This window comes from Schistocerca serialis, chromosome 9, assembly GCF_023864345.2.
Source record: "Schistocerca serialis cubense isolate TAMUIC-IGC-003099 chromosome 9, iqSchSeri2.2, whole genome shotgun sequence".
NCBI classification, from domain to species: Eukaryota; Metazoa; Arthropoda; class Insecta; order Orthoptera; family Acrididae; genus Schistocerca; species Schistocerca serialis.
Window position 1 is genome coordinate 334,767,138 of NC_064646.1, and position 137,968 is coordinate 334,905,105.

Sequence of the window (137,968 nt, forward strand, 5' to 3'; positions counted from 1 at the left end):
CCGAAGCATTGAAATCGAGATTGCGATGCGCTTTTGTAAGCCAGTCATAGCTCATGTCACATGATCTCGCCAGCTGATGGCAGCATAGGACACGTCATGTAGTCAGCCAATAGCAAGATCACTCGTAAGTAGCACAAACACACAAATAAGAAAAGTTAATGGTTTAAATTAATGTACATAGCATTCACATATAATATTGGTCTCGAAGATTAATAGACTGGAAGAGAAGCTAAGCTTCCACATATAATGTTGATCTTTTTTGCGCGTGTTACACTTCAAGATAAATCACACAAATGTGCCAGTAAAATTTTTAATAGTGGCGTAAATGTCTGATCTTATGGCTCGAAATTCATCTAAATGGTTGTTCTGAAAGAGTTGATTTTTAAATGAGAGTCAAACGCTTTGTGATTTAAGAAATTCATCGTACATTCTCGCACATAGTTCATCTTGCGTAAAACGAAATTTGGTTTGAATGTAAGTGTTCAAACCACCATTTGCAATATTTTCCTGCGACCTGTTTGAAATAGGTTCGTTTCAGCAGCTGAAAGAGAGCGCCAGATAAGAGGCGTCACCATGCTTACGCAGCTACGATGACGCAGGAAGCCCATATGTTTGTATGTGTAAAACATTAAAAGATCTTACATTATGTCATAAAAGAAAGAAGAGAGCAGAGGATACTTCAAGAGCATCGGAATTTCGTGAACCATACTAAGATGCATAATTCGGCTTAAAATGCACATTCATATGTCCAGATTCGTATGTAAATTTTCTTGGACTACCAGCACTGTGTTATCTATGTTTGGTTCTTTATTATGGCATAATAACATACGTGCACTTGAAATGCAGCGATCAGTTGAAACTAGCCAATAGTGTGAAATTAAACACTTTGTTTCAAATAAAGCAGAAAAGATTAATGGAAGCCAAATCTCTTTAGCAAACCGACAAAAATAACTGGATTGTTCCACAAGGCGATTAATGCTTGACTGTCAGGAAGGTGGAAATAAAATGTAAAACTAATAACATATTTTAGCCTTCCGTAACTATGCGAACGTATTTTAATTCATTTGATTACTCCCGGCCTGTCGGCAGCTGAGGGTTTCAGTTAGTCATCATTTATTCCAGGGAAAAGCTGCACGGTCATCAACAGTGTTCTGTTCTTTTGAGAACAGTTACTGTCTTCATATATATAGTTAAGGGCTACCCAGCCATTGACCTTCGTCTGTGTGAATCCGCACAGGTTGCCCAAACTCTTACGGGAATCGCCAAAGCGTGCGCGAGTAATGAGTGGATGGGCAAATGTCTATAAGGTACATTACATATGTAGAATTGTGGACAGCTGGGAATGAGTCTCACGGGGAACGTGCAAGGGATAAGTCCCTGCAGTCGCGCTATTCATCTGTGTCCTCGGTGGCTCAGATGGATAGAGCTTCTGCCATGTAAGCAGGAGATCCCGGGTTCGAATCCTGGTTGGGGCACACATTTTCAGCTGTCCACATCGAGGTATATCATCAACACCTGTCGGCAGCTGAGGGTTTCAGATAGTCATCAATAATATAAGTGTAGACCAGATGTGGCTTAAACTCAAAGAAATAGTATCGGCAGCAATTGAGAGGTTTATACCGAATAAACCAACAAACGACGGAGGTGATCCTCCTTGGTACACAGAACGGGTTAGAACACTGTTGCAGAAACAAACACGCCAAATTTAAACAGATGCAAAATCTCCAAGATTGACGATCCTTTACAGAAGCTGGAAACTTAGTGCGGAGTTCCATGCGAGATGCCTATAACAGTTTCCACAACGAACCTTTGTCTCGAAACCTGGCAGAAAATCCACAGAGATTCTGATCGTATGTGAAGTATGTTAGCGGCAAGAAACAATCAATGCCTTCTCTGTGCGATAACAATGTAGATACTATCGAAGACAGTGCTGCCAAAGCAGATTTACTGAACGCAGCCTTCCGAAATGCCTTCACAAAAGAAGACGAAGTAAATATTCCAGAATTCGAATCGAGAACAGCTGCCAACATGAGTAACATAGAAGTAAATATCCTCGGAGTAGTGAAGCAACTTAAATCACTTAATAAAAGCAGTTCTTCTGGTCTAGACTGTATACCAATTAGGTTCCTTTCGGAGTATGCTGATCAATTAGCTCCATACTTAACAATCATATACAACCGTTCGCTCGATGAAAGATCCGTACCCAAAGACTGGAAAGTTGCACAGGTCACACCAATATTCAAGAAAGGTAGTAGGAGTAATGCACTAAATTACAGGCCCATATCATTAACGTCGGTATGCAGCAGGATTTTAGAACATATATTGTGTTCGAACATTATGAATTGAAATGGTCTATTGACACAGTCAAAATGGGTTTAAAAAACATCGTTCCTGTGAAACACAACTAGCTCTTTATTCACATGAAGTGCTGAGTGCTATTGACAAGGGATTTCAGATCGATTCCATATTCCTGGATTTCCAAAAGGCTTTTGACAATGTACCACACAAGCAGCTTGTAGTAAAATTGCGTGATTATGGAATATATGTGACTGGATTTGTGATTTCCTGTCAGAGAGGTCACAGTTCGTAGTAATTGACAGAAAGTCATTGAGTAAAACAGAAGTGATTTCAGGTGTTCTCCAAGGTAGTGTTATAGGCCCTTTGCTGTTCCTTATCTATATAAACGATTTGGGAGACAATCTGAGCAGCCATCTTCAGTTGTTTGCAGATGACACTGTGGTTTATCGACTAATAAAGTCATCAAAATAAACTGCAAAACGATTTAGAAAAAATATCTGAATAGTACAAAAAGTGTGAGGTGATCCACATGAGTGCTAAAAGGAACTCAAACTTCGGTTACACGATAAATCAGTCTAATCTAAAAGCCGTAAATTCAACTAAATACCTAGGTATTACAATAACAAACAACTTAAATTGGAAAGAACACACAGCGAAAAAGTTCAAAGAAAGGCAGCACATTTTGTATTATCGTGAAATATGGGAGAGAGTGTCACAGAAATGGATTTGGGCTGGAAATCATTAAAAGAAAGGCGTTTTTCGTTGTGACGGAATCTTCTCACTAAATTCCAGTCACCAACTTTCTCCTCCGAATGTGAAAATATTTTGTTGACACTAACCTACATAGGATGGAATGATCACCATGATAAAATAAGGGAAATCAAAGGCCGTACCAAAAGATATAGGTGTTCATTCTTTCCGCACCCTATATGAGATTGGAATAATACAGAATTGCGAAGGTGGTTCGATGAACCCTGTGCCAGGCACTTAAATGTGGTTTGCAGAGTATCCACGTATATGTAGATGTAGACACAGACATGAAATACGATGGCACAAAGGTGTTACAGCAATCGAACACCTTCTGGGATTCCATCCTCAAACAGGCAGTGGAGATTCGGCTGCATGACGAACAAAGAAAGACAGCGGTTCCCAATTAAGCAAAGCCTGGGATCCAGCTTTGAGTATGATTGAAACACTAGGACAGTCTACATGGAAATCTGCTCCTGTCAGGACGTTTGAAGAAGAAGGAGAAGAAGCGTTGTCATCATGATGGCAGAGTTCCGCAAGCGACGTAGCCGCAGAAGGACTGTGGCCCATGATTTGTCGTGGGATGCCGCGCTTCTCCCACCACCCAGCGCCTTCCGCCACCACTGGCCGCGGACCACTCGGAAGTGCCCAGACGGAGGCTGCGGGAGAGGGGTCGAGATTATATAAAGTCGACATCCATCAGTGATCAATCAGACTCCAAGAACGCCTGAAGATGGCAAGAAGTCGGCTTGCCTAAATATCGCGGCTTTTGGACGACGCTACCCGGCTGAATACCTGTTAAATTTTCAAGCAGACTGGGAAACTTTCACCCCTGCTGTCACCATTGAATCTCCCCCACTTGACAACATCGATGTGATGGTTGAGAAGGTGACTACAATCATTTCTGTGGCAGAAAACACGATCCCTTGTTCTTTAGTGTGCCCCCGGCGAAAGTCAGTCCCGTGGTGGTCCCGAGAAGTCGCTGAAGCAATTAAGGAGCATCGGCAAGCTCTACAGCGGCATAAGCGGAACCCTTCCCTGGAGCACCTCATAGCCTTTAAACGGCTCTGTGTTGGGAGGGATATGTCTCAATCATTGGGTGCCATACATCACCTTCCCAAGTCTGGGCAAAGATGAAATGTGTTTTTGGGTACCAGACCCAAACAGGTGCTCCCAGTGTTAACGTAAATGGCGTGTTATTTACTGACGCAAATGCAATTGCCGACCACTTTGCTGAGCATTATGCTCATGCCTCAGCGTCGGAGAATCAGCCTTTCGCACTCTCAAACAGCAGCTGGAAGGGAAAGTCCTCTCACTGACTACACGCCACAGTGAATCCACTAATGCCCCATTTACAGAGTGGGAGCTCCTCAGTGCCCTTGCACATGCCCCAACACAGCTCCTGGGCCAGACTGGATCCACAGTCAGATGATTAAACATTTCTCACATGACTACAAGCAACATCTCCTCATCTTCAACCAGATTTCGTGCTATGGCGTCTTTTCATCGCAATGATGGGAGAGCACCATCACTCTGGGGCTCAAACCCAGTAAAAAACCCCTTGATGTGGATAGCTATCGGCCCATCAGCCTCGCCAATGTTCTTTGTAAGCTGCTGCAGCGTATGGTGTGTCGGTGGCTGGGTTGGGTCCTGGGATCATGTGACCTTCTGGCTTTCTGGCTCCATGTCAGGGCAGCTTCCGCCAGGGTCGCTCTACCTCTGATAATCTTGTGTCCCTCGAGTCTGCAATCTGAACAGCCTTTTCCAGATGCCAATATCTGGTGGCCGTCTTTTTTGATTTACTAAAAGCATATGACACCACCTGGTGACATCATATCCTTGCCACATTGTATGAGTGGAGTCTCTGAGGCCCGCTCCAGATTTCTATCCAAAATTTCCTGTCACTTCATACTTTCCGTCTCCAAGTTGGTGGCTCCCATAGTTGCCCCCATATCCAGGAGAATGGGGTCCCGCAAGGCTCTTTATGGAGTGTCTCTATCTTTTTAGTGGCCATTAATGCCCTAGCAGCAGCAGCAGGGCCGTCTGTCTCACTTCTCTGTATGCAGACGACATCTGCAATTCGTACTGCTCAACCAACTGGTGTTGCTGAGCAGCGCCTACAGGGAGCCGTCCACAAGGCGCAGTCATGGGCTCTAGCCCACGGTTCCCAGTTTTCGGCCACAAAGTCATGTGTTATGCACTGCTGTAGGTGTCGTACCATTCATCCAGAATGTTACGTTAATGATGATCCACTCACTCTAGTGGAGACATATCGATTCTTAGGACTGGTTTTCAATACCCGATTGACTTGGCTTCCTCACCTTCGTCAGCTTAAGCGGAAGTGCTGGCAGCACTTCAATGCCCTCCACTGCCTGAGCAACACCAACTGGGGTGCAGATTGCTCTACGATGCTTCAGTTCTAAAGAGTCCTTGTTCAATCCCACCTTGACTATGGGAGTCTGGTTTATGGTTCGGCAGCGCCCTCAGCATTGCGTTTACGCAACCCTCTGCACCACTTTGGCGTTTGCCTAGCAACAGGAGCTTTTAGGACAAGCTCGGTGATCAGTCTCTTGGTGGAGGACAGAGTCCCTCCATTGCAGGTTAGGCGTGCACAACTGCTGGCCAGTTACATTGCACATGTTCGTAGTTCTCCTGCGCGTCTGAATCACCATCTCCTTTTCCCACCCACGGCAGTTCATCTGCCTCAAAAATCGGCGGCCCAGGTCAGGGCTTCCAATTGCAGTTCGTGTTCGATACCTTCTTTCCGAACTGGAGTCCTTACCTTTACCACCTATACCTGAGATCCATTTCACATATATCTCCATGGTGTACACCTAATCCGTGGCTTCACCTGAACCTTTCACATGACCCTAAGAACTCAGTTAACCCCGCGGCTCTCTGCTGCCGCTTCCTCTCGATTCTTGACAGGTACCAAGGCCACGAAGTGGTTTACACCGATGGCTGATGGTCACGTCGGCTTTGCGTATGTCCGTGGAGGACATAATGAACAGCATTCCTTGCCCGATGGCTGCAGTGTTTTCACTGCCGAGCTGGTGGCTATATCTTGTGCTCTTGAGCATATCCGTTCATGCCCTGGGGAGTCATTTCTTCTGCGTACTGATTCCTTGAGCAGCCTACAAGCTATCGACCAGTGCTTCCCTCGTCATCCTTTGGTAGCGACTATCCTGGAGTCCGTCTATGCCCTGGAACGGTCCGGTCGTTCAGTGGTGTTTGTCTGGACCCCAGGTCACATCGGAATCCCAGGCAATGAACTTGCTGACAGGCTACGCGGATACTGCTTATGGAGATTGGGTTCTCTGCAACTGACCTGCTTGCAGTACTACGCTACAAGGTTTTGCGGCTTTGGGAGATAAAATGGCATAACCTCAGCATGCACAACAAACTGTGAGCCATTAAGGAGACTACGAATGTGTGGCAGTCCTCCATGCGGGCCTTTCACAGGGACTCTGTGGTTCTCTGCCGGCTCCACATTGGCCTCACTTGGGTGACACATGGCTACCTCCTGCGCCGTGATGATCCAACTCATTGTTGGTGCAGCACCCGACTGACAGTGGCTCATATCTTGGTGACCTGTCCTCCTTTGGCTGCCCTGCAACGGACTCTTCAGTTACCGGACTCATTGCCATTATAATTTTAGCTGACAACTCTTCATCGACTAACGTTTTATACATGATGGTGGGTTTTAACATTCTTTATATGTCCTTCGTCCCTTTGTGTTCTTCACTGTAATGCTTTTAGAGTGGATGTTTTAATGTGTCACAGAGTGGCTGGCTTTTCCTTTTTATTCTCATGGTCAGCCAGCCACAGTCATCTACTCTCATTTTTACCCCTACCTGTTTCTTGCTTCTCTCTGTGGTTTTCATTTCCTGTTTTGTCCATAGTAGTATTGGTTTTCCTTCTGTCATTCTTCTTGTTCTTCCTTTCTCCTGTTATTGTGTTGTAGGTCTCCTTCCTTTTCTTCTTTCCTTTGTGTAATTATTTTACCAGAAACAGGGGACCAATGACCTCACAGTTTGGCCCCTTGGTCTTGCAGTGGATGTCGATGGTTTGCCTGGATTCACCCACAATTTTCAACACTTATGGTTCTCAAAATATACTCATTTCTCATCACTTGTCACTATTTGATGGAGAAATGTCTTTCTTTTGCATCTGGCGAGCAGCATTTCACAAGTGGTCTTCCGATTTGCTTGCTTTCTTTCATTTGGTTAATGCAGAACTCACTTTCTGCATCACATTCAACTGTTCCACATGTTCTGGTTGAGCTTGAGTATCAGCATCCTATAAGGCCTGCAATTCGTTGTCTTCAAATTTTTTTTGGTGGTTTCCTGCGCTCATCATTTCTCACATCAAAATCACCACTTTTAATTTTTTGAACCACTTGAAACACTTTTGTCACAAGAGCATGTTTGCCGAAAGCTTCAAAAAGCATTCTGTGTGATTCTGCAGCAGTTTTCTTCAAATGATAACAGAAAACCAATGCTGTCTGCAAATCATAGTATGTATGCACAAAACTCGACATGTTTACGGGTTTGAAATAGATTCCAATGTATGGAACTTGGGTTACTGTGTGTAGACATTCGCAATCAAACATTACAGGAAGCAGATGGCACACAGGCCCTACACTGACAGCTAGCACCATCTATAGGGAAATTCTGGTTTCATACTTCTGCACCTGGTATATTGCAATGATGAAGAAATCATTGCTTTTTTTATATGTTCTACATATATTAAGTGTCTGCTCCATTTGTATGTATCTAATTTCAATAAAATACAAAACAGTTTACAGGCATATTAATGCATGCCGTGTGCATCACCTAGTGAGAAAATATTTTGATGTATCAAACCTAAGCCCCCACAGCATTGGCCCTTATTGAAAACACTAAAAATGGTAAAGATCTAACAGAGGCAGAAGACATTAAGGAAAGATGGGCAGAATACGTGTAACTGCATACTGGTGGTGATCGAGTTAATGTGATCTTAGAACCAAAACCAAATATTTTAGAAAAGTCATATGGATGCTCAAAAAATGTTGCTAAAAATGAGGCTACGGTAGTGGACATGGTGGAATAACAGCAAAATTGTTCAAAGTCATTGGAGAGAATGTGATGGAAGTGCTGTATTCAATATATCAGCAAATATCGAGAGCCCAATAGTGGCTGAAAGGCTGGAAAAGGTCAGTATTCATCGTGATTCCAAAGAAGACAATTTCCAACTAGTGTTCAAATCATGAAACACGCTTATTTCACATGCTTTCAAAGCAATGCGTAAAATCTTACAAAAAAAACTTCACCAGTATACGGGCAAAGAGATACCTGAAGACCAAACAAGTTGGATTTCATGAAGTAAGAGGAACCACTGGCCAAACTACTGACATCCAATGGATTATGGAGAAAGCAAGAGAATTCCAGAAAGGTGTGTATCTCTGCTTTATTGATTATGCTAAAGCCTGCATCTGGGTTGACCACAATAAAGTACAGAAAGTACATGGGAGTACCAGACTCTCTCATTTATCTCATACAGAATTTATACTCTGACCTTTCATGGAGCAACTAAAGGAGGGCAAGATTCAGTATGGAGTACAGCATGACTGTATTGCCAACTTATTTATTCTATCTGTATGCACTTTGAGGAATGCTGGGTTGCGTGAAGAAGAAACCGGAATTAAAATAGGTGGAATAAATATGTGTAGGTATGCGGAAGATACCATCCTGATGACAGAAAATGAAGAAAAGTATACCTATCACTTCACGACATGTAGGAGGAGAAACAGTGGATGTAGTTCCTATGTTAAACTGTCTTGGCTCACAGATTTCTGCTGATGGTGACTGCAGCCAAGAACTCAAGAGATGTTTGTTACTAGGAAGACAGGCGATGTCCAGCCTTGACATTGTTTTAAGGAGTTGAGTCATAACTAATAACAGTTATCCATATAGTAAAAGACTATGGCCTTTCTAGTTGTGATGGGATGCCCATGTGACCTGGACCATAAGAAAGACAATGTCATAGAATACACTCCCTTTGAACTGTGGTGTTTGAGGAAGTCCTTTAGTGTTCCATGGCCTACAAAGAGAGTGACAAGATCGGTATTACTTCAAATAACCAGATTGCTCTTTGGAAGGTTTGAAGCTGAAGAAAACACTAACCTATTCTGGGCACATCATGAGATGGTATGATTTGCTGGCATAAGGAGCAGAAGGCAGCAAAGGATAAGATTGGTGGCATCATAAAAGCAGTGAACTCCAATCTGGAAAGTGTTTGGAACTTAGTGCAGGACAGAAGAAACCGGCATACTTTAGTCCAAGGGATTGTGGAGGGTCAGAATCGACTAACAGGTAGGCACTACTAAAAGACTGTCAAACAAGTAAGCTTTCGGCAGCCAAAGAGGAGTCTTGACTGCGAAATTGTGTGTGTGTGTGTGTGTAATTCCAATTAAGGCCTGGAAAAATGTCACAGAAAAGATAGTTGTTAATATAATATGGATAGATGAAAAAATTCAACTCACCAAGTGCTGGAACGAGGAAATACGCAAAAGATATAGAAATGTGAGCTTTCAGAGCCAGTAGCTCCTTCTTCAAAGAGACAGGCTGAAGGTAAAGGAAGAGGAGTGAAGTAAAAGGACTGGTAAGGTTTAAGAAATGGGAAGAGTTACAGAAAAGTCACCCAGAACCCCAGGCCAAGGGAGACTTACTGGAGAGGATGAGACACTTGTTGGTGCCTGCACCAGACTAGATTTGAAAATCCAAGATATAGAGCTGAAAGATAGGGTAGTAAGCAAGACAGAGATTACTGAAGGGGGAAAAAAAACAACAATAAGATGGGAAGTGAAAAGAAATGCTGATACCATAGAACACAGAAATGAACACAATTTTAGCAAGAACTAAAGCGCATTGAAAACCAGTTACCAATTACCATCTGTGGAGTTCTGAGAAACTAGTGTCAGAAAGGAGAATCCAGACTACTCGAGTGGCGAAATGGACACAGACTGTGACTGTTGTGTTACAGAGCGTGCTCAGAAAGATGATATTTTGTGGTGCCAGTATACATCCTCTACGCCCATTCATAGTAACTCATAACTGGATTTTTGCTCTTATCTAGCCATGAATTTGTCAAACAGGCCATACATGTACCAACAAAGTTTGTACTGTAGGTTGAAAGTGTTGACCAAGGCAGAGATACATTCAGTTGGTGCTTTGAAGCCAGCAACTGTGGTATGACCAGGGTGACCAGAACTATGGGATGGCTAGAATGACAGGATTTGTACATTTTATGAAGAAGGTGAGAGTGCATGGTTTGGGTGGGGTAAGTTTTATGGATCGAGGTATTAGTGCTTCTGGGGGGCCTGAGATTTTATGCAGGGATTGTGGGTCAGTTTGTACCACAGACATAGGATCTCGATGGCAGATGCTATATGCAGAAGTGCCAGAAAGACACTCATTTACATGCTCCTGTTGGTCAACTACCACTTTGGTAGATCCTTGTGTTCTGGGAGGATAATGTTGGAGCCATCAGTTTTTAGAGAATAAAGTGCTTGGAATTCTGCTGAAGATGGGTTAGGGTCATGTTGCATGGACCTGAAGAAGGGTGATGAAACAACGTTGCATGTTAATATTTCTTGGAAAGCTTGTAAGTATTGATTTTGAGGTAGTGGTGGTGGAAACTTCAAGCCAGGGTTCAGCTTCAGTTTTTCTGCTGCAAAAATTTTAAGATTGGATTGCAAGATGATGATTCCAATTGACATTACATGTGAAGGAAAATAGGTCCTTAACCAAAGCAGCATTATTAATTGCAGGCCTGCGGCTGAATGTGAGACCCTTGGATAATACCGATAAAAGGAGGGAAGAGGCCCTTAGATAAGATGTTGAGAACACTGTACTGTTGCAAGTGGTTCTTATGATCCCTGAGTTGCCTCTTTTTGGGAGGAAACAGTGAAGGCTCAAGGATGTGAATGAGGATGGCCAAGCTCAGTTTGTAGGAGAGGAGTGGTAGTTGATAGTGTGGCTATTGGACAGTGATATAGGTGATGATCGTTTTACTGAAGAAGAAATTGTTTCTCAGCTGAAATCAGCTTACGAAAGCGGGGAATCATTCCTGATAGGGACTGACAGCGGTAAGAAAATTGTTTTATTATTCACCTTTGAATGTTAGTAGCACCGTAACTGTCTTATTGTGATATAAATCAGAATGCCACCACTTCACTCGTTCTGTGCTTTATTCATCTCTGCCAAAGATTTCTAGACTGTCCACTTTCTTGTAGGGTTTCCCGTAAATGCAGAACAAACAACAGCCGAGAAAAGTCATAATGCTGAAGTTACATTTACTGAAGAAGAATTAATGTCGTATATGGGGTTCTCGGTTACTGTTCCTGCAACATCTAATAACGCAGGTAAATTTTCTTGGGATTATTGTTAACAGTATTACAGATGCCATCATTCTCATAAATACACGAATTTGAGCATCTTTGTCTGATTAAATTAATTTATACATATTTTTCCATCCAAAAACTTCAGTGGCTGTATCCAACAATGCTCAAAATGAAACCACAGTCACAGTTTCCACTAGAGACGACCGTACCTCACACTCATTGCTATGCTATGGTGCTCATTGTTTGCCAAAGACTCTGGATAAATTATTGGAAGATCATGGGAGCAGTAATGATGCTGACAGTGAAGGCCAAGAATTTTATGGTGACACAAGCAGTGACAGGAAAAGGAAGTCTAAACCATATCCTGAAGATTGGAAGAAAAATGCCAATAAAATTCTGAGTATGCGTGGACAGGCATATGTTGGATACAAAAGAAGTCGAATTGGTAAAATCACTCATGATACTCCAAGAGAGGCACGAAAATTAGGTCCAACATGTACTTCGAAGATGTGCCAGAAATCTGTTCAAAGGAAGTGTCATCAGTTGTCTGCTGATAATAGGCAGGCAGTATTTAACACATTTTGGGACACGATGTCATAGAATCAGAGGAAGGTTTACGTTATCAACCTTGTGGATGTAATTCCAACCAAACGTCCAGGGAAGAACACTGGCGAATCCATGAGAAAAGGGACGCTCATTTATCATTTGAAAAATGAGTCCTGATACAGAATCGACATGACCTCGAATCAAACAGATGAAGAAGAAAGATGAGAGAACCTTCATGAAATAATTCCTGGACTCTCTTCTGAAGCTTCCATCGCATTACTGCAATAAATCGTCCTCGAAGTTGTACCTTGAGCCTATTCTACAATCCAAACAACAGCTGTATGGACTCTATGTGGAAGAATGTCATGCGGAGAAGGTTTCACCATTAAGTGATTTTAGAAGATGGTAATATTAGCTTTTTTCCCCCAAGAAAGACCAGTGTGACTTGCGTTGTAGTTACAGGCTTGGTAACATGAGTGAAGACATGTGGAAGCAACGCACAGAACAGAAAGAGCAGGCAAGGATGCAAATAGATGCTGACAAGAAAGAAGCCCAGCAGAAGCTCTGCTCAGTGTACACCATGGACTTGCAGGCCGTGAAAGTAGCTCCATATTTAAGTGTAAGTGTACTTTAAAAAAAGTTGGCTGTTCATAACATTACACTGTATAATTTAGAAAGTCGTGATGCAGTATGTTACAGGTGATTTGGCTGCATCATGTTTTGCCCCATGCATTGTGGACACCCTATCCAGAACAATTAAGCAAATCCTGTTCAAGTCATTCTGTATTCTGACGGCTACACATATCAGAACAGAAATGTGATATTATCAAATGCTCTTTTAAGATTAGCAATTGATATTGGAGTACTGATTACACAAAAGTTTTTGGAGAAAGGCCATACTCAGATGGAATGTGACTCAGTTCACAGTTACATTGAGTGCAAACTAAAAGGATGTGAAGTTACACTTCCTAGCCAATACACTCTGATACCTAAAGAAGCGAGGAAAAAGCCACAGACATACGAAGTCCATTACCTAGATTATTACTTTTTCATCAACTACGCAGAGAAAAGTTTGTGTCTGTAAGACTCAATTAGGCCTGGAAGAGCTGTAAAAAATGAGCCTACAGTTACCTATCTGAGGGCACTACAGTACCACCCAAACGATATTATTTACTACAAGAGCTCTTTCAGCAAGGGTGTGGCAAGAATTACCAAGGCAAGAGAAAATTTTTTGGAGATGTTTGCTGCCCGGAAATATACAAGGAAAGACTGAAAATCAAGAAACATTCCTTATGGATGAAAATTTTCGCAGGGGTAGCTCTGTGACGAGTATCAGTGCAGTGTAATTCTCTTTGCTGCTTTGAGTGAAGTTTAGGATTTTTCTTGAAGAAATGTGCATACATTATCGGAACTATGTAAACAGTATATTTATTTAAAATGTTTCTATGAAATCTTTCAGTAAAAAATGATTAATGCTCCAAAACATGGTCTTACTAGCTTTCTCAGCACCAAATACCAACGTAAATGTGTCAAGTCGTGCTGGGAGACTGAAACAAATACCGTGTAAGTAACAGATCATGGCATAAATACCGAGACAATTCAGCATATGTACCTTAATTAAGCTTTCTAAAGCTTATTTTTTTTTATAGTTCCACTTTTTATTTGATCCAATATTTTCTTGTAGTGCTACAATGAAAATTTAGCGCCGCTGTGAAATGTATTAGGCATTTTAGACAGTTTTTTCTCTCTCGTGTAAAATTCTTGTTTTGCTACTTACGCAGTATTGTTTCTTCACCAATGATATACAACAGATTAGCCAGATAAATGCAAGAGATTGCTGCATTTAAAACTGTAAAAGGACTGGTGAAGAGTGGGATTACATCCAGAATAGGGATTTTCAAAGTTGGGCCTCTGTGAGGGGGGAGGGACTCCCAAGAATATGCCGATTTCAAGAAACAAAATGCAGGATCTCAGTTTAGATAGGGCAAAAGCACGTTTTCATGTGAGGAGAAGAGGGTTTGGAGTATTAGAGATGATGGGAGTGGTGAAAAAGAAGAAAGAAGGAGGTGGGGGGGGGGGGGGGGGGGGGGGAGAAAGAAAAAAGGAAGACAACAAAAAGGTCAGAAAAACTGAAAATAATAGATATTCAAATGAAAATTGTGAGAAATGAGCTAAGAAGTAATGAGGGGACAAAAAGTAGCAAGTTTCTCATGATAAAGCTGGAAAATTTGATAGAAAAAAATTCCAACAGTAAATCGTGAATGGGAAGTTTCATGAAGAAAAAGATGTGAAAACAAACAAAAACTTAATGACAGGGCAAAAGCCATAGGAGAAAAGACATTCTACTATATTTGGGAAATAAAATATCACAAGATATGGCAATAATAGTTAATGTGGTAAAACCATTGAAGTGTCATTTATTATTGGAAGTGATTTTTATTGAACAATGAAAACCCTTGCATTAATTCGCTGCCTGGTTGCCATATAAATTCAAACTTTGCAACATCACATAATAAGTTTGACAGCCCCCCCCCCTGCCCCCACTCTCCCCCTCATATAAAAACAAATACCAGGCACTAATACAATCACAGTTCTAACTGCAAAATGTGATTTACCCAACATAATACCTCTATCATCCCACTATTCTCAGTCCCTGTGCTGTTGGCAAAACCTATCCCACATCCTATCAACTCCCTTGGTACCAATGCAGAGTTTTGTATATGGATGAGTCATTGAATAGGTATGGGATTGTAAATCCAAATGTTCAGGGTTCAGCCCTCATACAGTTGTATTTTTCTGTCACTTATCAATCCTTTCAACTCTGCCAACAATTTGTAAATGCAAAAATGCCAAGTTTGAGTATGGTTCGTGATCTATGACAACCTGTAAGTCCCATAACTGACTCAAACTTTACCCCTATGTGGACACAAGTGAATCAACTATAGAGCAACATAGAGATCAAGCTCAAACTGCTGAGAATTTTTCTTAATACCAGGACACATTCCATGCTGTTTAGGTCATCATCCCTGTCCCAAAACACAACACACTATCATCACAGTTTGTCGTAACAACTAATCCAACAGTACAGCAGCCATCTGCTATTCTCTTCCCCATCTACGTCTTCTCAGATTCCTCCTTACACTGCTTTTACACTAGTACATTTCTCAACAAAACATATTTTTGTTGATATTGCCAACTTTTTAATGAATGGTATGAATCATACACTCTAATAGTTTTCATTTTCTTCATATTTGTCAGTCTTTACCTGTCACGAGTGTGTAAAATTGCCATAGTAATTTCAATGAGCTCTTAAATTTTGTGCAGGTACCAAATCAATAAACCTTCTGCAAGTTGTGTGTGTTATTTTATCATTAGGCAACTGTGGTAAACAGGATATAAATAAAGGATATAAATTGGTGTGCAAAATAAAATAAAAATACCTTCTTAACATTTTGATGACTTCATTAAAAAATACTTACAAAATGGAAACACAAAAATTTTTAAATATAAACTATTAAAGTACAAATAGAAAACTTCTCAAACCACAATGCAACAAAGATAATTACTTCATTAAAATATATACATATATAACAATTAGCTTCACAATTACAAATCTGGTCACGACAATGACTTGCAGTTAATATGCTTCAAATATTGAGCAATATAGGCAGATTATAATAATTTCCCTATGTACACACACTCACACAAACACACTTGGAACGTCTCATTCCTCTTGTACTCAACCATATTCTTTCACTCATACAGTCCATTTTTCTCTGTAATAAATTCAAGCAGAAATACTGATAAACATGAGTAATGCAGACAAGTTAAGTTATTTGTGATGTCCCCTCCTATTTCACACCTTTTAGGGTGAAAAAGACCTTTTCATGCCTTATTCTGAGGCAGCCTGTTGTTATAAATGCTACTGTAACATTTCAGAACGTTTTTGAGGGCAAAATATTTCTTAATGTAATGCTCGACGTATGTACAAATAGAAGAACAGGTGTTAAGATATATTTTAAATTAAATATATATATTTATGAGCACAACACTTAGCAAATTATGATCACTTTCACTTTGTTCTGGAAAACTTATCTTGTTTGTTTTTATAAATCATGGGAATTGGCACACATGTTTCCACTCATTTATAATTGTTCTAGACTGATGATTTTTAAAACAGTGTGATGGCACAGTGGGAAAACAATGGACTCCAGACAGTCAAAGATTTAGGCTGAAATCCTTAATGCAGCCACTGTAATGTTTCTGTTCATATACAATCAAAATCACTGCCATAATTTCATTCTGTTCCTTTTCCATCCCCTTCAACAACATACTGTGCCAAGTTTCAAATTTTACTCAACTTTGCCAAAGTGAAGGATTCACAGGATAGCAACCAATGCAAAGGAGTCACTCTCAATCTATATGCCATGATACATTAGTTATGAGGTTACAGAATTCTCTCTTCTCTCTAGAAGCATGAAGGGAGTATATACAAAAAACAATTAACAGATTTAGTAACCATAAATAAAATTTTATGGTACCTTACAGAAATAATTTTCCCAATACAGAGAATTATATTCTCCGACTGAAAACCATACATTTAAAATAATGACAACATATGTCTTTCTCCTTCCTACATTTTTCCCTTTCCTTTTTACATGAACACAAAATGGTCATGCAAACTAGTAAAGCTTCATTTTACATGTCTTACATGCATATTTATTTTCAAATTGTCCTTGTATAATAAAGTCTTAACTTCTCAGTCACCTCTGATGTCACCATATTCACTTGAAAAAATGTAAATCATAAAAATTACATGACTTCGAATGAATTAAATACTTTGTAACAGGTACTGCCAGTGCAGAACTTTTAGTCTTACATGTGAAATTTAGATATTCGTGTGTGATTTTTACTATGCAAGAGGTGTGAATGTAGCTCTGCTAATGAAAACTAAAAATAAAAATAAATTAATTGAATATTGGTTCAAGAGTTTACAAACATACTGCAGCCATAGATTGTCATAAGTATGATGTTATAGTCAAAAACAAAAAGAATGTTAAAAAAAGAGAAGTTTCTTCTTGAGATTGACAAAGATGAAGGAAAAACATGTCTATCATCTCTGGACATTTGTAGTTATTTGTGTATAAATTGGCAATGTCCTAAACTAAATGAACAAACACAAACACTGAATTTCAACATAAACTTAGTTCTTTGCAGCATGTCAAACAGCTTTCCACGTCAATAATGTGTTAGCAGTATTGTTTAGTTACAAGTAAAGTCAAACCAATAAAGCTACAAAATAACCATATTTACTGCAGAAGTTTGAAAGTACAGCAGAAAGTTAAAAAAAATAATGATAAAAATTAATTTTCAGAGATAATACAATGTGGGAAGCAGTACAAAAAAAACATAAGTGTAAAACATTGCAAAAAGAGCTACGAGAGGGACTCACTTTTGATGCAGGAATCACAATGCCACACCTCACAGGAAATAAGAGAAAAGAAATGGAAAAGAAACAGACAAGATCTGAAATTCTAATGACATATACAGGGACCAGAAAAAATTGCATTTTGCAATAAATGCAAAATAGATACAAATGCTGCCTCGAAATACAAAAAAAGAAAAACACAAAATTACCTAACAGACACTATTTTATTGAATTACCTAATGGACACTATTTTATTGCAAATTGTATTCAGATGAACTATTTCATGAGAGATAGTTTGAAATAGCTTTATTTTCTGCATATAAATATCGAAAATGTAACCAGTTTTCAGTTACTGGTATTGTACACCATCTCATGAAGTTAAACTTTAAAAGATGATGTGCGTAACAACCTGTTTACCAAATAAAAAGTGTACAAATGCAACGACATATCAATGCACTGAATGTTCTGATGCCATGACAACTGCAAGTAGTTGAATTGTCTATTACAAATACACACTGCATAATGCAATGTAGTACTCAGCCATGAGATCTAGCATTTTATAACAAAGAAATGCATACATCTTCAGCTGAAAAGATGGTATAATCTGGACACTTTTAACATGGCAAATTAGGTGGTGGATGTTTTGACCTGTGGTTGCATCAAATACTGCTAGAGGTCAGGCCGTATCTTCATCATTAACAATACTCAGGATTCCTCAACAAGCAATAGCATGGTAGCTGCCCCTGAAGTGTTTATGTTGTGCATTGCTCATGAGTTTATTTTTTTAATTTTGAAATAAGTGAGTGACTAATGCTAGTCCATCATTGATTTTGATTATGACCCTTATAACACCAAAAAAGATTGGTGATCCCTGTGAGAATATACTAGTCCTGCTGTAGGCAGGGAAGCAGGCTTGTTTCCCTGCACCACTCCTCCTCCTGTGGCAGCCAAAATTATAGTTTGTTAATAAAACAAAAGAAAAGGACAACAATTTTGAATATGTGTTAATTTTTTAGTAATCCCAACCCAGTATGAACTTATGACAAAATGAATTCTTATTATCTGTGAGGGTTAAGCATGTTCTGGTGGTCACTACTACAAGGCAAAGATCGAACAGTACAAGTAAATTCTGACATGTACACGCGCGCACGCAGGCGCGCGCACACACACACACACACACACACACACACACACACACACACACACACAGACACACACACACATTATCTGCATAAAGACAAACATTTGTGACTAAACCATCTTGATGTAAAGTCAGAATTAGTGATGTAAAACGACAGTGCACATTTCACACAAATGGTTCATCATCTCAATACTTTTCATACTGGAGTTAAGCTACATTACAAACATCTGCCTTCTTCACGTACAGAGTTTACTTTGAAGCCTCATACTTTGCACAGCAAAACACAGACAAAAACAATCAGAACATTCCTCCATGGACCATCACCTTTACAGTGACAGCAATGGATATTTTACTAAGTGTTAGATTATGCAAGATACATTAACCACAAAATTGTGATAAAAAAAGTGGAATTATATGAGAAGACAGCAGTGAGGTGAAAACTGTATATCATCATATTCCTAACAAGACAAGACTTCTCTCTCTCTCTCTCTCTCTCTCTCTCTCTCTCACACACACACACACACACACACACACACACAATAAATTTAATGGCAGCTGGAGTAAAACTTCTTTGTAGACCATTCTTTCTATAGACTTGTCATAGCTGGTGGTCGAGCATATGCTTTTGGTATGAAACCGTACTTGCGAGTTTTTGGAGCATATGCCCACAGCCAACCATCCACTGTCTGATTATTGAGGTCTGCATATATCCAATCACCACGTCGAACTGATAAGTCATCAGGAGCTTGAGCCTAAAAAAAAAAATCAGAACATAGGTTATGAGAATACTGACAATGTTTTTTGTTTATTAATGAATGCAGAAATAAGTGCATGGGTGCATTTCTGGAAGTACAATGCATTTGCTACATAACTGCAATTCAACGGCTGATGTTTTTGAACACACAGGTAAAACAGCTAAGAGAAAAGATGTTGCACATCAAGACACCATTAAGCTTTTATTTGTCTCAAATAACATTGGCGGCACAACAACAGGAAAAGCTATAACATATGTCACATTGGATGGCACTCCAGTTTTGAAACATTTTGGCTGTCCCCTCTACTAACGCCACACACCAAATAAGGCAGTCTTCCTGAAACCACCTTGTCGTGAATAGCAGTCAATGATGACGTACTTCAGTGATGATTTAATTTCATTCATTGCTCAGTGTAGTAAACTTTCTAAGATTTCACAGCATAAAAACTGTATCACCCCTCTGTCACCATGCATAACCAAATCTCATCCACTCCACAGTTGTTTATTACTCTCTCTGCCTGTGCAGATGTGCCTTCATATGTGACTTGTACTATAGTAAAGTTGTCTAGGCAACATTCATGGAAAACTATTTTTGACAGACACACAGAATGTGTGCTCACGGAGGAAGAGGTAGATAACACATATTGTCTTTATTAAAAAGTAGTGAATTACAGTTACGGCTATCCAACTCCAAAAGATAAAACAATGTATCAGAAATAGTTCTGAATGAGGTCTGCAGCATTAGTACTACTGACTGACCTATCCAAGGACTCACAACGTGTCCTCATAGCTCCACTTCAAAATGTAGGGGATGGGGTACCAGTGGAAATGGAGCTGCGAGAGCAGGTCATGCCTGAGTCATGCTTTGATATCTCAGCTGGTAGAGCACTTGTCTACAAAAGGCAAGGGTCCCAGACACCAGTTCCAGTCCAGCACACAGCATTAATCTGTCAGAAAGCTTTAACGCAGAATTTATGTGACGGGGGGTTTACCAGATACTTCGGTCTCAATACAGGAAATCATAACACACAACCACCTGCATAAAGATAAATTTTCAGTTTATTTCAGTAGAGTACCCTGTGTCTCCAATTGAGAATCAGACAATGTGATTTGCGTTCAGTCTGTCTATGTGTCTCGAAGGATCACTTCAAGCTTGGACCATACAGGCAGTGTCACTTTATGGCAAGAAAGATTGTAAACATGTTCATTATGAAAACTTCTCAGCACTGTGATACACAAAAAAGCTGAGCTAATGGATACATGGAATGGGAACCTAACTCAATGGACTAGGTTCTCTTCACTGTTTGTAGTATTTATCTGGTGTCTGATGGTCACATGAGTGTGGAGGTAACAATATATATCTCAGGCAGGTAGTCCCTTGGATTCAACAGGGAGGTGCTACCATTACTTATACTTAGTATGTTCAAACATTGCTGTGTTACAGATTCAGGACGAACACAGCAAATATTGTGTTTCTTGCAGTTCAAATAATTTCAAGCCAATCGAAATAATACATATCACAAAAAGGTACACAGGGTGTAAACACAGACAATGAAAAAAAAAATCCCGTATTTCCAGACTAAAAGTACACTTTCTCCCGGGTGAAAACACTTTTCCGTCTTAAGTGACTGTATATTTTCCCTCCGAACTGTAAAACTTATCAATCTTTTGAATGGTTATGGTTTTATACACGGGCGTAGAATTTCCCGGCACTTTAGAAAACATAACTCAGGGAAAAAAACACGTTTTGGAAAGATCTTCAATGAGAAGCAACATGTACCCTGCATATTTTCGTATTACGAAAGCATAAATTCTAATTCCTCCAAAAACCGCATGTTACTTTCCCAAGCATTGAAATCGAGATTGCGATGCACTTAGGTAAGCCAGTCATAGCTCGTGTCACGTGATCTCGCCAGCCAATGACAGCGGATATCCAGAACATAGGACACGTGATGTAGTCAGCCAATCAGCCACATCACTGTTAAGTAGCGCAAACACACAAACAAGAAAAGTTAATGGTTTAAATTGGTATACAGAGTGTTACTACAAGAAAAGCAAAGCTTTCGCATATAATTTTGGTCTCGAAGGTTAATAAGCTGCAAGGGAAGCTAAGCTTCCACATATAACGTTGATCTTTTTGCACGTGCTACACTTTAAGATACATCGCACAAATGTGCTAGTACAATTTTTAATAACGACATAAATGTCTCGTCATCAAATGAGAGTCAAACGCTGTTTGATTTTTCAAAATTCATTGTACATTCTCGCATATAGCTCAATTTACGTAAAAGGAAATTTACTTTGAAAGTAACGCTTTTCAAATTACCATTCGTAATATTTTCCCGCGACCTGTTACAAATAGGTTCGTTTCAGCAGTTGCCAGAGAGCGCCAGATGGCAGGTGCCACCGCACATGCGCAACTATGATGACGTAAGAGGCTCATATGTTCGTAATTGTAAAACATTAAATCATTTTACATTATGTCATCAAAGAAACAAGACATTAGAGGATACCCCAAGAGCATCAGAATGTGCACATTTAAAGTGCATACTAAAAGTGCACATTCATATGTCCAGATTCCTAATGAAGAAGTCTTCGGCCTGATATTATAAACTTTTCAGTGTGGCTTTCAGGATGTAAATTTTCTTGGAGTACCACTACTGTGTTATCTCATGTTTGGTTCTTTATTATGGCTTAATGCCACACATGCTAGAATATGAAAACGTGCACTTGAAATGCAGCGAACAGTTGGAATTAAACACCTCATTTCAAATACATGGTCTGTCTCAGCGGAAAAGATTAATAAAAGCCAAATTTCTTTAGCAAACCAACAAAAACAACTTCATTGTTCTGCAAGGGGATTAATGCTTGGCTGTCAGAAAGGTGGAAATAAAATAAAATCTGAAACTAATAACAAAGTTTTGGCTTCTGTAATTATGTGAATGTATTTTAATTCACTTGATAGCTTCCGGCCACTGATATCCATTTTGTTTTCATTTGACGTGAAAGCATTAACGAAGAGGGAGCAGCAAGATCACGAAATAATGCAAACACGTGTCACGTGGAGACTATCCACTTCTCCACTGTAACTCATACTGCTCTGCGCATCAGCCCTGGATCTATGATAGTTCCGAACCGGGACAATATTTGATAGTAACCCCCACCCCACCCCAAGCGATTGAGGTAGTAATTTTTTTTAAAATCGGATTTTCCAAAACATGTTCATTTTATAGCGCACATCTTTGTGCAGAATCTGATACATAAAACATGTGTTCGAGGAAATGTAAGACATGTTATTTGATCTTAAGTGTGCCAACGTGCAGTGCCACACCTCTTCACACAGTAATCTTCAATCGCACGTCACTGTATTTTGCTCCGTGGAATTGAAACTTGTATATTTTGCAATGGATGCCATCAAACTATATACAGAACAGTGGAAATTAAAATGTCCTGTGGTGCCTCTCCTGCTTCCACTCGGCTCATGTGACATCCTGCCCCCCCCCCTCCCCCCCCCCCTCTCTCTCTCTCTCTCTCAATCTAAAAAACATGAGAACAAGAGCTCTTCGGAAAATTTTCACTCTTTATTGCCTATTAGCTAATAACTTGCAGCCGCGCAGGATTAGCCGAGCAGTCTAAGGTGCTGCAGTCCTGGACTGTGTGGCTGGTCCCGGCGGAGGTTCGAGTCCTCCCTCGGGCATGGGTGTGTGTGTTTGTCCTTAGGATAATTTAGGTTAAGTGGTGTGTAAGCTTAGGGACTGATGACCTTAGCAGTTAAGTCCCATAAGATTTCACACACATTTGAACATTTTGAACAATAACTTGCATAAAATTAAATGTAGGGTACATAAAACAAGTAAAGAAAAGACAAGCAAGACAGTACACATTTCTTCAATCCTTAGCTCCTAGCATTTTTTTCTCTCTAATCGTGCTACAGCTTTACACGGTGTGCTTCCCTTTCTGCGAAAGAATCTATTACCACATCAAAGTTCGTCAAACGTTTTCCACATTGAAAATCAAAATGTCGTTGTCTAATACTGAAAAAGCTGTTAATACAACTAGCACCCATGACTGGTGTGGTTTCTCGAACTGATTACGTCTATTTTGTCACTGTCTGCTCGATAAAACAAAATAGGCCTTGCAGCAATTTTAACACACACCAAATAAACGAGACTGTTTTGACACGAAAGGTCATTTTTATAACATGACAGAATATAATTCACAAAGTACCAATATCAAATGACTTTTAGGCCTACTGCGAGCAAAAGGCTAGATGTTAGAAAGTAGTTTCACATTTCATTCATACGCTCCAGTTTCTCAAGCAAGAGATAGAAAAGCAGTAGTACGAAATTTTATATGAATTTGGAATTGTGATATTCTTTCATAATTTGTGTGATGTCCCCGTTTCTTCTCCTTCCTCATTCTAACAAACAATCTTATCACTAATTCTGTAACTATTCCTGCCATTGACAAAACTTATTCGCCGGTTAACTTCACTAAACCTGTCAGAATCATCAGTTTCGCTATCCTGCGATTATCTTCCGGATAGGCTTGGTTAAATGTTCATAGAACACATTTTCCACACTGCTTCCAGAACAGAACTAGGCTGGGACTGTACAACTGGCCCTTACTAGTGTAGCGATCTGGCCAAAAATTTTCTGTCAAAATTTCATTTTCTTGGATACACTGAGAAGATAATACTTAATCTTTCTTACCTGTTATTCCTGTTAGTCGTTTATTTCCACTCTGGTAGTCTGAATTTATGGATTTCGCTAGTAAATATAACAACGCTGATCATATGCAAACCCAATCAACCACGATTGGCATTCATCCGCTCGGCTTTATTCTGCTCAGCTCGCATAGCCTCATCCCCTTTTGTACGTAGGGAAGTTTATTTCTAGATATGACGAGAACTCCCCTGACAGACATCACGTACATTAAACACACATTCAAAAATCAACTTATGATTCATTCAGAAATCAAGTTAGAAGGTGTTCAAAAATGTTACAAAAACCAACTTGGATGCGTTCAAATTCATATGAATAATAGACAGACCAACGTGCGTTGGATGCTACGAGCTTTGTGAAACAAGTTTTTTTTTTCCAGCAAGAATATGATGACTATGCCGCCGCTCCGCCTGCCCCCCCCCCCCCCCCCAGAAATGCAGAAATGCCACCAGTGTCAGATACCTTGGTTTGCCCCCCACCCTTCCTAGACTCAGCGTATGCGTGAGGCTGGCAGCTTGGGCGCGCCAGTAAATTTTTTCCCGATAGCATCTAGGTGCTTACTCCGACTGCTTACACAGCCAACAGCCACATTTCTGTAGCCAGAAAGGGGAGAAGATACGCGACTCAACTGTGCATGCGCATGACCCTGCTCGTAACTGCTATAACGACTCTAATGTAAACAGTTGTGACGCTACGTTCATCGGAAGCAATTTGTTGTTATGAAGCATTGCATTGTCTTCCTAAAGCCTTTGACACATTTTGCTGCTGGCAGACGCTTGTATGTATGAGTATTGTGTTTTGTTGTTGTGTATGGCGCATTTCCTTTGCAATTTCAGTTTTATTTTCGTTTTTTTTTTCTCTCGTTCATCTTTTATTGCTGCAGTATTATTTTGCAGTAGTGGGATATAGTAATATCCTTTGTTAGAGTATTGGTTCTTACCTGTCAAAATTACAAAAATTTAACTGAAAACTAAAACAATGGAAAATTCCCGGGTTTTTCCCGGATCTCCCCGTTGTCCCGGGTCATATACACCCTGGTACAGTAGTTAAACGAAATAGAATTTTTCACATAACATAGGCCAAGGAAGAAATATTTTGAGGTTATTTTTTGTTAGGCTAATGTTAAACTCATGGTTTTTTGGGCATAGCAATTGTCTGCCCACTGGCTCATATTTGCTTTCTCTCTTCCTCTTAACACTTCTAATACAGCTTCTTCTCTCAGGAACTGTATGTTGTACATCTTGGTGTACTAACTGACTGTTCAAAAAGTTATTCTAATTTGTTGAACACGGGTTAACACAGAAATATAATGTGGATCCTATTGTTGCCTAAGAACTCAGTAACAATCTTCATAAATAATACCCACAAACATCTCATTCACTGTCATTTTCCATTCAAAGCCAAGATTTTTCAAATGTGAAGCCCAACACACCTTCTTTTCATTTGCTTCTGATACATGCAAAGACTTTTTGCAGAGATATTTGAAATATACTCCATGTTTAGATATGGCTTTCAATAAATTGTTTCATCAGGTACAACTTAACAACTGAAGATGGTAACAGATTTCCCCCACTCTTCCCAGGAGGTTCTTACATGAACCATTCTGATCTCTAGGGTTCAAAGACCTTGTTGCAGGCCAGTTTATTCTGGACCTATGTTGATACCTTGCCCTATTAACCCATTCACATAAGAAATATTCTAAACAGTGTAAGACACACACATCTATGAAATCACTATATAATGCATTTTTTAATTATTGTGAAAATAGGTGGGTCATGTAGCTTTTTCATTGTCATATTAGATTCAACTTACTAAAAACCAGAAGAACCTTTTATTTAAGAAAGTTTTTAGCTATCGAAAAATCAGTGAGGTGAACTGTTTATCAACTCAGCATAATATTATATACATATGCATATAATTAAAACATTCACACATTCTCCACACTTACAGCGCTTTCCATGCTACTACTAACCTTGTAGTCGTAAAGCATTACAAGTTCGGTCCCATGATAACGTAAGTCATCATTTGACTGCGATGCAAGTAGATGTGCGTTGCTTTGTGATGCAAAATTGTTGTTCACATTTTGATTATTACTCTGATTCAGATGCCCTGTAAGAAGAGTAGGAAAACAACCAAGTTATTATACATTGCACCAGTCTTCATTTACAATTAGGTTCAGTTCAACTGAGCAGTTAAAAACAGTTACAAGTTACAAGAGACATGTAAAAAATGGTTCTGCATGGCAACAGAGGGGCAAAACATGCAAGAAATTACAGTCTACTGACATTAAGAGCTTATGTTACTAACAGAATGTTGACGAATACCTTTAAAAGAAAGCTCACCTTGTACTATGTGGGCTGGATAGACAAACCCACTAGGCACAAAACCTTCCTGTCCATCGCTCCGGACTATCCAGTACCAATCAGGATCCTCTCGATTTAAAACGGTCACGAATTCCCCACGTTCCACACTAACATCATTTTCATCACGTGCTATGAACGTATAGAGCACAATATATCTGCCAGATGGATCCTGCATGAACATATTCATTACACAGTCTCATTAGCACAGTTAAGACACTTATTTTACCCACAGTAAATGTAAAATATATCAGTAGTAATAAACAAGCAGGCACACAACATTAAGGAAAGGAAGTGCATATGCACATTCGAAAGTGTATGTGCGTGTGTGCGCCCCCCACCCCCTTCCCCAATCTCTCTCTCTCTCTCTCTCTCTCTCTCTCTCTCTCTCTCTCTCTTTTACATACTCTTACTAATTTTTCTGGTATCAAAAAATCTTGTACAGGGTGGGCCACATTTAGCTTGGGATATCTATTCTCTTCCTCCACCTTCCAGAATACCCCAAGTCCTTTCCTACATGAAAAAGGAACTCTAGGTCCCAAAACTGGGGGCGTTATCTGTTTTCTTTGCTGTGCAGTTGCATGTCCTACGTGTCTCTTTCTTTCTTTCTCCCTCTCTAAGAGGGCCACTTCATTAACCGATAAAACTTTGTTCCCTAAAAGAATCACATTTCAACTTAAGTTATTTTACAGTCAAACCATTTCATTTATTTTCACTTACTTTGAACATTCAATATTGATGTAGTTTTCCAGTTCTGTTTGAGATTTGGTTGATTACTAAGAAAACTACTCACACAGTACTACATAAAAGATGTGAAGGCTTAATCAAAAATAAAACATACCATACCATTATAAACAGCAGAAGCTATAGTTAAAACTGCACTACCATTATAACTTGCAATCAAATGCGTGTTTTCAAATGAAAGTAATAGTTTCAGCTGTGAATCAGAATATCTAGGGTTAATATGGAGTCTAAAGTAAATTATTAACTACAGTCCACTGCAAGTACATTTCTTTGGTTAGTAAGTCATGTGCAATTCTGTTGATATTTTCTGCAGCAGGGATGCCAATAACAATATTCTTGAGTACATTTTCATTCTGCAGCAGAGCACGCACTGATTTGAAACTTACTGACACACTAAAATTGTGTGGCAGATCCGGGACTCCAACCTGAGACCTTTGCCTGTTGCAGGTAAGTGCTCTGGAGCACCTGTCTGCAAAAGGCAAAGATCCCAAATTCAAGTTCCAGTCTGGCTCACAGTTTTAACCTGCTAGGGAGTCTCAAGAACAACACTGAATACCTTCAATGCACATTATTATTGGGTATTTTAGCAGACTACAAGATGAAAATACCAAAACAAATGATAAATCACAGCTCCTTAGAACAACACTGAGAATTTGTGTGTGTCTTCTGTATGTATATTTTACAATTACTGGCAAGTAAAAAATGTGTTTGTCTAAGTCAATTGTGAAGTATTGTTAATACACATACCTTAAAAAATGGATGCACATCTGGTTGTGATGAAGACACACTATGCAGTGAAGCTTGAGAGCTTGTTATATTAAGCTGCTGTGTAGCACCTGTATTTTTTTTGTTCCCATAACTCTCGCAGTCTGAAATGTCAGCACCTATAATGGTACATCACATCAGAAATTCATGACCAACTTTCATCACATATAAGGGTAGAAGACAATTTGGGGGGGGAGGGGGGGGGGGCACAGAAGGATAGATTGCTACACCATATAGTGGTGACACTACATCACAGACAGGCACAACAAGGGAATGCTAAAAACATAAGCTTTTGGCCAAAAAGCCTTCTTTAAAAATGAAAGGACATACGCATACAAATTCATGCAACAGCAACTCACAAACACATGATGACCACAGTCTATTGCTGCCAATGCTGGACTATGAGCAACAGCACATGATGGAAGAGGAAACCTGGGTCGTGGGGGTAAGGAAGAGGCTGGGGCAGGAAGGGGGAGGGGACGGGGACAAAATGGGGAGAGGCTAGGGCAGCTAGGCACAGTTGGGAGATTAGATGGAGGGCAGGCAGGGGGTGGTTGTAGGAAAGGAGGGAAGTAAAAACACTATGAGTGCACTGGTGGAATAGAAGACTGTAGTGCTGGATTGGGAAAAGGGAAAAGAACAACTGGGTGACTCTTGTTCTCCACCAGCATTCTATCTCTTGTCATGACTTGAAATAAGGAATGTCCTACCTAATATCCTTCCCACTGTGATACTCCGCCGCCCACTGAACCTACACAAGATCTTCATCCATCCCTAAACAACCCCTGCTCCCAGTTCCTTGCCTCATGGCTCATATACCTGTAATAGTACTAGATACAATACCTGTCCCACACATCTTCCCATCACCACCACCTATCTACTTCAGTCCGGTCACAAGCATAACATATCCCATCAAAGGTAGGGCAACCTATGGAAGCAGTCATATGATCTACAAGCTAAGCTGCAACTACTGTGCTGCATTCTATATAGGCATGACAACATAAATGGCCACCAGCAAACTGTGGTCAAGAAACAGCTGGACCATCCAGTTGCTGAGCATGTTTCCGAACATTGTTCTTCATTTCCATGACTGCCTGTGCCGCCTGGCTCCTTTGTACCAACACCAGCTTTTCTGAATTGCACAGATGGAATCTCTCTCTGCAATATATCCTCCATTCCCAAATTCTCCTGACATCAACTTTTGTTAGCTACTGTCCACCTACCAAATTCCCTTCCCTTTTCCATTCCAGCATTATACAGTCTCCTATTCCATCAATGCATATGCAGCCTTCTTACCTCTCTCCTTTTCCGTGCTCCCTTGCTGCCTGCCCTCTGCATGCCGTCTAACCTCTTGACTGCACCTAGCTGCCCTACTCTCTGCCCATCTCATCCCTGTATGCTACCAAAAGCAGCACCCTGACCATGCTATCCATCTCCCTCCCCAACCAACCTCCTCCTTACCACCACCACTCCTGAGTGCTTCTCCCATTATGCACTGTTGCTAAGAGTCTGGCCTTGACAACCAGAGGCAGTGGTCATGTGGGTGCGAGTTGTGTTTGTATGAATTTGTGTGTTTATGTTGCCAAATTCAGAAGAAGGCCTTTTGGACGAAAGCTTACATGCTCAGCGTTCTTTTTGTTGTGCCTGTCAGTGACTCAACATCTCCACTATATAGCGAGTAGCAATCAATCCTTTCCACAATATTGTCAATATTCCGTCCTAGATTTTCCACTGTTTAACACATTCAATGATGTATTTATTGTGGCTCTGTCTAGAACACATATTCAGCACCGAGTAAATGTAGGCATATACAGTTATGCACACATGATGAAAATCAAACATCTTGATAGACTTCTCAACTGGCCATTTAAAAGATTAACCTATTTTAAGTAAAACTTTTTGGAAGGTTCCAAACCAGGTGAAGTCTCAAAACCAAGGGTGGATGTTAGCTTCCTTTCTTCCTACTGTACTTCAAACATGATCTGGTTCTCCTGTTCTGGTAACTGACACACACTTCTGCCTCGCACCTATCATTCGTTGTTTTCAATTACTGGAAAATCCAACACAGTACAGGATATAACATCTATTTGAAGATACCTCAATACTGCTCAAATAGAAGAGTTGTAGAGCATTAGAACACAGAAAGGATGATAAATTTAACATATTGTGAATCATGGTCTTTTAATCAGAGGCCCTTTACACAATATGTCCTGCTACGGCCTTGGACCCATGCGTGCCTCTTTTACTGTGGAGAGCAAGAGTTATCCAAAATTTAAGTAATCTTGCTAAAGATCATATACAGACAGACAATATCCTGCCTACACAGTGCTAAAACAGATTTGTCTGTCTATTTATTCCCAGACTACAAATGAATTCATCACCCCTATGAGCCAGTGACTAAACAGTATTCTCCTTATCACTTACCACCCAGGACTTGAAAACAAAAGCACATCCTTTTCCATTGCTTTGACTGACTATTTTGCCAAAAATAGATGCTAACTATAACTAAAATAGGTGCAAATTTTTGGCATCCCACTATAGCAAGTGTAGTGTGTTTCATATACATCACAAGCGCTGTGTCCTACATTGCACAGAAATTAGTATTTGGGGAGGCAGGATCTAATAGCTGCATACATTGTGGCCTGTTCCTCTGCTTGTGTCAGATTCAGTTTTAGCCAAAGTAGATGAGTTAAGAGTAACCTCACAAATAAGTCTGAGAAAACTGTTGTGTCCTTATCACTTCAGACTACTATGTCAGTAGCATCTGTTTATAGATCTAAGCACTAACTGAAACTGAAACCTTACACTGTTGTACAATGTCCATACTGCAGTTGGTATTGCAGTCTGCGCGTAATGGAGAGGCTGATTCTCAAATATTCTTTTTTCTTCTAGTGCAGCATAACTGCTTTTACTGGGACACACAAACCCACGTAATAATAAGACATTGGAGTTCTGAGACTCCTGGGCAGCTAACTGAGAGCAAGGTGTGGTATATTTTTCCGTCATGCCGTAACTTTTAATACAATGCAAATTATATACATTTTCACAAAGAACTAACAAAAGGACCTACAGTTATTTCATGTAGCACAATGAAAAAGCAAGCCCCACCAATATATAAGAGGTGATCAAAAAGTTTCCATTTGATGGCATTTTTTGCAGCATTTATGCAACGTAGCATGACTCCAAAGCTGGTTAAGTGCCAAAATGTGGGCAAGGGATTTGTGTGATATTCATGTCTTTCTGATGTGCATGCAGTAAATGTGGAAACATGAACTATGGCAACATTATTACCAATGCATCCATAAAATACCAACATGCTGTTATTCTTTTCTTGGCTGCCGAAGTACAAATATCGGTAGACATCCATAGTGAAATGGAGAATGTGAATGGCGCACAATGTCTGTCGTAAATCACTGTTGTGGGATGATGCGGCAACTTCCAAGCTGGTCACGATTCCATTTGGGAGGTCGTCTCGTCCGTCATGAGCAAGTTAAGACACTCTAGCACCTGCCTTATAATCCTGATCTCTCCCTATGCGGTTATTATGCCTTCATTCTCCTGAAAAGGGTTTTAAGTGTCAACAATTCCTGTCAGAAGAGGATGTGCAGCGCTAAGTTACAGACTTCACACAGCAGGACACAGTGTTTTACCATTCAGGTATCTTCAAGTGGTGCATCAGTGATGATATTGCGTCAATGCAGTTGGCACACCCATTCTGAACTGTACGGCCTTCAGACAAACTTTTTAATCACTTCTTATATGTCTGACAGTATTATGTGGATAGTTCATATCAAAAACACCTCATTTAGTTTGACTTTTTGCACAACTCTGAGCAGAAGGTATGACACCTCTGAAGTGCTAAACAGCACAACAATTTTCTCGGACTTCTTCCCAAGGGGGTTACTAACTCATGTAATTAAGGGTCATTCCATGCCAAAAAATGCAATAATTCATGTATTTGTAACCCTCTATCTCAGATTTTTACAAAACTTTGCACATTTGCTTATACTTAACATGGGAACTTCTGAAAAACCTTTTCAGTGTCAGACTACAACTTTATTTTATATGAAATTTTAAATGTAACGATATTCTGATAACTGGACTCTGCAGGAAGTCAATGCAAAATGGTACTTATCTACATAAATGCCCATAACTCAGGTGTTTATTAAGCTTCAAATTTGGAATTTTTTTCAGATGTTAAGTAAGGCATATAGTTAACAGATATGCAGTAATTGAAGCAGATAAGTCACAAAGAAAATGTTTTAAAAATATTAATGTGTGTCAATTTTCAATTTCAGAAAAATTATGAGGGTGGGGGAAAATGCTTATATCACATTTCTCCAACCTGCTGGGAACCTGATTTTGGTCTTAAATAACCTCCTAGATTGTAAGCTTCCTAATAAAATAAAAATTTAATACATCTACTGCAAATTGACACACATATCTGAAATCAAAATACTTTTTGCTCTGATCATTTTAAGTTAGTTCATGCACTCACTGTGACTACCTCAGATGCAAGGGTGTCAAATTAGCATATTTAAGTATAACTCATTCTAGGCAGCCAAGTTAACTTTAAGTACAAAAATTTATTTCCTTTCATTTGACTTCTTCAGCAATTTTTTAAAGCCTACAATATATGTGGTTTGTGTTTTCAGTCAATCACATGTTCACAGTAATAAAAAGGTGTTCTTAGAAAGCAGTAGCTTGTTTGAAACCTTTATAGGCATGAATTATGCAACAATTATGGAAATTCACTGTTGAAAATAACTGGCATGCAACAATTAGTCCATCTGGCCTCAGCTGCTCTTTGTCTTTCTGTGAGATAGGTCACATCTGTTTGTGGTGTGGCCGTATCATTCCACTTTAAAACATGAATCCGTGCTCAGTTAATTGCAATGGAAAATGAGAATTCATGCACTGTTGGAAAATTATTAAAAACACCATGTCATTTGACAATCTATACCTTAGTAAAAACTCAAAAAAATAGAAGAGCTGAGTGAAGACCAACGAGATTTGATATTGCTGCGATCCAATATAAGCTTTCCACAAGATCAAGAAAGTGCTACTATATGTGGACATCACAGATACTACTACTTAAAAGTTTTTGAAAGTCATCAAAAAACTTGCTGTGATATTTTCAAAAAGTACAGACAAACTGTTAAAAAACCTTTGAGATCAGTTTGCTTGTCATTGTTTAAAACATTAAGTGCTAAAAGAATCTGTGTATAAACTGGCCAAAAGCTGTGTGCAACATGTCGTAAGATTTGTGAACAGAAAATCGATATCAGTGGTAGAAATGAAAGTGATGCAGATGACCTGAAGGTGACATTTCACGAATCAGTACTAAAAAGTGAAAATATTGATGGTGCAAATAAAACTTTACATGATTTGGTGTTGGGCTGCTCTCCCTTAAAATGTCACTCTGCAAAAAAGACTCATCCTTTGCAACTTAAGAGAGCTGTACTCTTGTTTTAAATGGGAGAATCCAAACATTAACTTTGGTCTTTCTAAATTTTGTTTGCTAAGACCGAAGTGGTGTATGTTAGCTGGTGCTGCCGGCACTCATTCATTGTGTGTGTGTGTGTGTGTGTGTGTGTGTGTGTGTGTGTGTGATCCACCAAAATGTAAAACTGCTTCTGAATGTGGAACTTGTAAAATTTCTTGTATGTGACTACGAAAACTACAAATGCAAGCTTAATCATTGTGATAATTGTCCCAGTGGTGACAAACTGTCAGAATTATTTAAACAGAAGTTACCTTCCAAAGGTGTTGACAAAGAAACTGAGTTCAGCCAGTGGATAAAGACAGATCATTGGGCAGAATTGATAAAGCAGTCAGCAACTGTTGGTGAAAACATAGACTTGTTGGGAACAAAATTTCAGGCACTTAAACCACAGTCATTTATATCCAAGTGTCAGTCAAAATCATTGAAGAAATTTAAAAAAAAAAAAAAATCTAACCCCAGAAAAAGCAATTCTGTAAACAGACTTTGCCAGAAACTACATATTTGTAGTTCAGAATGAAATTCAAAGTTACCACTGGACAAGAAGCAGCTGTGCAATCCATCACGTGTGTGTTTACCCTCTCCCTTAAAACCCGTATCCTTTCGTCTTTCCCTCTCCTTTCCTCTTTCCTGATGAAGCAATCTTGGGTTGCGAAAGCCTGAAATTTGTGTGTGTGTACATGTGTTTTTCGTCTCTATCAACATACCAACACTTTCGTCTGGTAAGTTACAGCATCTGTGTTTTCAGATATATTTTTTCCCGCGTGGAATGTTTCCCTCTATTATATTCATATCATTAATTTGAACCCAACAATTACGTTTGTTATTGTCACTGTTGCATTTCGAAATCTTTTCTGTCATCTTACTTTCTCTTTTTGTTTATGCAAGTAGTTTCACTTTGTATTCACGTTCCCCCTTTTTACCGAAATCTACAAACTATTTTATGACAAACTGCCTATTGGCTTCTGTCTCGGGTTCTTCGGCCGACGTTCATCTAATGATTTTTCTGACGTTTCGCCAGCCACTCGTGCTGGCGAAACGTCAGAAAAATCATTAGATGAACGTCGGCCGAAGAACCCGAGACAGAAGCCAATAGGCAGTTTGTCAACAAGTGGCCACGAAAGCCTCAACAATTTTGTAAACAATTTTATCCTGCCTATATATACTCAATAATACATAACATACTTCCAAACCATAACCAAAAAAATTTTTCCGCTTTCAACACTACCGCTGCTATAAAATCCACCGTTCCCAGTTTACAAACAGTTCCTTTCACCTATTAATCAACCATTTCGGCTAGTTCTAACAACTTTCGCTTTATTTCCATTTCCGTTTTCCCACATCACCGATCATTTTTTAGCCACTTCCCACAGGCTTTAACGTCATTATTTTTTCGCCAGACAATTGTTAGCCTCATTTTCATAATCTGCCACCACAAAACCACTCCTTTTAATACATTTACACGCAGTTTTTTTGAAATTTTCCCGAATTTCTCCAACCTTTAACGTGTTTTGGAGGCAACACAACCACCTAACCTTTGTGCACCTCGTTGTTTATCAACCTAAGTTCACCACAGGATCAACATAGCTCAGCTTTAACCAACACTTTTTCGACTTTTTCACACGAGATCTCCAGTTGCTATATAGTTCACCTTTATCTCTCCCCATACATCTTTATTTTCATTTCAGCCTCATGTTACGCTTTCCACCTTCTAATACCATGTCACCCTCACATCATCCCCACAACGATTCCATTAAGTTTTATTTACGTTCCCTCCGCAAACATGCCTTCGCCCTAGCCAGATTACGCTCTCATATTTTATTTACTCAGGCTTGTCGGACATTTGGCATTATCCCCAAAGGCCTCACACTTAAAGTTCCCATCTCTGGCTGTAACCCTTCTTTTCATCAGGCCATATACCAGTTCCAAACTGAACCATCCATAGCCCTCACCCGCCTAATCCTTGACCTACGCATCAACTCAGCCAATGAACACACCTGTCAACTCCTATCCCTAATAAAAGTCCTGAATCTTTCCTCTCCCACATTCACACCGGCTGTTCAGAGCATCCTCCTACAGGCCAACTGCAAATTAGAACAGCATGCCACCCTCCACCTCAAAAAATTATCCAATCTCCTGGTTTCCCACCTCCAGAAAGGCAACTCACCCTCCACAACCTTTCCACGAAGCCTCAACCTCCTCTCATTGCACACAGACCCAATCTCTCCCACCTACTCAATCTCCCACTTCCAGCTCCACTCACCCCAAAACCTCAAAATTCTAATCAACACAATCTGGAACCACAACACCCCAATTCAGTAGTTAACCTTTCCTGCAAACCTCTCTCCCAATCCGAAACCTCTGTCCTATCCAAAGGCCTCACCTTCAGCCCTACTCCCAGATTCAACCAAACAGCCCTCATCAAAGATTTACTGTCCTACACTCGTACTCTCTGCTGGAAATATCACTTTGCCACGAAGAAAAATAATCCTAATCCTACTCCTAATGGTCCAACTCCCCAATACACCATCCAAATTGAACCCTGCCTGGAACAGTTCCGTCCTCCATCACAGCGGGACCCACCTCCCCTTCCTCAAAATCACCCTCTCCAAACCTTCCAGGAATTTCTCACTTCCAGCCTTGCCTCTCAATCCTTCTTGAAAAACCTTAATCCTACTCCCAACATCACCACAGCTGAAGCCCACGCTATCCGTGATCTGAAGGCTGACCGATCCGTTGTCATTCTCCTGGCTGACAAGGGTTCCATGACCGTGGTACTTGATCGTCGGGAGTATGTGGCCGAGGGACTGCGTCAGCTTTCAGACAACACTACATACAAAGTTTGCCAAGGTAATCCCATTCCTGATGTCCAGGCAGAGCTTCAAGGAACCCTCAGAACCTTAGGCCCCCTACAAAACCTTTCACCTGACTCCATCAATCTCCAGACCCCACCGACACCCCCCACCCCTACCTTCTACCTATTTCCTAAATTTCACAAACCCAATCATCCCGGCCGTCCCATTGTAGCTGGTTACCAAGCCCCCACAGAACGTATCTCTGCCTACGTAGATCAACACCTTCAACCCATTAGATGCAGTCTCCCATCCTTCATCAAAGACACCAACCACTTTCTCGAACGCCTGGAATCCTTACCCAATCTGTTACCCCCGGAAACCATCCTTGTAACCATTGATGCCACTTCCTTATACACAAATATCCCGCAAGTCCAGGGCCTTGCTGCGATGGAGCACTTCCTTTCACGCCGATCACCTGCTACCCTAGCTAAAACCTCTTTCCTCATTACCTTAGCTAGCTTCATCCTAACCCACAACTTCTTCACTTTTGAAGGCCAGACATACCAACAATTAAATGGAACAGCCATGGGTACCAGGATGGCCCCCTCGTACGCCAACCAATTTATGGAGGCCTTCTTGGTTACCCAAGCCTGCCAACCCAAAGTTTGGTACAGATTTACTGATGACATCTTCATGATCTGGACTCACAGTGAAGAAGAACTCCAGAATTTCCTCTCCAACCTCAACTCCTTTGGTTCCATCAGATTCACCTGGTCCTACTCCAAATCCCATGCCACTTTCCTCGATGTTGACCTCCATCTGTCCAATGGCCAGCTTCACACATCCATCCACATCAAATCCACCAACAAGCAACAGTACCTCCATTATGACAGCTGCCACCCATTCCATATCAAACGGTCCCTTCCCTACAGCTTAGGTCTTCGTGGCAAACGAATCTGCTCCAGTCCTGAATTCCTGAACCATTACACCAACAACCTGAAAACAGCTTTCGCATCCCGCAACTACCCTCCCGACTATAAAGGCACATTTGAATGCCGTGCGTGAGTTTCCACAGAAACGCGAAATCTTAATTAAATAATTAGTCTCTGACAAATAAATAAAGCCTATGGCACAGAACTGCAGCACTATGCCGCTGATAAAACAAAATACAATTACGACATTCTTATGTTTCGTTAAGAAGAAGTAGGTCTTGTAGAATAGCTGGGGGGGAAGCACGTATATTTTATTAACTGTTACACCACTATATTTGATGTTGTATAAGAACACTGCGAGTTGCAATCTCACTAGACACTCGACTTTGTAACGATTCTATATTTATGAAAGTAAGTTGAATTATTTAACTGTAGGCTTATTCGTTGAATATATCTGATTTAACTAACTGTGTAAACTTTTTTATGTTTAGTAGACAGTCACCTTTGTACGACATATTGACATGGCTGGCAAATTATTCTAATATTGAGATTTTCAGTCCGCACCTACCACAGCAGTCTTTGGAAATGATTTAAATATGAAGTCCTATTATTTGAGTCTTATTTCACAGTCAACCACGAATAACACTGCATTTACGAAAAAGCCATTGTCAAGCGTCTGATACCAAATAATTAAACGTCACTGTTCCAGACAAGCAAATATTAATTACAACCAATCACTATCGTATATATATATACAATAACCAATATTTTATTTCATTTTTTATTTTTTTTATTTTATACGACCTGGTACAGAAGCAAATAACCAGAGCCAGTTCCTCATCCCCTCAAACCCAGAACCTCTCACAGAAGCATCCCAAAAGTGCCCCACTTGTGACGGGATACTTTCCGGGACTGGATCGACTCTGAATGTGGCTCTTCAGCAGGGATACGACTTCCTCAAATCTTGCCCTGAAATGAGATCCATCCTTCATGAAATCCTCCCCACTCCACTAAGAGTGTCTTTCGCCGTCCACCTAACCTTTGTAACCTCTTGGTTCATCCCTATGAAATCCCCAAACCACCTTCCCTACCCTCTGGCTCCTACCCTTGTAACCACCCCCGGTGTAAAACCTGTCCCATGCACCCTCCCACCACCACCTACTCCAGTCCTGTAACCCGGAAGGTGTACACGATCAAAGGCAGAGCCACGTGTGAAAGCACCCACGTGATTTACCAACTGACCTGCCTACACTGTGAAGCCTTCTATGTGGGAATGACCACCAACAAACTGTCCATTCGCATGAACGGACACAGGCAGACAGTGTTTGTTGGTAATGAGGATCACCCTGTGGCTAAACATGCCTCGGTGCACGGCCAGCACATCTTGGCACAGTGTTACACCGTCCGGGTTATCTGGATACTTCCCACTGACACCAACCTATCAGAACTCCGAGATGGGAACTTGCCCTTCAATATATCCTCTCTTCCAGTTACCCACCAGGCCTCAATCTCCCCTAATTTCAAGTTGCCGCCCCTTGTACATCACTTGTCATTCAACAACATCTTTGCCTCTGGACTTCTGCTTCGACTGTCATCTCTGCCCAACCTCTTTGTCTTTACACATGTCTGCCTGTGTCTGTATATGTGCAGATGGATGTGTGTGTGTGTGTGTGTGTGTGTGTGTGTGTGTGTGTGTGATTGTGTGTGTGTGTGGGCGTGCGCGCGTGTATACCTGTCCTTTTTTCCCCCTAAGGTAACTCTTTCCGCTCCTGGGATTGGAATGACTTCTCACCCTCTCCCTTAAAACCCATATCCTTTCATCTTTCCCTCTCCTTCCCTCTTTCCTGATGAAGCAACCATGGGTTGTGAAAGCTTGAAATTTGTGTGTGTGTGTGTGTGTGTGTGTGTGTGTGTGTGTGTGTGTGTGTGTGTGTTTGGACCTTGATAGTTTAAATTAATTTTCTATATTCCCATAAGTCAAGAATAGTTATTAATTTTTTTTTCCCAATAAAGATCCACCCCTTCTGTGACATCTGGGGAAATATGACAGTGATGTGTTCAAAATAAGATACTTTCTGTTGTTGTTGTTGTTGTTATTATTTGTTATTTTTGTCTGAAGTAATGCAATCCAAATGACAAACTTCAGTTGTGGCGTTTACGTTTGTAAAGTATGTGGAGAAATTCTGCACTGACTACTGATATGCAGAAAGTAACAAGTAGAAGACGTTTTGTGAAAATATGAAGCAGTTGGTGTCAGGTATGGATGATCTTAATTAGATTTTTTTTATCACAACACAAAATATTGTGATTTCAGATTTATTTGTGTGTCCATTCATAGGAAAGCAAATAATTATTTTATTTTATTGCAGTGTGTACTGACTTGGGAATTATTTAAGACCAACTATAAGTTCCAACCAGGTTGGAGAAATTGATGTAAGCATTTTTCAATGTGTCTGCACTTTTTCCAAAAATTGTAAAGTGACACATGTTAGTTTTTTTTGTATTGTTGGTTGTAGCTTTACTGCTTAAATAATTATATGTCTTAAGTGTCTGCTTCTCTTAACTTATGAAAAAAAATTCTGAATTAGAAGCTTCATAAACACCTTAGTTATGGGCATTTTTGTAGATAAGTGCGATACTGCACCGACATTCTTGCAGAGCCCAGTTATCAGAATATCACTACATTTAAAATTAGATATAAAAAAAAATTTTAATCTGAGAGCAACAAAATTTTGCACAAGTTCTTATGTTACAAGTATAAGCAAATGCACAAAGTTTCCTGAAAATCCGAGATGATGGATGACATGACCTGCGCGACTTGACGTGGAATGACCCTTAACTAAAACCAACATATCACTTGCCCACATCCAAAACACTGGCAGCACCACAATCAGCAGTCTGAGCCTGCCTTCCTGGTATTTGTTGCCATAAAATGCTGGACTCATCACGTATGTCGTACAGTTATCACTATGTGCTTATTTAAGAAAAAGTTTCAAGAAAACCCATCCACAGCATCATCACTACCTCTACAACCAGGTGGTTATAACTGAAGTGCAGCTACTATAGATGTCCAGTGTGGGCTGTAATTATCGTATGGCAGCGAAACTTTGCACATATTCTAATGCATTAATGCAGAACTGACTCACACTGGACCAAATTAGTTCCAGTTTTGGCCACCAGATGGAAATCGGGTACTGTGAATGCAAGAAAGACGTATGAAAATGTTTCCATATGTAATAGATTAGGAACATGATGTGGGCAGAGGAGTTCAATCAAGTGACAAAGGCATAATGTTGATTAATCATGTATCATTAACTGCCACTTACATGACTTGTTCAATATGAGCACTGGAGACACTGATAAGATGCCGCATCCAAAAAATGAAATTATCAACACTTCCAGCAGAATCTGCGCAATGTGTTCCTATAGACTGGCCTTCAGATCAGGTACAGATGGTACACATACATGGTAAACTGGCGCAGAGCTAAAGCTCACATGGATTCAGATTAGGTGATCTTACGGGGCACACATCTGGAAAACCTCTGGAGATAACACATTTGTTGAAGGTTGCATTATGCAGATCTTTCACTGGGTAAGCGACTAAGTGTTGCCCTATCTTGCATGAAAACAGTTATTTCCACACAGTTGTGCTTGTCCAAAGCAGGAATCATATAATGTACAAGCAAGTCTCAATAACATTCAAATATCACGGTGCACCTGACAAGTCCTCTGGGTGTACTCTCGTCAACGAAAAAAAGACCGAGAATAAAAGTGTTTGTGAATCCACACCACACAGTCACGAACGGCGAGTGCAATGGCTCTTTGTGCACTACAAATGGTTTAACCGTACTCCAAATTTGGCAGTTCTGTGTACTCACTGCACCCTGCAGCAAAATTGTGCCTTGTCACTCCATAGAATATTGCGTGGCCACATGTTCTCATCTTCGATCCATGCCAGAAACCAAAGAGCAAGAATGTTGTTTCATCATCTGGATCTTGTATGGGTACCAGTGCATAACAGACCACAAAACTTTCTGTACTGTTGACCAAGGGATGGACAAGTCTCGTGACACTGTAACAACAGAATCACTACCCAGGGTATATGCTGCATGGTAACTAACTTCCACCGGGATAGGACACCTTCCCTTTCAGGTGCTGCACCAAGTTCACCCATCTTTTCAAATTTCATCGTCATCTTTTTTTGAACCATTTAAAGACAGTGGATCTCTCCTAAGACATTTCAGTCGGCAATACTCTGTCAATGCAGCACTGTAATTGCTGCCATTCACAAAAAACAGTTTCATTAACACCGCATGATCTCTCTGCTCGATAGCCACACTGTTCACTCACGTTATGGCTTGTCAGATGCCAGTGTACATGTCATACCAACATACAAACAGTGTAAGCACCAGATTCGCACCTGGTGGCCACAACTCGAACTAACATTTTTTCCAGTGTAAACCATTCCACATTAACACAATACCATATTTACCAAATTTTGCTGCCGTACGATAATTACAATCTACAACAGACCTCCATGAGTAGCTACATTTCAATTATAACCACCCAGTGTTTCTGTATGTAAGATATATCAATTTAAGCAGCATTTGGCCAATTACGCAGCTGGTACTGTAATATGAATTCATATCTACATTTGTCGACTTGGCCACTTTACATACTGCAAACCAACTTCTACACTATCTACCATTTGCACTATGTACAAAATAAAAAACTAAATTTTAAGTAAGACAACAAGAAGTACAATGACAAGACTGCCAGGTCACAAAAAATTATGTGTGTAAATAAATATTTGTTATTAACAGAAGTTGGTTATTCTCAAAGTTACACTGCAGCTGCAAAAAATAAATAAATATGGAGCTAGAGGAAATTATGCCAACTGTGACTAACACAAATTAGTGTTCAAATAACACAGGTCCACAGATTTTCACCTTTTATTTTTTACAGAAATGAAAGAAGCCACACTTTATAAAACTAGATGCACAAATATCAAGATTACAACTGTCACTTAACTCTGGGTTGAAAGTAGATAAGGTGTTCACAGTCACACTTGTGGAATATTATGAGAGCTACATGCAAAGGCTTTGTGAGAACAGTTCCTCTGCCGAAAGTGATTGGCGTGGATGCTTTGGCAACACTACTTTTCAATATGAAATTGGTGTGTTAGGGCACAAAAACAACTGAGGTCATCAGTCCCCATGTAATGACATCAGATCATCAAGAAGTAAAAGAACCTAAAACAACTGTATGGTATGCCCAATCGATGGAAGGAAAGAGAGCTAAGATTGAGAGCTTCCTCTAGGGGAAGGGGGCCACAAAATACGCTGTAGAGACAGTGGACGTCCTAAAATGTCCATCATACTGCTTCGACGGATAGAAAGTAAAACATGGTTGACAGCCAGTGCATAAGGTGTTCATGGCCAATAACTTGGACGGAAAATATACATTAAAATGTAAGTGGTTAAAAAAGGGCATTCGGTGAGGAAATGGCAAATCATCAAAGGTTGACAACAACGAACGCAAAGTGGTGGGGGATCATCACTTAAATTGCAATAGCTAATACAATAATGACCAATACTCAACCTGTTAAAATGATCTCTTAGCAAGTGGGCTGAGAAGAGGTTGGGCAAGCCTCTGGGAGAGGTTTAATTCCCTGGAGCTTGTTCCCATGAAGGGAAGACCAGTGGTGATGCCAAAGTGACACCACCTGCCGACAGATAGCAGCATTGATATCATCTGAAGGTATGGAAGGGCTAGCAGACTGGGGTATGAGGACTGCAGCATTGACAGCAGCATCAGCAGTCTCATTTCCCGTCAGACCAACATGACCAGGAACCCACATGAACAACACAGCTGGTCCCTCAACAGCAAGCAAGTGAAAGCTTTCTCAGACACATTGCACTAAAGGATGAACTGTGTACAGCACACAAGCTCTGAAGGGCACTGAGAGAATCTGAGCATAAGACACATTTGAAAACCCTGTGTCGCCAGAAGTACTGGGTGGTCTGATAGAGAGCAAAGAGCTCTGCTGTAAATATTGAGCAGTGTTTTGGAACCCGATACTGACAATGGTCGGTGCCAATTACACAGGCACACCTGACATCACAGCCTGTCTTAGAGCCATCAATGTAAATGAAGGTGCTAGTGGTAATTTGCGTGCGAAGGTCAAGAAACACTGCAATAGATTGAATCTGGAGTAGCTTCCTCAGGAAGCTAATGAAGTCCAAGATGAAAATGGGTCACCACTTAATGCCCAGGTGGTGAAGGATTCACACCCATCAGGAATGTAGCAGGCAGCTTGAAGATAAGCTGCCGTAGTAGGAGCCAAAACCGAACTCCGGGAAGTAACAGAGAAGAAGGACCCACCATATATTGGCGGTCAAAGGAGTTTTCGAAAAAAGAGGCATAGGATGGATGGGCAGTTGTGGCAGACAAACAGCACGCGTATCTGCTGAGGAGAACATCATGCCAGTAGGGCAGCAGAAGTTGGCAGCTTCTGCATAGAGACTTTCAACCGGGCTACTGTAACAGGCGCTAGAGGCCAAATGGATTTCACAATGGTGAATTGTACTAAGATGGCATAAGACGGACAGACGGTAAATGAAACACCCATTGTCAAACGGACAACTGAGCAGTACAAAAAAATGACAATGATCCAATCTACTCCCCAGAAAGTACTGTGCAGGACACGTAGGATACTGAGAGACCGGGTACAGCACTTGGGCAGGCACGACATTTAAGAGAACCAATAAAGTTTTCTATCAAGCATGAGCTCCAGGAATTTTGTAGTTTCAGTGAACAGAAGAGCAAAAAGCTCTAAGATGTAAAGATGGTGGAAGAAACCCACTGTGCCAACAAAAATTCATACAAATGGTTTTCTCAATGGAAAAGTGAAAGGCATTGTTGATGTTCCATGAATAAAGAAAAACGAGACATCACTGACGATGCCACTCAAGGAGACAAGTCCGTGGAGATCTGCAACAGATCACAAAGTTGTTGATGAAAAGGAAGCCAGAGGTGCCCGGCAGGAGACAGGCCATTATAGGATTAATAGTGGTAGCAAATAGGATGACACTCAGGATGGAACCCTGAGGCACACCATTTTCCTGGATAAAGGTGTCCAACAAGGAAGAACCCACACATACCTTTAGTGCCTCCACCAGGCACTGTAGGCTTTCTCTAAATCAAGAAACATGGCAACAGTGTTATTTCTGCAGAAAACCGTTCATGACATGGGTTGACAAAGTGATGAGGTGGTCAACTACAGAACGGTGTTCTCAATATCCACATTTTGCAGCGATTAGTAGAATACGAGATTCGAGCCACTATAGCAAGGAATCATACATTCCATCACCTTGCAAAGACAGCTGGCGAGTGGTGAGAGAAATGGGGCAGTAGTTAGAAGGAAGGTATTGGTCCTACACCGCACTTGGTATGGGTATGACACTAGCTTCACACCAGCATCTGGTAAATGTGCCATCTGTCCAAATGAAATTAAACGTATGAAGGAGAAAGTCCTGCAGCAAGAGAAAGGTGCTGCAACATGTGAGTGTGAACATCATCTGGCCCTGGGACAGATGATCAGGATGAAGTGAGAGCATGATCTAGCTCTCTCATAGTAAAGGCAGCATTGCAGCACTTATGATTCTGAGAAGAGAAGAGTATCGCCTGAGAACCCTCCACTTGTTTCCTAGGGATGAAGGTGGGATGACAGTGAGTGCAACTTGAAATCTCTGCAGAATAGTGGCCTCAGGTGTTACAAGACAGCAAGAGAGTCCACAATGAAATCATCTGTTCCAGTCAGCCCAGAAATTGGGGAACAGACCTTGGTCCCAGAGAGCTGACAGAGGTTGCCCTCTGATGGAAGAGGGAGTGAAACAGTTAAAAAAACTAGTAAATGAAATCTTGCTAGCTTTTTGCTATCCCAAAGAATCCGATGGCATTATGGTTAAAAATGAGCAGAGCCTGCCTATGCATTCTAATAGCTTTGCGGCATGCCTCACTCCACCATGGACCAGGACATGGCGTGGTACAGACGAAATGCAAGGTATGGAATGTTCTGCGGCAGTAAGTATAATGTTTGCAAGGTACTGTACCCAGTCATCACAGCCGGGAAAATGTTGTTTGTCAAAGGTTGCCAGGGAGGAGTAAAGCCTCCAGTCGGTCTTAGAAATCTGCAAACTTTGTTTACACGTAGGTGGAGTAGAAGTCAGCAAACGAATAGCACACACTGTAAACAGACTCTCGAGAACATGTCAGAAAGAATTGACTACTTGAGACGACGGGAAGCTGGGCAGTGCAAAAGGAAAGGTCCAATTGGGAACTGGTATTCATGGAGTCTGAAACGAATGTGGGTGCTCCAATATTAAGACAAATGAGGTTGATTTGATTGAGAAGGTCAGCCAAGAGGGCACTTCTTAGATTCTGGAATAGCCCCAAAGGGGATGGTTGCATTAAAGTCACCGAGCAGCAAAAAGATATGAGAGAGTTGACTAATAAGCTGAACAAAGACTGCCCTGGTTGCACTGAATGACAGAGGGATGTAGACATTGCAGAGAAATGTGACATAAAGAAGGATAATATGGACTGCAACAGCTTACAGCTGGTGTTCAGTGAGATGGTTTTAGCTATGAACATCATCTCGGATGAGCGGAAGCTCCCCCCCCCCCTCCCCCCCCCTCCATCAGCTAGAATGCCATCCTCAAGGGGGAAGGTCAATGCAAACCAAAAGGAAATGCAAGAGGTCAAAGTAGTTGCAAGGACACAATTTTGTACCTTGGAGGCAGAAAACAAGCAGAGGCTGCAACTCCAAGAGCTCCTCCTTGTTGGAGGAGTGATAACGGGGATAGGAGAGGAGGGAACAAATGAATGGTCGTCACCTTTGCAGCTGCCAAGTGCCAGCCTTCAAAGACACTCTGCTACATGGTGTAGAGGCTGGAGGATCCTGTTCCATGAGACCTAAAGAGGTGTTGGCATTCTCTTTGGGGTTGGCCTGTGCATTCCAGGGCAGAAAAATGGTAGGCAGTGAGCACAATCAAATTGGTGGTGAAGGAATCACATAGTGCCACTGTTGAATGGGCTCTCCAAGTCAGGGAAGGAGAAGACCATTTGTCATTGTTTGATTTCTTAGAGCCTTTGTGGTCAGCAGATGAAGACTCAGATGTTTGTTGGCTGGAGGGACATAAGAAATCTTCACGGGAATGTTCCTTTTGTCCTTTCCGGCCTGGCGGTTATGAAGCACATGATTTCACCACTGGGGGCAAAGATTTGGTGGCTTGTTCCACAGCTGGAGGAGGAGGAGGAGGAGGATAAAAAGACTGGGCAAATTTACAACTGCAGTGCTGCATTTGAGGTCACAAGCCTGTGCAGCCATGTCCATCGTGGAGCGAGGCATCGCAAGAATGGTACTGTCAAGTGCCAGATGGTAAAATGTGGGGCTTTTGACTACCTAACAACTCACGAGCGAAAGGGAAGGGATCTCCTGGACATCCTGCTCATCAAGATACACAGGACATTCTTGGGATGAGGCTGCATAGTCGGCATTGCAATTGCTACAGTGCGGAGAAGGAGATCGGCGCAAGTGCCCTCTGAACCACAAGTACCACATTTGGCCATATTTCGACAAGACAGCAAGTGTGGTTGTAATGTTGACACTGGTAGCAACGCATCGATTTTGGAACATACAGTCGGACCACGATGAATTCATAGCCTGCTTTGATCTTTGATGGATGCACTACTCAATCAAATGTGAGAAAAAGAGTGCGTGTAGGTACCAAACTTTTTCATTACCCGATGGACTGCAGCGACACCCTGACCAGAGGGGTAAGTTTGGGTTCCTCCCTTGGTGAGACCATCAAGCAGCTGAGTGTAACTTACATGACGCGAAGAATTCAACGTTCGACAGGCCTCGACACAAACAGGATAGCCATGGAGGAGCAAACATGTAAGGAGTTGTTAGGCCTGAAAATCACAACTGGTCTACAGAAGCAAAGTTCAATTACATAAACAAGAGCAGGATTTCACAGGTCCTGCAACTGCATCAACACCTTTCTGAGTAATAAGCAGATTAACTGTAGCAAGGGGCCGGCCATGGTGGCCGAGAGGTTCTAGGCGCTTCAGTCTTGAACCACGCGACCGCTACAGTCGCAGGTTCGAATCCTGCCTCGGGCATGGATGTGTGTGATGTCCTTAGGTTAGTTAGGTTTAAGTAGTTCTAAGTTCTAGGGGACTGATGACCTCAGATGTTAAGTCCCATAGCGCTCAGAGCCATTTGAATTTTTTTGTAGCAAGGGACTGACCACCTCCAGTACATGATAACCGAGGTACAGCTGGGAGATTCTTTGAATCTTCAGTCTCATTCTGTTTATGTTTAGCAGACTTAGACTGAGACGTGATTGGCTCACTGCAAGAAAATCCCCCATGACTGCCAGCATCTGCAATGCTGCACTACTTGCAACTGGGAGCCCCCCTTCAGAGGGTGATTGTTCACACCTCCCAAACTCCTGACAGGAGGACTGTCTAGCAATCGGGAATGATAACAGCTCAGGAAAGCACCCCTCCCTGGGCTTGGCCTGTCCCAGGGGGTATGTGGGAACCCTACATGTCAACCTGGGACTGGGGATTATGCATTACCCAGTCACCTGTTATGCATCAAATGCACGAGTCGTCCCTCACAAGCAGACATGGAGAAAGAAGAAACACAGAGGAATCTCAAATGGTGAAGCAGAGGAAGGGTAGGTAATGGAGAATGAAGAAAGAAAGAAGAAAAAAAAATCAGATGAGGGACTGTTCCGATGTCAGGCTACTAAAACCCAGAACACATTGCCAAAAATATCTCAAACATTCCCCAAGGAAGGGGAAAAAGAATGGCAGAAGGACAGACATGTGGCACTAAGGGAAGATACGTTGCAAAGCTAGGGGCCTGTGGTAGCCAAGCACAAACTCAACAAAGAATGGTGAGCCCACCGGGGAGGGGGAGGGGGGGAGTAGGAGGGTAGGAGGAGGAGGGGAGGGGGGCTGCTATTTAACATGACCCCACAAATCATGCACTGGTTTGTATTTCTGTATGTTATCTCCCTTGCGGAGAAAGTCAACACCAAGAGGAAGAGGAATATTCAATACCTGGACATCCCATCTACCATTTGCCCTGTGATTCATGGCGAAAGATTGATACCTCCTGTTGCCCCTTAAGTACCACCATGAAGCAGTGATACCTATGATACTGAACTGACATTCTTCTGCCAGTGACACAGATGCTACATTTACACAGACATCATCATTTGGAGAACCACACAAAGTTACACTGCATGAATTTCAGTACTGAAGACGACATGATATTCTGCAGTGACAATGATGGTGTGTTAGAAGACATGAATATTATACATTCACCAGACAAGTGGAGACTCTTTATTAATGGCTTAAAAACAACCTGGAGGATAGTACTGATATACAATAGTAATGAAAGGGCGTCCATCCCTGCCACATACTATGCATTATGCAAAAAAGTTATACCACGTTGAAATCCATTGTAAACTGTGCCAATTAGAATAAGCATGAATAGCTGTTGTGTGATTTAAGCCTGTGATGCTGTTGGATCAGCATGAGGGTTATACTAAGTGTTGCTGCTACCTGTTTGATTGGCACAGTCGTGCAAGATCAAAACACTAAACATATGAACTACTCTAGTACCTGGGTCAAGAAATATTGCCAATGAACCTCAACTGAATCTGAACAAAATTGTTCTCTCACCATTGCACATTAAGTTGGAGCTCATTACAGCAGTTCTTCATGAAAGGAATGAAGCAGCATTTCAATATTTGTGTAAGAACTTTCCACAACTCAGCATGGAGAATATCACAAAGGGGACGTTCATTGGTTCACAGATAGCTAGCTGTTGGGGGACACACACTGAGTCCACTCTAACATCAGATCAACTGCATGTGTGGCATTGTTTTCATACCATGACATTCTTGGAACACAGGAAAGCCAGAAATTAGAAGAATCTTGTGGACAAATTCATTCATGCTTTTGAGGTCACTGGCTGCAACATGATCCTGGAGATGTAGTCCTTTTACTCCCACCTCGATGCACTCACTGCGGTGCACTCAGTGATGAGCACAGCAAGCAGTTCCACCAGGACATTTCTCTCACTGAACTGTGGTAGACACGACGGTAGATTACTGTTACGTAAGATGATTTCTGCTGGACGCTATAGAGAGATGTTCCACATACTACCCAGGCAAAGACAAGGCATAAATAAATTAGTTAAGTTCAATTAATGTATATGTCCTATTACAGTAGCAAATAGGAGAAAGTGCCAACTTACTTGTAATCCTGAGATAAGAGACAGTTTTCACTGTGATATTCATGTTCAATGCATCAAAACCATCTACTTTGGTATCTGCACGAAATCTATGGTGGACCAGTGTAATGTCTCATTTAAAAAATGGTACAGGGGAAATCTTTGCATTCTGTATCTCTTCTGCAAGGCTCACATTAAAATATGTAATCCTCATCTGAAGAGGAAAAATAATTTAAAAATTCATATAAATTATGGCTCACCAGTCCGACTTTCCTGTATAGCTTCTCCTTCACTGGTCGGCACTACAGGATTATCTACTACTGCACCTCCGCTCCCAGTGGTGCCACCTCCACCACTATTTGAAGATGCATTTGCACCACCAGTCCCAGCACCTCCAGTCCGCTGCTGCTGTTCGCGGGGAAGCTTTTTCTTCACATTGTTTAATGCAAGCTCACCCAAGTGAGAATTATATGGCGTGCAGTACGAGTGAGGCACAAACCCCTCCTGTCGGCTGTCTGCAGCAATAACATACGCCCAGTCATTTTCACGATACAGGATGTTTACCACCTGAAATCATGAAAGTCAAAATTCTCATAATATTGCTCCTGGAAGGAGTTCATTAACATTATCTTAAGGTACACCAAATTATAGGACTTTTTCCACAAATTGCACACCGTCCTGGGGTATATTCTCTCTGAGAGTGTATCTTGTTTCCTAAGAGTGACTGAACAATTGGGCTGTAATTATCTCGCAGAATGCAACAGAACCTGATACATGTCTACAGAAGGGCAAGTATGTGTTTATCTTCTTCTGTGTTCTCCTTGTACTATATTTATTAAAATTTTGGCTGTGTTTTCCTGTTTAAGAGACTTAATCTTGTGTTTTTGTAAGTGTAAATTCATTCAGTCTGTAGCACAGTAGTTGCTCACAGAACAGCCAGCTACACAGCTCATTAATGCATCAATGTCCACTGGTGACACATCAGGAGTGTAGCAAGTTACATATCTAGGATTATGTCTGCTTTCATAGTTTACTGCTAGGACAGTTAGAATGTGTGCATGCTGTGTGCGGATGCAGGAGGAGCTGGCCCCAGTTCGCAAACAGCTAAACGCGCTTTTGGCTACAGTCAGTCATCTGATGCGTTGCATGGGACATCTCAGGTATTGCTGGTTTTGTCCATGGGCTCTGCTTCCAAGGCACCTCATAGTGCACCCTGACTCAGCTGATCTGCCCTCTCAGCAGGATGAGTGGTGGGTGGTAACGTATTTGCATCGCTCAAGGTGGAGGGCCAATGTGGACACTGGCTGGCTGGTCTCACTCATTCCCCTTGTGCAAGGACAGGTAGCCACTCCTTCAGCAGTGTCCCAGTCAGCATGGGGGGGGGGGTTATTAGTTACCGGGAGTTCCGACGTTATGCACATTATGGAACCCCTTAGGCAGATAGCGTTCAGGGCTGGAAAGAAAGCGAATGTGCACTTGGTATGTCTGCCAGGGGGCCTCATTCAAGATGAGGAGGTGGCCTCACTTGCGGCAATCAAGTGTGCAGGGTGCAGTCATCTGCAAGTTGTGGCTCACATCGGCACCAACACCTCTTGCATCTATTCTGAGGCCATCCTCAGTTCATACGGATGGCTGGCAGGCAGGGGTGGTAAAGACTGCTGACCTTACTTGTGGGGTACAAGCAGAGCTCGCAGTTTGCTTTTGGTTGGGGTTCTCCCCTTGGCTCCAAACCGTGGATTTGTCGACTGTGATGGTCTTGGCTGCAGATTTCTAGACTTGCATTATCATTTATAGAACTTCCCTTGATAGCTGAACTACACAAAGGAAGCAGTTTCTCAGATAGCAGAGTACTTGTAGGGTGTAGATGAGACTTTTTTAGTCGATATGCAGCAAGGGAAGTCAGACGGCATTTAGAATAAAAACATTTTGACTGTCAACAGCAACATCACTGTTAAGTAGTGTGAACACACAAATAGGAAAAGTTAATGGTTTAAATTAATGTACATAGTGTAGCAACAAGAGAAGCTAAGCTTTCATCCATAATATTGGCCTTGAATATCAATAAGCTACAAGAAAAGCTAACACATATATTATTGGTCTGTTTAGCATGTGTCATACTTTAAGAGATATAACACAAATGTGGTGGTTAATTTTTAAACAATGACATTAATGTCTGATCTGCCCTCGAAATTATTTGAAGTGGCTGGTCCTCAAAGTGTTAAGTTTTAAATGAAAGTCAAACAATCAGTCATTTAAGAAATTGATCGCACAATCTCATAGCAACAAAGTTAATCTTGCATAAAAGGAAATTTCTTTTGAAAATAATGCTTTTCAAAGAACCATTCACAATATTTTCCTGTAATCTCTTACACATGGGTTCATTCCAACAGCTGGCAGAGTGCCAGAAAATGGATATTACTGCATGTGAGGAAAGCCTTTATGTTTGTACACACATGGCATTAAGAGATCTTCTGTGACGTCATAAAAGAAATAGGACATCATAGGAATTTCGTAAACTGTACTAAAATGCATAATTTGGCTTAAAGGACACATTCACATGTCCAGATTCACAATGAAGTAGCCTCCAACCTGGTGTTAAGCTTTTCAGTGGGCTTTTTGGGATGCAAATTTTCTTGGAGTACCGGTACTATATTACCTCATGTTTGGCTCTTTGTTATGGCATAATGCTAAACGTGCCAGAAGATGAAAATGTGCACTTGAAATTCAGTTAACAGTTTAAACTAGCCAATAGTATGGGACAAAACACTTCGCTTCTTATAAATCGACTGTATCTGCGGAAAAGATTAATAAAAGCCACATTTATCTAGCAAACCAACAAATATTGCATTATTGTGCAAGGCGATTAATGCTTGACTGCCAAAAACATGGCTGTAAAATAAAATCATAAAAAAAATCTACAGATGTGGTCAAATTATTAGACTAAAGACTTTTTCCAAAACTTTACATTTATTATACATTTACATCCACATACAGATTATATTTGTTCATTCAATACTTTGTATGTATGCCTTTGTCCTTAATCAACATTTTTATTGTGTTTGGCATAGGTTTTATTAACTTTTCATATGACATTTCAATATCATTGTCACGATACCAGATTTCATTTAGTTTCTAGATCTTGTTTGGCGGTTATTGTAAATTTCCTTATCCTCTGTTTCACAATATCCCATAAATTTTCAATTGGGTTTGTATCAGGGCTACTCCCTGGCTAGGGCAACACTTTCAGTTGCTTTTCTTCCACGCACTTTTGAACACTTTTGGCTTTGTGGCAAGGTGTCCCATCATGCATAAAAATGGCATCTTTATTAGGAAACCACTCATTTATTTGAGGGGAAAGTTCCTTTTCAAGGATTTATTTATAGTGTTCTTGCCTCATTGTCCCTTCAACAATGTGTAATCTGCCAGGACCTTTCACGGGCATCACAATCCAGACCATAACGGAAGTTCACACATTGCTACACACACTCAGCTTTTAAACGTTCTCCAGGTCTGTGACGAACATACTGGCTGCTTCTTCCATCACAGTGAATACAGAGTCATCACTGAAACATACTTGAAGCAAGTGTACACAATTTCAAGTTAGAAAAGTTGGGATTAGTAGCCTAGTAGACCTCAACAGTCCCAAAAATTCAAATGTGCATTTCTTCAGTAGCAATAAAACATCACAATTTCAAGCCAAAACTCCTAACTTTAGAGATCAGACCCACTTAATTCATCATATCATTGTACATACCTTAGCCCAGTCCTCACTTGTCCACTCCTGAAATTGTTTAGCCCACTGCAATCTTTTGGCTTTCCTGGCAGGTGTGATTTTCTGTTTTTTCCTTAGTCGGCATGCCTTTAAACCACATTCAAATACCCCCTCCTCAATGTAACAGGTGAAACTTCAACACCCAAACCTTTCCACTGATGGCTCATGTCTATAGAAGTAAATTTACGGTTCTCTGTTGCCATGTTTGTAAGTCTTCTCATTGTTCTAGGACTCATTTTTCTTTTACACTCACATTTTCCTTTCCTGTTTGACTTGTATTCACCACCTTTCTGCACTGAAAGTTTGATTCTGCTGACAGTTTTCTGTAATATTCTCATTCTGTCAGCAATTTCTTGCTGTGTATAACAATTTTCAGCAGGAAGTACTACCACAGCCGAAACTTTCTGAGGTGAAACATCTTTTGTCTTCTCCATAACTCACTTTTTTTGGAAACTCTACGATTTATTCCTATAGCTAAAAACATGCAAGTTCACAAGCTATATAATGTCTTGTTAAAGCAGCAAGAAGTGATGGAATAAATAACAATCTGAAGTACACCACAGAAACATAAAACATTACTGTAAACACAGTTTCAAAGCATGTAAACTGACAACCAACACTAACATGATTTGGAGGGAAAATGACAAATGTTACCAACTGTGAAAAATTCAGTGATCTGTGAGTGGCTTGAAAGCAATATTTCGTGGCATCAATCAAACCACTTAAAAAATCAATTATTACACTTTTCTCTCCTACTTTTACACCAGAAAATTTAATAATATCAAAAATAATCGTTTAGTCTAATAATATAAACACATCTGTAATAACATATTTTAGCTTCCTGTAATTATATGAATGTAATTTAATTCACTTGATACCTCCCGGACACAGCAATCCATTTTGTTTTCATTTGTGAAATGTAAACAAAGAGGAAATAGCAAAATCACTAAATGCATACACAGGTCACTATCCCCCTCCCCACTACAATCCAGACTGCTCTGTGCATGCGCCACTCTGGCAGCTTTGGTACACCAGAAAAATATTTGTGTGCAGCACTTGCTACTGTTGCAGCCACACCTCGAGTAACCAGAAAAGGGAAAAAGTACTGGTCATGCATAACTGAACTGCACATGCGCATGAGCCTGCAGGCGACTGCTCAAAACGAACTTAACGGTTGTGACCTCATGCTCATTGGAAGCAGTTTGCTGTTATGAACTATTCCATTGCCTTTCTCCTGAAGCCTTTGACACATTTTGCTTTTGGCAGGCGCTTGTGTGTGCACTGTGTTTTATTGTTGACAAAAAAATGGTGCAAATGGCTCTGAGCACTATGGGACTTAACTTCTGAGGTCATCAGTCCCCTAGAACTTAGAACTACTTAAACCTAACTAACCTAAGGACATCACAAACATCCATGCCCACGGCAGGATTCGAACCTGCGACTGTAGCGATCGCGTGGTTCCGTACTGTAGCGCCTAGAACCGCTCGGCCACCCTGGCCGTCCATTGTTGACAATGATGCATTTCCTTTGCAACTTAAATTTTATTTTGGTTTTATTCTCTCATTTACATTTTGTTGCTGATGTATTATTCCGCAGTAGCAGGATACAGTAAAATTCTTTGTTAGACTATTAGTTCTTACCAATCAAAATTACAAACATTTAACTGAAGAACAAAATAATGAAAAATTCCCAGAATTCTAAAAGGTTCCCGGTTTTTTCCCCAGATACAAAAATTCCCGAGTTTTACCCAGATTTCCTGGTTGTCCTGGAGCATATACGCCCTGGGCAGCACAGTAACAGGAAACCCTGGCTTAGAGAGACAACTGAAAGATTTGAAAGCAAAGAAATCCTATGACTCATGGCTTCCTGCTCCGGCGAGAGGACCCTCCAATGTGTGGTGCTTGCGGCGTCCAGGTCACTGTGCGCCACGTTTTATTGGATTGCGTTTTATTTTCTGACCAGCGGGTTCCGACTGACTTGCCAGCGGACCTGCCATCTCTTTTAGGCAACACTCGGACGAATGTGGCTAAAGTTTTAAAGTTCTGTGCCCTGTCAAATGTTTTTACAAAGATTTTAGGGAGAGGATTTTAATTTGCTCACTGTGTGACAAGCTCGCCCATATTTTATGTAAGTGGCCAGCCAATAACAATTTCCTGTGACATTCTTGTTGCTATGTTTCCCCTTTCCTTAGGTTTTACTTTCTTATGTAGCATTTTTCTTCTTTTCCTGCTTTCTTTGAGTGTGTGCTTTAGTTTTCTTAGGTCTGTCCACATTCGTTCCTTTTAATGTGTGTCAGGGCACTGATGACCTCGATGTTGAGTGCCCATAAGCCCCAACACACCACCACCACACCACCAGGTATGGATGGAATCCCCATTCGGTTTTACAATGAGTACTCTACGTCATTGGTCCCTTATCTAGCCTGCAGTTATCGTGAATCTCTCGCTCAGCGCAAAGTCCCAAGTGAATGGAGAAAAGTGCAGATGAGATGATTCCAGTATATAAGAAGGGTAAAAGAACGGACCCACAAAATTACAGACCAATGTCCCTAACTTCGGTTTGCTGCAAAATCCTTGAACATATTCTCATTTCAAATGTATTAAACTTTCTTGAGACTGAGAAGCTTACGTCTACAAATTGGTGTGGTTTTAGAAAACTTAACTTGAGCAAAATTTAGCTTGCCTTTTCCTCACATGATATACTATGTACCAGAACCCAGTATGTAGTCCTCATCAACAAATGTTAATCAGAGACAAGAGTATCATCAGGAGTGCCACATGGAAGTGTGACAGGACCATTGTTGTCCATTAGTTACATAAATGATTTGGCAGACAGGGTAGGCAGCAATCTGCAGTTCTTTGCTGATGATGCTGCAGTGTATAGGAAGGTGTCATTGCTGGGTGACTGTAGCATGATGCAAAATTTCCGATTGGTGTGATGAACGGCAGAGCTCTAAATGTGGAAAAATAAAAGTTAATCCAAATGAGTAGGAAGACCAAACCTGTCATGTTTGGATACAGTATTGCTAGTGTCCTTGGCTCTAAGTTTTAGAGAAGATACAACGGGGCACTGCATCCTGCTTAACACAGTCAAGTTGTTTAAATATCTGGGTGTAGCATTGCAAAATAATATGAAATGTAAGAAGCATGTGAGAACTGTGGTCGACTTCAGTTTATTGGGAGAGTTTTAGCAAAGAGTGATTGATCTGTAAAGGGGACTGCATGTAGGACACTGGTATGAAATATTCTTGCGTACTTCTCAGGTGTTTGGAATCTGTACAAGGTTGGATTGAAGGTTAACATCAAAGCAATTCAGTTACCAGTAGATATGAACAACACGGAAGTATTAGAGAAATGCTTTGGGAACCCCAAATGGGAATCCCTGGAGAGAAGGCGACTTTCTTGTCGAGAAACACTATTGAGAAAATTTAGAGAACCAGCATTTGAAGTTGACTGCCAAACGATTCTACTGTCGCCGACATACATTGCGTGTAAGGACCACAAAGATAAGATATGAGAAATTAGGGCTCATACAGAGGCATATTGACAGTCATTTTCCCCTTGTTCCATTTACAAATGGAACTGGAGAGGAAATGATTAATAGTGGTACAGGGTACCCTCCGCCACAGACCATACAGTGGCTTGTGTAGTATCGATGTAAATGTAGATGAACCTGGTACTGACAGAACTACAGCAACAGATTAAACTGGATTGCCACAAGTTCTGCCAAGTGAAATTCCCTGATATTTCCCTGATTTCCAGACAAGTTTTAGGATTTTTCCCTGACAAATTTTGAGATCTACAGAGTGAGTAAAGACATAAGTTGACAAAAAAATGCAAGGTCTTTTGTATTTCTAATTGTGTGAGCAAAAATCTTAAGTGTACACATCAACATCTTTTTGTAATGAACTGTATTTAGATGAAGAAAGCAAGCCAAGTGGTATGTGTGTTTCATTAAGATCACTGATGTTATTTTATTTCAATAAAATGAAACTCATTTGGTGACAAAAATATGCATTTCCTTGGAGTTGCCAGACAGATTTAAAATACCTTCACTGATTTCAGAAACAACTTCAGAGAAAATAAGCGTCTTGAAAGAAGTGTATAAGGAGGGGAAGAGCTGTGTAAAGCAGCACTACAGGTGACCGCCAATAAAATGTTGGTTCTAATTTGTTTGTTATTTTTAATTATTACCATCTCTGTTCTGCCTATTATTTTAGTAGTACTGTGTCTCCCCCTGTTTAGCTGAGTGGTCACATGTTTGCCTACCATGCAGCGGGTCTGGGTTCGATTCCTGGCCAGATTGGAGATTTTATTCGCTCGTGGACTGGGTGTTGTGTTGACCTCATCACCATTTCATGAACACCGACACCCAAGTCACCCAATGTGGTGTCACCTGAATGATGACTTGCAACATGGCAGTCGAACTTCCTTGGATGAGATCTCCCAGCCATTAATGCCACATGGTCATTTCATTTTATAGGTTTTGAGTGATTTTTCTTTCAAGAAATATATGAGTACACAGCATACAAACCGTCAGCGACTGCCACAATTTTCTTCTACTTATTGTCCATACTTTCTAATATCTAGACCCAAAGTCCCAAAATGAACTAAAATAAATAAAATGTCTATCAAATGCCAACTGTACAATGTACTAGCAGTGAGACAGTCGCCTGTGGCCTCCGGCCTGCCGGGCAGCAACACAGTCCTTGGTCCACGACGAAAATCCACAGCAGATTATGCCACACACAGACCCAGCCTGTGGGCAGATCGGTGAGACTACATCCGATGGCCATGGCCTGCACATCAGTGGGAAATGATGGCAGGCCCAATCCGTCAGAGATACTCATAGAAACGACCTGTAGTTCTGGACTAACATGGAAGTCCACTTGTGAGGCCAGCTGTTCATGCGTCACAGACACCATGTTGATGAAATGAGGCCAAAGTGATCAATCTAAATAACAGATAACTTAAGCGAATACTCTCAGAATCAATAAAAATGAGGATAGGTGGCAACTCAACATGAAGAAGATCACTGAGACACAGGCAGGCACGCAGAAAAGACAATCACACTCTGACAACTAAATTTACGGCCACAGCTTTTGTCAGAAAACGAGAGCGCACACAGTTTCACATAATCACTCAGGCACAACCTACGCACACATGACCGCCATCTCCGGTTGCTGTGTCTACAGTCTCTCAGAATCAGATGCAAACAAACCACTCCTCACACCTCCCTACCTGTCATTGGCAGCTGCTAGGCTAGTGGCAAGAAGTGGTGGTAGCACTGACTGCAAGCTGAGGGAAATGGTAGGAGGGGAAAAGCAGTAAAAATGAGGCAGTCGGGAAGCAGGGCAAGTACTCAGTTGTGCCCAGCCAGTGACGATGCCTGGCATCTCAGTAACCAAACCATTCCATCTACTAAGACAAAAACGAGATGTTTCCAGTGTTATTTTTTCAAATTTCCCTGATATTTCCCTCATTTCCCTGACATGTTTGAAATTCCCTGATATTACCTGATTTCCACAACTTGTGGCAACCCTGTTAAACTAGAGTGACTGTTCTAAATTATTAACAGAAGTCAAGATATAATAACCATGAGGAACACACACAATGTATGAAGTCATGCCAAAACCAAACATAATGTAAAGAGCTGTTAATTGAGCCACCTTTTGTTTAGTTTTTCAAAGAAAGTGTAATACCCTCCCATACATTCCCCCAACATAACAACCATAAGCATAACAATTAGACATTTATTTGAAACACAGTAATCAGGCTTTGTATAATTCATGAACGCCAAGCTTTAACAGACCATTTCAGTCAACATCCATAATAATGTGTTATCAGTTAAATTAAACAAGATTTTCAAGTCATAGTGTGATTCTTATGTTTTTAAAAATCCTATCTCAAGAAAGTAATACCCAGAAAACACACTAAATTACTAAGAGATAAAAAGACACACTCATTAAACCATTTATCCTCTTTCGAACTCAATAAATAAACTACATCCGTAGAGAGTGCAACAATTTTTGGAGATCTCATACATTTTCAAATATTTGTTCTTCTCAAAAGAAGTTTAAATCTAAGTTTTGGTTTTGTACATTGAGCTCAGATATCCAACAACAGATTTTATTGTATATGCGTCAGTCATCACAAAGGAATATCTATGGTCAACATATACTGAAAAGTTAAAGTAAACAATACTATGCATCTGATCACACAACAATATATTCTTCAGGACTCTTTCTCTTTGTAGTTACATTGAACATTTCCTGATCTGTAGGGCATGCACTATCATTACATACAGTCCACATCCCTCCCTTGACTATCACTCATCCTATTATTCCGATCCACATACAGGAGAGATGTCACAAGAGGATCTCTGTTACTGATCTGCAAGTAATTTTATTAGCAGATGTTACCAGTTGTTCAGACTGTTAACAGAAAACAATGTTATCTGCTGTGAAGTATTGCTACTAGAAAACTGTCGCAAAATCCAGAAAGCTTTGGGTAGATGTTTCTTTTCCAATGACTCCTATTTAATCTAGAATGTAAATAAATGTCATATAACCTTCAGGCAAGAAAAAAGCATCATATCACTGGTACATTAACAACAAATTGTCTTCATGTGCAAGACATCCATCAAATACTCCAGATAAAGTCTGATGCATGAATTCAGTATCATAGTCATGCAAATGGCAGATTCAAATTTACTGAAAGAATCACGTATGTAGTTATCATTGGATCTGAGACTGAGGGTTCACTTTTGTGCGTCAGGCAGTAGTATATATTCTGCATCTCTAAGAGGAGCCAAACACAGACCAAATGAACTACCTTTAAGTGTGTATCTTTAAAAAAAAAAATAGTTGAGCTTGAAATTTAATTGGACAATATTTCCTGCAATATCATTCAACTATCAGAGGTGAAGTACTAAATCCAAAAGCTGGGATCAGGCTGCAAGAAAACCAACATGTATTGTAGAAAGATATACTGTAAATAAATAAAAAAAATTTAAAAAATAAAAAAAAGCTCATGACAAAATTACAGTGGATTTTTAATGGATGTAAAAAGAATACTCAGAATTTAAAATGGGGTTTCTGAAAGGAAGCCCTCTGAAAAATAAGCTCGGTTAACAGAGCTCAGTTAAGGCAAACACTACCCACATAAACCAAGTTCTGGTAATACTGGAGAAGTAGAAGATCGTAATATCAAACTAGCTTCAACAATACTACAAGGAGGATAGTTGCTTCTCACAATATAGTGGAGATAGATACATCCAATAGCTGCTTATTCATGACAGACTGTTTCAGCCTTTATTGCCATTGCCAAGTAGATCTAGACTGATAAGGCATCCATATTACGTCACTAGTGAACTACTTTTTTAACATAACTATTTTAATAAGATGGTAAATGATGTAAGTATGTCGAAAATAAAATGTTGCTTACAGTGACAATAGTCTGACAGTTCCACTCTTACAATATTGTGAATAAAGATTAATTATTATAAAGCAGCTATTTGGTGCATCTATTCTAATACTCATGTCTTTATCAGAAATATCATGCTGCTAGCCCTAAAGAAGAAAAACTTCAGTTCTTTACACAGGACTAAATACAAAAATTTCTGAACCAGCCAGCAGATGACTTGCCTGCTTTGTAGATTTTGGAAAGCCATTTAACAATGTTAAGTACCAAATACTTATTAATCAGTTTAAACTCACAGGTTTTGACAGTAATGACATCAAGTCGTGTGGGTGAATATGATCCATGCCTGGATAGCTCAGATGATAAATACATTGCTTGCGGAAGGCAGAATTCTGGGTTTAAGTTCTAGTCTCTAACATAGTCACAGCTTTCCACGAAGTTTCAAAACTGTGCATGCACCACTATAAAGTGAAAGACTCATTCTGAAAAATAATGGTTATTAGCAAGAAGAGAATACACAACTTGGTTATCAATTTGGATGGGAATGTACTTGGGATAATCACTAAAATTAAACACCCATGATTCAAGCTAACAGAAAAATGTAATCACAATGAAAAGAAAATACTGGAATCAATATTCTACGGCAAAGACTGAAACATCCCTACACATAATCACGATCTCCAGTCAACCATCCATCGAACTGTAAAATTCAGTATGTTACCAGTACTGTTGAATGAAATAGAAATTTGGACAATTAAAACATCTTTCATCAAGAGGCTATAGGAAGACTATATTTCACAGTATGGTGCATGGAGGAGGGAACTGTGAATACCAACTTTACTTCCACCCTTTCCCGTTCCACTTGCAAACAGTCTGCAGGAAGAAGATTGTTGGTAAGCCTCCATAGGAACTAGAAACTAATTTTAGGTTCATGGTCTTTTCAAGATAGCTAAGTAAGAGGAAATAGTGTATTGGTTGATTCTGCTACAATCATAAGCTCTCAGTCAACAATAAACCAAACAGTGATGCACAACAATCCTCTGTAGGGTCTGCCACAGGAGCTGGATGAGCATCTCTGTGAAGCTTTCACATTCACTATGTGAAGTTGTGACTAAATGCACTGCCCTTCTTTGGATCTTCCCCTGTCCTCTATCACTCCTATGTGGTACAAGACCCAGACTGATGAGCAACATTGAAGTACTGGTCGAATGAGGGTTTTGTAAGCTACCTCCTTGGGTCAACTCCACTTACTGAGATTTCTTCCAATGAATCTTCTGACATCTCCCTTACCTCTGATTAGTTGTTTGTGATCATTGCGCTTAAAAAGTGCTCCAAACGTATACTCACAAATATTTTATCCGCTACAACATTTATATATATTGTTAATAGTAATGATACTGTAACGTCTGCAGATTTCTCTCTGTTATGAACAATACGCTGTATCTTTTACTATAAACTCTTCAATCCATTCATGAAGCTAGTCTGATATTCCCCACACCTGCATTTTGTTCATTAACATTCTTGCAAAATGGTACTGAGCACCACCTGCAACTGAAGAAAAACAGAACACTTAGATGCCAGTATCTACTGCCCTCTGAGTGAACAAAGTGAGCTGCATTCCACATGATCATTATTTGCTAAAGATCCCATGAGTAGGCTGTATAACCAAAGACAAGGTCCTTTACTGTGCTGAAAAAATGTTTTTATCATAACTACTATCAGACACAAGAAAGTTATCACATTTGGTTTCAATTTTTTTAAGCTATAAGCACTTCATTGTAAAAGGAAAATGTGGACCTGGTCAGAGAAGGGTTTTATGGCTGCAGAATCTTGAAGAGGGGAGCGGCCCAAAATTCCCAGTATTGGCACATTGATTGGATTAGCCCAGAATAGAGAACAATACTCCATTATGGTTTTCAACATTCTGTAAGCAGAGAGAACATAAAGAAGAAGACTGTATGTACCATTTAAATGTAAGATCTATGAGATCAGTTTGAGAGAATTACTGTATCAACTACACAAACGATGAGTAAACCTGCAAAAGGGGGAAGTTACTGAGAACAGGAAACTACTGGAGGCAAGGAGGTTGAATACTGTAAATAACAAGAATGAACATGCAGGATAGATAATCTGACTACAAAACTACTCAATGACAAAAACATTAATAATGAAAGGGAATTATCACATATTGATGACACTGTCTGTATGAAGCATGTGTGGGAAGGAAATAAGCAGGACATGTGCAAAACCAAAAGGGTTCCCTTTAATATCTCAACAACATGTGTAGGTTCATCCAGTTACTACTAGAAGGGAAAAAAAAGGGGGGGAGAGAAAGAAAGAGAGGGAGGGAGGGAGGGAGGGAGGGAGGGAGGGAGAGAGAGAGAGAGAGAGAGAGAGAGACGTTATCAAAATTAAGTCTATCAATATTCTGTCAAGAATTGGAAGAAATTCCGTATATAATGAAGGACTGAAGGGGAAGGAAGAGAGATGAAGGAAAAGGACTGGCAAGGTCTGGCAAAGGGGAAGAGTTCAGGAAAGTCAATCAAAACCTTTGCTCAGGGATACTTCGGACACAAAATGGGAAGGAACAACTGACTGTTGGGACCTGTACCAGATGAGATTTGAAAACCTGAAAGGTGGAAGATAGGGTACTGAGCAAGAGAGCTTACAGATGAAACAGCTTGTATGAATTAATAATAATGGAAAGTTAAGTGCTAATGGAAAGTTAAGTGCATTGAAGGCGATAGAGGCAGGGAAAGAGAGAGAGAGAGAGAGAGAGAGAGAGAGAGAGAGAGAGAGAGAGAGAGAGAGAAAATCAGAAAATAAAAGATACTGAGACAGGAATAGTTGCTGAGAAGAAATGCTGAGACCGAAGAAATTAAAATAAATTAAGGCCAGGATGGTAGCAATAACAAGGAGAAGAATCCAGATGGCCCATGAGGTAAAACAGGCACCAAGGTCACGACTCATGTTTTAGAGAATGCTCTCCAACAGGATATTGTGTGTTGCCAGTACACCTCCCCTGTCTATGTCCATTCATCTGAACTGATAACTTGGTGATAGTCACACCAATGTAAAAGGCCAAACTGTGTGTGCATAACAGCTGGTAGACAACATACATCATTTCATAGGTGGCTCTCCCTTTGACAGTACATGTTTTGCCAGTTACACGGCTGGTATGGATGGTGATAGGAGGGCATGTAGGACAAGTCTTACTGTGGATACAGTCAAAGAAGTAGGAGCCATAGGGCAGTGAAAAGGGTGCAGAAGCAGCATAGGGTCTGACCAGGATACTGTGGAGGTGGGGTGGGCATGGAAAAGTTATCCTTGGTATGGTGAGCAACACACAATATCCTGCTGCAGAGCATGTTCTACAACATGACAGTCGTGACCTCGGTGCCTGTTCCACCACAAGTGCCATCTCGATTCTCCCAGACACCAGTTTCTCAAAACTCTGTAGGAGTTCTTGCTATCCACCTGACTTTAATTGATGTTAATTTCTTTGGTTTCAGCATTTCTTCTCAGAATTATTCTTTCCTCCATATTGTTCATTTTCTTACCTGTCTCTCTTTTTCCCTGCCCCCACCTCTACCATATACAATGCACTTAGCATTCTATTCTTATTAACTCTTATACAATGTTTTGTCAATAATTTCCATTGCATTTATCACCCTATCTTACATCTTTAACATCTTTAAGTACTCAGGATTTCAAGTCTCATTTGGTGCACTCCCCAACAATCAATCTTCACTTCTCATCCCATCTGGTAAGTCTCCCCTGATCCAAGGTTCAGGTTGACTTTCCCAGACTCTCTCCATTTCCAAAAACTTACCAGGCCATTTCCTCCATCACTCCTCCTTCCCTTTCAACCCTTCTGCCAGAAGAAGGAGCCACTGGCTTCTCAAGCTTGCAAATTTCCTTAACCTTTACATGTTTGTGTCCTGCCACTGCTTGCTGAATAGATTTTTTTGTCTATCCAGTTACGTTATTTAGGTTGTAGGGCTAGTGAAGTGAACTGAATCTACAAGATGTGAGCTAAAGACAACAGGGTTAACTTGAAATCTCAAGGAATGTGACACCAGCACAATATGATGAACACAGGAATGATATTACAGGTATGCAACTGCCTGCTATCACAGTCTGCCTGTAGTTTTGCTGCAGACTGCATACATATGAATGAATGGATGACTTCTTTTGCACGCAATGCTCCTAATACAATACCAGAGAAACATACTAACACAATGTCCTCAACAAGACAGACAGTGATAAGCTATCTGAAAACAAATCACTCTTCTCATAAACCTACAGGCAAATGGGTCGTACTAATATGTTGATTACCTAAAGTTATATCCAAGTACACCATTAAGGTGGCCAAGGACAGCATCACTATGTAACACAAACCTGTTTGCCTTTTTTACAGCATGTGCACATTACAGGATAGAAATTCAACCCATCTAAAAATAGTCATTCATGTGAAACTTAGCCCACCATCTTCAGTACAACTGCAAATGAGAGTACACACTATCACTCACTTGGCCCTATCTACTATCTACTCCACTTAAATGGTTCAGCTCAATATCTTCAACTTCACTGCCTCTACAAGAAGGGCATAGTAGATATATTCACACCCAAGAAAATAAAATGCAACCTGTACCAGTCCACAACAGAGCAACTTTCTCAAAATTGTTTTATGTATCCAGAATCTCTCTCTGGAACAACCTGCCCAAGCAGCAATGAAAGGCCTTTTGAGTTTTAATAAACAGTTCATAGCCCATTTTCTATCACAACACTACTATCATGTACATGTCTGTAGTGCATTCCATTCTGGCCACCCTCTCACCCCTCCTCACTTCCCACAGTCTAAATGAAACACTTCTCTTTCTAAAATTATGCAGTTACAGTCATATCAACTCTCCTGCTCTACCACTATTCCTCTTGCTCAAATGATAACACCACTTTTTCAAAAATACAATAGATATTAATGTTATGATGAAGGTTTCCTATTACCAAATCTTCTGTAACTATTACCATTCACAGCATCAATTAGAATAAATTGAATAATTGCTGCTTTAATGTTCAAATAATGAAATCACAACAACTTACAGAAATTGAGAAGACAGAAAATAAAATACACCAATGTTAGCAATCCCTTCATCAACTGCCGACTTACTGATGAGTAGAAACAAAGACAACATTTGGCAATGTACATCAAGAGAAAATTCACTCAGCAGTAATCTCTAAGGAAGGGAGGAATGACTGAAGGATGGACAGATTTAACGTCTTAGAAACAGCATTGGGAATGTCACATTAGTTCATGTCACACGAGGATGGGGATGGAAATTAGTAGTGTCTTGTAGACAGAATCATCTGGTTATCTTAAATAATTTAGGGAAACAAAACCGAAAGCTACATTAGTATGGCTAAACAGGGATGTGAATCACATTGCTCCTGAATACAAAAAAGCTGCCTTTTTAGGTCAAGGAATTTAGCTGTCTACGTAGGTCTACTGCAGAAATTAATTACTACGAGAAAATGTAATATATTTAGGCCTACTTCTCAAAGAAATCAGTTATGCACTTTCACTAGTCTAGAAAAACAATGGAAGCTACTTGAGTGTGTATCTTGATAAGAATCAAACAATACAAAATTTCTCTCAGAAAGGATTCCAAAACAAAACATGCATTTCTGTTACATTCACAATAGTCAACCTCTTTTTTAAGGCTTTCTGTGTGTACTGATTTACACTCCATCAAGCAGATTGAATTAGGCACACAAGCTTGAAGCATTGCACACAATAACAAACACAAACTGTGAAAGGACACAACACAAGCAAACCGAAAAGAGTAATACAAACGAAATCAAACGCAAACACTCACTCAGTGCACAAAGATAGCTTAAAACAACTCACAAACCCAACGAGTGCAAAAGAAATTATCAGAAGGACAGAGAAAAAATAAAACACAAAGCAAAAAAGGCATGAGTGCATATCTGCACACTGATGTTAGTAATGAAGTAGGTCCTCTATGCAGGAAATGTAACTGAAAAAGCGGAAGTTAAATAAATGCATAAAACTGCCAGTGTATGGGAAAAAGAAATGCTGAAGGAAACAAAAATCAAGAAATTCAATAAAACAGGCAATTACCAGCTGACGTCCAATGACCGCCAATCCATCTAAATAGGCCAAATCTCCATATTTTCAAAATCGAGGACAGCAGATCATCCAACCAGACATACCTAAAAATCCTCAAATTCAGCAATTCACAACGTGACAACAGAATGAAAAAAAAGAGTAAAATTATCTATTAAGAGCATTTGTTAATTTTTTAATTGATTGGAGATATATATTCAACATCACACACACACACACACACACACACACACACACACACACACACACACACACACACACACACACACACACACACACACACCTAAGAATCTCTTCTTTTAATCCATACCTGTTAGAAACAAACATACAGGTGTACACATAGGGCACATACAGGTAAATGTAATGTTGACTTCAATTTATTAGACAATTGTCAGGAAACTTAACAGAACACCTGAAAATCACTAGCTGCAAGCAAATTAATGAAATTTTATTTCTGAATTTGATGAAGTTAGAGTGTACACCTGTATCCCACCATATAAATATATAAAATATATATAGGAAAAAAAATGCCCCAGGAGTAGTACGCATGAATTCCATGAAAATATTTTTGTTGTAAATGATAAATAAGATCAGCATCAAATATGAAACAAGCATCACCTATTATAAATACAATTCACTCATAGTATAAATTTGTGCATAAATACCATTACAAATTAAGCAATTAGCAATGCTACAGATTTTTGTATTTTTTGAAAACAAATGATGTATTTTAGCCACCATTATACATTAAAGGAGGAATCAAGGATGTATAGGATGATGTTCTTTATTCTTTTTCTGTTATTGTTGGAATCACAAACGATGGTGGCAGAGTTTTAACTTGTTTTGTGCCAATGAGGCAACGTGCGGGAGTACCACTGGGCTGCGCCCATCTGACTTCAGAATGCACTTAAGGGTCCAGAAAATGTGGACTGGAAACGTCTGCATGTGTGTGTAATCTAAATGTTTGTATTTGGTGTTTGTGTGTGTCATTACTCGCTAAAGCGGCGCAAAAGTGTTAATTTTGGGCGTTTATGAGAAGCTCCAGGTGATTCTTAGGTATTTTTTTATTTTATTTTATTGATTTATCTTTAATTAGAGTGTAAATAGATGGCTGGTTCAGTAAGTCTCGGATATGTGTGTCTGGAATATCTGCCAGCACCTGAGATAATCCAGAAAGTTTTGCTCTTGAAGGCTTAGGAGGGTGGTGCCTGGCACCGTATACCATAACTTCAAGCCATACAGGATGACCATAAGTATAGCATCTGTCTATTTCAAGGTCCAGGTATGTGACTGAGTCACGCCACAACATGTCTCATCCATCTATAGTATGTTACCATTCGAGAAGCTTAACTTTAGTCGTAAAATAAATAGCCTGGCACTTGGTAGAGTTTATTTTCACCTCTCAAGCACTAAACCATTGTGCGATTTTGCCTAACTAGTCCTGTAATTTATGGTGAATAAAGAAAAGATTGGTGCTGCTCTTTTAGATTAAAGTGTCATCAGCATATAGGATTACTTCACCACTGACTTGCTTGGCTATGTTGTTGAGGTAGATGGTGTATAGGACTTCACCTAAGACTGAACCTTGTGGAATTCCTGCCACAATCACAGGTAATGCTCTGTTACCTATGAAAGACTGACATCTAACAAACAGATCAATGGTCCACATTGAATGTTCTAGGCAGCGTAATTTATGAGTTTGTACGTAAGGCTGTCATGACAGATGTTGTCCGATGCTTTCTCAATATCTACATTGCAAATTTCCTGACAGCCAATGAGTGTTCAGTGGTTTTCTGGGTGCTCTGCTGCGAATGTTGCAGTCAACACTAGCATTAAATGTGATCACAGTGAGTTATTTACTGAAGTTTTAATCTTTTTTTGTGATTTATCATGGCTAATGACGAGAGTAAACGATGAATCCCACACAAGCAAGTGAGAGACATAATTTGCCGATTACATGTTTTCACCAAGCGCAAAGCACATGTATGGATGTACCGAAACTTTTGCTTGGAACAGCAAACAATGCAATCCCAGTCCATGTTTTGAGCTGGGCGAACTGCCATCATTTGTGGATCGAACTGTGTATCTCAGGTCATGAGGTAATTAATAACGGGATACTTTTGTAGATCTACTACAAATGAATTAACAAATTATTTACTGTTTCACATCAGGATTCCAGCTAGTATTCACTTGAAATAACTAAGAACTATCAAAAACACAAACAGCCAAATTGAAATTCTAACAACAGTTAATTGTTTAACAAGTGTATTCTTACTCCATCATATTTCTCTGTTATTTAACATACTATATTTGGACTAAGTGCAAACTGGTCATTATTTTAAAATATTTTTAATTCTTTGTTCTTGATCTGGATATATTAACATCCTTGGTAACAGCATTGTTTTGTCGCTTATTTTTTCCTATACAACAGTGGTTTGCTGCTCCACACTTGTGCAATGTGTGTAGCTACGAACCTGTCACCTGAAGGTTACAATTATGACTTGGGTCTTGGTCTGCTAAAAATAGTTAAAACAAGGGGCAAGATTTTTAGGAAAGGTAAAGTATAGATTCACAAACAGACCTGTCCTCTCTTCACTTCTAACTCATCATCGACACAGGGTGTGAAGTCGTGAAGCACAACCATCTTGCTATCTGGAGCCAGGCCATTCTCCTTTTCGATTCCAACTCGAACCAAAGTCTCGATCGAGGCACTTCCTGTGATGCGGCCCATTCCGGGAGTACGAACCAAGTCCTTGTCCGCATCTCCTGATGCTGCTCAGGTGACAAGAGAAATTTTCTTCCATGAAAACTTTCTATGATACAGGATCAAAAAATAGAAAAGTGTAAAAATGCACATACAGATACAGGTATTAGTCCCTCTAAATGGTAGTAATGTTTGGAACAGTAGCTAATTCAAAAACCTGTTTCTTTGGATGGTAATCAGAAAAAGAGTTAATGATGAGTGCAAATGTGTGTATGTCATTCATGAGTACAGTAGAACAATTGTTCTTTGGTGCAGTATGTTGAGAGTGAAATCTTGCCTCTCAACGTTTCCAATTACTCTTTCCTTTATTTAGCACCTAAACAACATATCCCCCCCCCCCCCCCCCCCCCCAGAAGCAATTGCTCACTGCTTCCTCTCCTCCTACTTGAGTGATTGGGCAGCAGCTTCTGTTACCGATGTGCATTAATCTTTTCTATTTTACTCACATTATGTATACTAAACTAGCCAGTAAACCATTTTCCCCTCAAACGTATATCATGTGTAAGCGATACATCCAATATCTGCTTGGAAGTAGCAATGAGCACTCCATGAATCGCATTCCTGCCATGGAAATGCGAGCCTTCCTAAGAATTGTTAAATCAACAACTGAATAATTGTGAAACTGAAGTGTGAGGGCCTTTTGAGTTGGATAATTAACTTGTTTGCAGAAACATGAATACATCAGATTAATATGAATTGTTCATCTATTTGAAGTACAATAAATATATCACATGTTCAGCTGCAAATTATTTGGAAAGTTTATTCTTAAAATATGGTGTAAATAAGATAACAGTTTTTGGGTTTAAAGGAGATATTACAACTTTGGTGACAAAGTCCAGAAGATCAATAAAGGAAGTACATGGTCAAACAACTCTCATACAAATGTAACAACCACCATACAATTCAAGAAACAGTTAAACTGCAGGATCATGCAAAACACCATAACACAGTGCTGTGTGCGCCTCAAATAGGATGGTTAATATCTCACTTTATTGATGTTAAAAGACCTATTTCATACAGTGGGAAGATATTGTATACTCGTAGCCCTTTGCCAGTTACTGTGATTATGGTTTTAAATATGCCGCATCATGTAATCAGCCAACGGCCTTGCCTCAGTGGTAACACTGGTTCCCGTTAGATCACTGAAGTTATGCACTGTCAGGCTGGGCTAGTACTTGAATAGGCGACCTCCCAATCTCCCGAGCGCTGTTAGCTAGCGGGCTGCACACAGCTCTTATGAGGAGCTACTTGATTGGGAAGTGGCAGCCCCTGTTTCATAAAACCGACATACAGCCAGGAGAGTGGTGTGCTGACCACATGCCCCTCCATATCCGCACCCAGTGATGCCTGCGGGCTGAGGGTGACACGGCGGCCAGTCAGTACTGTTGGGCCTTCATGGCCTGTTAAACAATGTTCTGAGTTTTGTTATAGCCATTTTTATGGGTTTGTGAACACTAGTGTATTTCCTGATCTTATCTTTAAGGAAACATGATCTAGTTATCGTAGAGAATAACCCCATGTACTAAATCATAGCTTTGTTAAAACAAAACAGTGTTTTATGTAGGTAATTGTGGTTTACAGAGTGGAAATGTTGAAAAAAGTTGGTATACAGGGTGACCAGGAAGAATGGTTAATATGCGCAGGGATACGACAAGAATGACCATTTGAAGCAAACAAATCTTGTGAACATCGGCTCTAAAATGTATACCATAAGAGCTACAAGCACTACATCATCTTCGCTACTGTGAAACACATCTTTTCTACTGAACAAGTGCTCGTAGCCCATATGGTATGCACTTTAGAGTCAAGGTTTACAAGACACTTTTTGCTTCCAATGATTGTTGCTGTCATATCCATGAATATTGATCCTTCCTCCTGGAACACACTGTAAGTAGGTGAATGCATTCAGACTTTCTGAGTCATGACATTTTAATTAGGTTAGCTAGTCTCTGTCACCAGAGTTCTATGTTGTTGCATTTGCCTTCATACAAATTTGATACTGAACCACAACAGTCTACATGGAAGTAGACACATCTACAGCGAGGCCACCAACATTCTCCCCGCTGCAGGCCACCGCTTGATAGGAATAGAGTCAAACCAATGCCTGCCTAATCAATGAGACGCTGGACACCTGCCAGCACCAGGCACTTGTTTAAACTGGGCAGTACGCAACCACTCGGTCAGTAGTGCAACAATCAACATAAGGCTGCCACATATCACACAGCGCTGCCAAGATTTGCTCACCATACAAGGCCTTGGCACTATTGGGACAGAAGCTATTACCATCCTCGTGACACTGCTTCTTCTCACTCGTGGGCCGCTAGATGAATACTCTGGGCTGAGAGATCAATGCCTGGCAACACCCTTGGAATGCAGAGGCCATGGGACGACACTAGGCCATGCCATTGAGGGTACGCAACAGTAATTAGCTTGTTGCAGTGCTGAAGAGTTTATGTTGTCTGTGTTGCTGCGGCCACCTTTATCTCCGAGGTACAACCATAGCACTTGGCAACTTTTGGAATCCACAATGCCCCACATCCTGACAATCAGAAGAACGGTTCTCTCTTCCCCCTGCAGCACTTACTGCGCTCCTGACCGACACTACATTACTCCAAGAAGGGAAGAGTGCAACAGTGCGTGCCAATGACGGGCTCGATGCTGAAGTCTGAATGCTTGCAATCACAAGCTCAGAACTTACACTGTGCCAGCAGCTCCATCCATCCCTTGCTGGAGTAATAACCAGCATTTGAAGACTTCTGACTGCACCTGACAGGCCACGTAATGACCTATGTCACAACAAGACTTGCCTAAGCATGTATAAAGCTGCCCATCTAGCCAGTCTCAGAAGATTGATCACCTGAGCAGTGCTACTGGGCCTAGCTCTGTGCCATGAGCAACTGCACTGTTAGAAGACTCCAATGGCCACCATGTGTCCGCAGCAAAGTCGCACTTAGTGTCAAAGGCATTGCCACCCAGTGAGTAATTTCTCACGTAAGCAGCTTGCATCCTAGCTGTGTGTGAAGCACTGCTGGCCAGCTGCCAAGAACATAATGCCAAGTGGAAACAAGGCCATGCCAAACCGTGTTGGAGACAATAGTGCACCAACGTGACTATTCAAGATTAGTAGATTAATAAATAAATGTTTATGTTGACTATATGTTTGTCTGCAGCTTCCCACAACGTCACTCCTTCTACCAAACCATCAAAAGAACCCACAACGCCTAGGTGAAAGAGCCATCGCCACCCTGACCACTAGAAGAACCGCTCTTCCCCTCCACTCTGTAGCAGTCTGCATCTCAGCCCACCACAGTTTTGTGCCCAATAGTGAACACACATGCAACCACCCATACATCCACAGTGGTGGGATTGGCAAAGGTGCTACGACCACAGACAAAGCAATTAAGCAGCATGGGTTTATTGTAACTGCTTGTGACATCTTTGTTTCAATTTTCCTGGTTTTGTGTCTGTCCCCCTTTTCCCTTTCCGAGTAGAATTAGTCAGGAATGTAGGCAGATGTATTCTGGTGGCGTATAGGCAACTGTAAGTAGGTCATGTAAGAGGTGGACGAGTGTACACACAGTTTATTGTTGTCATGTAGCTTATTAAGAGTTCTCCAAGGTCTACGCTAGTAGATATAAGAAATAATGCGAGACAGTGTCGTTTCAGGAAGCAGGAAATCATGACGGATATAACCGAGATGTTCAGACACTAGACTTGGAGGAAAATATGATTTACACTGTGGAAGGCAACTGCAGTGTCAGTACCAGGCAGTTGACACATCAGTACAGGGTAAACCAGATGACCGTGTGGAATGTTCTCCATGACAACTGTTACTATCCTTATCACTTACAGCATGTGCAGGGCTTACTAGCAACAAACTTTCCACATCAGGAGCAGTTTTGTCATTGGTTTCTTCACCAGGCAACCATGAGTCCAAGATTTCTGTCATCCATCCTATTGACAAATGCACGAAATGGTATCTTCACTGTTCATAACAGTCATCTGTGGGATAGATGCAGAACCCCCATGTTATAGTGACAGCGAATCAACAGCATCGGCACAGCCATAATGTGTGGGCCAGGACAACTGGCAACCGCATTTTGGGATCAGTCTTTCTTCCCCATCACCTAACAGGCCACAACTCTCAGCATTTCTCCTGGATGACTGCCTACCCTGCTGGAAGAAGTGTGATTGATGATTCAAAGGTTTATGTGGTTGCTACATGATGGTGCAGCAGCCCGCTTCGCCTTTAATGTCCAGCCGAATCTCAATCATGTCTTCTCTGGTCAACGGATTGGATGAGGGAGTCAAGCTCGTTCACCGCATCTCAATCCATGCGATTTATGGTTATGGGGACATTTCAAAAGTATTGTGTATGCAGAGCACATTCCAGATGTGGAGATGCTGGAGAAATGTATTCATGCTGCCTTTGACACTGTTTGGGTGCAGCCTTGCCGATGTGATATTGTGAGACAGAACATGCTACAGTGTATACACAGATGCGTTGAGGCACATGGAAATCATTTTCAGCACATACTGTAACTGTGGCCGCATGGTACAGTGCATATTAGACCACAGTCTCTGTAACAATGTATGATATAACAAATGGTCTCTAGCATGGAAAGTTCATTAGCCCTTGAAAGTCTCTTCGGGTTTGCTGCCGGATACTAAAATCAACTCAATTCAATATTTTGATGATCCAACTGTTCACCATTTTCAGGAGAAAGCTGCTTCTGCTGCTGAGTCCCACTGAGAACTGCGGGACTCATTAGTAGAAACAGCGTTCTCCTGAAAATTGTGAACAGCTGGACCGCTGAAATATAGAATCGAGTTGATTTTAGGATCCAGCAGCAAACCCAAAGAGACTTTCAAGACTTATTACACTGGGAAAGCCTATGAAGTCACTTCACTTCATTAGCTCTTTTTTGTTCCATATTCTTTCATCAGTCAAGTCCTAGAGATTGTACACGGTGGAAAAAATCACCCTGTATTCTGCAATATGATATTTTGCTAAGTGTGATAAAGTTAAAGAGGTTAAGTGATGCTTTTAAAGGTTATAGGACAGCACCTAAGAGAGAGGGCATATAGTTTCATGATGTTTTAAGACTCCCAGATCCCCAAACTCCTATCCTCATGAGAGAGTATAACGCTGTTGCCAAATAGGAAAGTGAACGCCGTGAACTGTAAGTATTTTATGGACTAGCTTTGTCTACAGACTCAGTGGGTCCACATTGAAGATTTTGCAGGAAGCAGTGAGCAGACTCTGAAAACTGGACCTAAGCATGAACTGGACAAGACCAACCAGTGGAGTCAAGTGTAGTAATGTATCTCATAACATGTGTCAGTTTACAGAACCAGCCAGTGACTAGTAGTATACAAACCACAGAGAGATTTGTTATTCATAATTGTGTCTGACTTTCTGAGCCCACAAAGGTGGAGAGCGAAGATAGTGTAAATATAAATAGGGCAATGAAGAGTCCAAACATACCACAGCTAATCTACTGTGTTACTCTGGACTTGTGATTGGAATTTTGAACAGTGTAACCTTATATATGTATGAGACTCTGATTCAGCCAAACTTAACCAATGAGGAATTCAGTGGGCCAAATCACTCAAGGAGGGAAGGAGTATAGCAACACAAGATCAAGCCAGGGTGTGTTGCCAAAATGCAGGATCTGCCAACACCCGTAGTCTCAGCACTAATGCCACTCTGCAGCTCAGCAACTATAGGCCAGGCACTTAGGCAATGTCGGCATTTCAAGACATTTCAACAGCTCTTGGCAGACCATGTACAAAATCAATGCAGTAACAAGATTTGCCCAGGTGTGTATAAAGCAGTCCACCAGGCTGGACACGTCGCCACAGCTGGGCTTCATACCAGCATCTGCTGTTGTTGCCTTCCACCATGAGGTTGCCAGCATATTTCCTGCTACAGGCTACCATGAGAAGGGGTGATGGTTGAATTGGTGCCCTCTTAGTAACCAAGACATTGAGAATCTTCTAGCACCTAACAGACACTTCAATTGGGCAGAGTGGAAACGCCCCGCCAGCAGCATAACAGCGGCACATGGCCGCCACAATCTGAAAACACTGCTGAGGTTTCTTGGCCACGCAAGACATTGGTACTACTAGGTTACCAGCTATCACCATCCTCATGACACAGCTCCATGCTACTGTAACCACGAGACTGATGTTTGACCACTTCTGTGGAACGAGGATGCCGTATGACAATGCTGAGTGATGCCACTGGATGAGGGCACACACTTATGACTGTTGTAGCTTGTTGGGAGTAATTAAGAGATAACATACATGCTGTCTGTTTTGATGTAGCCTTCTCCACTTCTGACTCCTATAGCTCTTGCCAAATCTTCAAACCCCCAACACACACGGTTGGAAAGCCCTACATCCTGGCAACTAGAAGAACAACTCTTCCATTCCCCTGTAATGGTTATTGCAGCCTTGACCCAGTACACATCGTTAGAAAACTGTTTAGTATGCAAACACATTTTGTAAACATTTTAATACAACACAACAAGGACAAGTGCTGAATACTGAAAAATACAAAGAGCACTAAATGATTCTCAAATCACCCGGGTCATGGCATCCATGTATGAGTTATCATATTAAAACTTTGTGTATTTGTTTGATACACAATATCATGGATTTTGGCCAATTTTTATAATACATATCTTAATTATATTCATAGTAATGAAATCAAATGTCATGTTCTGCACAATTTTGTTTTTCAATGTTTCCCCTTCTGAAATGCAATGACTTTTTTCTCACACAAACAGCACACATCTTACATAAAAAAATTGAAGCTGGAAAAATGAGAGGATATAACATTTTATGTAAAAAACTGGAAAAGGGGGGGGGGGGGGCAAATAAGCAGAACCTCTGTTTCTAACAAAGATGTACAATAGCAAACAGAAAAGTTTCTTCAGACCTAAACTTTGTCTTTTAAAAGAATAAATTTAAAAAAAAAAAATTATAATATGAAGTGCTTGGCAGAAGATAATGACGTGCCACAAAATGTAAATAGTTCAGAAGAATGCATTGGAAGTTGTGATTGCCTTCTTTGGTATAAGTCACAAATGTGGCTCAACACTATCTATATGCAAGCCCTTCATACATATCGTTCAGATATGTCACTCACTGGAACATAATCACTGCAGGCAAACTGTCTCAACTTACATATCAGTGCAACAACTACACCCAGTTAAGTGTATTATAAGTCAACTGTCACTCAATTTTACAATACAACCACAAACCACTTAGCAACACAGTGAACTATTTTACTGATCATTTTATTCTTAATAAGGACCATTTTGCTTCCATCAATTTAGAAGAGACTTGACTTATACTCTAAGTATGTCCAGTCATTGTGTTGATTTCTACCTGACACAAAATATGGAAGAATGGAGCATTACAAGTGTCATTTTCAGACCAGTAAAAGGATTATGACAACCCATGCAGATGCACAAATGACTGCTGCATCACTTTCCTCCTCATTCCGTTTACAAAGAGCATCTGGACACCAGAAGGAACCACACAAAAAAGCAATATAGTAATTAGCATGCACAATAATTTCAGACATTAAATGTTCACTTCGAGAGAAATCAAAAATGACACTGAAATTTACATCACAGCTTAAGCGTTTAATTCCAGTCTGAGTTGCAGAAAGTGCTAAGAATGGGTGCATGGATCTAGGTCCAGGAACAGTTCTTGCAGATGAAAAAATGTAGAAAAGCAACTACAAATGTCAACTAGCTCCTGGTTTGAAATAAAAAATACTGATACTTTTTTCACATTTTCTTGACAAAACTGAAAAACTTTTGCATCACTAATTATTTGTCCATAAAATGGTCTCAGCAGACTTGCTTTTGTAACAAGCTTTTTCAAAGTACCACCAACTCCACCACAGGGAGATTTATCATGGATAGTTGCATATTCATGATTGCATATATTCAAAAAATTCTTGCAGTTTTTGTACAGTGCAGCACAACCATCTGTGAAATATTCAATATCACTTATAGGCAATTCAACTTCTTGTTTCAAAGCTGCCATACAGTCTTCTGCATTTGACGAAACATGGCTACATCACACACTAAATCATCAGAAATAATTCAGAGGTTTTTAGATTGCAAACTTTGGTCTTTCTTACAGTACACACAAACTGTGTGAAGAGTATAACTGCCATTATTCCAGTAACAACCTTGTACTTCGTTTTGCACAACAAAGCGAAAATTTTCACTTAAGTCCACCAACATTAAAACAGACCTCTCTTGCAGAGTTTCTTTTCCGATTTTCAAATAATTACACTGAGATTTTGCAATGAAGGAATGAGGTGCAAGTTTCTCTACCTTCTGTACCAGCAATTCAAAAATGTCAGAGTGTATTTAATTGAAGAACCAAATTCATCCTGTCTGTTGAAACCCACTGGCTATATCAAGCTCTTTCGTCAGGCTCAAAATCTTCTATCTGATTTTACAGGTATTCCTGAAGTAGGGCTGTAGGAGGACATTTGTCAAACAGATGAAACAAACAGGTTCTGTGATTATGTTGCAAGTTATTACTCACATTAAATCTTGGTAGCTTTTTCTTTTGATGAATTTTGTACACACGTACAGAATGAGTACTGTATGCTCCTGCTACTAGTACACACTGTTTTGGGCAAAGATAAGCAAATGTACAAAAGCCTACTTTGTTTTCAGGAAATTTCTGTTTGTGTAGAGAGTACAGTTCAACTGAATTACTTAAAAATCAGGAAGGAGACATCCTCATTTGCAAACAGGACAGGGTACAAGGGGTGGTCAAGGATTGGCGAATAGCAATTGCGTAAAAAACCAGGAATTGGATCCATCATCATATTTGTAGAGGGGGGATCCCCACTTCTGCAAGGAGACTGTCAATGGGACTAGTATGAAAGGCACCAATAGCCAGACATATCCCACAACGGCAAACAGCATCAAGTATTTTCAAAGCAGGAGAAGCCACCAAGGCATAAACATGAATACCTGGACCAGACCAAAGTACAGTGAAGATGGAGAGGAGTAGCACAGTCTGCACCCAAAGATGTGTGGGCCAGGAGGTGGAGAACATTGAGCTTCCGCATGCATGTAGTCTTTAGGTGACGAACATGGAGCAGTCAAGTAAGCCTTTTATCAAAAATACTGCCCATGAAACAGGACTGTGCTACAACATCTAGGAGCTGGTCACCTAAATAAAGTTCTAGACTGGGATGTACAGTGGGTTGATGACGAAAATGCATAACCCGCGTTTTGGAGGGAGAAAACTGAAAGCCATGGGAGGTAGCCCACGCAGAGGCCCATCAGATGGAGCCTTGGAGCCGGCACTCAGCAGATGCTACCGAGTGGGAATTGCACCAGGTGTAAAAATTGTCAACATACAACGCGGGGAAAACACAGTCCCGACAGAGGTTACAAGCCCACCAATGGTTCTGAGGAAGAGCATGACACTTAACACAGAACCCCATAGGATACCATTCTCCTGAATCTGAGGGGTGCTGAGTGAAGAGCAAACTCAAACCTGGAAAAGCCAGCAGTATAAAAACTCCCAGATAAAAATCGGAAGGGGACCACGATAGCCCCAGTGCAATGAAGTCCCGGAGTAGGAGGTGCAGTGGCAGGGGTTGCTGCATTAAGGCAGGCAGATCAACATAAAGATGTGGCCTACCAGGAGGGAGGTAAATGTTGCAAATGGTGATTGCTGGGGTCTTCCGTACCGTTACTGCTATTGCTTGGTTGGTTAGAAGACAGTATCTAGTCACTAATGACATTGATGCAAACCAAACTGCAGACCCCTCCAGACGCTATTCCGGGGCTGGCACAGCTGACAGAAGATCCAATAATCACAAAAAGATGGAGAGTGGTCATCACAGAAGTGTGTTTCCTGAAGAGCAAGATAGAATGCAGCAGAAGAGGAAACGAGATGTTGAATTTCCGGTAGGTGACTGTAATATCTGTTGCGATTCCACTGGATTATCATATGGTGAGAATCCAAGGTAGACTTATAAAAGCTAAGCAAAGGTCACATCATCAGGTCAGTGATTGTCACCAATGAGGATGGGGTGACATCCATAAAAACTGTGTCTGATTCAGGATGACGGGGAGGGGGCCAAGCCTCCTGGGAAGCCAGGAAAGGCTTGTCCTTTGACTTGCACTCCTGCTTATTCTTCTGCCTCAGAGGGAGGAAGGAGGTGGTATTACTAATGGAACAGGTGGTAGCGATGTCAGAATTAGACATAGTGAGCTGCTTTGGGGCCCTCGGAGTGAGAGTCCCTCGTCTGACCCAAGGTTGCAGGCTTCCTATCCTGAAAATGGCCAAAAGAGGAATTCCAACAGGAAGCCCATTCCTAGCAGGAGCCTGAGAAGAATGTCTTCCCTGGCTACGGAGGAGAAAGAGAAGCGGTTCCTTGAGGAGAAAGGGATGGGAGCCACAAAGTGTGAGGAAAGGGAAGAGGGCCAGATGTGGGGAAGTAGGAGGGGAAGACGTGATGGAGGCAAAGGTAGAGGAGATGTTCATGGGGTGAAGTTGTCAGACTTCTTCCGGGCCTCAAAGTAGCCAAGACAGTCAAGGATCTTCATTTTCCTTCATATACACCAGACACTCAAGTGAGCAGGGAGAATGGAGTCCATAGCAGTTTACACAGATAGGCGATGGGTTGCAAGGGTTATCCACAAGAGGTGTGCAGCCACAGTCACCACAGAAGGGAATGGCATTGCTTCGCGAGGACATGTGGCCAAACTTCAGGCAACAGAAGTAATGCATGGGGGTGGAATCTATGGTTTCACATTGCATCTGTAGACCATTACCTTGATTTTTTCAGGCAGGTTATACCCCTCAAATGACAGGATAAAAGTGCCAGTTTCTATGTGATGGTCCTTAGGGCCTCATCTTACGGGAATCACTAAAGCGTGCACGGGTAATGAATAAATGGGCAAATGTCTATAAGGTACATTACATATGTAGAATTGTGGACAGTTGGGAATGTGAGTCTCACGGGAAGCGTGCAAGAGATAAGTCCCTGCAGTCACGCTATTCATCTGTGTCCTCGGTGGCTCAGATGGATAGAGCATCTGCCATGTAAGCAGGAGATCCCGGGTTCGAGTCCCCGTCGGGGCACACATTTTCAGCTGTCCACATCGAGGTATATCAACAACACCAGTCGGCAGCTGAGGGTTTCAGTTAGTCATCATTTATTCCAGAGAAAAACTGCACGGTCAAGGTGAATAATACCCATCTGGGCCAACTTCAGTTTATACAGCAGTAGTGATTCCACATGGCATTAATTCATACAACTCCTAAATTATTTCCAATTAACTGGCAGTCCTCGACACACTATACCACCTAACCACACTATAATCATCCCAACCTATAACCTATAGGCCTAAAATTCAGAAAGTTTTCCAATTTTTTCCATTAACATATTGCAAATTTCATGCGATACTGCACACTGATTTCCTGCCAGATAAATCAAAATATGGTCTGCAACAACAACAATCAATCACTGGATGGATTACAATATATATAAGCGTGCTGAAAAGTAATGCTTCTGAATTTTTTATGTGAAAACCATCCTTTGTTAACATTCTACAACTTAATTCTTCATGTCTGTTTCTCAAGAATGTCACCCCGATGATAAACACATTTCTCCCAAAGAGACACCAATTTACTGATACCTTCATTGCAGAATGTTTGAGTTTGTTGATGAAACCACATAACTTCTGCTTGTACTACTTCAGCAATCACCTCTGCTTGTACCGCTTCATCACTATCAAAGTAGAGTTCTCAAAAGGGTTCTTTAAGTTCTGGAAAGAGATGAAGATCAGATGGGGCCAAGTCGAAACTGTATGGAGGGTGGTCGATGGCAGTGAACCCAATGCGCTGGATTGCTGCTGATGTGACACTGCTCACGTGCGGTGTGGCATTACCGTGCTGAAGGAAAGGATGTTCCACATATGGATGAACTCTTTGAATTCATGCTTTCAATTTTCTGAGCTGCTTCTCATGCACTGACATAGTTACATTATATACTACGTGCTGGAATTCAGAGACCTCTAGCAGCAGAGGACTGCAACTTGTGTCAGCAAAATGGCAAAGTTGATTGAGTAATAAACATGACGTGTAAAACCTCAACCAACATTGAGAACCAAACAAAAGATTCACAGGTATTACTTTTCAGTGACTCTTATTCATTTATTTTGCATTCATTTAAGTGCAACTTTGTCTGTGTAACTATTGACCAACTCAAATTTCTTTTTCAGTTACAAAGCCATTTTTCTTAACCTTGACCTCTATTCAGGAAAGTTCACATCCAAACCTCAGTCCATGTAAAACCAACCAAAAAGCAAAGTACCTCAGTTTCAAAAGCAGCAATTAATTCCGCATAGCTGGCCGGAGTGGCCGAATGGTTCTAGGCGCTACAGTCTGGAACCACTCAACCTCTACAGTCGCAGGTTTGAATCCTGCCTCGGGGCTTGGATGTGTGTGATGTCCTTAGGTTAGTTAGGTTTAAGTAGTTCTAAGTTCTAGGGGACTGATGACTTCAGATGTTAAGTCCCATTGTGCTCAGAGCCATTTTGAACTTCCGCATAAATATTCACTTTCCTTCACCCTAGGCATCTGTGGAAAACATAATTGCTCTCCAACAATAAATATTTAAACATCTATAGCATCACCATCTATCATGCTTTTCTCCTTCACAACTGTTGCACAGATCTTGCCCACATACAAATGTCCCAGACTGTCTCCTCCTCCCATCCACTGACAAATATAACAGCTTCCACTCATAAAAGATTCAGAAGTGCCCCCTTTGTCACTCTATACCACCCAGGTCTCAAATACCTCAATTCATTACTCCACAAAGGTTACGGCTTTCTCAGTGCAAGCCCTGAAATGAGATCATCTATGATAGCCTTTCTACACCGCCCACAACCACCTTCCATTGCCCTCCTAACCTCCATAACATCTGTATCCTTCCCAGACCAATATCCTTACCTCTGCAACTTTTCCTGCCATAAAACTTGCCCCATGCACCCTCTGTCCACCTTTTCCTCCTGTCACATCACTTGTAAAACCTACAATATCAAATATAGAGCAACATGTGAAACCATACATGCCATTTACCAACCAAAACATTCACGGTACAACTTTTTCAGATAAAAATAAAAACTGCTAAATTGATTGAGATCTATGACTGCACCCACAAACTCTTACCATGGAGACACCCAGTATAGCAGGTGCTTAACATTACTCAAGAGAGCAGAGTTCTTGCCACACCACATTCTTCATCATATGGGTTGTCTGAATCCTCTACACAGAACTAGCTTCTCTGAATTCGGGAGAGACAACTTGCACTTCAACATACTCTCATTCCTCAACCCTTTTGGGATTTAACCACAGGTAACAATTAGTCTATTTTTTTCTTCCACTGATAGTATTTTTCTGTTAATAGCATTTCATTACTTACCCTATTTTATATATATATATATATTTTATCTTCATCCTTCCATCTCTTTTGTCCCCCCCCCCCCCCCCCAATACCTTTCCTGTTTTCCTCTTAGTTCTTAATAGTAATACACATAAAACTTCTCATTTTACTTCCTCTTAATCCATGTTTAATTCTCTCTCTGTCTGTCTGTCTCCTATCACCTTTGAACTGATGCTGACACACCACCCATGCTCCCTTTCTCTGACAACTATCTTTCATCATTGTCTCCTCAGTTCTTCCGAAACTACCGATATCATATGCCAGTTGTATCCCATAATGTAATGATAATGTGGCGTGCCACATATAATGTGTGTGCAAACAGAAAGTGAAGAAAATACTGATTGTACACATTTGATGTTTCTATTACTTTTTGGTATGTAAGATGTGGAGACAGACTGATCTGTAGAGCAGCCCAAGGTCTAGGTGAATGTGAAATCTTAGCTATGGCAACATATTGGTCTGTAGTGTAGCCCGATGTCTATGTTAGGTTGAAAGATGAGTTTAATTGCGAGATGTTGAAAAAGTATTGGACACTTACGATAACCTGCACTCCGCTATACTCAGTAGTGATTGATTCTTAACCTGGAGTGTGAGTGACCTGCTCCTCCTTCACAATCTTCCGAAATTTCGCTATCCCTTTTCTCCTCTAAGGAAGAAATTAAAATTTTCAAAAGCTAGGAATAGCTACCTGCATTTTTAAATGTGTATTTTGAGTACTGTAATTTTGTCTACTGGAGGGGTGTACTGACCAACCATTAACACATAACAAAGACTTAACAATTGTTCAATGAGCAATACCTTGAACTTTTACTTTATGCATGTTGGTTTCCTTCTGTTTCAAACTTTATAACCAGTACTCTAGTTCCAGAAGTATGGACATTGTATGCACAGACAGACTGCTTTCAGCTTTCCAGTCACGCTGAAGATTTCATTTTGATACATAACGGATGTGACCTAACACTGATGTGTGACATGAGAATTTCATTGCTTTGACTCTAACCAGACTGTGAGGCATTACTGGATTTATGCCTCTGTTTACAGCCAGTTTTAACTTTCCGAATCTGCTATATCTCTTGACATCCATTTGTTTTTCTGGGTTCATATTGTTAAACCTGCTTTGAGAGCTCGCAATCAACTGATAAACATAATATTGGTCAGTTTTTCCTTAAGGACCCAAAAAGAATGAGGAATTAAACATTCCACTGAATAATATCACAGTTACAGAAAAACAAGACTGCATCAAAAGACACATTGTGAAACAGGAGTTAAACTCGGCTGGGAGTGTGTCACTGACAATACTTCAAAGTGTGGTTGGGGTCCAAAAAGTGTGCAAACACAATGCCATTTCTAACAGCGTTTGAGGAAGATGAATAGGTAAGTCATTGAAGTATTGTACACAAAAACATCATCATTAATTTGACAAGAAAGCCCTAAAACACTGCTTCAATCACTCATGCCGACAAACTGAAAAAAACCACACTGCATACATGACTCATTAGTGGAGTTTGCATGATATCTGCTGAATTATATTGTTGCATCACTGCACAAGTGCCACTTTCAGTTATCAGCAGTGCTACCTCAGTTGAGAATACACCCATATCAACATTCCCAAAACAAATACACAACACTAATTAGTCACAAATCTTTGAAGAAATTAATATGTCTAGTACAGGAGTGTGTAGAGGAAATCTATTGCAGAGTAACGATTAGTATACAAATATCAGGGAATTTGGAAGTAAAAAAAAGTAAACCCAACTGGAATACGACTGGAAAATATAATGAATGGGCTTGTGTATGCTGACAATTTTAAATAAGTGGCAGCAAAGAGGACTTGCAGTTCACAATAACTTCTTACAGAAAATAGATTTTCAAATTAATGAGGACACAACGGAGTACATGGTCATGAGCAAGGTACCAATGATGGTGCTATATTGACAGTTGCTGAAGTGCCTATTAAAATAACAGACATACGCATGTATCGGAAGCAATTTTAGCAAGCAGAACAGAATGGAAATTGAGATTAAGGCAAGGATTGCAGCAGCAAATAAAGAGCACTTTGGCTTACAGGATGTGCTGTGCAGTTACGACATGAAATCAGACTAGGCCCTACTAAAGTGCAACACAATATGGCCCTGAAACACTTATACTACAAAAAACAAATGAACAAAAACTGCTAGTCTTCGAGAGAAAGACATTAAGGAAAATATTGGGCCCCAGTCATATGAATGGTATATGTTAGAAAACCAGGAACTAGCAGACCAATACTCACAAAGCTGATTTTGTCCAAAAGATTAAGAAAAGAGGACTGAGGTGGGCACATCACCTAATTAGGATGGAGGAAGAAAGACTACCTATAGAAGGCAGCAAGGGACAAGGAAGACTACAGATAAGGTGGAAGAGGAGAATGGACAATAAAAGTAAAGAACTGAAATGACTGGTGGAGGAATGTACAGAATGCATTCAGTCTCCCAGGCCAAAGTAAAAATTATAAAGCAAAGCAAGTAGAAGTCTTCCTCTGCTGACTAGGGTTTCCCATAGGTCGGCCTCATTCCATGGAGCTACAGGACCAACTGTTGTCTTATCTTTTTGGTGGTCATCCATGATATGTAACATGTGGCACTTTTACACTGTCTGTGTTGAAATATTATTAGTGACTTCATCTAATTTGTAGTGAGATATTGATCAGTATTGAGGTCTAGTTTAAGTTGGAAGGTGACAGTGTAGCTGAGAAATGGCGACGCCAGTGAATGTAAATATTCAATCTTTATCTGTAGCGTAGCTGGAGGTTCATGTTACCTCTGAAGCCTATGATTTAATTTTAACCTTGATTAGTATTAATTACATGTTTGTGCATATCATCCCCTGGAACTGAAATGTTTTTTCCTCCAAATATTCAGTTTCATCAGACAAGTGACTAGTGTGATACAATCATTATGTTAAATATTTTGCCTAATATTGCTCCTATGATCAAAAAATATTTTTACATCACTGGCTATATACAAATTAGTTGTTGCTATATTATAACTTGCAATGAGGGCTCTCGACAGGAATTAAAATACACTTCATGATTAAACATGGACAGCCCCTCAAAATTTTAATCCTTCCTGGCTTACATAATTGACCTACAATTTGCCAAACTAGATTATGTGTGCAGACTATCCACCCACTGTACTAGAAAATACATAGTAAAATTGCTCTCCTACCATCTCATATTATGTGATGGCTCTGCTACTATAGGCTACACAATGAATTAGGGTAGTGGTGTTGCCCTTGCCCTACTGCTTTTCTAAGCTCAATTTGGCACCAAAAGTGCCATCGCACCAAACACAAATAACTGACAGTAGTACAAAACTATGTACATTTATCTTAATGAAATTATCAATAAATGAACAAACGTACTCAAATATACAGTCAAAGCTGAAATTTTTCATGTGAGCTATAGTGGAACTGGGTAAATTTAGATAAAACTTGTATGCTTGCATTATTCCACAGTGTAATCACTGGCTGGTTTTTCAGTACTCTGAAACAGGTTAAAATATGGTACTGGATACTCCTTGAAATCTTGGTTGTAGTGGCATACTTTCTAAAAAAAAGAGGGACAGAACAGGGAAAGGTAAGTTAGGGATTCTTCTTTTGTCACTATTCATGACATAAGGGTCAATCCATACAAAAGTGGTCCAGCACTGGTGGCTTGGCCATCTCAGAAAATTTTTATATTTGCTGGGTGATTTCCCCAATGTTTACCGGTCACAAAAATATTTTTTAAGAAATTTATTGTTACTTATTTTGAAATAGCAGCCATATTTGTTCCAGGCCGCATGTGTTTTTTTTCATATTTGCAAGCATCTACATTTTTTTATAATTCTTCAGTAGGCCTAGTGGATTGTCCTAAGCCTTTCAGACAAAATGCATTTAGTTCAACATAGTCTGGGCTACAAATTAACATCATTATCACTTATCTGAATGTATTCTTTAATATATTTTCAATAGTTCAAAGTTATCAGCCACAAATTGAAAAAACTCAATTTTTGAACAGTAGTTTTCTAAAGAAAGATTAATTTCTCAGCTTTAATATTTTTTCTGCTATTACACTGTATATAGTATCAATCGTGAGCATCTTACACTTAAAAAATACACATTTTTAAAAATTGATTTTTTAATTTTTCCATTATGTGGTCTGCAATATTATTGTTGGGGGACCAGATAAAAATCTGAACATTTCACAGTTAATAGATCTTTATGATATCAAACTGTATATAGTATCAATCGTGAGCATCTTACATTTAAAAAATACACATTTTTAAAAATTGATTTTTTAATTTTTCCATTATGTGGTCTGCAATATTATTGTTGGGGGACCAGATAAAAATCTGAACATTTCACAGTTAATAGATCTTTATGATATCAAACTTCAGTATAAATTTCAACTTTGAGATTCAATTGGAAGTTATGGAAAAAAGATGACAAACGCAAGTCAAAAATACATTTCTTAACATCTGCGATATCTGGTAGGCTAATCAAATAAAGTATACCAACTGCATAATGTAACACACAACATTACACTAGCTAATGATTATTTGTCGAAACAATGCTGTGGTAATTGTTTCAGCAGGCTAACAATTGCATCTGCAAGTCTATACAAGTCTGATTGTTGTCTTCCCCCTTACACCAACAGTTGTCTAATCAAACTTATTTAGCTCGAAGTTCTTGGTGGGCAGTTGAAAAATTGTGTCTCAGTGTTCTGTTGGTGATATTGTTAATGAAGCATGTCATAAAAGTGTGTGTGGAGTGTATCCTAAAGACATTACTTTAATCAAAGATTACAGTGAAGAAGAAAAAGTGTTGTTTTACTTACTAGTCAGCCCAGATGTCAAATCAACATGCAAGTACCATGAAATGAAATACTCAAAAACATTTTGTCACCTTTTTGGTCAGTCTTGCATGGACCTTTTTGAGAAACATAAGAAACCTAAAGGTCTGCGAGAAATAACATTTGACCAGTATTCTAAACATAAAAGCCCTTTTGTCAATCTCATACCAGGAAAATCACTGTGACCAACATGTTATTCTAAGATATTTGTAATTCACAAGAGAAAGGATAGTGGAACCACAGATACAGAATTTTGTGACTTATCAGCAACCATTAAAAAAAGTAGATACAGCTTGTGAAATCCTGGGTATGTCGCTTGCTAGTAAAATTAGAAAACTAAGTCAAGATAAAAGACCAAGTGCCTTGAATATAAAAATTGAGAAAATGGCAGCTACAGTCAAACAGAATTTGGAAGTTTCATTTCAAAATACAATTTGTACTAAAACATATGGAAGTTCTAAAACTTCACCCGAATAGATTTGATAGAAAAACTAAGAACTAAATGCAGTACTTCAAACAAAGAGGATAAAATTAACATTATCAGTTTACTGCCGAATTCTTGGAGTTGAGCAAAAGTTAGTGATGAATTTAATGTGACAGAATGTCTTGTTAAGTTAACAAGGCAATTAGTAAAAGAACAGGGAATTTTACCAGCATTACAAAAGAAAAGTGCATCTAATTTGGTAGATGAAAACACAATCAATAAAGTTATTAAGTATTATGACGATGACAATAACTGCCGTTTGATGTCGCAAAAAAGACAGTTTCTGTGAAAGAAAATGGTTCTAAGATTCAAAGACAAAAAAGGGTAATACTGTGTAATTTAAATGAACTATTCACTGAATTTAAAAAAGAAAATCCTGACATTAAAATTGGAAGATCAAAGTTCTGTGAGTTGAGACCAAGATGGGGTATTGTTGCAGGGGCATCTTGCGCCCATAATGTTTGTGTTTGTTTGTATCATCAGAATGTAAAGTTAATGATAGATGGGGGCCAATCTTAGAGTTGACTATAAAGACCTTTTGGAAGTTATGGTATGCAATATTGACAGTTACAATTGTATGATCAAGGGAAAATGTGAAGACTGTCCAGGCAAACAAGCCTTGCATGACATGTTTGAAGAATCTGAAGAAGACGATTTGATGCCTGACAATATAAAATACAAACAATGGGTGACACAAGAGAGAACTGAAATAGTGACAGTCATAAAATAACGAGAAGAGTTTTTGGAAATGTTGGTGGCTAACCTTGAAAATCTGAAAATGCATCATTTTACTACAAAAGCTCAATGTAAATTTTTGAAAGACAGAAAGCAAACCTTGGCAGCTGATGAATGCTTAGTTCTTGCTGACTTTTTGGAAAATTATTTCTTTGTTGTTCAAGATGAAGTACACGGGCACCACTGGGCAAACAAACAGACCACAGTTCATCCACTTGTATTCTATTGTAAAGATCAAGATAAGCTAATGAGCCACAGCTTTTGTGTCATAAGTGACTACCTTGAACACAACACTACATCAGTGCACATTTTTCAACAAAAATTAACAAACTACATTAAACATCACCACCTTTCCATAAAAAAACTGGTTTACTTTTCAGTTGGGGCAGCAAGTCAATATAAAAACAACAAAAAATTATTAACACCGCTTTTCATAAAGAAGATTTTGGGTTTGGTTTAGAATGGCACTTTTTTGCTTCATGCCAGGGGAAGAATGCTTGTGATGGTGTCAGGGGTACAACAAAGCAAGCTGACACAAAAGCATGTCTGCAGCGGACCGATGACAATCATCATAACACCTCAAGAAATGTTTGAATTCTGTAAAAAACATATCAGAGGCATTACCGATGTTTTTGTACAATGTGAGGAAATACGAAAAGTCTATGACAGTGTCTTGAAGGAAAGGTACAACACTTGTCAGAAGATTAAAGGCACTCGATCTTTTCATTGTATTGTTCCCCATTCACATAAGTTACTGAACTGTAAGAGCACATCAACTTCGCCTGGAAGTGAACTTCAGTGTGGAAAACTTGTACAACTGGTTCTTCAAAATAAAGACATAATGGCTTGTGTTTACAATGAACAGTGGTGGATTGACAAAGTTGATAATATTGACTGTCAAAACCAAGATGTACATGTTGTATTTTATCACCTTCCAGGACCAAGGACATCTTTTAAAAAACTTGAGAAGGATCAAGTTTGGATGCCACTTAAAAATGTACTAAGGAAGCTGTCTCCAATGGAATTTACAACTGTGACTGGGCGAACTTTTAATCTAACACCCAAACTGTGTGAACAAATTTCTCAAATGTTCAATGAGCAATGTACTAAAAACAAAAAACAAGAGAAAAATATAATGTAATTAGTAGGATTATTTTCAATAAAAAGTAAGTAATCATAGATATGCTCAAATTATATACTGTAATTGATATATTTTATTCCATAAGCCTAGATATCACAGATGCATTTTTGACTCGTGTTTGTAATTTTTTTCCCCATAACTTCCAACTGAATCTCAAAGTTGAAATTTATACTTAAGTTTGATATCATAAAGGTCTTAACTGTGAAATTTTCAGGTTTTTATCTGTCCCCCAACAAAGATATTGCAGGCCACAAAATGGAAAAATTAAAATAATCTATCTTGAAAATAGTATATTTTTTAAACATAAGCTGCTCACCATTGATACTCTATAAAAAGTATCTATACTATATATATATATATATATATATATATATATATATAGTCTAACAGCAGAAAAAATATTAAAGCTGAGAAATTAATCTCTTTTGGAAAACTACTGTTCAAAAATTGAGTTTTTTTTTAATTTGTGGCTGACAACTTTGAACTATTAATGTATTAAAGAATACATTAAGCTAAGTGATAAGGATGTTAATTTGTCGCCCAGAATGTGTTGAACTAAATGCATTTTATCTGAAAGGCTTTGGACAATCCACTAGCCTACTGAATAATTGTAAAAAATGTAGATGCTTGCTAATACGAAAAAACGCATGCAGCCTGGAACAAATATAGCCACCATCTCAAATTAATAAAAAATAAATTTATGTAAGAAAAATTTTTCTGAGGTGGTCAAGCAACAAATTACTTTGTTCTTGGGCCACTTGGTATGGATTGACCCATACGGGACAAACACAAGCTCATTTGGGCAAGAACGGGGAAACAACTCAATCAGTGCCATGTTCAAGGAACCATTACAGCATCATACGAAGTGATTTAGAGGTCACACAAAATACCAAGATCAAAATAGACAGGCAGGGTTTCAAAACCAGCAACACTGAAATGGATGACTGATGTCATAATATCTGCACCATCTCCTTCAATCTGATGTGCCAAGAATTACTGACAAACGTTCTAGGTTGCGGGTATGTAGCTAGTGATGGCAAAATATATGCCTTTAGGCAGACACTAGATAGCAGCTCAAGTGGAGTGCGTACCCATAGAACATGTTGATATGTGCACAAGTATGCTAACAGCATACCCTTCAAGCCTGCAAATCTGCACAACTACAAATAAGGTACTGACATCTGTACACCACAGTTATCAGAATAGACATTCAGTCACGATAAATCGCAAAATTAATCCAATACAATGGAACAATGTTAAACGATTAGCTGGTCTAGTATTATAACGTTAAGAACAAGTGAATAGTAATAGAGACTTGAAAATTGAAAAATCGTTGTTAAATAGAGCATGTAATGCTGGCAAGAAAAGCTGTCAAACATCCACCATAATACTACACACTGAAATACGATTCAGTCATAGCAACATCATTCGTTAGCCAAAGGGTGCAGAATGAATTGGATGTAATGTTTAGGAATTAATGTAGCAACGTAGGCGACGGAGAAAAAGCAACAATGGCATTCGTCAGTGGCATTCAGCAGAGTTACTTATGTTCTGTAGTATATAATTTAAGATTTACTTATTGTGCCTCGGCTACTTTCTTGAACACTAATCGGGTACTTCCATCGAAGTAAAACGAAGCCGTTCCTACATAGAAAGTCATGAATTAAATCCAGAAGCCGACAGTTTTTTCAACAGGCCTCAATGACAGATGCTGAGCTATCTCCAATCAAGGAAACGATCTAATCACCATAAAAATGCAATATTTTCGGCCAGTAAACACACTATTTTAAACACGTAAGGTTAGTTGAATCTTGAGTCAATAACACTCCTGTTAATTAACTGGCACCGTTATTTGAAACTGACACTTACTTTTCTTCTTCTTTCCGCGGCGTATTCTCACAGGACAAAGAAAAGCCATAACGCAACCGCATTATTTACCATACACTTTCGGCCATTACCCTTACACTATCGACAGTGACAGATATCGATATCGGAAATTCCATAGGTATAATTACAGTATCGACTTCCAGATCGAATACGGAGTGACAATTGAATTTCAATCGATCGTTGGAAATGGAAGTTTGGGCCTGACTGTGATTTTGGATTGGATTGTTTTGGGGGAGTACACCAGACAGCGAGGTCTTCGGTCCCATGGGATTAGGGAAGGACGAGGAAGGAAGCCGGCCGTGCCCTTTCAAAGGAACCATCCCGGCATTTGCCTGGAGCGATTTAGGGTAATCACGGAACACCTAAATCAGGATGGCCGGACGCGGGATTGAACCGTCGTCTTCCCGAATGCGAGTCCAGTGTGCTAGCCACTGCGCCACCTCGCTCGGTCCTGCCTGTGAATCGTACACGAATAGCGGGGTGTCATGTGACGTTCGCCCCGACCAAAATGCAACGAACTATAATGCACAAAACTTTTAAAAAGGCAGTTAGGGGACTATTCGTGCAAATCAGGAAATTCGGGTTCGAGTCCCAGTCCGGCACAAATCCTCATCGTCAACATTCACTTTTACAGCTTATCTTATTCGCACATGCGAATACTTTGCATGTACTTTAGTCAGAATGTCTGCTGCCAGTCTATTGATTGGTGTATAATTCGCTCTAACCATCTTTTTAACTTGCTGATGAATGTAATGTTACCTTGTCACTATGTGTTTTGATCGTCCATAAAATCCTGATTCATTAATAAATTTGATAGCTCTTTGGTTATCTATTTGCAAAACAGAAATCGGGATTTATTAGCAGCTGCAATTTCTTTCAGAAATTGATCTAACCACATAAATGATTGGCACTTGCAGCGACATATTCTGTCTCCATTGAAGAAAGAGCAACATGCTGCTGTAATTTACTTTTCCGCGCTACTGGCCCTGCAATGAACTTAAGTAGGATGCCACTTATTGATCATCTTGTGTTTCTGTTCCCACCAATACAAGCGTTAGTAACAATTTTCATTCCAGTCAAATTTAATCTCATCTATTATTATAATTTATGGTACTTGAATGTTAGCAATGTTAATGTGCTTATGTTGATAACTCTTGATCCCCGATGTGGCATTAACAGCATATGATAAGTCTTGTACCTTGTGTTTAATACATCAAACTAGCAACCATTTCTTGATAGAGTTCATTATTATTACGAGGGGCTGAATCACCTGGTATCCATCCTGGTTCAGTTGGTAAAGACGCCAGTTCTGCATCCAGTATGCTACTCTGAAAAGCCAAAGTAACTGACAAACCTGCCAAATATCATGTAGGGCACTCACGAGCAAGCAAAAGGGCTGCAATATGACATGGCGTGGACTCAACTAATGTGTTAAGTAATGCTGGAGATAGTTGACACCATGAATACTGTAGGGCTGTCCATAAATCCTTAAGAGTACGACATGATGCAGATCTCTTCCGAACAGCACGTTGCAATATAACTCAGATGCAGTCAATGTTAATTTCTTGGGAGTTTGGTGGCCAGCGGAAGTGCTTAACACTTTCGCTGCGGCTGACGCTTATAAGCGTCAAAACAAGCCACGAGCCAGTGCGGCTGATGCTTATAAGCGTCCGCGCTCACTGTCGGATTACGCAGTTTAGCTGCAGCGTCTAAGCTAGCATCAAAGCTTGTAAACTTTTGTTGTGTGTGGTCAGTTATCGAACGTATATTGTTGGTAATGGCGGCTAATGAACCAACACCTGGACCTTCCAGTGTGAAAAAGAGCAGGAAAAGTTTTAAATTGACAGAGGAACAGTTACTTAGTGTACTAGACGACTGTGATTTTCCCTGTAGTGAGGTCTCGGCATACCACGGAGATTTTCATTTAGAGGCTGCAAAAGAATTACAGAGTGATGATAGCGTGGAAGCACAGCTTTCGAATCTGTTTCGTGACAGTTCCGAATCTGACGATATGAATCACGACGTTTGTGTGGAAATCGACGACGAAAAAGAACCCGACCTGTCACACGGAGATAATCTAGGTGAGTCCTGGCATAAAGAACCACATAATACGCAGTATCACCCATACACGAAGGAAGAAGTTCTGCAAATTCATCTTGCTGGCAATTCTCCTATGGATTTCTTCAGATTATTGGTAACAGACGAATTGTTGCAACTTGTAGGTGACGAAACGAACGATAACGCAGTCAACAAATTGCTGAGCGAAAATACAAAAGAGGGATCTAGGATCTGTAAATGGAAACCTCTAAGTGTAGGCGTCATCATTAAGTCAGTATAGAACATAATCCTACAGATCTTACAAGGTCTTGACGTCAGCCTGTAACTCAGGTGTCTTAGGAGCGTCGGCTCCGAGGGGTACCTGCCCTTTCAGAGTGTTACCGGCCCGCACTCGCACGTTGCCGGTCCGCACTGGAGAGTTGCGCGCCTGCACCGATCCCGCAGCGAAAGTGTTAAACACAGTAGAGTGTTCTTGGACTCACTCTGTAGCAATTCTGGCCGTGTTGGATGTCGCATTGTCCTGCTGGAATTGTCCAAGTCCGTCGGAATGCACAATGGACATGACTGGATGCAGTTGATCAGGCAGGATGCTTACTTACGTGTCACCTGTCAGAGTCGTATCTAGACGCATCAGTGGTCCCGTATCACTCCAACTGCACATGCCCCATACAGAAAGAGCATCCACCAGCCTGAACAACCAACTGCTGACATGCAGAGTCCATGGATTCATGAGGTTGTCTCCATACCTGTACACGTCCATTCGCTCAATACATTTTGAAACGAGACTCGTCTGACAAGGCAACATGTTTCCAGTCATCAATAGTCCAATGTCGGTGTTGACGTGCCCAGTCTAGGTGTAAAGCTTTGCATCGTGCAATCAGCAAGGCTGACATTTATTAAAGGCACATCACTGGAACCTGGAGCAATTTGCGAAAGGGTTTACTTCCGTCAGGCTGAACGATTCTCTTCCTTCGTCCTTGGTCCTCCTGTTCTTGCATGATCTTTCTCCAGCCGCAGCGATGTCGGAGATTTGATGTTTTAGCGGATTTGTGATATTCACAGTACATTCGTGGAATGGTCATATGGGAAAATCCCCATTTCGTCGCTACCTCGGAGATGCTGTGTCCCATCCCTCGTGCGCCGACAGTAACATCACGTTTAAACTCACTTAAATCTATATAACCTGCCATTGTAGCAGCAGTAACGATATAACAACTGCGCTTGACACTTGTTTTATACATGCGTTACTGACCGCCTGTCTACATATCTCTGTATATGAATACGCATGCCTATACCACTTTCTTTGGCGCTTCAGTGTATATGTCACTAAAATTCTGTTCACAAATGCAGACTGATTTAATTGAATACAGTTGTCAAATTTCTTGATTTGCAATTTCTAGAAGCAATCAACTTTTTCTGAAGTGATCGGAAACGTTTACTCAACTTCTTTTATCTGTCGCATCAATAGCGGCCACAGCCAAGTACCAAGTTTTCACCATAGAGCATACATGGATCTAAACAGCTTTCCCATGAATTACTTTCAGTAAGGCATTTTACAAGATATTCATACCAGAAATTTGGGGCTCAATTTAAACCACGCAGATGCACTCATTATTTACACACACACATCCTGTACCATTGTCAAAGCCCTCTGACTCATACATCTATATTTCTTCCTTCAAATTACCATTGAAAAATACTGTCTTTCCATCAAATTGTCTTGTACACCAATCACACTTGCCACATTCAACAGGGCTCTCGTCACTTCACATCTTGTAACAAGGCTAAATGTGTCAACATCAGGTGGAGCTCTTAATTAAAGGGCCTGTGGTGGAGCCGCCCCAGAATATATATTTAAATAAATTTCTCAGTAACATTATAGAATTTAAATTATCAATATGCACTGACTTATATCCAACACTATAACTAATGCTGGCCAACATTTATGGAACTGTTGATATGTGATATCAAGCGATATTTCTCAGTTTGGTGGTTGCTAGTCTTCAGGCTGCGCCTTGAAATGCAGCTTTGCTGTATGTAGGTGAGGCTTACATCAAAGGGCAATGAATAGAGTTGCTGAAACTTAGCTATCGAATCCTTGTCTCTGTACATCTCTATTATGCTTTGATGCATCTTTAATCGACATTTATTGTTTTGATAGTGTTTTAGGCAGGTTTTTTGTTTTTGCTGTTGGTCTGCTATCGATTGTTGGCATTATGTTTGAGAATGCCTCGCCAGAGTATAGTAGAGTATAGTAACACAAGTATTACCACCTAACGAGGGTTTGACGAATGATTAGAGGAAAAAGCGAGTGCAATATACATCATGCGCGAAATATGTCCCGTTCTTTGAGTTTCCTATCTTGCTGACTTCGGGTAACGTGCGCCATTAGCAGCTTTTCTTTGGGAGCGTGTTACGCATGAGTTTCGTGAGTTTTGCTTTCTTGTGAATAACAGCAGCATACGGTACTTTCGAAAACAACACAATATGAAATCAGTGTACTATTTACAAGCTATGATTTTGAACAAGCAGTTAGGATGAAAGTGAAGGAACTTGGTGTGCCCATATCCGAAGTAAACACGAATCAAGAACAAAAACAGCCTATATACAGACATGTATATACACGAAATTTTAACGAAGCAATATACAGTGCAACTGAGTGATTGCGGGCGTTGTATCACTTGAAATGCCTTTTTTGTGAGATACAAGCATAATTACAACAAATACAGTAGACAAGTGACAGTATGTAAATGTTTGTTTGTGATGTAGCTTGCCCCCTTCTTAAATCACAGCTGTGGCGAAAAACTGATCTGTAAAATAGCCCGAGCTCTAGGTTAATTCCGATGAATAAATGTCGCAGTCCTCTCCAGTACGTAAAAAATGAACTGTGCCTGCTCAACATAATTTCTTAGAAAACTGAGTATATCCTTTTGCCACCGAGACTAGTGTTGAACAGCGTAATTATTTGTATTTAATTTTGTAGCAAAATCTCATCGATCGTCAGTTATCTTGTTTGTTTTACTTTTGCAAACTAGTTGTCAGTTTTACCTTTTTTCAGAGCACTAATTTCTTCCTCCATTGATTTCTTCCCTTTTTCACAATTTTCTGTCTGCACTGCTTCTTTGCAGTTCATCGATGTCTCGAAAAAAAGCGTCATTCACGGATTATGGGCTGAATCTCCGCAAAAACGTGATAGCTTCTTCAAACTGCGTCGTTCACGAAAATTGCGGCTTCCTTTGTATTCATTTCTTGCTCCTAAGTTGCTCTCAACTTGTCATTCAGTATCATACAATTGACTGCTGGCCATTTCCTCACTTGTTGCTACATCTTAATTCCTACAATACCAATGATTATGTTCTTAAAAATCAACATTTTCACGTTCATTTTCTGTAACAATTTCATCAACATCTAACAACAACCCTTTTAGTCTCTTGTGTAAGTGGTCTCTGTAATTGTCTGCAGTTGAGTCTCACATCTCTACCTTGATAGGTAGTCATTTGAGTATCAATCGATTGTACAACAATGTAATATCTGTGCGCTCGAGCTGTTACATGTGAGCGAGCAGCGATGTTGTAAGTCGTATCGCAGGGCTAGGTTTTCACCCTTGGTGAGCAAGCAGGGGCTGTAGTAGATAGTGGTTAGCTGTGTTAAAGTGAGGGAGCAGTTGTAATGTTATGCTTCAAATGTAAAGTTTTATTCTGTCTATGTGTTTAAGATGATTATGTAATGGAAACTGATCTGAGAATGAGGAACTCCAATGGAATCTTTTATTTACGTTAAGGGGAATTGTAAGGTAATTTTTTTTGGAGTCAGTCTTTTACTATTGCAGCGCCATTTTTCACCTACCGTTCTCTTACGATTTTTAATTGATCAAGGTTTTTCTTCAAAGATAGAAAAAATCAAAATGTGTTCCGAAAATACTTCGATTTGCAACTAACAGAACTCATTGCACTTCATGAGTGTCTGTGTAGATATAGTAATTTGCAGCTTCAGCATAGCGGCGCACAAGACGGCAGTACACAACACGTTATATAGATTTGCGCAGAATAGAGGTAAGAACTAAATATTTTGATGTTTTTTTGTTCACATAGGGCCAACTTGTGTTAGATTTTTCTGTGCTGTGTATCAATTTTAGTTCTGGGACCTGTGATCAGTTTAGCAAAAGTAATTATCGTAGATTTTATGTCAAAGTTCTTTATTGAGGCAGTTTATACTGTTCAGAATTCTTGCAGTCAGATTATTAACTTTACCAATATTTAAGGCTTGCCTTCCCATTACAACTGTTCAGTTTTCCATTACAATTCAGTAATACATCTGCACAGCTCTTATTCAAAACAGAGTACGTCAGTCATTTTTATTACTTACAGAGAACTTCCAGCATACACATACCTCTTTTTTTTTTCAGGAAAATAAACATTGTACCACAGTCACCACAACTAACCACTTATTCTTTTGAAGATTTAGTATCAAATTCTTCCGCTTTTGTGCAATACTCCAAATATAGCATTCTGTTCCAAATATCACCATATTATCAAACCTACCTTCTTTCTTCAAAAATATCTCAACTGGAGTTTTACCTTTAATTTTCGTGGAACCAATTCGACTCAAATCGTATGTTGTAAGCAGAACGACCTCAACCTGCAAGGCTTGTGATAAGTATTCAGCATAGCAGATCCAAGAAGATGCCACTTCACGAAGTATTCTATTTTCCTGCTTAGCAGTTCCATTCTGCGGAGCAGAATTCAGCAGTACAATTGGGTAGTTGGTTGGCTGGCTGGCTGGCTGATTTAGGAGGGGGGGGGGGGGACCAAACAGTGGTCCCATCGTATTAGGGAAGAATGGGGATGGAAGAGAGCTGTGCCCTTTCACAGGAATCATCTTAGCACTTACCTGAAGCGATATCAGGAAATCATGGAAAACATAAATCAGGTTGGCTGACGTGGGTTTGATTTGTTTTCCTCCCAAATCAGAGTCCACTGTGCTAACTACTGTACCACCTCCCTCAGTTGGTCCAGTAATTGAATGTTTCAATCCAGTTGAGTCAGCATACTTATGTACATATTTATTATGCAACTCCTTGCCACTGTCTGTACATAATTCTTTCGCAGTAGCATCAGTTTCAGTCTTTATCATTTTAATGAGCAGTGATATTTTGTCTTTAAGTTCATCTTTGTGCTAAAAATGGTACATGGCTAAACAGAAACAGCAGAACATCAGTGATTCTGCAAATAATTTTCTTTGATTGGCCTACAAACATCTGCATAAACACATTCTCCAAGTTTAGTGGGTTTCCACACCATTTTATCAAACGCTAGTCAATGCTGTTTAGCATAGATGCATCCTCCACAAACGCTGCTATCAGTCTTTGTCTCTATACTACAGTTCTTAAAAAACTGGTGCACACAGTGTTTTTTGTGATGACCTGTTTCTCTATAAAGTGTCATCAGTTCAACAACAACACAAGACTTTTCTTGGCGAACAACCTACACAGCTAACGATAAAGCTCATTTTCGTCAATGGGTATAGCAACAGCAATTTGAATTGTTTTTGAGAAATACTCACTATTGATCACCATTTTCGCTTATTTGATTTATTCGCTTTTGTACTGCTTTTGAACAGAAAATTAGTTACAGGATCTATCAAGGCAAAACCAAACATCTTTAAAATATCGTTCATTCAATTTCTGTTGAGTGAATACCTTTACACCAATTAGACATGTACCAAATACTTCATGATGTGTTGTATCAATGTCAGTGTACTACTCACCACAGCCCTGTGGAGTTACATCTTTAGGAACATTGTTGGGTCCCACCATTAAAACTTTTACTCAGTTTTTGAAGTATCTGTGTGATTACAAAATCATGAATTTTCCAGTGATGTTACACTATTTGACAACACAGCACAGTCTCCTCTTTTGTCTGTCCTAAAACTTTCATTTGATCTATGGCCCATTTTCTTACATTTAAAACAAACCAACACTATTTTACAATGTTTTGACTAGTGATCTAGTTTACCACATGAAAAGCATTCCCTTTCTTCATTCCTTCTATAATGAGGCGTTTTTAATGTATCTACTTCAGATTACGTCTTTTTTTATGCCTTTGTCGTTTATTAATCTTCATTCTCGGCATCTTTACTGTAGCAACAACTTTGTCATCATATGTTATTTTCATCTCACAATTTGAACACTGTTTTTGTAACTTAGTTCTCTTCAGCAAGTAAATCATGTCATGGAATAGAAATTTAATGGAACTTTTTGGGCATAATTTGCAAAAATCATTCACAGAGGTCTCCATCGCCGATCGGCTTGTGTAACAATGAAAGTTGAGTTTACACTACAAGATCAAATGTGGCTAAATGGCCATGTATATGCTTACCAAACTATGTTATGAAATTAGATCTAAGCAGACCAAAGTTCTCAGCTGAGTGAACATCATAAATTTTACCTAGCTTATCCCAGATCTACTTAGGAGTCTTGCATTCCCCAACACAAGGTGGCGTGTGTTGAAACAGGAACAAATCACTCCATAAATATAGACTATTATGCGTTGTTAAAATGTCAATTCTGCAGTAAAAATTTAGTAAAAGGTGTAAGAACATGTGTCATGTATCAGATATGGTATCCCGAGTGTTTCTCTCAGTCTGCTGAACCAAAAAATCCCTGTGTTGGTGGTCTTAATTGCAACGGTCGAAAATCGGCGAATGAAATGTGCAAGAAAGGTGTGAGTGATTCAATGATGGACACATTGCGTTTACATCTAAAAGAAGCAAAAACTACGCAAAATTTTTAGAACATAGTGTAAAAAGTGATACAAAATTAGAAGAACATGTTCAACAAGACCTGATAACCTCCACAGGCTACACACAGGACAACATCACATCATAGCAGTGAAAAATAGTTTCGAGGTTGCTTGCAGACTTAGTACCGCCTACAGAGACATAAAATCACCGAAAAAAGAGTGGAATAAATTAGCCCCAAAACAGGTTTACAATTGAGTCCAGATAAACAAAACAGTAACCATTGCAACCAGTATGTTATACACAACGAAAAACCTCTGTTGCAAAATCGCAGCATCTCAGTTTATGCTGATAGTCGTGGAACAGGATTAACACAAACGTTAAGGTCTGAGAAGCTAGCTAATGCAATAGGTTTTGTGAAACCTGAGAATTTACATGAAATAGCGAAAACCGCTATTAATAACAATGCAGACGTGTCAAAAGAAAATGATAAATATATTGTTCTAGTAGCAAGTGCAAATGACGTTTATAGAAACGAAGCAAAAGAGCCATGTCGCCGAGTAACAGATTACTTGAAAGTTTCAGGTAATTCTAAGATCACTGTCATGGGAATTCCAAAAAGGTATGACCTAGTCGATCACTCACACGTGAATAAAGAAATAGCTGAAACAGATAGGCTGTTCAAAAAAATCTGTGCTGCATATCCCAACGCAAACTTCGCATCCACTGAAAATGTGAAAGGGAATTTTTTACATATCATGGGCAACACCTCAATGGAAAGGATAAATCATAGATCTGCTAAAAAACTTTGCCAAGCACTTGCATAGATCGAAATTTCCGACCTACTCCCCTACCAGCACTTTATTACAAGGTCACACTGGCCCCTCAAATGACTGATTCAAGTAATGATACTACATCAGCTCCAGTAGAAAATGACTCCATGATTGCTAAGACAACTCCTCAAAAAAGCACATCAATTTCAATAGAAAAACAAACAGCGTCACCAAAATCTCACTATCCTCAGTCAAAGGAACAGAAAATGAGAAAACACCACTCAGGAAAACAGAAGAAACTCCAGTTGAGGACTTGCTGCAATTCCAGAACCAAGAAATCAAATCAAGAGCAAGACCTGCAAGTCTTCAGCAGATTCTAAAACCATCAACCTCAATGTCAGACGTACACATTCCATCACAGAGTACAGTCTCAATCACTAGCAATAGGAGTTCAAGAGGTCTAAGAAGATCAACAAGAACAAAAAAAGCACCAGCCAAAAACGAACATTTTTTTATGGTCAAGCTGCCTGCTTCAAAAGAGGAAATAGCAAATATGTATAGGGTCTCTCCTATTTCCACTTATCAGACATAAAATCATATTTGTGACAGTATGAACATATATTGTCACAATATCAAAGGACTATGAAATAAAGTAAGTGAACTTGCAATCCTCACAAGTTATGATTATATATTGTCAGATATACATGTATTGTGTATTAATGAACATTGGCTAACAGAGCCAGATTTATCTTACCATTAAATAGAAAATTTTCGGTTTCTTCACCAATATGCTAGGAAAAACAATAAAAATGGCGGAAATTGTATAGACCCAAGAAATGGTATCAAATGTGAACCTTTCCATTCTTGTGAAATGTGTTTTTCAGACAAAGACACCGAATTGGCAGAATTAGAGATGGTAGACCTAAATATGTGTATAATACATGTATACGTATCACCTTATTGTAATTTCCCTCTCTTTCTTAAAATATTAGCCTTATTACTAGAAAAAGCATCCTATAACAATTTTTAAAAAGTTATTGTATGTGGATATCTTAATACCTATTTTCTTAATAACCTCCCTCAAGGCCAGAGTTTGTGAACTTAACGTTTTCTGTAAAATTGAATTTAAAAGTTATGTCTTGAACAGGGCTGAGAGCTGTCTAGATCAGGTTGTAACTGGCACTGATAGCACTGTGAAAGTCGGGAATGATGGCTTTTCAGATCACGGTGCACTTATTGTTCAGCTGCGATCACTAAACCCTGTGCTTCGTTCTGAAAAAGTAGCTTTAAAATCTAGAAGCTATAATGACAGTAAGCCAACGGCCTTGCCACAGCGCTAACACCAGTTCCTGTCAGATCACCAAAGTTAAGTGCTGTCGGGCTGGGCTAGTACTTGCATGGCTGACCATCCAGTCTGAGTGCTGTTGGCAAGTGGGTGCACTCAGCCCTTGGGAGGCAAACTGAGGAACTACTTGATTGAGAAGTAGCAGCTCCAGTCTCATAAAGTGAATACAGCCAGGAGAGCTGCGTGCTGACCACGTGCCCCTCCATATCCACATCCAGTGACGCCTGTGGGCTGAAGATGACACGGTGGATGGTCGGTACCGTTAGGCCCCCATAGCCTGCTCAGGAAGGGTAAAGTTTTTTTAGTTTTCTACATCATAATTACCATTGAGATTCATAACATTCAAAACAATGTTTTGAGGTTTGTGATAGCCATTTTATGGGTTTGTGAACACTAGTGTATTTCCTGATCTTACCTTGAAGGAAACGTGATCTGGTTATCATAGAGAATAACCCCATGCACAAAATCATAGCTTTGTTAAAACAAAACAGTGTTTCGTGTAGGTAACTGGGGTTTAGAGTGGAAATGTTGAAAAAAGTTGTTATACAAGGTGACCCAGGACAAATGATTAATATTCAGGGATACGATAGGGATTATCATTTGAAGCAAACATATGTAGTGAACATTGGCTCTAAAATGCATACCATAAGAGCTATAACCATTACATCATCTTTGCTACTGTGAGCCATCTTTTGTACTGGAGAAGTGATCATAGCCCGTATGGCATGCATTTTAGAATCAAGGTTTACAAGATACTTTTTGCTTTAAATGATTGTTGCTGTCGTATCCCTGAATATTGATCCTTCCTCTTGGTACACATTGTAGGTAGGTGAAATTATTCAGAGTTTCTGAGTCATGTTAGCCAGTCTCTGTCACAAATCTTCCTAGCATTTATAAACCTCTGGCCTACGTGAGGCCTGTTCAGACAGAGTTTAGTCTTATAATGACAGTAATTTAATTAATTTTATATATAGTTTCAGAGAAGAGTACTGTTAAAGTGTATAGGATTCAGCAACAATAGATGAAGAATCTAAAAACTTCATACAGATGGTTCAGTACCACTGCAGTTACCATTTGCCAGAAAAAACCATGACTCGTAAAAAAATATTCTTGAATTATAAAAGGCATTAAAACATCTTCAACAAAAGTGTGGCTACTGCACAGAGCTAGCAAACTGAGCGCTGCTGTCAGAAGAGTTCAATTTGTACAGTACAAAAATACAAAAATACTTATAGAAGAGTGATTACATCAGGAAAAAAGGCTGACAGTGATAATTTCATTAGGAACGCCTCCTACAAATGTAGGACAAGTTGAAGTTTAATAAACGAACAAACTGGAAGAAAGAGAACCGGAGAACATTTAACTTGAATATTCAAGGACAAAAAATAGAAAATATACATAAAACTGCCAATGGTTTTAACAAATATTTTCAAACAGCGTATTGCCTGCCTATTCAAACTCTGTACACTCATCCTAACAACAATATTTCCTTGAACTCCTTTTTCCTATCTCGAACAACACCTTGTGAAACAAAAGACACTATAACAAAAAGAATAAAAAAATTCTCTGTTGACTGTGATATGGTACCTTGCTTTTTTCTTTGAAAAGTTTTCCAGTTTCATGTGTGGGCCTACGTCTAATATCAGTAACACCTCTTTTGAGGGGAGAACATTTCCTGGCCAGTTAAAAATTTCTAAAATTGTACCACTGTACAAGACAAGAGAGAAAACTGCATTGGAAAATTATAGGCTTACTGCAATATTATCCACATTTTCAAAAGTTTTGAATACTGTTTTTCGATAAGATTAGAAAGCCTTTTAAACTCCAATAACATTATTACATCTCAACACTGTTTTCGCAAAAACGGTTTGACACAAATGCACTGTATCAGATTTTAGAGAAGTGCTCAAGGCTGATTGATCATAAACAGCCCATTGTTATATTCCCTAACCAACCCAAAAACTTTGATAGTCTCCTCGCAAAATTTCAGAAGAGGTTCAGTAGCTAAGTGAAAGCAGACAATGTGTAGGAATAAGAACCCCAAGGATTGCACCTATTGCCCGTCATACACCCTAAATATTACTTGTGGTGTCCCACAGGGGTCTGTTCTTGGCCCAGTACTTTTCACACTGTTTATCAATAACCTCCCAGGAAACATCCCTAATGCTGATTCTTGTTTGTATGTTGATGATACAAATATTTTAATTTCCAACAGAAAAGACTTGCTTCAAGAAACAATCAGTGAAATTCCTGTCACATTAAATCTTGATTTGAAGCAAACAGACTCCTAATAAACATTCAGAAGACTTAAGCAGAATGTTATCCTCTTGAATGTAGACATACATATTGGCAAACATGAAATTGTCAGCGTGCATGACAACAAATTTCTTGGACTATCTGTCAGTAACACACTAAACTGAAAAATGCATGTGGAGATAATTGCAAAGAAGCTCAGCGAAATGTGCAATCTATTCAAATCGATAAAACATTCAGCCAACATTGACACTCTGAAGCCCGTATAACATCCTCTGTTTTAAACTATTATTTTTGGAGAAATAGTTCTGAATCCAAGACAATTGTCAAATTACAAAAACAAGTGCTCAGAGTAATTGCATAAAAACCAACATGTGAACCCTTGTTTAAACCATTAAAAATCCTAGCAATGTCGTGCCTTTATACAATAGAACTGGTCTGTTTTGTAGTTCGGCATTTAGCAAACCTACACAGAATCTTGATCGCCACTTACAAAACATAAACAAATCCCAGTTAAAATTATAGCACACAGCACCAACTTATATGCTGATGCTGTTAAATATATGGGCATAAAAACTGACAACCATCTCTCAGCAGACATCAAGACAATAAACTGAAGGATATGAGAATGAAACTAAAACAAATTTTAACAAAACACTATTTTTACTCTGTTACTACATTTCTTGACACAAAATTCTTATTTCTCTTTACAAGCTTGTCTTTTTATATACAATGTAACTGTTTAAATTGTGGCTTTTTCTGTCCATGTTCCATGCATTTGTATGCGAACTTAAACTTTGTAATACAGAAGTGAATTTTCCCCAGTGTAATGTATTTTTAAGATGTACTTTTGAATTTCTATATCATTTGCTCTGTCCATGTTCTGTGGTTTGTATGTAAACCTGAAGACCTTAACACCAAAGTGTGTCACCTTTACTGTCTTACTCTAGTAATGAATTTTAAATGTATATGGTACTTTTGTATTTTCATCTTATTTGCTTTTTCTGCATGTATACCTTAGAATATAGATGTTACCTATTCTGTCCACATTATATACTTTGTATATAAACCTAAACACTTTACTACAGAAGTGTGTCACCGTTACTATTTTCCTTTAGTAATTAATTTTTAAATGTATATGGCACTTTTTAATTTCCAGATTATTTGCTTATATGTTTCTTTCCTTAACAATGTGAACTTATCTAGAAATGTTGTGCATTTTAGAATTTTTCAGAAGATGTCTACCTACATGCTTTTCTGTTTCTTGGCATTGCATATGTATTATATGAACCTCTGTGTTAAAAATAAATGTCATGTGACTAGGGCCTCCCTACAGATAGACCATTCAGCGGGTGCAAGTCTTTCGATTTCATGCCACTTTGGCGACTTGTGCGTCGATGGGGATTAAATGATGATGATGATTAGGACAACACAACACCCAGTCCCTGAGCAGAGAAAACCCCAGACCCAGTTGGGAATCGATCCCGGGCCTGTAGGATTGACATTCTGTCGTGCTGACCACTCAGCTACTGGGGGTGGACACCTTTCTCTTATTATAAAATCACTGTCATACTTATTTTAACCATTGGTGATTTCATCTTCACTTCTGACTTGTCCTATGTCATCAAGTGCTTCCTTGCAGACTATGTATGGTCTACAGGATAAATAAAATTGCAAATTACAAACTCTAAGTAAGGGCTTGGTTTCATATGATAGAATTAGCCATTCCTTTGCGTTTCATTATCCTTGGACCATTTAGCAAGATCAGTTTCGTGATTTTTCCGCGTTCTTTTGGCTTAATCAGCTCACCATTTACAACATCAAAAATTCTCATTGTGATTCTCCAAGTATCCCAATTTCCTTCACCAGTGAGTTTCCAATTTTCTGTCTTCTGTCAGCCATTGTCTTGTCTTTTACACTTCTATAACGTTTAGGTATAGTCGAAATCAGCTACAATTGATGCACGCCATGAAAACCTTGTTAACCATGCATAACTGCTACCACCTTGACAAAACTTTAAATGCTCTTTTTGGAAACGAAACATTTATGTAAATCCATAAATGTACAACAGTGAATAACCAACACTCCTCAATATTCCACTGGAACCCCAAAGAAAGTTTAATAACATTCGACAGACAACTGTCAAAGATTATTTATATGCATATAGATTAAAACGTTGAAAACATTGATAATTTCATACCATTAATTTTTCCTCTGATTGCTCCTCACTTACAAAAGGTGTGTGAATGTAGATTATGATTTTCAAATTCAGCTCCTATAAAATTACTGCACAAAAACTCAGTATCAGGAACTATGGTGATTTCAGCTGTCACAATTTATGCACATAGTTGATGTGTGCTGATTGTGATGAGTTAGGTTTATGTAATAATAAAATATTTCCGGAACTTGCTGAATGCTTTGTAGTTCCCATTTTCAGTTGGTTAATATATTTTCTGATATTTGGAGGGGAAGTTCATTTACATTAATGTTACTCTACTTAGTAATATCCTTGTACACAGAACAGCTACATGTATAGAGAGAGTATAAACACTGACTTATTACACTGATCAACACTCATTTTCTTGCCAAGGATATTTGAGTGGCTTTAGGATGGGTTAGTGGTGCTGAGGACGAATATAGCAACCATTTATGCAGTTTGGCTCTAGTTTTTGAGATAATGCATGATTTATTCTAAAAATTAGAAAATATTGCTAATACTGAACTCGAGCGCTAGAAACTACAATGAAAAAAGAAAATAATCTTTATAAATAGCTTCTATGAAAACCTGATAGGCATTTGTCCACGAATAAAACATCCATCCATGACGAACCGCTTCCTGCACGCTTTCCTTTTATAGGTCTCTTCAGAACAGTCACGTTGCAGATTCCAGCAATAATCTGCCATCATATGCCTGTCCCATCTTCCTTTATGTCTTTCCTCTATTCCTTTCATATCTTGATGGAGCCGCTCTCCTTGTTCCTCACTGAAATCACCTAGATTACGAGGAAATCGATCCAAGTGGCTGTGAAGGAAGTGCAATTTTATACTCATGTTAGCTCCTAAGTTTTGAAAGGTAGTGAGCATGTTTTTGACCAGTTCCTCGTAATTGGGAGCTTTATGATTGCCCAAAAAACATTTTACAACAGTGACAAAACTGTTCCAGGCCGATGCTTCAGTGACAGTCATGACACTTGTAAAATTGGTATCGTTGATGAGCCTGCGAATTTGAGGACCATCAAATATTCCTGCCTTAAGTTTTTCACTACTGAGTCCAGGGAACGTATTGCAGATGTATGTGAAGCAATTACCATTTCTGTCTAAAGCTTTGGTGAATTGCTTCATTAGTCCTAACTTAATATGTAATGGTGGAAGAACAATCTTGTCCCTACTAACCAGAGGTTCATTAATGATGTTTGCTTCACCAACAGCCATATGATCCCTTGGAGGCCATGTTTTCTGCTTCCAGTGTTCGTGCTTTGCCCTACTATCCCACATGCAGATAAAACATGGGTGCTTTGTGTATCCACTTTGTTGTCCAAGCAAGAAGTTCACCATTTTCAAATCAACACAAATCAACCACTGGTGCTGCATATACTGAATTTTCTGCAGGACCATCTTGATGTTAGCATATGCTTCACAAAGTTTTGTTGAGTGGGCAATTGGAATAGATGCGTAACGATTGCCATTGTGTAGGAGAACACATTTTAAACTTCTAGTGGAACTGTCTATGAAGAGACGCCAGTCCTCTGGTCTATATTCCGGCAGCCCCAATTCAAGTAAAAGTCCAGGTATATTGCTGCAATACACTATAACCTCTTCTTGGTTGAAGTATGGGAGAAGGTTTTCTTCTCTCGTCCGGTAAGCTGTGATTTTAACACTTGGATGAAGACAGTTCTTTTCCTTAAGCCTGGATGCTAAGAGTTCTGATGCTTGCTTTGAAAGATTGAGTTCTCGTATCAAGTCACTGAGCTCCTTCTGGTCGAACTGCTGGGGTTGTGTCTCACGTCCTTCGTATTCCGAACCACTACTTGTACATTCCTCACCGTGCACATCGTCATCTGATGATGTTAGCGTGAGTAATGTTGTGAAGGTTGGTACAGGAACATCGTTGCTGTGCACCACCGGTCTTCTTGCTGACTCCAAATCGGGATATTCCCACTTTCGTTTTTTGAACCTATTAAAACCTTTCACATTAACAATGCAAAAATAGCAATCATCTGTATGGTTCTTCTGCTCTCGCCATACCATAGGCACTCCGAAGTTTAAGCTTTTCCTTTTTCGTTTTGTCCACTGCGGTAAGCACTCCACACAGCATTTACAAACTTTATGGGGTGCCCACGCCTTGTCTTGATCTCCAAGTTTAATTCCGAAATATGCCAGATATGCTTCCTTCACAAAAGAGTGATATTCTTCCTGTTCTTTTGAAGAACGTATTCACCACAAATGTAGCAGAACTCATCTGGATGGTTCACGCAAAGACGGCGTGAAGAACTCATGTTTTCCTAAAACAAAATTGCACAAATACTACATATTATGCAGAACTTTCTTGTATTTGCATGTCAATCACATCCAACAAACATCATTAATTGTTTTGTGTGAAATGAATACTCACCTCTTCTTTGCTACGTCACGATGAAAAGGTTCTATCTCCTTGAAGCTGCACTGCACATGTGTGTGACTTTCGACCATCGCCATTTTTCTTGTTTACACTGAACGCTACCTATCGGCTGTTGCGGGGATTACCTCGGCCAACAAATGAATGTCGAGTACCGCCGAATTCAAATCTGCACAACCCTCAATATCTTCAACACACACACCGCACAACAGGACTGAACACATGCTGACTGTGTGATGTTTGCATGATGTAATCCTCAACCACACAGATGCACTCCCTGAGCAGAATTGTTTAATAAAGATAGTACAATATCACTAATTAAAAAACAGGTAGCAAATACATAACACCATATATGGACCCTGCAGTCGATATTATCCACATGAAACTCTCATTTCCACAAATAACCTATATCTCAAAAACCAGAGCCAATTTGGAAAAAGTACAAATATACTCGGAATGAGTATCATAACAATATCCCATTTTCGTTCAAACTTCCCTGGCAACGAAAAAAAAATTTTATTTTGTAGAGCTGTGTTATGCATGTACTATAAGGTAGGCATTTATTTGGCTTTAATAACATGTTGTCAGGCAAACTATAACCATCAAGCTTTGCTGTTCTTCATTGTCCTGCTTTATTATTTGACTGCTTCCTGCCAAGGTTATAGTCCAACAATTTGGACGACTAGGAGTGTTTGAAGTGTATGTGCAAACTTACCACTTTCTTATACGAGTCAACTTACTTGGTGTACACAACCAGTCTTCTCTGGATAGCCGGCTTCTGGAATCTCTACAAACTTCTCCTCTGAAGAATGATGGTAGTTGCAGGAACGTTCAAAACTCTTTCTCTACTTGCGAGATAATTAGGTATTCGAAGAATACTTTTCAACAACTATTGGGATATTTGAGCTTTATAAAGAACTAAATTCACACTTCACTTATAAACATTTGACTTCTTGTAAGTTACTCGTATCATCTCACATTAGAAACAGATTTAAGTACATTTCAGCAAAGAGTTGGCTTAACAACCATAACTTCATTACCAACAAATTTTAAAATACATCTTACCTCCAGCAGGTCCAAGATAAGAGTTTTTTGAGAATTCAGAATCTCGAATGATCGTAGTATTTATAACAATGGTCACTGATACGATTAGCACAGAGTAATGCAGAAGTTCCATAGTTCTTCCTTGCTCATTTAGTACGACCGTTCGACTCCCATGTCTATAGTCTTCTCATGACAAACTTCTAACATGTGATGTGCAATAGGTAGGATTCTATCACCACACTCTCACATTTAAATGTCGTGTGTTCGAGATGGTAGAAGGCCGAGTGGTTCTAGAATTTATGCAGAAATTCTCGAGACACTACGTATCCCCCCCTCCCCCTCAGATCGAACATGGGATATTTTATATAAACATTATGTGCATTAATATCACACATAATAACAATTCACATTTCAACAGTATACATTTTTTTCTTTTAATAATTGTGAGGACTATAATTTTTTCTACTGTCTTTCCAATCATAAACGCCAGGCGTTCATGGCACATGAGTATGTATTAATTGTAGTATTAATGTGTAGTTTGGAGGAACTCTTTGCAAAATGAATGTGTTCTTTTGACACTCGTAAACTTCCATAAAACGTAATAATGCTAGTTGTGCATAGAATTCAAACTTACCAGAATAATCCCTGTAAAATGTGTGGCTTCTGTCACGATAGTATCCTTCTCCTAGGATCAGTACCTATACCTTGCATGTGGGTTGTCCTTTGAGAGCACATCCCCTTTCCATTCTGGTAGGTACTCCCCTTTATAAAACATTCCTGTTTTTCAGGCCATATGTCGTCCTATTTCCCTGTAGGTGCACCTGCCCTATATACTTGGCAAATGCTGGGTATACCCCCCTTATCCTTTCTGGGTAGGCCTCATGGTTCATTACCCCACTACAATTAAGTATTTTCTGGTAAAGCACCATTCATTCACTACTACATCATCAACTGCCTAGAGTCCTCTACTCATCAACTACTATACCCTTAGTGTAAACTATGTCTACCTACAATTCAAGTCTCATTATCCTACTATTCATCAATTTATCAGAGTATTTGAGATTATACATATCTCTTTATAAGTTCTCACATTGCGACAGGTTTTAGGCTGTAATTTTAATGTTTGTGTATAAATGAAATTTTGTGAGTGTGTTCATGTAGTCTGATTCTTCAGCCTTCTTATCTGAAGATAAGATGTAGGTTATTGGAAACCACAGAAACCAGGAAGGGCTTCTGCAATAGCAGTATGTGAATATGGAAAGAAGAAAAAAAATAGATAGGGCCTCGAATGAGAAGTAAGAAAGGAAATAAATAAATAGAAATGGTTGCTAAGATCGAACTAGAGAAAGAAGATAGCCCCAAAGACAGGAAACCCTTCCCACACTTCCTTCCCCAGGATCCCTACCTCGCAGGTAGTTGAGTGACACGCGAGAGGAGGTTTGGTGTTAAATCGTCTCATACAGAATGGACATTCCCACCTTCACCCTTGAGGTCCCCGAAGGAAATCTTAGCAACCCTATGTAAATGGCAAGTGGTGAAAAATCAGGCACACTTGTTTGTGAGGGTTGTTTGAAAGGTGTGAGGTGGGTTTTGTGTAAGTCATGTTTTATATGTTCTCGTGAATCATGCTTTTATCCACAGTACCAACCCCTTTCAAAACTGATACAAACTCATCCATCTACATCACATCTTATAAAAGGTATAAAATATTCTATACAAAATAAAAAATTGTACACTACTGTTAACAGACATTCAGTTGGTCATATTATACTACATTTTCCACAGGCATAATATTCTCATTCCGTTTATTTCATGTATAGAGATCACTTTCTTTCTTATTCTGTGGTTCTCCTAAGTTCTATTCATATCCAATTTTCTAGGTAATAAGATTATAGGATATTTTAAGATATTAGGAATAGATGACAGTATTTTGTGTGGGAAAACTATTGTGGAAGAAACACCGAAAACAACTCTGAATCCAACAGTCTTCACTCCACCTCTTAATTTCCCTGGGGGATAGATGACTCCACCTGAATCCCATGGATCTGATATTAACTTCGCTTGAGCAAGTACAGACCAGTAATTCTCCTTAAATTTTGTTTGAAAGTCTCCCCACTGCAAAACAATCACCACTACACTATTTAACTCCACACTAGGTGAAGTTACTCGTTTTTATACTTGTTCCTGAATAAGTTTGAATTCTCTATAGTTCGTCTATGCCTTTCCTGGTATCAGTAAGTTCGGAAGAAGCCATAGGCGACACATTCCTGTATGTTATTCTCTTGGTAACTTTTCTTTATATAATATGTTCGATTTGTTCTTCCAAACTACTTAATATGATAACAGAGTTTGCTATTTTCTCTTTAAAGCTTCTTTCCACATTATCTACTCATGTAGTTATACCTGTAATTTGTGACTGAATGACAGGCATTAATTCGCTATGCTTATCAACATTCTCTTTCACAGCAGGCCATCCCCACTTTACAGCATTAAACTTAGCATTACATACATCCTCCAATGATCCTAACTTTTCATTAATCTCTAAATCTACACTACTACATTTCTCCTGAATATACAATACTCATCTTTTTGTCAGATCCTGATAATTATCCTTCTGTCCTGGATTGAAGTCAGCAAAAATTTGATTTACATGAATCAGGCAAATCTAATTTGAAATTTTCTACTTTACTATTTCAGGTGTCACATTCAGTCTTTAAAACTTTCCACTGTGCATCAACTTTGGCATTTAACAAACCTAGAATTGTTGCTTGGCTATTCAAGATTTCAGTTTGGTTATTTAGAACTTCATTCTGAGCATTTAAAGTTTTACTCTGATCATCTAATTTATCATTTAATTGAGTATTTACTGAGTCTAATTTAAGACTTTGATCTTCTAATTGAGAATTCATCAAGCCTAATTGAATACTCTGCACTTTAATTAGATTTACTAACTCAGGCCAGTCAGGCCCTTCTTTGGTAATTTTCATAGCCATGGCTGGTTCTGTTCTCCAACTTGTTGTATACTACCCATGCTTCTATAGGCTTTAGCTCTTGTGAGCATTTAATACTAATTTCAGTCATACCAATTACACAATAAAACTTCACCCCACAGTATTTTGTAACACTTCTTATTAGGGTAATAAAGTTTTAATTTCACACTCACCTGGCATAGAATTCTCGCTGTGTAGATGGGCAGATGACATGGCAGGTCAGCACCAGTGAACAGAATCTGGTGGTGGCGGTGATGGAAGTAGGTTGGTTACTGTGTCTGTGTCCCCGTGATGTGTGCGAGAGCTGTATACTCCCTGCACTAGATCTTCTTGGTCAAATCATCCTAGGCATATCTCTTCTTTGTCTAATATGATGAGAGCTTCAATCCGTTTTTTTCATTGTGACTTTCTTACATCTTTTTCACATTCACAAATTTTCTCTATCTGATAGTTTGGGCTTAATTCAATTTCGTGGAATGATTCTTTTGTCTCATTATGCTCAGTTGCTATGGCAACACATGATATCTTGTTATCTCTTTTTCGTCTCAAAATTCCTTTCACACCAGTCGCCACATTCTAACGTTTTTATGACGACTTTTTAATAGGCCTTCTCTTCTAAAACTGTGCTCCTTATGCAACACCGTCGGTACTATTGGACTCCATGCATAATAAGAAATTGGCACTTTCAATATAAATACTTGACTTCTTGTAAGTCACTCGTATCGTCTCACATTAGAAACAGATTTAAGTACATTTCTGAAAAGAGTTGGCTTAACAACCATAACTATTACAAACAAATCGTAAAATGTCTGGCCTCCAGCAAGTTCAAGATAAGAGATTTTTTCAGAATACAGAATCTCACATGTTCGTGTTACTGATACAATTTGCACACAAGAACCCAGAAGTTCCATAGTTCGTCCTTGCTCTTTCACTACAGTTTCCATGGATCGACCGACAAATATTTGTCGGTGCCGTTCGACCACTGTGTCAACAGTCTTCTCACGACAAACTACAAACATACACACACAAACATGTGACACGCAGTATGTAGGATTCTGTCATCCCACTCTCACATCTAAAATATCTCCCGTTCGATATGGTAAAAGGGCAAGTGATTCTAGAATTTACACAGAAATTCTCGAAACACTACAATAGTAATTATATCTATTGCTGTAAACATTAATGCAGAATTTATATTTCATTATATACCATTTATTTTTGGAAGGTTTCTTTAAATTCTACTGATCACTGATATAAGATTTTACTCTTTCACATATTTGTGGAAATTGAAGTGGAAGGTCATGTACTAGAGAAAAAGATGTCGAGATACAGAAATGACTTTAAACTATGTCAACTTAACTCTAACAGTGTAGTCACTCCATTTTCCTTTTTCTTCACCTAGCTAAATGAAGCACCTTACCATTATCTCCATCCTTTTCTTATCTATCTGTATCTTGCTCAAGTGTAAAATGTTGCTGTACAGGAATGTGAAGTAAATTAATATTAACAAGTTCAATCAAAGATTGACTAATATAGAAAAGATTTGACTGCCCATTGAATAACGAAAATAATAGAGAGATGGCTCTAGCTTTCAATGAGTACCTTTCGATGGCATTGTTTTCAGTACCCTTTTTGTTTAATTTCCTTATAAATAGAGGAAGAAGCTAGTACCAGTGCAAGGGAGAAGGCTACAAAAGCACTGTGGAACTGGAATTTGTTGTGAAATGTCTTTTATTCCTACTAATAACACTTTCTTTGAATGAAAACCTTATGAAACATTAATAGTAGTGAAAACTCCAAAGATGGGTGTAAGTTTTCTGTTAACAAAAAAATGATGAAAACATGTAAAAAACAAGAGTTCAACAGACAAAAAACTCCTAAGGTAGAAAATCAAATCAGTAACAATTGAGCCTAGATGTTTCAGTGTATCCATGTTTGACTTTGCTGAATACAGCAGATCTAATTTCGAGTTTCTCACATTCACTGACAGGGCTTCTATGAAAGAGGAGTTAGTTTTTCATACACTGTGGTGTATTTTACCTGATTTCCTTGTCTTATGTCTTAATTTAGTAAAGGAAGTCAATGAAGTGCTCTTGCATTTGGTTTTTGTTATGCAGAATAGTTATCAACTGCAGCTCACATTGTATTCCTTTTTACAGAATACTTGTAATCATGAAGGAAATGCCTTAATAAAACAATAAAACCGCATTACACAAAACTGAAGTTACACAAATTTCAACTGTACACTTTAATTCACAGCTGCTCTTTTAGGGTCTTTTAAAGGTTTATTTACTTTTATTTCTAAGTAATAAAAAATACAACTGTCGAAACAGGATTACCACTGCCTTCCTCTATATCTTATATTTAGCCTAGGTTTTATCAGTACCTGTTAATAATGATTTTTTCAGTTTAATATAAAAGTTGAAAAAATGTAAACATTTATACATTTTTAAGCCTAATAGACAATAACAGTGTAAATGGAATTTAGTCTTAAGCTAGTTTCAAGAGCTGCTAATTCTGTTTGTTATATAGCAATCCGAAGTAAGAGTGATTTCAGGTGTGCCGTAGGGGAGTGTCGTAGGACCGTTACTGTTCACAATATATACAAATGACCTTGTGGATAACATCGGAAGTTCACTGAGGCTATTTGTGGATGATGCTGTAGTATATCGAGAGGTTGTAACAATGGAAAATTGTATTGAAATGCAGGCGGATCTGCAACGAATTTATGCATGGTGCAGGGAATGGCAATTGAATTTCAATGTAGACAAGTGTAATGAGATGCGAATATGTAGAAAGAAGGATCCTTTATCATTTAGCTACAGTGTAGCAGGCCAGCAATTGGAAGTAGTTAATTCCATAAATTATCTGGGAGTAGGCATTAGCAGTGATCTAAAATGGAATGACCATATAAAATTAATCATCAGTAAAGTAGATGCCAAACAGATTCATTGGAAGAATCCTAAGGAAATGCAGTATGAAAACAAAGTAAGTAGGTTACAGTACACTTGTTCGCCCACTGCTTGAATACTGCTCACCAGTGTGGGATCCGTACCAGATAGCGTTGATAGAAGAGATAGAGAAGATCCAACAGAGAGCAGTGTGCTTCGTTACAGGATCATTTAGTAATCGCGAAAGTGTTACAGAGATGATTGATAGACTCTAGTGAAAGACTCTGCAAGAGAGATGCTCAGTAGCTCGGTACGGGCTTTTGTTGGGGTTTTGAGAACATACCTTCACCGAGGAGTCAAGCAGTATATTGCTTCTTCCTACGTATGTCTCACGAACAGACCACGAGGATAAAATCAGAGATATTAGAGCTCACACGGAGGCATACCGACGATCTTTCTTTCCACGAACAATACGAGACTGGAATAGAAGGGAGAACCAATAGAGGTACTCAAAGTACCCTCCGCCACACAGCATCAGGTCGCTTGCGGAGTATAGATGTAGATGTACTAAGGTAAATTTCAGTCTTAGGTCACATTGCATACATTTATTAGCTAACAAAGAAAATGAAGAAAGGTTATCACCAACAGGAACATTACAGATTTTGTGCTTATCAGTTGAAAGCTGAACATTCAAAGAATAAAAACCTGAAGTAGATGGGATACAAGCATTGCTTCTGGGGTTCTGCGTTGATGGTGGCATTATTTCAAAGTAATGTACAGCATCTGTCTCATCAGCCTGTTGCGTCTTCTCACCTTATTCTACTTCATAGGTTGCAGGCTGTCTTCATAACATTGCTACTTCTCGTGACTCTGGCTTGTGTTAAGTTGGCTGTGAAGAATACAAAGAGGTATGTAACACTTAGTTCGACTAATCGTTGAAGAATTCCTTCAAAGTAATCTGAATGATTTAACTAGTGAGTACAGGGGCCTGTTTCTAGCAGCTAAGTCTACTGTGTTCTATTTACTTAAATAATACGTACTCAGGTCACGTAATTACTCAATATGTGTATATACTGGGGTCATCGAATATCGATATGCACATATACAGATGTCGGTAGTATCACGTACACAAGGGCAGTACATTGTTGGATCTGATTTGTACTCCGATGATCCACGTGAAAAGGTTTCCAAAGTGATTATGGTCACATGACAGGAATTACCGGAGTTTGAATGCAGAATGATAGTTGCAGTTAGAGACATGGGATATTCCATTTCGGAAATTGTTAGGTAGTTCAATATTCCGAGATCCACAGTGCGAAGAGTGTGTCAAGAATACTAAATTTCAGACATTATCTCTCGCCACACAGAATCCAGTGGCCAACGGCCTTCACTTAATGACCGAGACAGTGGTATTTGCATAGAGTTGTCAGTGCTAACAGAAAAACAACACTGAATGAAATAACAGCAGAAATCAATGTGGAATATACTGTGAACGTATCCGTTAGCAAATTGCGACGAAATTTGACATTAATGGACTATGGTAGCAGACGACCGACGCGAGCGCCTTTGCTAACAGAATAATATTGCCTGCAGCGTCTTTCCTGGGCTCGTGATCAAATCGATTGGGCCCCAGACGACTGGAAAACCGTGGCATGGTCACGTGACTCGATTTCAGTTGGTGAGAGCTGATAGTAAGGACCTCGACCGTGATACAGACCCCACAAAACCATGGACCCAAGTCGTCAAAAAGGCACTACTGGTGATAGCTCCATAATGGAGTGGGTTGTGTTTACATGGAACTGACAGGGTCCTCTAGTCCAACTGAAACAATCATTGGCTGTAAATGATCATGTTCAGCTACTCAGACCAGTTGCACCTATTCACGGACTTCATGTTCCCAAAAAACTGTAGAATTTTATGGAATTTTTATGGATAACAATGCGCCATGTCAATGGGTCACAGTTCATGACTGGTTTGAGGAACGTTCTAGAGAATTTGGACGAATTATTTAGCCACCCAGATCGCCCAACACGAATCTCATCGACCCTGAACATTGATGGGACATGATCGAGAAGACAGTTTGTGCACAAAATCCACCAGCGACACTTTCGCAATAATGGATGGCTACAGTGGCAGCATGACTCAATATTTCTGCATGGGACTTACGACTTGTTGCATCCATGTCACGTCACGCTGCTACAATATGCCCAACACAGACTGAAGTTCTTTCAAGTTCCTGGGTGCTGGCAACTCTCTAATCGCACTGAGATGTGACATCGAGGGGTGGATACCCTTGTCCGTTAATCATATGTCCTAAATACTGAATCTCAGTTTGAAAACAATTGCACTTGTCTGTTACACTTTAGTCCTGCCTCCAAAAGTACCGTAAATAAGGCACGCAAATTCTGTAAATGTTCATCAGGGGTGCGACCTGATACAACTACATTGTCTAGATAGTTGAAACAACCAGGGACAGTGGCACAACTGCTGCAAATAAGACTGAAAAATAGCAGAAGCTGAAGCACAACCAAACAGAAGGCGGCGAAACTTGAACAATCCAAGGTGGGTATTGATCACAAAATAGCGCTGCGACTGGTCGTCGAGCGGAATCTGAAAGTATGCGTCTCGCAAGTCAATCGTGGAAAAGAATTTTCCCGCACCATGCTTATCAAAAATGTCTTCAGGACGCGGTAAGGGAAACGTAGCTACCCCTGTCTGGGGATTTACTGTAGACTTGAAGTCAGCACATGTACGGAGACGACCGTTTGGTTTCTTCACACACGCTATAGGCGAAGCAGGAACAGGTTCAATGACACCACTGTCTTACAAATGTGTAAGTTCAGACGCTACGGCGTTGCGCAGTGCGTGCGGTACCGGACGTACGCGCCGGAAAATAGGCATGGCATTGTCTTTAATCACAACATGCGCTGCAAAGTCCTTGGCACAACCAAATTCATCAGAAAAGCGTTCAAAATCATCGCATAGTGCGGCAACACTGTCTGAATGGTCATTAGCACTGATGCAAAGTACATTGTTCTGAATTGCGAGGCCAAAAAGTTCAAGTGCGTCCATGCCAAAAATGTTCGTAGCATCACTAGAGCGGAGCACATGGAAAGACACCGTCCGGGTCTTTGCACCATACGTGGCTAGCAAACTACACACGCCGAGCACAGATATTTCCTGTCCAGCAAATGCAGTCAGCGTGGAATGCGAACGACAAAGCAAGTCATACGTGGATTTGTTCAGTCAAGAAACTGACGCACCAGTGTCCATCTGCATGCTAACAGAACGTCCACAAATGTTCAAAGTCACAAAGTTTCCGCGCATCGCGCTTAATGCGAGAGGAAGTGTCTGGCAAAACTTGATTCACACGACGAGCTGTCTAAGCACGTGAAGCAGTAGGCTTTGAATAAATGGCATTAACGTCCATAGGCTAATGTGAATCATGATCACGACTGTTTCCGTTGCGGTGACGCCCACGAGAGTCACGCGAACGAGAGACCAGTTCGGAATTAGAGTTTTACTGCACACAGCTTGCACATGTTCTGTCTTATTACAAAAATGACACTGTGCTTGACAGGATGGGTAGCTGTCGCGTGGGTGGGCACGAAAGCAGTTCGGACATGATTTCAGTTTCTTACAAGGGAACCTCCCCATCGCACCCCCCTCAGATTTAGTTATAATTTGGCACAGTGGATAGGCCTTGAAAAACTGAACACAGATCAATCGAGAAAACAGGAAGAAGTTGTGTGGAACTATGAAAAAATAAGCAAAATATACAAACTGAGTAGTCCATGGGCAACATAGGCAATACCAAGGATAATGTGGGCAGAGGAGCGCCGTGGTCCCATGGTTAGCGTGAGCAGCTGCGGAACAAGAGGTCCTTGGTTCAAGTATTCACTCCAGTAAAAAGTTTAAATTTTTATTTTCAGATAATTATCAGAGTTCAGGCACTCACCCATAATCAATTTCGCGCTCCAAAATTCCAGGAAATGTTCAGATTTGCTTGGACATATGTAGGATTTGACGGTCTACACACGAAAAAATTAGAAAACGTTAAAAACATATGTTTTGACAGAGCACAGAGAAAACTGTGCGACTGTGAAACTGTAGCATTCATTTGTTGCAGTTGATGTGACACACTTATGTTTTCATCACTTTTTTGGGAGTGATTATCACATCCACAAGAAAACCTAAATCGGGCAAGGTAGAAGAATCTTTTTACCCATTTGCCAAGTGTGCAAGTTAGGTGGGTCGACAACATATTCCTGTCATGTGACGCACATGCCGTCACCAGTGTCGTATAGAATATATCAGACGTGTTTTCCTGGATCAAATGTTTTCGGTTCCCATTGGAGTGGCACGTCCTTTCGTCTACTAATCGCACGGTTTTGCGGTGCGGTCGCAAAACACAGACACTAAATTTATTACAGTGAACAGAGACGTCAATGATCGAACGGACAGATCATAACTTTGCAAAAATAAAGTAAGTAAACTTTTCGCTGGAGGCTAGACTTCAACGAAGGACCTCTCGCTCCGCAGCTGCTCACGCTAACCACGGGACCACGCCGCTCCTGTGCCCAAATCATCCTTGATGTTGCCTATGTTGCCCATGGACTACTCAGTTTGTATATTTTGCTTATTTTTTCATAGTTCCACACAACTTCTTCCTGTTTTTTCCATTGATCTGTGTTCAGTTTTTCAAGGCCTATCCACTGTGCCAAATTATAACTAAATCTGAGGGGGGTGCGATGGGGAGGTTCCCTTGTTAGAGGGGCCTGGTTTGAACCATGTTTACGTGCACGCGAGCGGCGCGGCATGGCTGGGGCCGGGCGGAAGGGCACGTGTTGTGCCGCGCTAACAGTACACACACCCCGGGCCACGTCGTACGCGGAAGTAGCCATGTCTAATGTATCTTGTCTGTCTAGCAAGTCTACTTCCTGCAAAGACGGGTTTTTAAATCTGAGGATTTGTTCGCGGATGCGGTGATCCGCCACATTCTGCGCAATAGCGTCTCTAATATTATAACCGCATGTGAGCGTCCACAAGAGCAATTAAAGTCACAATCAGAAGTTAGTCCCTGAAGGTCCGCTAACCAAGACTTAGTCGACTGAGTAGGGCTCCGCTGTGGCGAAAGAATTTGTAGCATGCAGCTACCACATTTACACTGTCACGGAAGTGGGAGTTCAAAGCATCAACCACTTCGTCCTAAGTTTTAGTTTCTGGGCGGGTGGTGGGAAACAATTTCACAATTACACGGTACAACACAATACCCGCGTTGGCAATGAAACAACCGAGCCGCTCTGTACCTGGTATGTTGTAAGCTGCGAAGTGTGCCTCGAGCTGGGCGATGTATTCTGGCCAGCGTTCAACGTCAGGATCGAAGGCACGAAATGGCGGCGCCGTCTGCGACGGTGTCGGTACAGACGGTGGCGTCTGCAGTTTGTAGCGTGACCAGTCCATTTATGGCAGCAAGCAGCGGCGTTATTTGCTGAGCCTATAAACGTACAAGATCGGACAGCGAAGCCTGTTCCTGTGGCGAAGCCATGGTTTACACAAATGAATGTCTAATACTGAGGCTAGCACGAAAAGAAAGCAGTACCGAGCAAAAAAGGAAATGATAGGGGAAACCTCGTCGCCAACTTTTGTATCCCGCCTGGAAGGCGGCGCGTCGGTGGGAGCAAGAAAAGGTTAAAACCTCTCGGTACTGCAGTGTGAATTAAAATCACCTTTAGCAACAAGAGTAATACATAACTTTGTACGTAGGTGCGAAGCTGAAGCGAAGTGTCCCGGCCGTCTGCTCTTGATCAAATAGGCAGAATATGGAGCAGAGCTCGTGGAGCTCTCCCGCTCTGGCTAGAGTTCGCTGTCGTCGGTGTCTTCTAGTGCCAACTTATGAAACTATGCCGTGGCATCAATCAAATGTGTGTGAAATCTTACGGGACTTAAGCTTACACACTACTTGACCTAAATTATCCTAAGGACAAACACACACACCCATTCCCGAGGGAGGACTCGAACCTCCGCCGGGACCAGCCGCACAGTCCATGACTGCAGCGCCCAAGACCGCTCGGCCAATCCCGCGCGGTGCCGTGACATCGTTGCTATCGATACCACACACTGCAAATGTCAGTTGTAGTCAGAACAGTATTCTGTTTAGTTGTGAGTGTATTACATCGAAGCTAAGTGAATTAGAACGTGGGTAAATGGTTGGGGCTCATATGGTTGGTGCTTCCATAACCAAAGTAGACACATATTTGGTATCTCAAGAGGCACCACAACGAATATTCATACTGAATACAGGGAAAGTGGCATATTCCGCTATGTCACAATGCAAACAAAAGTAATTCTAACAGACTCGCCTGTCATTAAAGAGGATTGTGACGGAAAATAAGAGGTTCGGTGACGATTTGGGAAGCCTCATTTGGTCCCTATGGGTACCGATGTATTGGTTGTAGATGAGTCTAATGGAGACAGTGAGACATCTACAACAAGATAATGTACACTGTCTAATCTTAAACAAGTAAGATATCCATAACTTTCTGCAGTTGTAGATCCTTCTATGGTGCTGAGTTAAATGCAATGAGAGTAATGTTATTGACAGAAACAAATAGTGTTGAATGCTGATACACTCTGGTAGTCTCTGTATGACCTCACTTCAGTCTTCTGTGCCAGTGTTGGTAAGTTTGTAGATGCAATGAGTCTGGGGCGAAGCTCAGAGTGCGGCAGCTTAAAGAAACACACAGGTCAATCAGAACTGCAGCAATGAGATACTGAGATAAAATCAGTTTAGCGTCCTCTGATATCATGTATGCATGGCGCCACCTGTCAGAGAACAGCAGGCGATGGAAGAGGGCGCTCACTCGGTGGAGCACTGGCAGGAGAAGTGCAGTCTCTCACGTATCTGAGAGTGGTGTGCAGCATGCCACTTTTACTCGATGGAGATTTCATCAACACTGAATTGCTTCCCCCCCGAAACTGCAAACAGTCATCAGATGATGTAGGTGTGGATAGGCACAAGGGGCAGATCTGTGCTATGGTGCCACTGATGGGGTTGGATGTGGTACGAGACAGATGGCGCTAACCAACCGATGTTATAGCATTTGTCTTGAAGATCACTGGGAACATCTTTCAAGAAACTGGGTGTGCGAAGTCCAGTAGGGTGCAGTATGGAGGTTTTTGAGGATGCAGAAGGATGTACAGCTAGTGCACGCTCAATGTTGATATCTGCTGGAGCAACCACTTGTAGTGGTTAGGGCGGCTGTGGCAGTGGATGCAGCAGCTTGATTTTGTATTTGATGGGTCTCGATATGCCTTAATTGGCATAACGAGTACGACCAGACGTATGAGTGATGACACTGGATTCCCAACTGTAAAGCTTGTTATAGACATGATAAAAAACTTTGTCCTTCATGTCGAACTTCTTTGCAATGTTAGCGTTAGAAACAGATCGGCAAGGGTGAGAGAAATGCAGCAGAGTGCAGCAGCGATGACCATTTAATAACTCTGCTGGTGAAACGACCAGAAACTGAAATGACAACAATTGCGGACCATTGTCCTAAACAATTGTTTGTGGCAAATCTTTACGTTAATGACAGAAGTGAGTACTCTAACTCTAGCGCTAGTAGTCGAATGCACTGGAATTACAGAAGAATATTTGCCCTATGTATCAACGATAATAAACCGCCATATATTTCAGAAATAACCAGTTAAATTAGCGTGGATACACTGCTAGGGACTGTCAGGTCGATAGCAGTTGAAAAATTTCTGACATGTGGCTGCCTCGTTATTGGTACATGTGCGGCAACAGAAGGTCACATCTTCTGTTTGTTAAGTAATCTGAGTCATGAACAATGCTGGCGCACTAACTGCTTAGTTCCAATGATACCCCAATGCCCTCCATGTAACTGTTTCAACCCATACTCTTGCAGAGAGGAGGTAATCATTGCTTGTAATTACTCATGACGAGGAAGTAAAGGAAATTGTACCATTCTGAAGAGAAAGTTGTTGCATTGTGCACTGTATTTGCAAATTAGTGCATCTGAGGTTGCTTTCGGATTATGAGATCAACACATCCATCTGTAGTACATATAGTACTTGAGCAAGCTTAGGGACTAATCATGTTCAATAGGCTATGCTATCTGTTGGGAGTCAGTGAGAAAAGCTTATAGTCCTTGCGAATATGAATTATCAATTTGAAGACAAGAAACTTCTGATGCATCGAAATCCGGATCATTTCCCACAGGTAGGGGAGACAGAATCTCTGCATTTCCATACTGTGCAGTAGGGTGATAGAGAATTTCATATTGATACTTGGAATGAAGCAGTGATCAGCACTGAAGCTTCTGTGCAGTATGTTCAGGTACATCTTTGACTGAATGAAAAATGAGCAGTCAGCAGTTTGTGATTATTCACAAGAAAAAATCTTCTGTGCAGATATTGATCAACTATTTGACAACATAAACTATGGCTAACGCTTCCTTTTTTGCTGACTGTAGTTGACTTAGGTCTTGTTCAGCATCTCTGATGTGAATGCTGGGGGGCATTCTGTGTTGCCAACCTCGTGAGGTAAAACTGCCGCTATTCCATGTGTGTCAACTGCAAACACTACTGGTTTTTGCGGATCGAAATGCATAAGACATCGGTGACTACGCAATGCATGTTCCAGTTTCTGAAAATATTGTCTGCATTCTGCACTTCATTTAACACTAATATTTTTAAGACAGAGGCGAAGCAAAGGAAGGGCTATCTGTGCTGCATTTAGAGTGAATTTCATGAAGTATGTCATTTTGCCAAGAACAGCGCTGGAGTTTTCGTATATTTGTAGGGAAAGGTAATCTCAGTGTGGCCTCTATATGTTTAGTCAGGGGATGAGTGTTGGCATCAGTGATATGTCCGAAGCATACAGTGTCAGAATTTAAAAATGAATATCTCAATAAACTACATTTAATGTCTGCATAAGTTAAAACCAGGAAAAAAGATGGAATATGAATGGAACAAAACTTTCGAAGTCACTCGTTCAAGAAAAATATGAAATAATGCAGGAGCAGAGGAACCTCTGTTCAGAAGGCACTGGCAAAAATCCATGCTGACTTTATAACGTAGCAAAATATTAGGAGTTGTTATCGTCTTTTGAAATTGTAGCTTGCCGTGCAGCCAGGAGGAGCGCAGATTTGGTTCTCACAGGTGTCAGTGAACACTGGCTATTGGGCCGAGCGAGCCATGTTCTTGAACCATGTTCTTGATATGTTACAAATACCCTCTGTGAATGTGAAGAAGAACTATTAAATGTTAATTGATCTTTTTCATACTCAGTATACCAAATTCTATGGATACCAGAACCAAACAGTTAAGATTCCATAACAATAATGTCAATACTTTGGGAAATATAAAATTTTATTTAAAACACATAATAATCGCGCTGGTATCATGAAACTGGGTTAGGGACTGTAATGTATCCATCTATAGTATCAACTGAAACTAAAACTAAGATGATAGGTTCATATAATCTATTTTTTGAGTTTTCTTTAGGTTCATTACCATTGATTTCTGGTGTATCAGTAATTAAAAGTACATTGGGAAATTATCATTTCATCATGTTTTGGTTATATGAGTGTGTTGGAGGGACTGAAAGAGTGAATGAGGGCACACAGTAATATTGTAATATTTTGTTAAAAGTATGAAAATGTATGTGTGTTGTGCAATAGGGGAATTTGTGATGTATGTCCAAGTGAGCTTGATTTTGTAAAACGCTTCCAAAAAGGTCGGTGAGTATGAAACTTATTAATAATTTATTTTTGTTGCGAGGAATCGTACTTTGTTTTCATTAAATTTTATTTAGTTTCGAAATTTCGAGATTTCTAGTATAAATTACTTGTGGTAATCTGACTGGCTGACGAAATACTGCGAGAATATAGAAGGGCTTGAGATGATCTGATTGGCAGCTTAACATACTAGCCAGTAGGAACTCAGCATTTCCTGCACGGATTGAGTATGGCTTTGTGCCCCAAATCTATCAGATGACATATTCGCTTGGGGATCATCTTTGCTAAACACCAATGTTAAACTGTACTGATCTAATTTCAACCAAAATAAAGAAATTCTCGCATTTGATTGGGTCTCCTGTCGTCGACGAAAAGCGCCTACAGTACTGACTATTTTGTGAAAGTTTGAGTCTTATGAGTGGTTTGTTTTATATTTGTGTGTGAACATTTCACGTCGTACATAAATTACACATGGTGTGTTTCATGCAGATTACGTGACATTATGGCGAGCACTTCTTTACAAGAAGCCGACTGAACGATTGAATGTGTCAACTTGCAAATACTGATGGGTCAGTGACTGTTTATAACGTTCAAAATATTGGGTTGGACTAAAAGACTTATGACTGCTTTCCAGTGTGAACTTGCAACAGAGACAGACAGTAACATTGCATAATTGATGTTGGGATATTAAATGCGGATTTGATATCCATTTTCCTTGTTTTAATGACAATAAACCAAATTAAAGGAATTTTTTTACATTTTTTTCAAATGGCTCATGAAAGAATCCCTAATACTCGATAGTTTAACTAACTTTCACCTACTGCCCATAGACTGGAGTGTATGCACGATACGTATTTAGTCGAATTTTCGTCAACGCAGCTTTCGTCAGCTAAACCAGTATCTATAATAGTAGAGTGAAGGGCAGACAATCTGTAACATATTCAGGTAGGTGGACTGATCCTTTAAAGGATAGTGAGAGAGCAAACTGCCCCGCTGCAACGTGCGTATTAACCATAATTTTTTTTTGTTTCTTCGTGCAGGAGAAGTTTAAGATTTGCATTGGCTAAATCAGTTCATGAAAAGAATCATCTATCTTTTAAGTAATACGTAAAATCGTCGATACACGGAAGTGGGATGTGTTCAGTTACTGTTCTATCGTTAAATTTGGCCCAAAAATCGACACAAGGAGAAATGCCCACTGACTTGCAGCAGCAGGTCTCATAACTACATCTTGTTGTAATCTGTTGACTTCAGAAGTAATTTCATCGAGAGTGGCGTGCTGTACAGAACGAACACGGTAAAATTTGGGTTTCAGTGTCCTTCGGCATAATATGCACGTGAGAATTCTTTGTGTGTTCCGTTGTACCACTGAACAAATATCCATTTTTTCACACAATCACATATCAATAACGTGCAAGTTGTCGTGAAGCACCAATGCCAAAATTATTAGGGCTAGAGCGTTACTGAACTGCTGAGTAAAAAGTTGATGTAGTCGTATTTCTATATTTTGCTTGCAAAGGTTATGTTCCAGGAACAGAGATACTTTCACCATTGACAACTATCATACACACGTGTGATTTTCTTTAGTAGAGAGTGTCCCAATTGATCGTAGGTTTTTTTATTAATCGGTGTTACTGAGGTACTGGAATTAAGTGAAATGGTGCAGATTGACTGAAAGTATACAGAGAGAGGAACAGTTTGCAGTTTGTTGTCTGAATGTTGTCTGTTGTGAGTTGTGGAAGACTGTCTTTGAGTTGTGATTGATAAAGTGTTTAGTTGTAAGTCTGTTAGAAGAGAGCTGATTAGAATGACATAAATTTTTCATTTTGTGTTTGCTGTGTAATTCAGTCACTTTCATTCATGGTTCTCTTGTGGATTGCCAAGAGGAGTGGGAACAGATTCAGAATGAAAGATCGTATTTATTTCTATTTTCTCAAGTCGATCTTAGTGTGAACCAGAATTTACCTTGCATTTCTTGGGTATGCACACTTATTGTGTGTATTCTGATTTACGACAGTGTTGGCATTCTGTGAGGTGAAGAAAGCAGTTAAGCAGTCATACATTACACAACATTTTACACAAGGCTTCTGAAGGTTTGAATTATGCAAAGAAGTGGCTACGTACCTCTGCTGTGTTTATGCTGTTACTTGCGGCAGCGGCTGTCGTGTCCTCAAGTGAAACTGTGGCCGCTTTGAGCTATCTGCAATCATTGTTGCAACAACATGTCCAGTAAAGTCAAGTTCACTGAAGCATTGAACTTTCTGATCTTTGACTTTGAGACGAGGGTTACACCATAAGTTGTCATTGCATACACAAATTAAAGACACTTGACATAGATAAGAATTCCACACAAAACTTACGTAAATTTTTACGATTGCCGATCGCAGCTATGATTCAGATTCCATGAGGAGGAGGAGGAGGAGATTAATGTTTAACGTCCCATTGATAATGAAGTCATTAGGGATGGAGCACAGGCTCAGGTTAAGGAAAGATGGGGAAGGAAACCGGCTGTGCCCTTTCAGGGGAACCTTCCTGGCATTTTCCTGAATCGATTTAGGGAAATCATGGGAAATCTATATGAGGATGGCCAGCTGTGGGTTTGAACCATCGTCCTCCCGAATGTGAGTCCAGTATGCTAACCATTGCACTGTCTCGCTCGGTTTCAGATTTGTCGCCATCTGATGTCCAATGTGTCGAATGTGGAGGCGAATAAAAAAGACAACCAAATATCTGCTGAAAGATAATACATAAAGAAGTTTGTTTACAATATTTATTCTTAATAATTAAGATATACATAATTTTTTACAGATGCAGGTTGCTCTGTGATTCTGAATTAGATACAGTGAGGGTAATGTTCCTGATAGAAACAAATAGGCTTGAATCCTGATACACTCTTTTGCACCCTAAATATTAGTAATGTTTACTAGTGTCGTGCTACGTCAGTATAATATCCTCACTGCAGTCTTTCATGCTGATTTTGGTAAGTCTGTAGACCCACTGACTCTGGGGCAAAGCTCTGAATGCGGCTGCTTAGAAAGATGCACTGGCCAATCAGAATTGCTGCAGTGAGAACAGCGAGCACCCAGAGAGCGATCTTGCACAGTGATGTGCTGGTGAGAGATTAGAAGTCTCATCTTTTACATAAGTGTGAGCGAAGCTTGACACACTGGGTGTGTAAACGAAGATGCCTTTGGTATTGTAGTTACTCTGCAAGATGGCATTACTGCTAAGGATTATGCGATCATTTTGGAGATCAGATCCACATCACAGTATGGTGTTTGTTCCTCAGTGGTGATTTTGTATTCCAAGATGATACAACGTCTGTTCACACAGCTCACATTCTCCAGGGGTGGATCTGTGAGCGCAAGGACGAATTGTCTCATATCCCCTGGCCACCACAGTCACCAGATCTCAAAGATATTGAGCCTTTGTGGTCTACTTTGGAGAGCTGGATATGTCATCGCTATTCACCTACGTTTTTATTACCTGAACTTGCCATTATTTTGCAGGACGAATGGAATAAGACAAATGTTCAAATGTGTGTGAATTGCTAAGTCATCAAACTGCTGAGGTCTTCGGGCCCTAGACTAACACACTACTTAAACTAATTTATGTAAGGACAACACACACACACACACACACACACACACACACACACACACGCGCGCGCGCGCGCGCACACACACACCCATGCCCAAGGGTGCACTCGAACCTCCAGCGGGACTGGCCGCGCAATCCATGACATGCAACCTCAAATCGCGCGGCCACTCTGCTGGGCAATGGAATAAGAGTTCCTTAAAAGCCATAAAGGACTTAAATTTATGCATTCTGACTGGAAGCTGTATTGAATGCCAATGGTTTTCCTACAACATATTATGTATTGTACTGTGTTGAGTTTGTAGTGTTTCCATATTTTATCCACTCCCAGTATGTTTGTGTGTAAAACTTCACTGACGAAACCATATGCTTGGAAAACTCTGAAATGCTATTAAGTATTCTATTCCATTCAATTATAATAAGGTTTCTTGCATGAATAAATGCAGACTGTTGTTTTACAGATACCTGATACAGATAAATGAAAACAGACAGTGTAGAAGAATTTTCGAGAATGTCACTTGGAACAATGCTCTTTAGTGTTAATGACCGTAAGATTTCAGAATTGATCCGATTAAGATGAAGTGCAAAGACCACAGGACTCTAAACAGAGACTTATTTTGAAAGAGGTTTTTAGAATGCCATCTCAAGAGACTGACGTGATACAAAGATCAGAAACGACAGCATCCTGATATAACAACATATTCTAAAATGCCTTGTCGTTGCATGCACTCTGTCACTTGCTGTTCCTTCCGGTTTCATGTAATTGTCGCTCTCTACCCTCTTCTCGATGGCTTCAAGATACTTCTTCCTAGACTATCCACTTGCTTCGTTTCTCAGCTCTTTCCCTTGAAGATCGTTAATGACGAACGACTTTCGTTGCTCATCTTTTGGCATGTGATGAAATGTGGTGTCACCACTTCGACCCTACCTCCAAATATATCAGCATGGAAGGGCATCTCAGAGACCCTCGTCCAAAAAAAGTCCATTCTTCCCCACTGGATGGATAAGTGATGATCAGTTTCTATTTCGACGATGAAGAACCTCTACCCATCAACAGGCCACCAAAGGGCGTAACACTTAACGCTTAGCAGTATTGCAAAACACTGTTGAGTTTCAATCAGGCCATCAAGAACAAGCACAGGAGCACGTTCTGAAATGGGATACCGCTTTTTCAAAACAACGCTTGGCCACATGTGGCAAAGAAGATCATCAAGCTCTTTCAGAAATTTTGATGCGAGTTCCTCAAACATCTTCCTTACAGCACCGATATCTCCCTTCGTAACTCCCAGTCTTTGGTCTTCTAAACAGTCTAGGTTCACCTGCGAGAAGGAGGTGGAGAAGGAGGTGCAGTACATATGAATCACTAAAATTCATAAGTGCGTCTGGCATTCAGCTGAAATCAGAAAGCAATCAAGTGACGTCCCTTGCTTGCCACTCTTGAGACGCCATGTTGGTTTCATTATATTTCTGTTGTTTCCATATTCTAACTAGTGTGTTATGACATGCTGTTTCAAGGCAAAGGCACAATGAAGGTTTATCAATCTAAATGCGATTTGGTGTAATTAAATGTCAGTAATGACACACTGCCTGTAAAAGTCCAAAGAAAATTTCCTGTGAACAGTTGGATAGCAAAACATTGTGTGTGTTCCCTGTGGTCCTATGGTTAGAAAAGTGCCATTATGGAGTCGAAGGAAGTTTCTTATCAGTGCACACTCTGCTGTGGAGTGAAAGTCTCATTCTGTACAATTTATGTTTAAAAATATATATAACGAGAAAAAATATACTGAATACAGCAGAAACAATGTGTCACATGTTTCAAATGACCCTCTGCTGCAGTTAAAACTGGCTCCGACAGAGGATGCAAAACCACACACTTCTACGACAAAGCAGCTTCTTTTTACATCAGTTTCAACAGAAAACCTCTATATTATTGTTTAAAAAAATATGGTCTCTGACCCTCTGAATTTTTGGCAGAGTATCATTTAAAATTTGAAGTAAATCGATCGAGAAAGTTTCGAAATTTTTCTTAACAACATTTTCCCTTTATATACTAAATATTGATTTGCATATCATGTATAACGAAAAGCAGATTTACAAGAACACATGCATATTTGCATGCAATATTGTGGCAAAAGTTCAAACCAGTTGGTGAAGAACTTTTGGTGATTTAAGATTTTGAAGAAACGAACATGAGATTTTTGATAATCTTGTAACCCTTTTACTATGAGTATATATCATGGGGCTCTAAAGTAGGTATTAAAAAATTCATGTGTATCTGAAAGCAGTGTTGTATGATAATTTGAAAGCAATCAGTGAAAAACTTTCAGAGATTTAAGATTTTGAACATTTTTATATTTTATTTTAACCATATCTGAAGAAACATATGTAAGTCTGGACTGGTCCTGGAAGTGTGCTTGGATAGCCAAAATAATTAAGGTGAATTCTCAGAACAAGTGGGAAATCCGAGTTTGAGTGGTGCATCACAAATATGTATGTTTAATATCTTTATGCCTAATGCAGCTAATTTCAGAAAGATTCTGCAGTTACGAATAAATATCATAGACTCACATTTTGCTCAAAATTCCAATGGAATTAGTTAAGTACTTTCAGAGATTTACAATTATATGCTGCAATTTGAGAGGATGTGGTTTAGGTAGGAACCTAAGAGCACAATTTGAACTGGTGCTAATGAAATGAGCAGAAATCATATTTATAGTATTGCTTCTCACAAATATTTAGGTGTGATTGAATCCTTAACAACACTTACATAAATTTGTCATGCCCACATGAATGTGGAAAGTCACATGACTGCTGTCCAGTTTCAGCTTAATGCATCCAATTTTTAGTCTCACATACAGTACACTATCTCACTAGGGGTAAGATAGATACAGCCTACAGGAAAATTAAAGAGACCTTTGGAGAAAAGAGAGCTACTTGTATGAATATCAAGAGCTCAGATGGAAACCCAGTTCTAAGCAAAGAGGGGAAAGCAGAAAGGTGGAAGGAGTACATAGAGGGTCTATACAAGGGCGATGAGCTTGAGGACAATATTATGGAAATGGAAGAGGATGTAGATGAAGATGAAATGCGATATACGATACTGCGTGAAGAGTTTGACAGAGCACTGAAAGACCTGAGTCGAAACAAGGCCCCGGGAGTAGACAACATTCAATTAGAACTACTGACGGCCTTGGGAGAGCCAGTCCTGACAAAACTCTACCATCTGGTGGGCAAGATGTATGAGACAGGCGAAATACCCTCAGACTTCAAGAAGAATATAATAATTCCAATCCCAAAGAAAGCAGATGTTGACAGATGTGAAAATTACCGAACTATCAGTTTAATAAGCCACAGCAACAAAATACTAGCGCGAATTATTTACAGATGAATGGAAAAACTGGTAGAAGCCACCCTCGGGGAAGATCAGTTTAGATTCCGTAGAAATATTGGAACACGTGAGGCAATACTGACCTTACGACTTATCTTAGAAGAAAGATAAGGAAAGGCAAATCTACGTTTCTAGCATTAGTAGACTTAGAGAAAGCTTTTGACAATATTGACTGGAATACTCTCTTTCAAATTCTAAAGGTAGCAGGGGTAAAATACAGAAAGTGAAAGGCTATTTACAATTTGTACAGAAACCAGATGGCAGTTATAAGAGTTGAGGGGCATGAAAGGGAAGCAGCGGTTGGGAAGGGAGTGAGACAGGGTTGTAGCCTCTCCCCGATGTTATTCAATATGTATATTGAGCAAGCAGTAAAGGAAACAAAAGAAAAATTTGGCGTAGGTATTAAAATCCAGGGAGAAGAAATAAAAACTTTGAGGTTCGCCGATGACATTGTAATACTGTCAGAGACGGCAAAGGACTTGGAAGAGCAGTTGAACGGAATGGACAGTGTCTTGAAAGGAGGAGATAAGATGAACATCAACAAAAGCAAAACGAGGATAATGGAATGTAGTCGAATGAAGTCGGGTGATGCTGAGGGAATTAGATTAGGAAATGAGACACTTAAAGTAGTAAAGGAGCTTTCCTGTTTGGGGAGCAAAATAACTGATGATGATCGAAGTAGAGAGGATATAAAATGTAGACTGGCAATGGCGAGGAAAGCGTTTCTGAAGAAGAGAAATTTGTTAACATCGAGTATAGGTTTAAGTGTCAGGAAGTCGTTTCTGAAATTATTTGTATGGAGTGTAGCCATGTATGGAAGTGAAACATGGACAGTAAATAGTTTGGACAAGAAGAGAATAGAAGCTTTCGAAATGTGGTGCTACAGAAGAATGTTGAAGGTTAGGTGGGTAGATCACGTAACTAATGAGGAGGTATTGAATAGGATTGGGGAGAAGAGAAGTTTGTGGCCCAACTTGACTAGAAGAAGGGATCGGTTGGTAGGACATGTCCTGAGGCATCAAGGGATCACAAAGTTAGCATTGGAGGGCAGCGTGGAGGGTAAAAATCGTAGAGGGAGACCAAGAGATGAATACACTAAGCAGATTCAGAAGGATGTAGGTTGCAGTAGGTACTGGGAGATGAAGGAGCTTGCACAGGATAGATTAGGATGGAGAGCTGCATCAAACCAGTCTCAGGACTGAAGACCACAACAACAACATGCAGTACACCATGGAAAATTGGTCCATCAGTGGCCAAGGACTTTCTACACTGAAGCCATCCATTCCCCTCCCACACTCCAGGATTGGTGCATTAATCTCAGTGACAATAATGATAGTGACTGTGACTGTTCCATATGAATTGTAATTATAATATTGATATTAAGTTTTCTTTATATATAACCTGTAGTCTCGTTTTCATTTGGGTACCCTTTATACTTATGACAGCATCAGTTTTTATATTGGGTTTAATTTCTTACATATTTTACGTACAACAATTACTTTCTTTTCTATCTGTTTACTTTACATTTCCATAGTGAAAAAGTGTCTGATAGGACTTGCAACATTCTAGTCACCTCTTTTTCAGAGTCTACAACTATTTTGATGTCATCTGTAAATCTGATACAATGTATCCATTCATCATTGGCTGCTATTGCCATTGTCTTGTTATCAATGATCTGAACAGATTCCTCAATGAACACATTAAATAAACATTGAGGTAGGGGATGTCCTTGTCTAACTCTTCTTCTAATTCTGGCCTCTTCATCTGCCTTATTAATGTTGATTTTCCTTCTTTGGTTTTGATACAGTTGAATAATCATTCTTCTAACCTTTTGGTTCAGTCCTACATTCTTAGTAGACATCGGAGTAGCTCGCAGTTCAAATTGTCACAAGCTTTATCTAAGACAATGAAGGTAAGATAAGTCCATCTATTTATATCAACCCATCTCCCCAAATGCATATGCCAGGCCAAAATCGCTTCTCTTGTCTCTTGTTCCTCTGACTTCTCTAAATTCACACTGGTCCTCTGCAGTATGGTTATTCCCTTTCTTTCTATCCTGCTCTTAACCATATATATATGTTATTACTAGATTTTTCAGCAACTCTGCAGGGATGTCTCAACACCAGTTGCTTTTCATTCTTTGATACTCGTCACTTCAGTCTGTATACATACATATGAATCAGAAATAGTTATTCATTATGTCCATAGAATCTCCAAAAGAAAATTCTGAAGTTATACTTAAATGAACTTTGTCACAGCCACACCAATAAAAACATAAGTATTGTAGGTACAACCACATCAGAGGTACACTATGTGATCAATGGTATCCAGACACCCATAAAAACATACCGTTTTCATATTAGGTGTATTGTGCTGCCACCTACTGCCAGGTACTCCATATCAGTGACCTCAGTAGTCATTAGATATCGTGAGAGAGCAGAATGGGGCGCTCTATGGAACTCACAGACTTCGATTGTGGTCAGGTGATTGGATGTCACTTATGTCATACGTCTGTACGCGAGATTTCCACACTCCTAAACATCGCTAGGCCCACTGTTCCCGATGTGATAGTGCTGTGGAAACGTGAAGTAACACGTCCAGAAGAAAGGCGTACAAACCGACCTCGTCTGTTGACTGGCTGAGACTGCCGTCTGTTGAAGAGGGTCGTAATGTGTAATAGGCAGATATCTATTCAGACCATCACACAGGAATTCCAAACTGCGTCAGGATCCACTGCAAGTACTACGACAGTTAGGCAGGAGGTGAAAGAACTTGGATTTCATGGTCGAGAAGTTGCTCATAAGCCACACATCACTCTGGTTAATGCCAAACGGCGCCTCGCTTGGTGTAAGGAGGGTAAACATTGGACGATTGAACAGTGGAAAAGCGTTGTGTCGAGTGACGAATCACGGTACGTAATGTGGCGATCCGATGGCAGGATGTAGGTATGGCGAATGCATGGTGAACGTCATCTGCCAGCGTGTGTAGTGCAAACAGTAAAATTCGGAGGCGGGGGTTTTATGGTGTGGTCGTGTGGTGTTTTTTGTGGAGGGGGCTGGTACCTCTTGTTGTTTTGCATTGCACTATCACACCACAGGCCTACATTGATGTTTTAAGTACCTTCTTGCTTCCCACTGTTGAAGAGCAATTCGAGGCTGGCGATTACATCTTTCAACACGATCGAGAAGCTGTTCATAATGCACGGTCTGTGCCGGAGTGGTTACAAGACAATAACATCCCTGTAATGGACTGGCCTGCACAGAGTCCTGACCTGAACCCTATAGAACAACTTTGGGATGTTTTGGAACGCCAACTTCGTGCCATGCCTCACCGACCGACATCGATACCTCTCCTCAGTGCAGCACTCTGTGAAGAATGGGCTGCCATTTCCCAAGAAACCTTCCAGCACCTGATCAAACGTATGCCGGCGAGAATAGAAGCCGTCATCAAGGCTAAGGGTGGGCCAACACCATAATCAATTCCAGCATTACTGATAGAGGGCGCCAGAAACTTGTAAGTCATTTTCAGCCAGGTGTCCAGATACATTTGATCACATAGTGTACATCTTTTAGAGAGGTCACACTAACATACTCATATGGTGCTTGAAGAGGGTCAGCAGACTGGATCACTGACATATCTAGCCTTGTTATATTTGGTGACATGGGCTTGCTATGTTAGTACTGCAAATTACTGTAAACAAGAGGAAACTACTGCCAGTATATTTCTCAAAGACATAGAGTTCTACTGCATGATTGAATGATGGCGGTATCCTGTAATTTTCGAATACAGCATTAATAATATGCTGATTGACACAGTCAGAATGATTAAGTATCTAGGTATAATTCTGTGCAGTGATATGAAGTGGAGTGAGCATCTTAGGACGGTTGCAGGGAAGGTAGATGGTCGACTTAAATTAACTGGGGGAATTTGAGAAAGGTATGGTTCATATGTAAACGAGACCACATATAGAACATTAGTGCGACCCATTCTTGAGTACTGCTCGAATGTTTGCCATCCCCATCAGGTCAGATTAAAGCAATACATAGAAACAATTAAGAGATGGGTTGTTAGATTTGTTACTGACAGGTTTAATCAACATGCAAGTGTTACAGGGATGATACATGAACATCATCATCATCATTTTTCTTTCAAGGGTTGGGATGTTGCCTGTTCCGAACTCACAGACAAAATGATTCCTGACGTCTTCTGATGCCTGTTTTCCCATTTGGCTTGTAGTTTAGGATCTTCTGGGGAATTCTGTGGCCTGATATTCTTACAAGGTGTTATCTCCAATCTTCACGATATTTTCAATTTTTCATGTGTGTTGAAAATATGTAA

General features: G+C 40.0%; 1 protein-coding gene across 1 annotated transcript; it reads right to left on the reverse strand.

Moving 5' to 3' along the window:
* Positions 1–15,442: 15,442 nt before the first annotated feature.
* LOC126419023 (SH3 domain-containing protein Dlish) lies at positions 15,443–92,258 on the reverse strand. Its single transcript, XM_050086080.1, has 7 exons — positions 92,157–92,258; positions 69,362–69,552; positions 49,700–50,006; positions 27,873–28,009; positions 26,364–26,553; positions 25,994–26,130; positions 15,443–19,295 (listed from the first exon to the last, which is right to left on the reverse strand). The coding sequence occupies exons 1-7, from the start codon at positions 92,203–92,205 to the stop codon at positions 19,131–19,133; spliced, it is 1,176 nt and encodes a 391-aa protein (XP_049942037.1). The 5' UTR covers positions 92,206–92,258; the 3' UTR covers positions 15,443–19,130.
* Between the last annotated feature and the right edge of the window lie 45,710 nt (positions 92,259–137,968).

What these genes read in the sequence shown, in the direction of transcription:
- LOC126419023 (XM_050086080.1), bottom strand. Translation starts at nt 92,205, where the DNA reads ATGGCTTTTCTTTGTCCTGTGAGAATACGCCGCGGAAAGAAGAAGAAA. An exon ending in TCCAGCCCACATAGTACAAG is followed by an intron (nt 26,131 to 26,363) that starts GTGAGCTTTCTT and finishes CTCTTCTTACAG; the next exon opens with GGCATCTGAATCAGAGTAAT. An exon ending in TAATGCTTTACGACTACAAG is followed by an intron (nt 19,296 to 25,993) that starts GTTAGTAGTAGC and finishes TTTTTTTTTTAG; the next exon opens with GCTCAAGCTCCTGATGACTT.